Genomic DNA, 144179 nt, shown 5'->3' on the forward strand with positions numbered 1-144179 from the left:
CAGGAGTGGTTGTCAGTACATATATCAGTCGAGTCACAGCCTTATCGAGCAGCGTGGACCTTGATTATTGAGCAAGTTTAGATAACTGCAAGTTAGTCACAAGATTATGTCCACACTCACCAGATTACTCACGACATAACAAGTTGTGTCATTGTGGTATATTCGATGCTACAAAACGGTTGTGCCGCTGCTCTGTGAATGTTGCATCTTTAGCCACTACGCCACGGTGCCACAGCAGGAGTGGTTGTCAGTACATATATCAGTCGAGTCACAGCCTTATCGAGCAGCGTGGACCTTGATTATTGAGCAAGTTTAGATAACTGCAAGTTAGTCACAAGATTATGTCCACACTCACCACATTACTCACGACATAACAAGTTGTGTCATTGTGGTATATTCGATGCTACAAAACGGTTGTGCCGCTGCTCTGTGAATGTTGCATCTTTAGCCACTACGCCACGGTGCCACAGCAGGAGTGGTTGTCAGTACATATATCAGTCGAGTCACAGCCTTATCGAGCAGCGTGGACCTTGAGTACTGAGCAAGTTTAGATAACTGCAAGTTAGTCACGAGGTTATGTCAGCAAACAGAACTACAGATGAAGTAGTTAGGTTATGTGGGAAATCTTTCACGTAAATGAGAAATAGTAGTGGTAGTGGACCCAGCACCGAGCCCTGGGGAACGCCACGATCATTGAGTTGCCATTGGGAAGAAAACTTGATAGAAGAGCTATTTTTAATTGTCACCTTTTGTTTCCTATTTAATAAATATGAAGATAATAAACTGTGAACTGAGCCTCTTAAGCCATAAAATTCTAATTTCTTTAAAACAATATACTGTGTTCAACACAGTCAAAAGCCTTTGAAAGGTCGCAAAAAAGAGATGTATATTGCAGTATGATGTATTTTGTCAATTGAATATAAAATTGTGTCAATTAGTTCAAAAACTGCTGAGGCTGTTGATGAGTTAAGTTTAAAACCAAATTGATTTTTAAACAAAATTTTATATTTAGTAAAATGTTTAAGAATTCTGACTGCGATTACTTTTTCGAAAATTTTGAAAATCACTAGAAGAAGGGCTATAGGGACGGTAGTTTGACATGTCAGTTTTGTCATTTTTCTTATGGATAGGTTTAATTAGTGAGTATTTTAGTTTTTCAGGAAAAATAACATTTGAAAAACAATTATTAATGAAAAGAGCTAAAGGCTTTGATATAATTGAGGGTGATACTTTTAATATGTGAGTTGGAACTTCATCCCATCCACATGATTTTGAATTTTTTAAATTTTTAATGATGTGAAACACTTCTTCAGCGTTAGTGGGGTACAAAAACAAAGTTGGATAAATTTTGTTATCTTTGTTCAGAAAATTAATCGATAATTTTTCGTTTGGTATTATTAATTTACTTACGTTAATAAAAAAGTCATTAAATAAAGTGGCTATTTGGAATATATTGACTATGGGAGATTTGTTATTATTTCAAGATCCTCACCCGCTTTAAATCTTAACTTACCAGTTTCTCTATTAACCACATCCCACATCGCTTGTAGCCTGTTCCTCGCATCCAATATGAATCTGTCATATGCCATTTTTTTAAAGCAAGAATTACTTTTCTTAAGATTTTGAATTACTTCTTATAGTATTTAGTGAGCTCTGGACTGTTCAGTGATTTCTGAGCTTCATATAATTCTCGTTTTCTCTTGCATGATGTTTTAATTCCCCAGGTCATCCAACCTGCTGTATTCCTCTTGTCTTTTACAGTTGAGAGTTTCAGTGGGAAACATTGTTCAAAAAGTTTTCGAAATGTTGAATAAAAATAATCAAATTCAGTCATATAATAATCGAAAATATTCAGTTGTAATTCAAGGTTATTTAAAAAAAATTAATAATATTGTAATTATTGAATTGTCTTTTAAATAATTTATTTTTTTAAATTTGGGTTTGATTCTTTTTTATTAAGGGATATTCTAGTAACAGCATTCGGTGGTCAGAAAATGAAGGCTCCACAATTTGCATACATCGGGACTAAAACTTGTGAGAATATTATCGATACATTTTGATGACACCTTTGTTATTCTCGTTGCATTTACGAAGATTATTTTCAGACCAAAAGAGGTGATAAATTTTTTAAAGATTTCGCATTGTTTTGATTGTAAAAAAATGTCTATATTAAAATCTGCAGCTATAACTATGTGTTTATGTTTTTTAGAGATTAGGCTGAGCGCTTCCTTGAGACTAGATAAGAAATCTAGAGCTTTGCTCTCAGGATTTCTTACAAAAACATTATTAGAAACGAATTAAAACCTTTAAGAACCTCAGCAACACTGTACTCAAATGTGCTGTCGATACATTTAATTCGATTCATATTCTTAACCGAGTTAGTTTTTAGATTTGAGTTGGCTAGTACCGCGGTCCCTTCTGCCTTTTGTTCTGAGCGTGAATAGCAAGAGACAAGTCTGTAGCTAGGCACGGTATGCAGTAGAGCCTCCGTGTCAGCATCAATCCAAGTCTCCTGTAGACACAGCACACCTGGAGATCGAGGAAGAGAATCGAGATATATGACAAGTTCAGGAATTTTATTTTTAACACTCCTAATGTTATAGCTAACTATGATGCAATAATCCTTTATTGCACAGAAGTCTTGATAAATCAGTAATAACGTTTTCATATAATCACATTAAAAGTTTTAAGGGCCATTAAAGTCACTACAGCCTAAAGTACTCCAAAATATCTTACCATCCTGAGCATTAGAACGTAAGAGACATTAACATTAGAAGCGATTCGCATTGGTTTTTGCAAAATATGTTGCAATCGCAAAAATATCAACCAATGATAGATATATATATATATATATATATATATATATATATATATATATATATATATATATATATATATATTACAAATATCAACTTCCAATGCATTCTTTTAAAATTCATATTCTCAACAGGAAAGTCAGTTTTTGTGCGTATGATGACTGTACAGCAAATAAAGGATCAAATGAAGTTGCATCCTTCCTATGCCATTTTATTAACAATTATCTACATGATGATGTTGGAGAATTTAAAGTTTTTTGTGACTATGCTGGAGGCCGAAACAAAAATTGTACCATAATACGGATCAGAATGTTAAGTTCAGCTCCAGTTCACCTTCCACTTAATACAGCGTCTGAAGTCTAACGCTGTGACAGATTTGACTGCTGGAATCTGGGATCAACATCCATCTGAAGAGAACTAAAACAATTGCTATGCAGAAGAAGCTCAAAATGAACTCTCTACTTCGTTTCGACGTCAGAGACACCTGGCCTACAAGTAAATGTAATCAAGGTGAAATAGTGTTCTCATTGTTTCATCAGGTACACAATTGAGTGCACTGCAGTATTTTTGAGACAATCTCAAATCACGGTGGAGGAACCTATTCCAGATTCCAGGATGGCATCTGAAATATATTATAAGTGGCAGGTGAACTGGAACTGAACTTAACATTCTTATTGAATCAACCCTTCCCACCGTTGCTCTACATTGTGTGTATAGTACGCATTACATACAATTATACCAATACAATTTACTACCAGCAAATAAATTCAGGGGTTGAAAAATATCAACACCACTTTTCCAGAACGAGGACAATTTTATTTGTGTAGGTAAGTATATGGTAGGTATATAAGAAAGAATGGAGAATCCGGAAGATTTTATATCCACTCACGGAAAAATCACCTGTTTTTAAAACAGTTCACGTTGAAAAGGAAATTGTTTTAGATTGGGAATCTTGATTTGTTGTAGAGTGTGGTGTATTCCCTAATATCCCTTTAAGACTTAGCCTACTAAAGAAATATCATCTTCAATCTACCATCGTCGCCTAATCAACTGGTGAACACCTTACAATAGGCCAGTGTTTACTTCTATGATCAAAAAGTCAAAGGAAACAACACTGTCCTATTCAGGTAGGCCTAAATACTTGGTCAGCAATAAAATTATTTTTATTAAAGACTGTTACTTAATTGTAACTTAAAATGAATATTTGATGACAATCAAAACCTAACCTCACCCATTTAAGATCTGATTAAAGATTAAGGTTAAAATCTGTGACAGAACGTTGTTGTAGGTGTTCACCAGTTTCACATGCAAAAGTACCAAGAAATAATAAGTCTTATGACGTATTGTAGCCCGGAAGCAAAACTTTTCTTCAACTCCCGGGGCTTGAAGGATGGTCTGAAAATAGTATAGGCATATATATATATATATATATATATATATATATATATATATATATATATGCCTAAATAAAACTTTTGTTTTTTCTCCCACCTACTTGGTACTAAAGCTGTTTTATACGACTTACCTGTTTTTTTAATCTTTTTAAGGATTAACGATTACAAATTTTAGCCTCCTGTGTAAAGAAAAAAATACAATTTAATGTCATGAAACATTAAAATTTGTAATAGCTTTTAAGTACACGTTTTTCATTAATTTTAACTCAAGTTAAAACTTAAAACTCCATTTTCTCGTAATTATTAAACATGACTTATCTGGTTTTCCGTTGCACCCTTCAACTCTTTATCCAATTTTTTAAATATTTTGTCTTCTATGTATAATCTAAATGAAAATGATTCGTTACTATTTACAATATTTACAGCTATTTTAAATGGTATTCCTACAAATCTGGTTTATATTTATAATCTAAGAGATTTTATAAATTTTCTCTTAAATTTTAAAAGTTTTATTTCATTTATGTTATTTTTTTGATTTTATTATTTCTTTCTTATTATATTAATTCGCTTTTTAATAATACTTTCTTCAATTATCTAAATAAAACTTATGAGCGTTAAACGTGTTTAACTTTTGTTACAAAACTTAAATGATAGCATATAAGTAAAAATTAACAACATGGACCGTGAAGACGTAAAACTAGAACATAAAACGTGAAATAAACGTGGATTTACACACATATACTGTTGTGTGGTATCGATTGATTAAAAGTGTCTATACATTACCACAATTCTTCTGGTTTGCATCGGTAGTCATCCTGGTATCGCTGTTTCTTATTGGCTGAGTCAAGCTGCACATAGCTTTTTTAAGAATCATACTGGTCTGTCCAAGATTCGAATCGATATATTAAAGATAATATTGGTATTGGTATTATTTATTGTTTGATTCAAGATGCATATAGATTTTTAAACAACCTTATTTGTTTGTATCGCTAGTTCAAATATCATACTGGTATCCTTTTATTTCCCATCGACTGATCCAGTGTGCTAATAACTTTTTCAACAATCTTACCCTTCCTTTTTGGTGATTTTATCGTCTTGTTTAGAATATGTTCATACACGATACAAATAGCTTTTTCAACGATCTTACTGGAACGCAGCTATGGTGGGAAGGGTTGATTCAATGCAAATGTCGAGTTTAGCTGCAGTTCGTCTTCCTCTTACGTGCAGTATCCGACATGTGATTTCGCAGACTTGACTCCTGAAATCTGATGTTATGTTCGTCTGAAGGGATCCAAACGTAGTCGGCGACGAAGATTAAAAACCCTCAAAGTGGACTTTGTATCGTTTTGACATCAGAGACACCTATAGTAATAAATATAGCACAATCTAGGTGAAGAGGTGTTATCATTGTCTTGTCAGGTGCACAATTTGAAAATCAAGTCGCCGATTATTTTTGGATCCCTTCAGACGAACATGGCTCAAGAAAGACAAGGAATGTCTCAATAGAAAATTTTAACTAATGTTAATCAAAACCTGTAAAGAATATTAATTATATTAATTGCGTGTATTTGATATATTTGGTTTTTGATAGTTATTTTCTTATACCTACTACATTGTCTCATTTACTTTCAGTTCTTGTGTCACGACCCGAACCTAATATGAACTACAATTCAAGAAATTATGCTTTATTTGTTTATTGCCTAACTAAAGAAATTAAGTCTGCCCTAACTGAAAGGTATGGAGATAGCCTATCAGATCACTATTATTTTGAACAGTTGGCTAACATCAGACAAAATAGAGGAGAGACTATTGAACAATTCTCTGACAGAGTCAAGAGAGTTAGTGACAAAACACTGAGAACAACAATAACGAAGAAGTAAATAGAGTATTAAGAGAAGAAGCAGACCGTAGGAAGCCTTTATCAGAGGACTCTACGGAGAAATTGTCAGACAAACAAGGATTAAGTTTCCAAATAATTTTAGAGAAGCAGTGACTACCGCGATAGCTATAAATAACTTAGAAAAAAGGCCAATTCCATTTGAAGAAAAACCAAGGAAAGTGTTTGGAAACAATTTAACAGGTAAATGGTACAACTGTGGAAAGATAGGACATGCAGCAAAAGACTGTAGATGTAGGAACTCTACTGACAGGCAGTTGAAGGAATGTGGATATTGCCGTAGAAAAGGGCACAGAGAATCAGAATGTAAATCGAAGGCAAACTCCACACGTCCTCACTGCAGCTTCTGCAAGAAACAATGTCATACAGCTGATCATTGCTGGGCCAGAATCAAAGACACGGGTAACGAAAGAGGTCAACCTTCATGGCAGTTATAGTACAAGAAACGCTCTACCGTTAAACTACAGCGGGGAACCCAGAAGCGCCGCTGGCAACTCCGTGAGGAAGTAAATCTGAACCTACACAAGATAAGGTTTGGACAGGCGAAGAAAAAACCTAAAATTGCACACATCACTGAGGAGGAAAACAACTATGAACTACTAGCTCGTGGAACCATTGGGAGTGTCAATGGGCCAGTCATAATTGATACTGGAGCACAAATATCGATGATAGAGAAAAGGGTCACCCAAGGACCTATCTCACCGACTGATGTTCGTGTACATGGCATCACAGGAACCGTAATGCACACCTACGGTCAAGTAAAGCAAACTATAAAGCTAGGAGACACAGAACTTATGTATGCGTTCATAGTAGCAGACTTGCCTGACGATTATATTGCAGTTATAGGGTACGATGTGCTTAGGTGGAAAAGAACTGTCATTGATTTAAAACGATATCTCTTAAGTATTGAAGGTCGTGACGCAGTCAACCTATATGAACGAGACAAAGAAACTACGAATGATTGTGTGAGTGGACTTGGTATAGCCACCAAGCGAACTCAAACCTTCCAAGTAGAACCCGATCGCTCAATCAACACGCAAGTGAAGCCTAACATAAACGAAAACTTGCCTGAAAATCTTCCAGCCTACTGCAGAACTAACCTCAACATACCTGCCCGTTCAGAAATGTTAGTACAACTAAAATTGGGGAAAAATGTGAGACAACGAAAGCAATAAATTGAGAACAAAGTTGTAATTACAGAACCAGCACTCGTAAAAATTCATGGAATTTATGTAGCCAGAAGTCTAACTAAAGTAAGAAATGGAACTTGTTGGACGAAAGTAGTTAATATAAGTCCAGAAGATTTAATAATGTACAAGAACACTTTAATCTTTAAATTAGAAGAACCTCATTTACAACCAAAGAGTTCAGCAGAACCAAAAAGAGTCAACACAGTATGTAAAAAAAGCGATGAATTCAGAAGAAAGGTAGAAGAAAAAATAGAGAATTTGATACCAGAAGAAAAAGCAAAAATTATAAAAGTGCTTCATTGGTTTGGAAATTTGTTTAGCAGTGGAGGAATTGAGACTCTAGGATGTACAGCAAAAATAAGTCACAAAATTAACACAGGAGATCACCCTCCTATTAACAAAAGGCCATACAGAGTGCTGCATGCACAGAAACAAGTGCTACAAGATCTAATAGAGGAACAACTGGATAAGGGAATCATAATACGTAGTGTATCACCATGGTCAGCACCAGTCGTCATAGTGCCAAAGGAACCTGGTCCAGATGGTGTAACTCACAGAATGTGTATCGACTATAGAGATCTAAAATCATGCATAATACCGAAAGATTGTTCTTTGCCAGATATTCATGAAACACTTGACATGCTTGGTGGAAGTAAATTCTTTACTTGCGCTAGACATGAATTCGGGGTTTTTCCAAATTAAAATGCATCCTGACAGCCAAGATAAAACAGCTTTCAGTACTCCAACAGGGCATTATGAATACACCAGAATGCCCATGGGTCTTTATAAGCTCCCCTGCAGTTTTCCAGAGGTTGATTGATACCACTTTATCAGGACTGAAGGGAAAGTCTTGTTTACCATACATGGATGACATCTTAGTCTACAGCCCGACAATAGAGCAGCATGCACAAGATTTGAGTGACGTGCTAGAGAGGTTTAAGGAGGTAAACTTAAGTGTGCAGCTAAAGAAATGCCAAATTGCAAAACCAGAAATCAATTTCTTAGGGCATATAATCACGAATCGAAGAGTGAAGCCTTGTCCAAAAAAGATTGAATCTGTAAAGGAGTTTCTCAGCCAAAGAATGAGAAAGAAATCAGAGGACTCATTAGATTATGCAGTTACTACAGAAGGCAGTTCCAAACTTTGCGGACATAGACAAACCATTAACTAAATTGATCAAAAAGAATGAAAAATTTAATTGGACACCAGATTGTGAGACAGCTTTAAAAAAACTAAAAGAAAAAGTAACCACTGAACCCTTGTTGATCTACCCAGAGTTTTCAAAATCTTTCATTCTTAGCACAGATGCCAGCAACGTAGCGATTGGTGCAGTGCTAGGACAATAAATAAACGGTGTAGAACATCCTATAGCATACGCATCAAGACAGTTAAACTCCGCAGAACAGAACTACAGTGTAACCGAAAGAGAGTTATTAGCTGTAGTTTGGGCAGTTAAACTTAAGTGTGCAGCTAAAGAAATGCCAAATTGCAAAACTGAATCTTGCAAATTGCAAAATTGCAAATTGCAAAATTGCATCCTTCAGATGTTATCTTTATGGAAGATCCTTTTCTCCTTATACGGATCACAGTGCAATCAAATGGCTACTATCATTAAAAGATCCTTCAGGTAGATTAACAAGATGGGCTTTGAAATTAGCTGAGTATGATTACAAAGTTTACCGCAAACCCGGTGTGAAAAACAAAAATTCAGATTGTCTAAGTAGAGTAGTAAACAAAAACGAGTGTGAAAAGTTACCATTATTAGATATAGACGCGATTAAAGCAGCTCAAAAGAAAGATAAAGAATGTCAAAAACTGAAAATGAACGAACATTTCCAAACAAGTCCCCAAGAAGTGGTGTATTTCAAGAAAGAAGATGAAAAATTAATTGTAATACCAAGAGAACTGAGAGAGAAAGTAATACGACTGCATCATGATTTACCAACGAGTGGACATGGAGGAATAAAGAAGACCATATAAAGAATTCAAGACAAATTCTACTGTCTAAAAATGAGAGCAGATGTAACAACATTCGTACGATCATGTGACTCATGCAACAGACGAACAGATTATGGAAGATAAAAAGCACCATTAGGGAAGTTTCAAGAAGTGAGTGAATTTGGGTATAGATTAGCATGCGACATAGTAGGTCCCTTACCGTTAACTAGATCAAATAACAAGTGCATATTAACTGTTATCGACAATTTCACAAGATTCTGAATTTTTATAGCATTGCCAGATCAAACAGCTGAAACCATAGCGCGAGCATTTGTTCAGAAAGTTATAACGTCAATCGGAGTACCAAAAGAATTAATTACAGACCAAGGGAAAAATTTCACATCAGAACTGATTCAGAATGTATGCAAACTACTGAAAATAAAAAATAATACAGACAACAGCTTACCATCCGATGAGTAACGGACGGACAGAGAGAGTACACCGAACCATCCCTAAAATGCTGAGCCATTTTATCAACAAAAACCAGTCAGACTGGAACGAACTGTTACCCATGATCAACATAGCGTACAACAGCCAAGAACACGAGTGTACAGGGTTCACCCCTTTTGAAATGGTGTACGGAAAGAAGATGGAAACACCATTAGAAGCAGATCTCACAATAACTGAGGACGCAGATGTCTACTTAGATTACGTGGAAGATCTACGAACCAGATTAAAGGAGATTCAAGAAGTATCGAAACACTGCCACGAAAAGGCAAGGAAAGCTCAAAAGGAGCACTACGACAAGAAGTCGAAAGAAAGTGGGTATTATGACGGAAAGTTAGTGTACCTGCATGTACCACACTTAAAAAAAGGGCGAAACACTGCCACGAAAAGGCAAGGAAAGCTCAAAAGGAGCACTACGACAAGAAGTCGAAAGAAAGTGGGTATTATGACGGAAAGTTAGTGTACCTGCATGTACCACACTTAAAAAAAGGGCGAAACACTGCCACGAAAAGGCAAGGAAAGCTCAAAAGGAGCACTACGACAAGAAGTCGAAAGAAAGTGGGTATTATGACGGAAAGTTAGTGTACCTGCATGTACCACACTTAAAAAAAGGGCGAAACACTGCCACGAAAAGGCAAGGAAAGCTCAAAAGGAGCACTACGACAAGAAGTCGAAAGAAAGTGGGTATTATGACGGAAAGTTAGTGTACCTGCATGTACCACACTTAAAAAAAGGGCGAAACACTGCCACGAAAAGGCAAGGAAAGCTCAAAAGGAGCACTACGACAAGAAGTCGAAAGAAAGTGGGTATTATGACGGAAAGTTAGTGTACCTGCATGTACCACACTTAAAAAAAGGGCGAAACACTGCCACTGCCACGAAAAGGCAAGGAAAGCTCAAAAGGAGCACTACGACAAGAAGTCGAAAGAAAGTGGGTATTATGTCGGACAGTTAGTGTACCTGCATGTACCACACATAAAAAAAGGGCAGAGTTAAAAAACTCTCACAGTTATGGAAAGGTCCATACAAAATAGTAGAAATCGTATCTGAGTTAACTGTAGTTTTAAGAATAAGAGGGAAAAAACGTCAAAGTACACGTGCATAGGATCAAGCCAGTGGTTGAACCGAAAAAAAAGAAGAAAGTGAAGACAACGTAGAAGAATTCCAGGAGAATGAAGATGAAGAAGCACTACGAGTGCTTCCTGGCAAGGAAGCAAGAAGAGGAATAAGCCTCGAAGAAGTAGCAAGGGATGCAAAAGAGGAGGTTGAAGATCCAACAGTACCAAGCTAAGCAGCAGAGCAAGCCGGACCGAGTGGATTACAACCTGCCCAAGAAAGAAACAATGAAAGACCAGTCAGAGAAAGGAGGAAGCCAGTCAGACTGGAAAACTATGAAGTTGAGTTGTAAATAGAAGCATGCAAGTTGTACTATGTCGAATTAAAGTCTTATATTGTGAGAGAAGTAAGAAAAAAGCCGAAGTTGTTGACTATTCTTGAAATTTCATCTTGTAGGGTAACAACTCAGTAGCGAGTGAAGTGAAAATGATCAGTTTGACAGAAGTGAAAATGTGAAACGAATGTTGTTGATTTTGAATGTTGTGTGAGAGAAAACGAAAAAGGGATCCCTGAAGACTAAACATTGTCTGAGTATATCCACACAAGCACATGAGATTACTGAGAGTACTAACACAGAAAGCCAGAAAAAAAGTTGTAACAAGTGAAAGGATAAATCGAGTTACTTTAAGAAGATTAAGGTAAATCAATCCCACTCAATTGTGTTATATTATAAAAAGGAAAAGTTAGTTAAGCAACATTGAATATCCATAAAATAAAAGATAAGTTAGATTATAGATGTCAAGTATAACCATTGTTACAGGACTAATGATTATTAGGTTGGTCAAAGCAGCTGAAATGAGCCAAGGAGTTGTGTTTAGGAAGCTAGAATACTCTGTGATATCCGGAGATGAATGGAGAATCGTTTTAGACTTTGATCTAGTGGAAATCCTTGATGAACTGATACTACTGAAAGAAAGATGTGTAGAATTAGAACAGTTTAAAAATATCAGTGTAAACGTCTAGGATGAAGACTTCGAGTTTGAATATATAAGAGCGAAGGAAGGAATCGAACAGTATGAGAGTGATATAACCGACTTGTTAAAACTTTTGCCACCTGCTGGAAATTCTAGAAATAAGCGTGGACTTATAAATGCAGGAGGTTACGCATTAAAGTGGTTATTTGGTGTACCGACTAGTGAAGATTTAGAACATGTAAATTCCAAAGTTGACGAACTAATGTTAATCAGTGGTACAGTTAACAAAAGCTATACATCCTTGGGGACAGGCGGAGGTGAATGATGCTGACTATAGAGTGTAGTCAGTTTTTCAAATGCAGTCTGTCACTCAGGAAGAACTTTGTAACTTAGTTCAAGGTATTAGGGGAAGATCGGCGCCTGGTTTTGACGCAATTCCTTCAAAAATAATTAAAGACAATATTAACTCCTTATCGCCTCTTCTCTTACATAATCTTAATATTCGTACTGGACAGTTTCCGAATGCACTTAAAATTGCCAAAGTTGTTCCTTTATATAAGTCTGGTTTAAAACCCTCCTTTTCTAATTACAGGCCCATCTCATTACTTTCGACCCTCTCCAAGCTTATAAAGAAAAGTGTTAAGCAGCAACTGTCAAATTATCTCTCACAACATAATATAATTGCTGATGTTCAGTATGGATTTAGAGATAACATAAATACATCACATGCTCTGTTTGACATTACAAAGTTTATTTCAAGTCAGATTGCGTTGAAAAAGCGAGTGCTGATTACATTTTTAGATTTGGCAAAGGCCTTTGATTTTGTTGACATGGCAAAGCTTATTGCAAAGTTAGATGCAGTTGGTGTAAGGAGTAAAGAATTAGAGTGGTTCAGGAGTTACTTCCAGAATCGGCTTCAGGTAGTTTCTATAAATGGAATCAAGAGTGACAATGCTGGTGTTGATTTTGGAGTTGTCCAAGGAAGCACTTTGGGGCCTCTACTTTTCTTAATTTATATCAATAATGTCTCGAAATTAAATGTCAAAGGAAAATTATTTTTGTTTGCTGATGACACGGCTGTTGTCTCTGCTGGCTGCACGTGGGACGAAATTTTGGAACAGGCTTCGGAAGATTTATCAAAAATTAAAATGTGGTTTGACCATAACTCTCTTACAGTTAATGTTAGTAAAACTAAATATTTGCCCATCGTTACTAGAAATCAAGCCGATCCTGGCCTTCGAACTTCGATCCTGCGGTGATCCGCTGTCGAATGTGTGTGGGTGTGAAGCAATTGCGCGTGTGGACCAGTACAAATATTTGGGTGTTATCATTGATCATAAACTCTCCTGGGGCCCACACGCACAGTATTTGAATAAAACCTTAAGGAAACTTATATACGCATTTTCACAGCTTGGTCAGGTTTTGACGGTGGATCAGTGTAGGACTGTGTACTTTGCCGCCGTGCAGTCGGTGTTACAATACGGTATACTGGCATGGGGTGGTGGTTCCGCTGTCATCTTGTCACACATCTTCGCTACTTGGTGATCACACAGAGAGCAATAGTAAAAACTATTTTAAAAAAGAGCTATAGATTTCCTACTTTATTACTTTTTGTGGAATTTCCTGTGCTTAATATAAGACAGCTTTTTATCAAAACATTGTTATTATTCATAAGAAGTAATAAAGAAACGATTTTTACTGAAACTCATCATCGTTATGCAACAAGGCTCAAAGATAATTACGGTTATTGCATTCCTAGATTAATTCATCGTTCTGAAATTAGTAATTCATTTTATCTGGCCCAAATACTGTATCGAAATTTACCTAACGAAATTAGGGAAGCAGAGAGTGACAGCGTCATTGTATATAAGCGGAAGGTGACAGCATGGTTGCTCCGTGTTGGATGACGGGCTGCAGAGGCGCTGTTGTTGTCACCTTATACCTAAATTACCGGACCAAAGCTCTGTTAATTAATTGTTGTATGACCATTTGTTATTAATTTAATCTTTGCATAAAACTTGGCACCTGTCAATTTCAATTTCATTAATGTAGTAATTAATTTTCATACGTGGACCTCCTTTTGTTTGTTAGACAAGTGGTTTGTATTAGTTGTAATCCTTTATTTTCAAAGTTGTTAGTATTTTAGGTTATACTTTTAAAGACATTTTATTTTTATTCTGTCATTAATATAGCTTTTATGTAATGATATGTAAATATAAGAAAGAACTCTTCTCAGCACTCTGACCTGTAGTCTTGCTGGGAATTTCCATAGTAATAATAAGCTTTGTTTTTCTTGTATATTCTAAGTATGTGGAATAAAGTTATTTGATTTGATTTGAGTTGTTAGCTCGAGTCATACACAAATAACTTTGATGAAAGATATTAATTCTAGAATTGTAACTAACACTAAAGCTATTCATGAAATAATGATTAAGTTATCTACAGCCAACGACAGGTTAATGACGTCATTAACGAATTTCAATGAACAGAATATAATGATGCATCAGTCCTCAGCAAAACTAGCAGATAATCAGTAAATTACTAAATCCACATGATTTCACAAAGGTTTTGAATAAAATTGAAAAGAGTATACCATCTCATTTGAAACTAATTGTTCCTGTAAATGATGAGGATATGATTTTGTATAACGATCTTTGCACAGCACAAGCACTAGCCAATCCAGCTAGCATAAGATTGATTGTTACAGTACCATTAAGCTCAATTGATAGACAGTTTGAAACCTATAAAATCGAAGTGATACTACTTTATCAACCTAGGTTAAGACGTTGGTTAGTTTGGAAAATTGAACATGACTACTTGTTGATATCTAAAGATAGGCAATACTATGTACCTCTCACCTCAGATGAATATGTTCGATGTAGGCATAGTTATGTTAAAATTTGTCCAAATCCAATAAGTGTGTTACACCATACAGTCGATGGTTGCATCTATTCACTGTTTATGGGACTAAGTTCTGTCACTCAAAAGTGCAACAGAGTTCTAACTGAGAATTTAAACTCACCGTTTTGGTTACAAAATGGCAAAGAGAGGATTTACTGTGTTGCAGAACCTTATAAAAAATACTAAATAATACTAAATACTAATACTAAATTGTATTAGAAACATTGAAAATGACATATCTGTAATTAAAACTGACATTTTAAAAGATTATTTAAATGTCGTTGTTAACACCTCAGGTATCATAAAACAAATATCAAGGTGTGCTATTTTGGGAAAAGTGGTAAAATATTTTCGAGGATCAGAGGGAATACAGTTTATAAAAGGAATATTACGCACCTACATATACCAAAAGTGAACATATTGCAGCCCAATGAAACTGCTCTTATCTTATTTAACAATAACCTAACTTTTGAAACTCTAAAAGATATAAAAAGGAATCTAATTGATGACCATGTAGAAATAGGCCTAAATTCATTATTGCAAGGTTCAAATGTAAACAAACTTGTCGTTATTAATATAAATAAGAATTATAATTTTACTATCATGTATATAGTTCTAGGTTTAAATTGTACAATTCTTGTAGTTTTTATATGTCATAGGAGAGTAAAACGCCAGTCGGCAGCAAAGACAAACTCAGAGCACAAGCGGCCCAGACCAGAGCCAGCTGACAGTGAGAGTGGAGGAAGGAACTCCATTAGTAGAGATCATCCAAGAAGCTTCTTTAGTTCGGATGACCCCCCTCATGATTAAGTAGTGAATAAAAACGTGAAAATTTTAAAAATCAACAATCAAAGACTATACTCTGACCGGCTTGTGTCTCTGGAAAAAGATATTGTATATAATTAGTAATAGTCCTAAATCGTAATACTATCTTGATTATGAAAACTTAGATTAGTAACATGTATTAATAATGTGATTAACAGTTCAAAGAAAAAACACTTCTAAAGTTAAAAAAATAAGTTATTAGCATACAAATGTAATAGATTCAATATGTGCCATCACTTTAGTCCTATGACACATCTTTTCCACAGAGGAGAGGGTGATGTAACGACCCGAACCTAATATGAACTATAATTCAAGAAGTTATGCTTTATTTGTTTATATAAAAGTTTCATAATAATTGTAAAGTGTAAAGCAGTGTTGAAAGTAAGTTAGTAGGACAGCAATAAGACTGCTGACAACGCAGACTCAGCACCTGTGTGTGCTGGAAGGCAGTCTAGATCAGGACTCAGACTCGTAGACATGTGATTCTCTGTAGCTCTATTATAACAATTTTCTAAATTCTTCAAACAATGTAACTAAATACCTTATTTCATTCAGAAGTGCTTTCCCCCTTTTAAACCAATCGGAATTGTATATTTTTATAAATAATCAATAATAAATAGTGTTTGGAAGTTCAAACATTGTTGTGGAAAATTCATTTCTTTTCCGGAATCATCCGGTGGTGGCAGCGGATACCATAAAGATCCCCAATCGGACGCGTTGCACTAGGTAGTTAGTGTAAACCCACATTGCCTTTTAATACAATACATGTAACATTACCCTAGCCCACCTAACTCCAAATATATTTTATTTAGACTCTCAAACAAAAAATTTTGAAAACCCTGTTGTGGACTATTCTTAGCGAAAGCAACTGATAATTTTTATACATTTCCAAACAGCTTCTTTCGCTGACATAATATTTACAATTTAGGTCATACCAGCATAGGACATATTAATAATTTAAAAAAGTAACATAGTAATAGTTTTAATAAATAATACATAACAAACCAAATCATAATTTATCATAAAAGTAGATTTAAAAATCACAACAATGAAAATTTCACTAAAAAGTAACATACATCTAAGATATTTTAATGACAGGTAGTCCGTAATTGATTATTATATACAAGAGTGAGATAACATCGACAGTAATTACATCATAATTTTAAAAAGTTGTAAAGACTTTTTCTTCTGAGATCATATTTCTATTGAAAGCAAAAGTTGAGGGCAAACTCAAAATATGTCATAAGTTCTGTCGTAGCTTAGTTAATCTTTAGAGTCGAGATCTAATCGTGCATATTTAATCAAATTGACCAATGGTATCCTTTAGAATTATATTCTTGAATATATTTTGTTTCCATTTTGCGTCTTTTTAATTATCATGGATATCTGATTACACCGTGATATCCATTACGCAATATATTTCTTGCAATTGAACTATTGCAAATTTGAAACGAAAAATGGATATAAGTTTCTGCCCTAGAACACAGGAATATGCAAAGTCACCAGCTGTATTTGTGGATGATGCTTTAGAGAAAGCTAACTGCACTAGGTTCCAAGGGATGCGTAACGAATGTGCCAAATTTACACTCCGGAGTATGGCAAAGTTCTTGGCATTTTGACCACATCTAACCGCATTTGTGCATGTTGTAAAGCTGAGCCAAACAAAATGGTTTCCGGGTTTCGAATAAAGTGGGTACGAATTGTAAGTCAAATTACAAACATCCGCGAAGGGATTTTTCTACGGATGTTTGATAACTGCTCTTGCCTTATCTCTATGTGTTGAGGTCATTCTTTATTGCCACTGAAAAGATCAGTCTAGAGACCGAGCCAATGTTCGAGTCCACGACCGAAAACCAGTTGCCGGAAAACCAGGTAACTTCGGATTAACCCTTTGAGTGCCGCAGCGTTTTGCTATATGGTATGCATAAAATGCCGAGCGAAAATGCCTGATTCTGCAAGGATCTGGATAAAAATTTCATAACAAATATATTTATTGGTATAATGTCTTGGGTTTTTTTTAGATCAATATATTTTCTTTATACATAAATAATACATAACTTCGCCCATTATGTATTATGTATTATTACATAATACATAATGTATTATGTATTATTTTTTCAAATAATACATAACTGACAGTCGTTATCAGTCAGCCGAGCTGGAAGGTCACAAATGATAAGCGCTCCGAGCGGATAGCGTAGTGTGCGTGTTTTGCCTGCCTGCCCGTTCCGACCTGTACTGTCGCGACCTTACTCGTTATATAATATTGATATATACTATTCTATTAATATTGTGTTTTTCTTTTAAATTTTTCCTTATGAAAATGGTGTGCTCTAAGTGCAAAGAAGAACTATCCAATCCGTCTGAGGTGGTTAGGTGTGCTGATTGTAGTGCTGAGTACTATCCTGGATGCTGCCGAATTCGAACTGTCGCTAAGCTTAAAGCTTTAATTTCTAGTGGTGGGTCGTGGCAGTGTGAGGAGTGTAAAAAGGACTCGTCTTCTGTGGGAAGTAAGTCTGACTCAGAGGAAGCGTCCGTGATGAACATACTAAAGACCATTCAGAAACAGATAGTAGAAGACAACAAGCTGTTCAAGACGAGCTTCAATAGTCTTGAACAAAGTATGACAAAGGTTCAGGACTCTCTCGCATTAGTAATGACGAGACTGGCTGCGGTGGAGGATGAGAACGTCAAGCTGAGAGAAGAGTGTGACGGCTTGAGGAAGGAGAATGCTGCCATGCACATCAGGCTGCAGAACGCTGAGTGGAGCGTCGCTGATCTCGAGCAATACTCGAGGATGGACAACATTGAGGTTCGTGGCGTCCCGCAGTCAAGAGGAGAAAACGTTTACGCGGTCCTGGAGTCAGTGGCGAGAGTAATTGGAGTACCATATGACAAACGGGACATATCTACTGCCCACCGTCTTCCAGTGCCCCGAGATCGACGTTTCCACCCATCCATCGTAGTCCGGTTCGCCATGAGATCCGTGAGAGCTGAATGGTTGGAGGCGGCAAAAAAGAAGAGGAATGTTCAGACGACGGACCTGCACGCCTCGTTAAATCCGGGACCAGTTTATATTAATGAACATCTGACTCAGCACAACAGGGCCCTGCTGCACCGCGGGAAAGCCGAGGTAAGAGCTGGTACGCTGACCTACGCATGGTGCAAGGATGGAAAGGTGTTTGTCCGAAAAACACATACCTCGCGGGCCATACGGATCTTTCACAGCCTCCGAGAACTGGACAATCAGCAAGACCGTCAGCCCCAGTCACGGGAAAATACGCCACCGAAATAGGAAAGTGAGACCCTTTTCGGCAAAAACCTTTTATTTAGTAAGTAATTTCAGTTCATTGTAAAATTTTTAGTTGTAAGCAGGATAAGCTACACCAGATAAAGTAATTTTTTAGTTATTTTTATGTTTCAATTAAGAGTAATAGTTTCATGCATACATTTACCTATCAAAGCTTAAAATAATTTCAAAAGAAGGAATCGACGTTAAGTTTATATTATATCACATTCATTTCTTGTTTTCATTTCATAAATATACTGTTAATCAAAGTTTATAAACAATTTCCAAATAAGGAATCGACGTTAAGTTATATTATATTTAATTTCATATTTTGTTATCATTTCATAAATATGTTAAAATACAATGTTATAAATACAATTATGTAGGAAATATATATTTAAAATATAAATTAATCAATAAATAATAATAGCATTCAATATTTTTGCTGCAACCGTGAGAGAAAAATCATCTCTCTCTCTCGCTTAAAATAAGTATGTATATGTACGTGAGTACATGTATGTATGTATGTATGAATGTGCGTGTATGTATGTGTGTGTGTGTGTGTGTGTGTGTGTGTGTGTGTGTGTGTGTCCATTATTTACTCAGCTCAATTAATCTTAATATAATATGTTCTTGATTTTGTTTTGATTATTTTTAACAAGAATTTATTGTTAAATGCAGCAGCTACTACTTTTTATTTTAATAGTTATAATAAAAATCTGAAGTACACTGTTTTTGGTAATATCTCGATTGGCCAAACAATATATTTCGTGGTAAAGTAGGAATTTCTTTACTAATGCAGAAATATTAATATTAAATTAAATTGGTAGTTTTTATATTGAGGTTTAAATTTTAATACTTTTGAGGGGAGTAGTAGAATTTATGTTATATTGGTTCTTTTCATTAGTTATAAGTAAAATGGAAGTATCACATACGAAATATGTAAATATGGTCATGATAACATCATTTGGAATGGTTGCTTTATTACTGTATAAACTGACCAAGCCAGTAGATAAAAATATTATAAATAATAATTCGTTATCGTTATTTAGTTTTGTTATATGTTAATTAAAAAAAATTATCTTTTAAGGTATCAAATATATCAACTTAAATTCACTTATTTTAAGACCGTTTATCAGTTATATAATGATGTTAGAAACAGTAATTCATTTTCAATCGTAGTCGACTTTTAATTATACAAATTACCGCTTGATTTAAAAACACTGTATGGCCAATATTTATTTACTATTTATTAATATTCTAGATATAATTAACTTTTATAAATTATTAGTGTTAAAAATGTATTCTTAATAAAAAGTGGTTGGGCGGGCAGGCAGCCTGTCAATAAACAATAGAAAAGGCATGATAGACGATAATGATGATAGCATTCTTCCAGTTATATGCTTTGAAATAGATTGTATAGATGAATATAAAGATTTTTATTCTTTCCCCAGGGATAGTACACTTACCCATATAAATGTATTCCATTCAAATATTAGAAGCTTTTCAAAAAATTTTTGCCATTTATCAGTGTATTTAAGTTTATTAGTAGACAAATTAGATATTATAGTTTTTACAGAATGTTGGCTGGGGGAAGGTGAGGAGGGGGTGAATATAGATGGGTTTGACCTTGTACTGACGGACAAAAGACGAAACCAGAAACGACGGTGTAATTGTATATGTAAACAAACGCTTATCAGTGAAAGCATCACAAATAACCTTAGGAGACGTATACGGAATTTCACTTGACTTCACTTACTATAATAAGCACTTTAACTTTTTAGCAATATATAGAACTTTTGACAGTGATGTAAACAGTTTTATTGAAGCTCTCGACAACTATTATATGAACTTAGAACACAACAAAAAATGCATTATGCTGGGAGACATTAACATAGACCTTTTTACAAATAACGACATTTTAGATAAATACTTGAACTGCCTCACTGGCCACGGACTTTTACAATGTGTGGACAGAGCTACTCGGGTGACAGATCACAGCACGACCTGCTTGGACCATATCTTTGTGAGATACGACGACTGGCGGAGTGTGCGGGCAGCAGTGCTACAGACCACTGTCACAGACCACTACAGCACCGCACTTAGTATTACACTCGGCAGTGCTGCCCAAGACACCCCCTCACTGCCCATCACGTACACAGACCGAGCACTGTTCACCGACAATCTTACTAATACTCACTGGGAACCTGTACTGAACTGCTGTGATACAGATGAGTGTGCAAATAGTTTTGCTCATATTGTTTCAGGTGCGTTATCAAGTTCAAAAAAACAAATTAAAAATCCTGTTACACGTAAGAAAAAACTCAAGCCATGGATTTCAACCGACCTAATAAGCACTATACGGGAAAGAGATAAAATAAGCAAAATTCTTAAAAAGCAACCTTTTAATTGTGAATTACGTAACCAATTTAAAAACCTTAGGCAGCATTTGAGCAACACTTTGAAATACGCAAAGCGGCAGTATTACAGGAATAAACTGAATGAATCAAAAAGAGATGCAAAATTGTTTTGGGAAATAGTGAATGAATTGGCCGGGAGGGTTAAAATTAGAGACGCATTTCCAATAAAAAATTTCTTCCTGGAACGACTACAAATAACAAAGAAATATTAAAACAAGTTAGTAATGATTTCAATACGTTTTTTTCATCTGTTGGTAAAAAGTTAGCAGACGATATCATTGTAAGTGGGAACCCAGTGGTGAGAGACTCTGACTTTAGATTGAACACGGACTTCACAATACTCACTGTGACTGAACAAGAGGGTGCACGGCAAATCACTGGACTGAGAGGAGGATCCGCACCTGGATGGGATGGGGTCTCGGCGGACCTGATAAAGTCTAATATGCATATTATTTTGCAGCCTTTAACACACATAATTAATTTAAGCATATCAACTGGCGTATTTCCCCAAAAATTCGAATTGGCAAAAATTTACCCCCTTTATAAATCAAATTGTTTTACCGACAAAAGCAACTACCGCCCTATTTCATTGTTAAGCGTGTTTTCCAAAGTTTTAGAACGTATAGTGAAGAATCAGCTAGTCTCATATTTACAAAACAACAATATATTGAGTGTGTGCCAATATGGATTTAAGATCAGACAAGAATATTAATGATGTATTGTTTGACGTAAATAAGGAATTGAACGACAATATCTCAAAAAATAATAGGTGTTTACTCATATTTTTAGATTTAAAAAAAGCGTTTGACTCAGTTGATCGCACAATCTTGCTACAAAAAATGGAAATGATAGGAATCCGCGGTACTGCTCTAGCATGGTTCACTAGCTACTTGAATGACAGGAAGCAGGTTGTGTCTATATGCGGAGAAAATAGCGATCCACAAAATGTAGACTACGGGGTAATACAAGGCAGCACATTAGGCCCAATTTTGTTTCTAATATATATCAACAATATTGCAAAAATTCAGTTACAAGGCAAACTTTTTCTGTTCGCAGATGACAGTTTAATATTTATTTCAGGAAGGAGTTGGCTAGAAGCACAGGCCAAAGCATTGAGTGATTTGATGAATATAAAACTGTGGTTGGATCAAAATATTCTTTCATTAAACATTTTAAAAACAAAATTTATGCCAATCTCTTTAAGCATTAACTCAGAATGCCCATTCCATGAATTGAAAATTCATAATTGTGGAACGTACACAAATTTAATATGTGATTGTAAGAGTATAGAGAGTGTAGTGTACTATAAGTATTTAGGTGTGGTTTTCGATCATCGTTTAAAGTGGACGGAACATGTAGCTTATTTGCAAAACAAAGTCAGAAAATACATTTATGCATTCAGAAGATTAAGTGACATTTTAAGTGACAAAGAAATTAAAACTGCGTATTTTGCTTACGTACAGTCTCTATTATCATTTGGTAACATTGCATGGGGAGGAGCTCGAAAATCGATCCTTGAACCTCTTTTTGTTATTCAGAAAAGTATTTTAAAAACAGGGTTTAAGGAAAAGTAAGAGATATTCAACTAACAATCTTTTTCATGAAACATCAATTCTTTCCTTGCGCCAGTTGTATATAAAAAGTATATTAACAAACATATATAAACATTTTTCTTCAATTTTCTCCTTAACGTCACATTCTTATAATACCAGGCACTCTAATAGAGTGGGGATCTCTGTAATACCATTAATTAAGTCATATTCAAATACTAACTCATTTTATATATCTCAGACCTTATTTAGAAATATATGTAACAAATTTAGTAATTTTTCTTTATTCGAAACCTTGTCTATTGAAATATTCAAACATAAAGTTAAAAGTTTTCTACTGCATATTGGACTTGGGGAGGCCGAGGCCTTGTTACTGTCCGAGTGTGGGCGGGTACCGACTGTTTACTCATGATTATAATTTACCTACGACTAACTGCTACAGTAGACATTACTGAATACTACATTATCTCCCCTTTCATTCCCACCTTCGGCTGTAAAGTTGAAAAATAACCTGTTGACAGGTACTGGAATACACTGATGGCAATGAACATTGTATTTAATCTCTACACTGCAGTAGCTTTGGGTAGAGATATATCAGTGCTACATTCCTGGGATATAAGTTTGTATATACATACTAGGTATTAAAAATACGACTCTAGCCTACGCACAGGCTGCTTGCCCATGTAGGCTAATTTCCATACGCTATGTATAATACTTTTAGTGATTTATTGTTCGTATATTAATTATCAATTTATATATTGATACTAATTGTAATAGTATTGTAATTATAATGGAAATAAAATTTCTTTCATTCATTCATTCATTCATTCACATTGATTACTTATTTAACGTTTTTATACAAATAAAAAAATCATTAACAAAAACTTTATGAGCAAAAACATTTAGTTTTTTATTTTGACACAACTTAGTGTTATTGAAATATTTTATTTTTTCACTTTTAGTTATTCTATCTTATACTCCATTTAATTCCTTACAAAAATACATATAAACATTTTTTTATACTTATAAATAAAGTTTGGAAAGTAAATATGAAAATAGGAACCACTACAAAACTAGAAATTTCCTAACCTAACCTAACACTCTGTGTATTGTCTACACTGATAATGCTTAAATCTAATGCCTGCAATACTAGGTCTTCATTGTCAGCAATGTTTTTACATTGTTTACAAATATCACTGAACAAACGCAAAAAAAACATAAAAAATATACAAATCAAATCAAATCAGATTTTTATTGCCGGAACATTCTATAATGCATGGCAAAAGTCAACTTTTTACTTGCTAGAATTTTGTCATACACCCCACAATAGATCTCATTCAGACATACAATTTACAAATTTACATACATCAATTCATTCGCCAATGATTCCCACTTCCAGCGACGGATTCAGTCAGTCTTTTTAATTGGTGGTCTCCCAATCAAATGCTAAAAACTCGTCTACATTATAAAATGCTTGTGACACTAAAAAGCGTTTCAAACGAGTCTTTAACACCTTGGGCGTTGGAGCGTTTTTTTATTGAATTTGGTAATTTGTTGACGAAATGAACACCTGCCTGTGAAGGCAAGCGTTCATAAACCACCGTTCTGTGCCTACCAGTTCGGTAGTTATCTCTGCCTCTAGTCTCATACGCATGTATGTCCCGGCCATTCGTCATGGTACATTTAGACATACAAAACAGAGTTGTTTCCAAGATGTAGAGACTGGGCAGCGTCAACAGTTGTAAATTTTTGAAGGCTTCCTTGCACGACTCTCTAAATTTCAACAGAGCGATAATGCGGATCGCTTGTTTTTGCAGCTTGAACACTCTCATAAATTGATTGTTTGCACAAGCTCCCCACAACACCAAACCGTAAGTGAGATGGGGGTAAATCAAGCCAAAATACGCCATCATTAGAACCTGAATAGGGCAGTATTTGGCTAGAGACCTCAAAACATAAATGCCTGAAAGCCAATTTGGAGCAAACGTGATCGATGTGATTATTCCAAGTCAACCCTCGATCTAGGTATATTCCCAGGAATTTCGAGCAGTAGACTTCTTCCAGCGTTGTGTCAGCCAACATAACAGCTGGCTCGTCATGCCTGTCTACTGATCGCAAAGCAAAATTTAGAAAATTAGATTTTGCAGAATTTGTCTTAAGATTGAGGCTGTTGAAATGTTGAAATGTTGGACGCAGTTGTTGATCTCAACAAAACTTTGTTGTTCCAGAATCAATTTTGATTTGCTTGTGAAACAGAGAGTCGTGTCATCAGCATACTGCACAAGTTTTCCGTGCAGAAGTGATGAACCTACGTCATTGACATAGATCAGGAAGAGAATTGGACTGAGAATTGAGCCCTGTGGGACACCATAGCTCAGGTGAATTGGTTCAGATAGTTTGTTTGCGATCTGGACAATTTGGGTTCTGTGGCTTAAAAATGACCTGAGCCACTGGAGAGGCACGCCTCGGATGCCATGAGATTCAAGTTTGTCAAGCATTGTAACATGGTCAACGCAGTCGAATGCTTTCGATAAGTCTAGGAACACACTCAATGTGGGATCCCGACGTTCTAGCCCCTCTACAACCATATCGACTAGACGTACAACTGCGTCTATTGTTCGACTTACCCTTCCTGAAGCCAAACTGGTCTTCAGATAGCTGGTTGTGCTTATTTAAAAATTGAAGCATTCTTACCAAGAAAAGTTTTTCGAATATTTTGCTCAAAACTGGCAAAATTGAGACAGGCCGGTAATTGTGTGGGGAGTGGGGATCATCTTTCTTAAAAATCGGGCTCACTTTCGCGGTTTTTAGGAGTGAGGGGAAAACTCCTTGTTTAAAAGAGAAATTTACTAATTGGGTTAAAGGTTTCACAATATGCTTTGAACATGTTTTTATTAGCCACATCGACATTAAATTTAAATCATTTGATTTTTTGGCTGGGAGCTGCTGAATTATTTTTTCAAGCTCTTCCTCAACGACAGGTGCCAGTGCCATGGAGGCTACTGGACACTGTCTCCGTCTTGGGATTCCTTGTGGCGGTGATGGGCAAGGGCCTTGCTCATAAGCAACAGATCCAAAGAATCTGTTAAGCCCATTCGCAACCTCAACCGCGTCCTCCACAAGTCTGTCACCATTTTTTAATTTGATTTGATTGTTGCATGATTTGTTTTTATTGTTGATGATGTTCCAAGCAGTTTTAGAAATATTTTTTGAAAATATAATTGATTTAGAAACATCATATGCCTTTGCCGCCTGGATCACTTTTCTGTAAATTAGTTTGTAATTTCGAAAAAATCGTTTGAATTCTTCATTGTGTGATGTTTTCTGAATTTCTGAGAAAAACTTTAGTTTTTCTCTAGAAATTAAAATTCCTTTAGTGATCCATTTCTTGTTTACCGTTTTAGGACAAACTTGTATGGTTTTGAGAGGACAGTACATGTTAACATGAAAGTTTAGTGTATCACTAAACATTTTAAAATGCTGTTCTACCGAAAGACTTGATTCTTGGAATTTCCAATCTTCTTTGGAAAGGGAAGTGTTGAGGAGAGCGATGTTTCCTGGCCTTAAGTCTCTTATTGTTTTAGTGATTTTGGGCTCCCTCTCGATTTTTACTCCATTAATAATAGCCTCTTGGCCATAGTGGTCCGAGATAGCTGTATTGACCATGTATTGACAAATGTATTTAGTAAAGTACTAGATGCTTACGATCGCCGTAACTCGCGGCCGTCATTGTTCTACTTACACACAGACTATAACAACACACACAAACGAAATAATTTGAAGATACTAACACTACAAACCCATTTACACTTAAACACTTTTAATATAATTTGTGAAATAAACAGCAGCGCAAACAAAACACGTGACGGCTCGTCCGCGTAGCGGTCAATTCTAAACGCGACCGACGCGCTCACTTTACAACCGCCGTACAAATCAGAATCTAACCAAAATGTAACAAAACCTACATCAAAAGTTACGTTGAAGCCTTTAGAATGCGTATGTATAGTCATTGAGCCAATTTAGATAAATACTATATAAAATATAAGCGTTACTGCAGAAGTCGCTAACAGCGATTCTTGCATATAACGCGGGATCGCTGACAGCGATGCTCCGGCAATCAAAGGGTTAATAAACTCACTGAGAGTAACAATTGGAACAGTCAAAGTCAAATCAAGTGCATTATACAGTATATTTATAATACTATATAGGTATTATTTGTATATTAATTTATTCGTAGATAATTAAATTTATAATTTCCAATTTAATTGGAAGAGTTTTTGCCTCTTCTATTAAGTAATTTTTATCGAAAGTTTTTCTTTTCCCTACACTTTTTTTTATCAAATAGAAGTTGAACACCTCAAGGTACAAGGTACAAGGTTTATAATTTTTCAAGATTCATTTCTATTTCTTTAAAACTTTGTATCGTGTTTTTTTCTATTTCTATTCACTAGTGCTGTATTGCGCTTGTAGGTTGAAGATCAGTCGAAAAACGGGTTCGAGAATATATTGCTTACGAGCGAAACATCGGAAATCAGCGTTGTAGGCAAAAACATCCGATGAATCGAAATACACGGAAAATGCAGTTTACGTGATAATTAATGTGAAATTCATATTACACCATATTAAAATAATAATGAAACGAACCGTCCAAGTTCGGTGTAATTTCTTGATCTGGCATCACTGTTCGTAAAGACTATACAGTAACATACTACACAATACGTAACTCTATTGTACAGATAACTGAGGCCAAACTAAAGGTTAGAGGAACTAGTCGGAAAGCTTGTTCTCTATTGAGGAAACTTCCCACCAGTAAACGTGCGACTAAAATTGCGCCATCCCAACCCAAATCTGGTGATATTGCGAAGTGTATGTTTACTCTATCTAGCAAAAATGCAAAACAAAACGCTAACTTACTGACCTACGCTATCTAACGTTTTTGCTAAGACCTTCACGATTTAATAAGGAGTTAGAAGCTTCTCTGATGTTTCCTAGAGCTTATAGAAACTTTATAGGAACTGGAGAGGGTAATCACAGCTGTGACTATATTAAAATCTTAGCAAGTGGCAAGATTTAAAGAACCTTTAAAACATCTATGACAACAGTCTCCAGGTAAAGAATAAATAACACTTTTAAGATTTTGTTATTAATTATTTGGAAAGTTGGTGAACATCATTCAATTCTAGAATCGCTGTTGAACAAGTTGGTTTTAGACCTGGCGATAATTGTTGCGAATATGTTCTTCCGTTAAAGGATTTTATTGACGACGTTTATGAGATAAAATTCAAGATATTTGTCGGCTCCTTTTATTTTAAAATGACTTATGATTCTCTCTGGAGGAGGCTTTTCTTTATAATTTTCAAAATCTTGCCCAGTGGCGCCCTGTTATTTTGTGGATTCTAATTCCCATTCTAAAACATGTTCCAGAGGCATAACCAGAGATTTTTCACGACCCTCAAGATTGGGACTGACAGAGATCAGTTCTTGATTGCCCACTAATTAACGTATACACTGTTGACCTCACCATAACAGAAAAAAAGAAGTTCATGTATGCAGACGATATCGCGTCAGCGCCTCTGCACAAGGACTTGGGCCAGACTGAGGCTACACTAACTGAAACTCTTTCCGTCTTCCAAAGAATAATTTTTTAGAAATGAAAACAAAATTCTCACCTCTCCAAGTCTAAATGAAGTAGCCTTCTTTCATCTCAATAACAAGTTGTAAAATATAAACTAAATGTCAATTTCTGAAATTTTCAACTTGACGATATCAATATCTCAAGTAAGTAGGAGTCACTCTTGCTCGCTTGCTAACGTTTAAAAGCCACCTAGTAAAGGCTGCAGGTAAAGTACGAGCTAGGTCCAATATAATACATCATCTAGTTGGATCATCCTTGGAAGGAAACGCAAAAGTTCCGCATACCTCAGCTCTGCAATAGTCTACATCGCAGATAAATGTTGAGCACCCTACAGGCTGAACAGATCGCATACTAAAATAGTTAATGTAATTAACTCTTATTTAATGTACAATTTAACAGGGTTATGAGGGTACTAAGCGGCACTCTGACTCCCACCCTCCTTTTTTGGCCACCGGTACATAGTTACATAGAAGAGACCTTACTAAAAGAGTTAATGTACAACTTAACAGGGTTGTGAGCGTACTAAGCGGCAATCTGACTCCCACTCTCTTTTCTTGGTCCTCGATTCTTATTTACATAGAAGAGACCTTACTAAAAGAGTTAATGTACAACTTAACAGGGTTATGAGGGTACTAAGCGGCAATCTGACTCCCACCTCCTTTCTTGGCCACCGGTACTCAGATACCCAGAAGAGATATTACTAAACGAGTTAATGTTGTTAATATAAAACTTAAAACGGGTAAGGACGGTATTAAGCGGACACTCTGACTCCAACTCTCCTACATTGGCCCCCGGTACATAGGTACGTAGAAGATGACCCTTACTAAAATAGTTAACGTAGTTAATGTACAACTTAACAGGGTTATGACGGTACTAAGCGGCAATCTGACTCCCACTCTCCTTTCTTGGCCACCAGATTCTTATTTACATAGAAGAGACCTTACTAAAGGAGTTAATGTACAACTTAACAGGGTTATGAGTGTACTAAGCGGCACTTTACTCCCACTCTCTTTTCTTGGTCCTCGATTCTTATTTACATAGAAGAGACCTTACTAAAGTAGTTAATGTACAACTTAACAGGGTTATGAGTGTACTAAGCGGCAATCTGAATCCCACTCTCTTTTCTTGGCACCTGGTACTTAGTTACCCAGAAGAGACCTTACTAAACGAGTTAATGTTGTTAATATAAAACTTAACAGGATTATGACGGTACTAGGTGACACTCAGACTCCAACTCTCCTACATTGGTCCCCGGTACATAGGTAAATAAAAGATACCTTACTAAAATAGTTAACGTAGTTAATGTACAACTTAAAAGCGTTATGACGGTACTAAGCGGCACTTTACTCCCACTCTCCTTTCTTGGCCACCAGTACCTAGTTACATAGAAGAGACCCTACTGAATGAGTTAATGTACAACTTAACAGGGTTATGAGTGTACTAAGCGGCACTTTACTCCCACTCTCCTTTCTTGGCCACCAGTACCTAGTTACATAGAAGAGACCCTACTGAATGAGTTAATGTACAACTTAACAGGGTTATGAGGGTACTAAGCGGCAATCTGACTCCCACTCTCTTTTCTTGGTCCTCGATTCTTATTTACATAGAAGAGACCTTACTAAAGGAGTTAATGTACAACTTAACAGGGTTATCAGGGTAGTAAGCGGCACTTTGACTCCCAACCTCCTTTCTTCGCCCCTCGGTACTTAGGTACATAGAAGAGACCTTTCTAAAAGATTATAACAAGTGTTTTCACACTTTACGACAGAAATTTCCACACGGAAAAGTTTGGCTGATGTCTACACATCCATCACCAAAGACTGTAAGTCACCTAATATGTGATGTATTTTCTCCCAACACACCAAGACAACGTCTGATGGCAGACCTGATTAATTATTCTCGAACCAACAGAAATTGTGGTGGTCTCGGAGGGAATGCACCTTGTCGAATAGATTCCTTGTTGAAGTGGGCAGGATTGAGTTTCGTAAGTTTAGGTGGTGAGACTTCCCATTGAACCGCATGACTTCAGAGCCGAACAGCGCGGAGCGGACTGCCTGGCTTAGCTGTCATGCTTAGCTTCCGGCAGGTCAATCGGCAACATTTTAATGAGAGTGCATCACTTGTGCCTTCCTAAGCATGTATGCTGACCTTAATATTCATTTATTTCAATTATTTGTCGTGTTTTATGAAAACTTATACATAAAATAGTTTTAGGGAGTGAATATCGCAGATTTTATGTATTATATTCATAATTTACATTGTATGAAATAAAAAATACAGGAAAGAATCAAGAATAAAATGTTTTGAAATATCGTTTTGAATGATACCACTACATATTACATTTTCCCTGAAACTGTGGAACCAATGGATAAAATATCGAAACATAATTTACAATAAATTATTAATTAAAAGTGATAAAATCAATATTATTTATTACTAATTTTTATAATATTTACTGATAATAAGCTTTGCCTCTTTTGAACATGGTCGCCGCACCCGAAGCTTCCAAAAGGTTAATCGGTTAAATAAAAAAAAATAATTCACAGTGGCACTGTGGTGCAATATGTGGTTCAGCACCAAGTTGTATACATATATCAGGTATGAATATCGTCTTTTTTACAAGTGTTAGAAGCTAGATATTTAAAAGATATAGTTGGATGGAAGCGGTTCTCTATTAACGTAATGACGTTGTCGCTCCACTCAGTTAATGTATGTCAGGGATCTAGAGTCTAATCAGTGGATGAAAGCCATGGATGAGGTCTACATTGTTGCTCTACTCGGCCACAGTATTTATGATTCTAGTGCCGAATCCACGGTGGGTAGTGTAGTAGCCATGAAGTCCATAGTGTTCTTCTACTCTGCCAACGAATGTTTGTGCACCTGGCACCGTATCCACGGTGGGTAGTGTAGTAGCCATGAAATCCATAGTGTTATTCTACTCGGCCAACGAATGTTTGTGCATCTGGCGCCGTATCAACGGTGGGTAGTGTAGTAGCCATGAAGTCCATAGGGTTCTTCTACTCGGCCAACGAAGTTTTGTGCAGCTGGCTCCGTATCCACGGTGGGTAGTGTAGTAGCCATGAAATCCATAGTGTTCTTCTACTCGACCAACGAAGTTTTGTGCATCTGGCACCGTATCCACGGTGGGTAGTGTAGTAGCCATGAAATCCATAGTGTTCTTCTACTCGGCCAACGAAGTTTTGTGCACCTGGCACCGTATCCACGGACGACAGCCAAGATGAGTTCTACACTGTCGTTCTACTCGGCCAACGAAGGTGTGTGCATCTGGCACCGTATCCACGGTGGGTAGTGTAGTAGCCATGAAATCCATAGTGTTCTTCTACTCGGCCAACGAAGGTTTGTGCATCTGGCGCCGTATCCACGGTGGGTAGTGTAGTAGCCATGAAATCCATAGTGTTCTTCTACTCGACCAACGAAGTTTTGTGCATCTGGCACCGTATCCACGGTGGGTAGAGTAGTAGCCATGAAATCCATAGTGTTCTTCTACTCGGCCAACGAAGTTTTGTGCACCTGGCACCGCATCCACGGACGACAGCCAAGATGAGTTCTACACTGTCGTTCTACTCGGCCAACGAAGGTTTGTGCATCTGGCGCCGTATCCACGGTGGGTAGTGTAGTAGCCATGAAATCCATAGTGTTATTCTACTCGGCCAACGAATGTTTGTGCATCTGGCGCCGTATCCACGGACGACAGCCTAAGATGAGTTCTACACTGTCGTTCTAATCAGCCAACGAAGGTTTGTGCATCTGGCGCCGTATCCACGGTGGGATACTGTAGTAGCCATGAAATCCACAGTGTTCTTCTACTCGACCAACGAAGATTTGTACATCTGGCGCCGTATCCACGGTGGGTAGTGTAGTAGCCATGAAATCCATAGTGTTCTTCTACTCGGCCAACAAAGGTTTGTGCATCTGGCGCCGTATCCACGGTGGGTAGTGTAGTAGCCATGAAATCCATAGTATTATTCTACTCGGCCAACGAAGTTTTGTGCATCTGGCACCGTATCCATGGACGACAGCCAAGATGAGTTCTACACTGTCGTTCTACTCTGCCAACGAAGGTTTATGAATCTGGCGCCGTATCCACGGGGTGTAGTGTAGTAGCCATGAAGTCCATAGTGTTCTTCTACGCGGCCAACGAAGGTTTGTACATCTGGCGCCGTATCCACGGTGGGTAGTGTAGTAGCCATGAAGTCCATAGTGTTCTTCTACTCGGCCAACGAAGGTTTGTGCATCTGGCACCGTATCCATGGACGACAGCCAAGATGAGTTCTACACTGTAGTTCTACTCGGCCAACGAATGTTTGTGAATCTGGTGTCGTATCCACGGTAAGTAGTATGACAGGCGAGTATAGACATCCGGAAAACCAGGCTTGGCACAGCCAAAACCGAAAGAAGTTATGCCAGCGAGGAACCATCTCCCATCTTTCCGGCTGCACTGCAGTGGGCCGCCCGAGTCTCCCTGGAACAGTGGCAGGCATAATCAATAAAACGTTCACTTAATTTTTCTCGATTGCAATAAATGTGCTGATTTCTATATGCTATATGCACAGATTACGTTACAACTATTAAAGAATAGTTACAAAATAATTTATAATGCTAATTTAAATCATGCCTATTTTGTTTCTCAGTCGTAAAGCCAAACAGTAAATCGTATAGTGGATATGACTTTATCTCTAGCAAAGCCTCGATGAGTTATGCCTTATACATCTGCCGTCCCCTGTCATATGCCATCAACAGTCTTTCCGCAAAGGAATGTAAATCTTATTTTAGTTAGAACGTAGTGACAGAGAAGAGGGGAAGACTACCGACATATTGCACTTGCATCTATGTTTACCGATATATGCTGTAATACGTGTGGTGTCCTGTAAATATTTACCACAGAAAGTAATATGCTTTCTCTGAGACATAATGTAGCAGTTGCATTGCTTACATGTACAGTTGAGAGGCGACTACATGCAACTAGCTTATTGTTTACAACGTCAAATATCAGGTGCCGGTTGACAGAGTAGGCAAGAGAGGGTTTGGGGGAATTCCTCATTGTGTAATCAGGCTAAACATTAGTACAGTATAACAGAAGTTTCCCAGAGCTCGGCCCCTTTCTATTTAATATATGTCTCCATAATATTATATAGTGTGTTGAGAGAGATTGTGTTGTGTTTTATGCTTCATGCTTTGTGTTGTGTTATGCTATATAGTACACCCTTATCTCGGCTTCGTCATTTACTTAGAGCGCTAGAGACTATTAGCCAGATTCTGTTGAGTTTTTCCAAATGTCTGTTATCTTCTCATTAAACTTATATTGACGTTTCATTATGACGCTTACGTTGTTTACATTGATCTTTGAACCTAGTCAATATGGAATTAATTTATATTATTGTTAATTCTTATTTGCTTTTATTATTATTTAAGTATGTATATATTTAAGGGTGCTAGACCACTTTAAGAGCCATATGGACAAATTGAGAAAAAAGCCAAAATGAATGAAAATATCGTGTAAAACTATAAAAACTCTATACAGTCCAACATTTAAACACTTTATTGAAAATAAAAACATCATAAGGAGCCATGGAAAAGTTGAGAAACAAGCCAAAATAAATGAGAATATCATGTAAAAACTATAAGGAAACTCTATTAAGTCAAACATTAAATCATATTAAATGTAAGTCATTTTTTATTTCTTTGATATTTTTACTATCCAATATATTCAAAAATCTCTTTCGCAAATAGACTTTGAAACCTTCCAGTTTTGAAAATCAAAATTTATCTTTAATTCTTTCTAAATTCGAAATTTCTTATTTCGTATTTTCTTCTAATTCATTCAACTTCTTATACTCTAACTTAAATTCACCAACCTTGTTTAACTCTTTCAAGAACTCCATTTACATAGAAGAAAATTTGACTGAAAAAATTATCTTATTTTATTTTATGTAAGATTCAATTGAATGTAAGATTGATTGAAGTTTTTGATGTCGGTTCCATGCTTCCTCTAAACGACATATTTCTTTCTCAGAGTCACATGGAATTTTAATTAATCAATAACTGTTTTGGAAAAACAAATCTTTATATTCAAATAGGAGAAATTTGTGGTGTTCTTTAATGAATTCTTTTTACAAAACCTGATACTCACAAAAAGTCGCGAGTAAGTCATAGTTTCCAACATCATCTTTTTCTGGCACCCACACATCTAATATAGGTACATGTTTTTTTCCAACAAACAGTCATAAATAATTAATGGTTGGAAATCTTCTGACTGGCGAATTTTTATCTTACTTTCAATATCTTTCAAAACTAATTCTGAAATATCTTTATTGTATTTTTCATATATACGTCCATATCTAAACCCAGTAAAAACTGGCATATGAGTTGAATTAATAAGCTCTGAATATTCTTTGTTACATAAAGAAGGTTGTAACTGTTGTTTAACATATTTTGGTAATTCATAGATCTCTGTTATATAATTTTAACACATTATTTATATGCTAGAAATTTTTAAGAGCTTGGAGAGTTCATTTTGGGCGCTTTTATAATATTGGGCAACCTTGACTATTTAATACGGAAATGGCTTACTTAAGAATTTTAATTTCACAAAGATTTGCCCAAATTTATTAAGAATAATGATTTAACAAAGTATTTTGTTACAATGTGACTGGTTTTATACAATCACTTGAATGTTACATGAAATAAAATAAGATAGCTTCATTCCAATAATTTATTTTTCTTAATTGGAAATAGAGAATGTAATATTTTTCATAGAAAAGTAAGTTTTATAGATCTATAATGTGGAGTGTAAAATATTGTATACTCATTGATGGAATGAGTCAAAAATAGATTTATATAAAGAAGAACTAAATTTTTGTTTCTAATCTGCGGTTTTTAATAATTATTTTATTATCTTAAAAAATAATCCAATGTCCATTAAATTTTAATACCAAATTCACAAAGTTCAATACTTAAGCGGTTTTATCACAAATTTTTATTCAATGAATTTGATCAACGATAATGATCGTTATTAAGGTGTCCATAAACCCAATAAAAAATAATGCCACCTAATACCAATGCGCACTAGTTGTTGTGTACTGGTTGATAAGTATGGCCACTTCCTTTCAAATAGTACCGAAAAGTTCAAAAAATTTCAAAAGTTCAAAAAGTCTTTATTCAATAATTGTATTACAGGCATTTATACAATTTTTGTGCTTCACAAAGCACGAGTGAAATTAGAAAGAAATTTAATTTATTATTTTAGTCTATCTTTCTCTCTTTGTCTGAGCGATGACTAAGATTTTACATTCCGATTGTCAATGCAGATATAAGTAATATAATAATTATTGCTATTATAATTTTATACTTTATGCATAATAAGTATGGACTTCAAGAAGCTGAATATTTTCAATAAAACTTCAATTTCATTACGAATAAATTCAACTATATAATCTGTTAACATGAGATAGATATTTATATACATAATTTAAAAAACTAGGAAATGAGGATTTTTTAATGGAACTAGGCAAAAAACAAACTTTAAATGATTTAAATATTCGATGAAAAACGTCTTGTTAGTCATATGTACAAACAAAAAGTTAAGTTTAGCAAACCAATGTATATTGGATTTTCAGTTCTTGATCTATAAAAATGTTTTTTATGTATGAGTTTTATTATTATGAACTTAAGAAATATGATGCAGAGTTGAATCTATGTTACATGGATACAGACGGTTATTTCATTGAAATTAATGAGAATCAATATAATGTTATTAAAGAAAATTTGAATGAGTTTGATACAAGTAATTATCCAAAGGATCATAAATATTTCACGAATAAAAATAGGTTATAGGAATATTCGGTGCGGCTTCATAGCACCTAATCTTTTAGCACCTAATCTCATACCACCTACAGAAAAAAAGTCGTCATTTAGGTGCTGTGATATTAGGCGCTATAAGGTTAGGTACTGTGCAACGATCCATGGTTCGTTTTAGGTGCCGTGAGACTGTTTCAAGTTTCAGTGTCACAAGCACCTCTCGCTTTGTTCCAAAGGGGCCTTGGTGGGGACAGAGGGGATGGAGGAGAATCCAACCTTGCCCCTCACCCCGCTCCCGGACGAACCCGCCATTACAGCAGGGCGAGCAGTCGACAGCCACAAGGCGAGGCGACACGAGATAGACAATTGTCTCCTCGCACAAGAGAAGGGTCCGTGCGCATGGCGTGCGGCGGTTGTTGATTACAACTAATAATGGCACCAAAAATTATTTACCTTGAATTTGAATGAATGTTTAGGCCAAACCGCAAATCTTGCACATAACCATAAGTAAATTATTTGTTCATCTAATTTCATTGGGTTTTACATTTTTATATAAGTTTTTAATCGTCATTGGAATTAAATGTGTTCAAATCGTATATTCCGTGCACTGAAAACCGGTAATAATTTGCATTCAAATCTATATAAAAATAGGCAAAACCTTAAATCATTCATCACTTATTCTGCAATTTCCCTACGTCAGACAAAGTAAATATTTTATACACGTAAGTATCATGACTTACATAAAAAAGCAAATTTATTTGGATTAAAAATGTAACATCCATAGGGAATTTCAACCATTAGAAGAACTATAGTTTAGCTTTTTAAACCTCCCAATGTTCTATAACAGTGAAATTTGACTCACGAGTTTTATACTTTCAGCCGAAAAGTCTAGCTATTTCATGCCAAACTGCTAGATAAGTGTTATAATGAATACACGTACTATACATATATGATGTTTTTTGTGAACCAAATACGAGATTACTTAAAATTAACCCGAACGATGTTAGAAGCATTGAAAGACTCGACAGAGTGTAACATAAGTGGTAGCGCACAGACGATTCTTCTTTTATCTTAAAATCAATAGAGTTCTTATTTAGACCAATAAGAGCATATGTACCAAGTTTGAAGTCACTAGGGCCTTTATAATAAGAGTTATCGCACAGACGGATGCACAACAAACCATTTCAAATAAAGCCTTTCAATTCTTCATAAAGCGTTAATAAATAGGCGGTTCTTTACATTGCATTAAAAAATATATTTGTTTTATAATTACTATATAAACTTATAAGTCAAAACTGCAATTTCTATAAATTCAATTCCATAAAATAACGAAACTAACCTGAGCTTTTTATAGTAAAAAAATCAAACTGTACAAAAACGGATTATATTAGTTTTTTAATATTTAACTCAATGGTGTTCTCCGTGTTATCAAGATGAGTGATTGTGCCGTTTGCGACGATCTTCTGCCTGATGTGAGTGCCTGTTTGTTCTCAATGTAAAACAAATCTACACTTCGTTTGTGCTGATATTTTAAAAAGCACATGGAATCGCAATGGGACAAGTCCGTCGTGAATCATGGAAGTGTAAGAACTGCTGCTCAGGTAAGAGTAAATAGCAAAAATAAACAAATTACTAAGGACATTTTGGCCAAATTGCAAGAAGAAGTTTTGTCAAAATGGAGGATACCGTTCAGGCTCAATTTGAAAAATATGATATTACTTTTAAGAAACAAATGGGTGAATTTAAGGAGCCCATACAAATTTTTTTCTATTTATTATTGCTTATAAATTTGTAATGCTTATAATTAAATTTTTTTGTACATAATTGTTAATGCTGCTTTATTCTAAGTAATATTATAATATACCATTTACCATACATGGTATTATACATAGCCATACCATTTAATAGATTTACACTGCTTTTGTCTAGTTTTTTGAATTTAGTTTAAGTGAAGACAATGTTTATGGAAATATGAATTGGACAATGAACACTAAGATAATTGTAATTATGATTCAACTGAACTCCCCGCACGCGCGGCTTGAGGTGCACTGGGAGGTAAATTTTATTTATATTGTATTTTTAGATAATAAAGAAGATTGAACTTTAACTTGAACTTGAAAAATTGATTTAAAAATATTATTTTAATATTCTATTAAAAAGTGCATATTGTTGTCTATCAATGGCATGAGTATACATTTAAAAAGGTGAAGATGTCTAAATTCTTTCAATCTGGCTTATGGGCTTATATGAAATAATATCCATAGTACGATTACAAATAAGACCTCCTACATATTACACATAAAAATGAATCACAACATATTCTTATTTCGACAAATTTTTAGTAATCCGTTGAAATGTTAAGAAATTTTATAAGAAGAGGTGGATCAAAATAGTTGCCTGGAATATTTTACAATTTGAAAAACTATTCTAATATTGTTTCATAATCGAATTTTAACTGAGTATTTAAAAGTTGTTGACACTCAGTTCATGTTCGTAAAACAGGCAGAAACCATTTTAATACAAATTAAATTTCAGAACGGTGCCTTGATCAGTAGATTACGTAGACAGCAAATTTTTTTTTTTATATATATACTTAAATATATATATATATATATATATATATATATATATATATATATATATATATACTTATATATATATATATATATACTATTATATATATATATATATATATATATATATAAATATATATATATATATATACTAGCAGTTACCCGCGGCTTTCGCACGCAATTTTTCTGTTGAAAAACTGGACAATATATCTATAGAATAATAAGCAGTCTAGAGATAATCGATAGTCACTCAAAGCTATTCCAATCTCCTGATCCAATTTAGATTTAAGTTTAAAGAACAGAGATTTGGGATCCTGAAGTCGTAAACTGAAATAGTTTTTATAAGATTAGTATTTCCCTCCCACATTCCATGTTAATTTATTGACGTTCTTCGATGGCTTCAGTAACAATAAGAGTTACCTTTTTATCCCAATGACGAAAGTGTATCGTACAACTCAAAAATTGCTGCGGTCAATATGGGTCTGTTCTGGTCGTTTAAATTCACCCCCGGTCTAATCTATTTATAGTTCCACAATTGATTTATGCTGTTGCGCTAACCAAGAATGGTCTCATATGTTTGGTTTCGGAATCTAACTTAGGTTAAATTTTGATGATTAAGTGATTTTGATATTTTTTACCGATCGCTAAATATGTATTAGGGGTATATGCTTCAAGTATTAGGGCAATATTATCTCCATTTGCTTTTCAATAACTACAGTAAAAAGGCCATACACAATGTTAAAGGAACTAACCAGATTACATTACGTTTATGTGCAAACATTCACAGCTTTATACAATATGGTAGTTGTTTATAACAGATTATAAATAGCATTTCTATTGTATTAGATGGATTATTGATCATTGGCGCAATCTAAATTTAAAATTAAATAACTTCGTATTTGCAATCTACATTACACTACTGATTAAGCACTTTACAATAATTCCATATTTACTCAAATCTAAATGTAAACACATGTGTTTCTCTGCCTCTTTGATAAACTTCAGCTGAAAGTGTTAACAGCTACTCTAAGTGTTAATTCAGACCAAAAGCTATACCGGTTCCAAATTTCAGCACAATCCGTATAGCAGTTTCAGCGTGATTCCAGGACAAACATCTTAACATCTAAACATACAAACAATCCAAACATCCAAAATATCCAAACATTCAAACTTTCGCATTTATAATATTAGTGGGATATATATCTTATTACAGATTGCTCCAGTAACGCACTTATAAGAGCGTGTCTTGTTTTGGCTGTTCAATGAAAATAACAACTTGTTATGAGTCTTTATAAAAATTATTAATCAGCCTGCTATCTCTGAATTTTGGTGTATTTGGCGCGAATATCTCTCTTAGTAATGATTGCATAACAAATTTAAATTAATGTTTAAATTACATTGTCAAAGCTGAACATTCATAGATTAAAAAATGAATGTATGAGACCATGTTAAACAAGTCGTGAATCTTAAAAAGAGGATGAGGACTATTAGGACATTACTTGAAAAAACTGAGAACAAGTATACAGTAAGGCTTCAGAAGACCCATATAACATGACATACAGTGCAAGACGACAACATCAAAACGTATATTAACACTTTTGTTGCTGGTATATACTGAGTGAGATCGACTACTCTCAGTCCTCCCACTGCGTCGTAAGAAAGTTTGCCGCAGTCTACTTGTAGACTGATTGTTGTTAAAATTAATCTTCCTGATTTTTGAGGATCAAAGTTATTAATTGTTTAGGACGCAATCTCAATACCTCTTAAAATGTTCCATATGATACTATTAATAACATATCCATTTCATTGTAATCTATTTATACAGGATGTATTACATAGGAAAGAAATACAATTTTATAATATAGAACAAAAATAGGCTTTCAATCTCGGATTTTTATTGTATATAAAAAATTATAATTATCAGAAATAAACTCTAATTATTGCCTGGCTCACTTGCCTACATAACGGGCATTGGAGATTAACCTGGCAACCATGCAGTGTGTCTCAGCACTCAGTGCACTGGCACAAGGCACAAGGAAAGACCACATGTGTAGACCTTTGAATCAGGCACACTGCACAGTTACGAGGCACGCAGCAGGAGTGCCTCGTGAAAAATACAACAAATATTGCAATTTGTCCTTCTGAGTAATTATAACATGCCTATTTTGTTTTTTTGTTTATCTGCAATGCTCAATAACAATATTATATTTATTTCTGCTAATATAATTATGCACAGTTGCTACTCAAAATTAATGATGACATGTTTTTTTGTAATATACAATACTGAGTCAGAAATATATAAATTTATAAAAGTTTCCACCAAAGCTTAATAAAAAGTGGTTCACAGTGTTCTAGTGGTTGTGATTTTGTTATTATTCTGATAGCTTTGTTTTTCAGGATAATGATTTCATTAATTTTAGCGCTATTACCCAATAATATTGGGACATACCTTGTTATTGATTAAAAATAGGCATAGTATGCAGATTTAAAATATTTTTCAGTAACACAATTTATAATACGTCTAAGTAAAAAAAATTACTCTACCAAAATATTCCTAGAAATTTAGCACAAGAAAAGAAATAATTTGGTGTGTCAATTGTAGGGGTTTGTCGTAAAGTAAACAAAATGTTTTGAGTTTTGACTTCATTTAGTAAAGATCCATTTGATCTAAAACCACACTGAGGCTTTCTCAACTGATTCAATGACAAGAACTTGTAGTTTGTCAAAGTTTGTATGGATATTCTAAAGAGTTGTGTCGTTAGCATATAAAAGAGATTTTAACCTAACAACGGTAGGGAAATTAATTTATATATAATAAAAACATAATAGGGCCCCAGGACTGACCCTTAGGTACAACAATCCCGATCACCAAATTGTTGGACCGATTTCCATTAATAGAAACAAACTTTTCGCCTGCGGTTAGATAAAATAGTCTTTAAAAGAACTCTTTAAAGCCGGATTCCCATTAATACCGTAATAGTTAAGTTTTCAGGCCCTGCTCAAGTCAAAATATGTTACCTGAGCAAAGGCTTTAATCTCAAAAGTGTTTAGGACCTCCTTAATTAGTGCGTAAACTGCATCAATGGTGTATTTACCTCTTCTATTGTAATAAATTTAGATTGATGTTATTTTCCAGATACGCAAAAGGTCCATCATGTAAAAACAGTTTCTATTATTACAGGACAGGTAAAATTTATACTGGGCAATAGCTCTCAGGGAAACTCCTAGACCCTTTCTTAAGAATCGGGCAGATATACATATAGTTAATGGGTTCAAAAACGTATGGTAAATTCGTTAAAATATATTGTTAGATTTGTTATAAATGTCTTTTGCTTTCTGAGTTTTTAACTCTTTTGACAGCTTTAATGACCTCATCAATTGAGACTTCTACAAAAGATAAATGTTTTTCTTTCAAAATATGGTAATTTCTTATTAAGTTCATTCTATTAACATGAGGCTTTTTTGATTACTACCCTTTATTTGGTTTTAACCGAATTAATAAAACCAATGGTTTAAGTTACCTGGAGTGATATTTTATTGATAAATGTCGATTGAGATGCTAAATGTTTGTATTTTCGTTTATCTGCACCGAAAACGCCTTATATTGGCGTTAAAACCTCTCCCCAGGCCTTATATTGGTTACTGCTATTTTTTATATTTTTGCGAAATTGTGAGTTCGCATCTTCTACGGACTTTTTATAAACATTTCTAGAGATTTTAAATAGTTAACACGAAGCCCTGTCACTAGTAGAAAGTTTTGTCGATTTCTCCAAAAACAAAAATTTCTTTCATTTGGTCCAGTTCCCCACTATACCAATAATTTTGATTTCGACCTTTAATCTCACTAACTGTGGAACGTTGTTTTTTCACTGTAGAGTAAAATGTTTATTTATGAACTGAAATGGAGAAATATGCATGAACGAGTTTTTTGCGCAGAGAATACTCTTCCATTACTAAGTACGACATTCCAATCATGTGAAAACAAATGGTTTGTCAGATCATCAATAGAGGATTCTGGAAAAATTAAAATAAAATGTGTCTCTTGTACTTTTTGGATTTAGCAAGGTTTTAGATGTTTCAGAAAAAGTATTCTTTTGAATATTTAAAATAAGCCCATTACGATCCGAGAAAGAAAAATAAAGATGTTGCATGAAATAACCTGATCTAGGCAGACTAAAAAACATTATCAAGACAATGGGCTCCCCGAGTTTACAAAGGAAGTTTACAAGGAAGTAAGGAAAGGAAGTTTACAAAGCAAAACGTAGTTCTTTTATAGCGGGTACTACTTCCATGAAAACGAGTAATCTAGGGTTTATCTTCTTTAACATACGTTGTATAATCAATTTATATGACGAGAACTCGGTGTGTGTGTGTGTGTGTGTGTGTGTGTGTGTGTGTGTGTGTGTGTGTGTGTGTGTGTGTGTGAAATTTAAACTTTTTTCGGATAGCAGGAAGATGAAAAATAATAATATACTTTTTCTAGGGTTTGTAATTTTATATTTCAGTCGCTATGGTAGTTAATCATCATAAAGACGCTATTGATTTTCTGTGAAAGTTATGAGGCATGTGTGTGCCACATTTTTATGTACATAGGACATAGGGAAGGTCTTCTAAGAATTCCAAGTCCATTTCTACCCCTCAATGAATGGATTATATTAATGAAAGATGTAGTTATTGCTATGTATAATACATTGTATAATTCAAAATGAATAAGTAAAAGCACCTACCTAGGAGGGAAATACAGGATGGTTTACTAGAAAGGAGTCACTTTAGTTCAGATATGATAAAGCCGAACTTCTATTGACAGTCAAGCTCCACGCGATTGAACTAATATGGGCTTAAATTAATTTACATATCGCAAAAACAATAAGTCGTTCACTATTAATTCTATCTCACAAAATTTGTAAAGAAGCTTTGGAAAAGACTACGCCTGATTGTTGGATGAAAGTTGTAGAGAATACAAAAATAGTTATTGATAACGCTTGAACCAATGAATGATTGCTGGGGGAGGCTGTAGAGAGACTACTAATATTTTGACTGAGGGACAGAAATTCGTCGGAAGACTGTCAGTGAACATGAGGTAAACAGTGAAAATATAACACCGATAACAAAGACGATGGTGATAGGATTATGGAAGGTATTCGGCTGCTTTGCTTTGAGGAATATTAATTTCCCTCAAATTATCTGTTAGTGAATTTTACAAATATAAGTTTAATTAAATGTTTGTTTTGGGTAAATGGATAATTTAATTGCCTTTCCTTAAATTATTATATTTACCAGAATCATACAAGCCTAATTTAAACATTTTCCTGTTGTGGTTTGTGTGAAAATAAAACTGTCGATATTATATCTTGTGATTTTGGCACACGGGGCAAGTTGGTATGTGTGTTTCATTAAGCCATAATGTAGTAAGGTTCCGGCACAGTTACTGTGTACCTCGCTTGTTCTGCACCCTCACTCATAAGTAAAGACTATTAGTAATAAGCATTGCGTGATTTATAAATAAATATAAGTCTAATGAGTATCCCCAAAAAACTTGTTACGCCTTTAATTATTAACTTAGAACTCTGAATTATCAGTATGTAGTTCTTTAAGAGACATACAACAAATGATATATTAATATTTTTAAACTGTAATTATTTTTGAATTAGGAGGATTTAAATTGGAGAAAGCTTAAATTTAAAAGAAAACTGTGTTTTTCTTCATATTTTTGATTATCACAATCAATAAACATATCTAAAATATCTCACTTTCGCTATAATATATAGATTAACACTACCTAAGCCGTCAAACTTTTTCAGATGTAATAAAGGGGTATATTTTAATGTGGTAGACGTTTTAAGTGAGATGTTTAGTGTGTGTGAGAGAGGTCGCCGGGATCCGGGTAAAATAACATAATAATATAAATTTCTAAACGAAACGTCCACCGCCTTCAATTCTTCTGGCGAGCGAGCGCGTTAATGCAACCCGCACAGCACGTGTCAATAACCAACTCAAAAAGCTCTCCCCTACCCACGCGACTCAACGGACGGTCGCCCACTGGCCACGGACAGTGGTGGCGGCCTACCCCTCCGGCGATCCCCACCACTCCCTTTTAGGTGGTGTGATATTAGGTGCTATAAAACTCCAGCACGATCTTTAGGTGCCGTGCGACTCTCGGGCATTTCCTTAGGTGCTGTGAGATTAGGTACTATAATATTAGGTGCTATGAGAATCGGTGCTATTAGACGGTTAAAATTTTAGGTGCTGTGAGATTAGGTGCTATTAGATTAGGTGCTGTGAACCCCCACGGAATATTCAAAGTGAATTGAATACTGAAGTTTTAGAAGAAGTTTTTTATTAGGAACGAAAATGTAGTCGTACAAATATCTAGATAAAAATCCAGTTAGCTGTAAAGGTATTAAAGTGTACAAGATATAAAAGTGTTTTGAAAATAAAACGATAAGCATAGATAGTTTAAAGAAATGTTTACTCGAAGATAAAGAAGAATTTAGATAAATGACTTGCATCAATTGTATGCAATCACAATAAACAAGTTAGCACTGAGCTCTAAAGATGATATGAAAGTTGTATTAGAAAAGATTGATACTATACCGTATGGTTATAAAAATGAAGCAAAGTTTGATATATTAGATTAATTAAATACAATTGGAAGCTTTATAAATTAATGGTTATAAATGGAAAGATGATTTAATTCACTGTCAACAAATGCAAAAAGAAAATTAAAAATATAGATTCTAAAGTTGCTCAAACTCAAAATGGATTGAATAGGATTTGCAGCAAAATGTTCAAAATATAACACAAAATATAACACAAAAATATAACACAAAATATACCGTAACACAAAAATATAAAACAAAATATAACACAAAAAAGTAAATTTATTAAAAATTCTAATGAAAACCAATGATTGTTAAAACTGAATTCAAGAATAAAGAGTAGATACAGATTGAAGCTACAGAAATTCATGCACCAGTGAGAAAAACATTTAAACTCTAGGAATTGATGATTTATGGGTAGCAGATTTAGTTATATGTCTAAAAATTCGGATAAAATGTAGGATTTACTTATATGTTAAATTGTATGGATACTTTTTCAAAAGATGTTTGGTCAAGAGCAATTAAAAGGAAAAACGGAAAAGATATTCCAAAAGCGTTGAATATATTATAAAAGATACGAAAACTATCAAGCATACACCTCCAAATCTACTCAATACCGATAAAGATTTATAGTTTAAAAATGAGGAATTGAATTAAGTTTTGAGGAAATATAACAATTTATCATAATTTATAACAATTTATAACAGATTTATCATACTGAAAACTAAGGAAAATTAAGTATTGTAGAAAGATATAGCAGAACTCAAAATGAGAAAATTCTTTTTGAGATTAATAAAAACTTTAAATGGATTGAAATATTCTTCAAAAGATAGTAAAAAATAATAATAATAAAGTTCATTCGTCAATGATGAAATATATTTTCTGGATTCGACTATCCAATATCTTTAAAAGATATACAAATATTTAAAAAACGAAGCTACGATTCCAAGTATAAATATCCGAAAATGTCCATAAATATCAATACTTATGATGAGAAACTCAATATTGTTCAGTTCAAAATTTCAGAAATATATGATGCAGAATTAAATATTGATCTACTGTATGTAAAAATTGAGGAAACATATCATTATGTTTTGATAACAGATTTAAAATAGATTAGTGAGTTCTCAATTATGTAAGCACGAACACAAAACATTTCTTTGTCGAAGATGTTTAAGCCATTTCTACAAATCGGGAGATTTAGCTGGTCATTTAGAAATTTTAAAAATCATGAAGTTTGTAAGCCAATTTTATGCCATTTCCAGGTCAAACAACTAAATTTACTAATTATCAAAAGAAGTTCAATCATCCTTATGTTATTTGTATGGATTTTGAGAGTATATTAGAAAAAATTCCAACATGCAAGAACAATCCACAAAGATCGACTACAACCAAGATTCAGAAGCACATTACTTATGGTTTTTACGCTATATTTAGTGTCGAATGTAACCAATCGAATGTACAAACCGATATGTTATAGAGCGAAAAATTAGTAAGATTTGCCTAATGTTCCTACAAAACTGTTTGAAGAGCTCAATAAATTATTGAAATACATAGCTAAAAAATATAATTAAAAAACATGAAATTAACTGAAGAAGAGATTTCATACCAAAATGCAAAAGTTTGTCATATCTGTGAATCATCTGGTGTTACTCCTGATAATAAAGTAAGAGATCACTGTCATTTAACAGGAAAATTTAGAGGAGCAGCTCATTCATCTTGTAATCTAAATTTGAAATTCCCCCAGAATATTCCAGTTTTCTGCCACAATATTTCAAATTACGATACTCATTTTTACATAAAAGACTTGGCTAAACAATATGGAAATGTTGATTTGATCGCGAACATAGATGAAAAATTTATAAATTATTCAGTAAATTCAGGATATGGGTATGAGTTTGATGGTGAAAAACCTAGAAAATTTGTAAAATTTTTATTTGTAGATACATTCAGATTTATGGCCTCGTCTATTGAAAAGTTAGCTAAAAATCTCAAAAAAAGATGATTTCAAGCATACAAATCATTTTATACATGATGGAAGAATATTGAATGAAATTATAGACAGAGATCCAAATGAAGAAGACGAGATTTTAAAAAATATTGTCTGGAAAAGGCATAGTTCCTTATGAATTTATCTATAGTATTGAAAAACTTGATTACACAGAAGAGCTGGAAATTTAAGATTTCTATTCACTTTTGACAGATGAGAGCATATCTGAGAAAGATTTTCAACACTATTTAAATGTATGGAACAAATTAAAAGAAAAATCTAGGAAATTACTCTGATTTGTACAACATCCAAGATGTTTTATTGCTTGCTGATATATTCGAAAATTTCAGAAAGATTTTCTTAAATGGCTATAAACTTGATCCGGCTCATTATCTAACAGCTCCAATTTTAGCTTGGGATGCTATGCTAAAATTAACGAAAATCGAGCTTCAACTAATACACGATTATAATATGTATTTGATGATTGAAAAAGGCATTCGTGGAGGTATTTCTCAATGTATTAAGCGATATGTAAAAGCAAATAACAAATACTTGAAAGATTTCAATAAGACAAAGCCCGAAAACTATCTGTTGTACGTCGATGCAAATAACGTTTATGGCTGGGGTCTGTCGCAGAATTTGCCATATAGTGATATCAAGTGGATGGATCCGAAAACACATACAAAAAAAACAATGGCAAGAAACAATTTTAGAACTCACTGGCAATGAAGATTATGGCTATATTCTCGAAGTTGATCTAGGATATCCAACGAATTTACATGAAAATCACAAGGATTTGCCTCTTGCTCCCGAACATTATAAAAACAAACTTTGCACAACTTTACTGGATAAAACTGAATACGTTGTTCATTCGAGAAATTTTGAAATTCTATCTAGAACATGGAATGGTGTTAAAACATGTGAATAGAGTTATTGCATTTGACCAGAAGCCTTTTACGAAAGAATACATTGATTTTAACACAAATATGCGAACCAAGGCTACAAGTGACTTTGAAAAAGACTTTTACAAATTAACGAACAACTCAGTTTTTGGAAGATCTATGGAAAATGTGCGAAATAGAAGCGGTATTAAACTTGGAAATGAAGAATTTTCAATGAAACAAGCCAAGAAAACAAATTTCAAATGCTTTAATATCTTTGACGAAAACTGTATAGCGAGTCATTACAAACAGAAAGTAAAATTTAACAAGCCAATCTACATAGGATTTTCAGTTCTTGACCTATCAAAATTGCTAATGTACAAGTTTTATTATGATAAATTAAAGAAATGATCCAGATTTGAATCTGTGTTATATGGATACAGACAGTTATTTCCTAGAAATGAAACGCGATTCTTATAAAAAATTATTAAAGAAAATATAGATGAGTTTGATACGAGTGATTATCAAAAAGATCATGAATGTTTCACTAGCAAAAACAAGAAAGTAATAGGAAAATGTAAAGATGAGTTAAATGGTGAAATATTAGAAGAATCTTGTGGATAGAGATCGAAAATTTACACGTACAAATATCTAGACAAAAATCCAGTTAGGTGTAAATAAATTAAGAGAAGCGTTGTAAATAAATCAATAAATATCGATAATTTAAATAGATGTTTGTTTGAAAATAAGGAAGAATTTCGTGAGATGACTGTAATAAAAAGTTACAAACATGAATTGTATACGATAACAATCAACAAACTAGCACTGAGCTCGACAGATGATAAGAGAATTGTCCTAGAAAATAAGATAGAAACAGTATCGTATGGCTATAAAAATGAAGCAAAATCTGATATATTAGATGAATTAAATAAACATGGAAACTTTGACGTATAAATGGAAGATGATTTGAGTCACAAATGTAAGAAAAAAACTAAAAATATCGATTCTAAAATTGTCTAAACTCAAAATGGATTGTATATAACTGCTGCAAAATGTTCAAAATGTAAGACAAATAAGAGTAAATTTAAAAAGAATCCTAATGAAAAACCTGTTAAGAAAGAATTGAAGAATAAAGAAGAGAAAGAGATTGAAGCTAAAGAAATTCAATGCGCCAGTACGAAAGAAATGTAAAAAGAGAAAAATTACAACATTAGGAATTGATGATTTATGGGCAGCAGATTTAGCTATAATGTCTAATTATTCAGATCAAAATGATGGATTTAAGTATATGTTAAATGTTATTGATACTTTCTCAAAATATGCTTGGTCAAGAGCGATTAAAAGAAAAAACGGTAAGGATGTTTCAAAAGCTTTCGAAGATATAGTAAAAGATGCGATAAAAATCGGCGTAAACCTCCAAATCTATTGCATACAGATAAGGGTTTAGAATTTAAAAATAAAGAATTTAACGAAGTTTTGAGGAAATATAACATTAAGATTTATCATACTGAAAACGAAGAGAAATCAAGTATTGTAGAGAGATATAACAGAACTCAAAATGAGAGAATGAAAGTTATTTTTGAGATTAATACAAACTTTAAATGGATCGATATTCTTCAAAAAATCGTATACAATTATAACGATACAGCACAATCAAGATGAAACCGAAAGATGCAGATATTAGAGACAGTTTTCAAATATATTCCACCTGAAATTTACACGAAAACTATATTTAAAATTAATGATCATGTAAGAATTGTTAGTAAAAAACACCAAGCAACAGTTAGCATTTTCGAACAAATATAAGAACAATTGGTCAAGAGAAATATTTGTGATTTATTAAATCAACAACACAGATCCTTTAACTTATAGTATAAAAGATTTAAACAATGAAGAAATAACCGGAAATTTCTATGAATATGAATTGAGAAAGTCAAAGCTGTAATGTTTTCTATATAAATGGATTCTCAAAAAAATGTACAAAGTATCAAGAATTTAAAGATTTTGAAGAATTAAAAAAAATAAGAATACCAAAGATGGATTATACTATTATTGTAAGGATTGTAATAAAATATACAGAAACACATTATACGATAAAATAGAAAAATTATCTTTGGAAGAGAAAGAATGCACACGGTGTAAAAAAGTTAAGAATATTTCTGAATTTAACAAATGGCATTATAGTAAATATAAAAAAACAAGCATATTGTAAAGAATGTATTAGAGACATCATTTCTAGACCAGTTCATTGCGTATGTGGAAGAGAAATTCAACAATTTTATAATCTTCAAAGGTTTAGGTGAGAGTTTTCTCGCAATTCCAACAGCTGGGGCAATGTATTTGAAGAGAAAACTAGGAATGGGAATCGAAGAGAACTTGAAATTTTAGCTATATAAATGGAGAAACAATCTGTGAACGTAAATTTTAGTACAAATCAGAAAGAAAAAATAAAATCTGCCTTTAAAAAGAAAATACCTGTTAGTATTCAATTTAAAATAGATCAACTAAAAATGGTGAAGATAAGATATTTTTAACGAATAGAAAACACAAGAAAAACGATAAAGGTGTCTATAACGACTTGGATTGGAGATATTAATATTCCAGAGTATTAATATTTAAATTATCAATAAGACATCCAAGACGATATAAAATATTTTTGATTAGTAAGCTCCTAGTGAATATTAAGTACATTTTATTACTAAATTTGTTAACTAATTAATATTATCTGGTTTGTCTAAAATAAAAATCACGAATTTTTATCACTCTATTTTCCACAAAGAATTGACAAACCTTTTTAGTAAATTTAAAAGTTCCTTTGGCAAGAAATAAAAAATATCAATCAAATATATCAAACTAAAAATCAGAGCTCTCTTCCAAAATAAAATATTAACGAAAAAAACCAAAAGAAGGGCAAAACTTATGAGCGGGTGCTTAAATACTTCCCTTTCCAATGAACTTTGCAGGACATTCGCGGTGTTCTCTCATTGGTCCAGCTGTATAAAACCAGAAGAACAATACTTGCAACAAGACAAGTTCTAATCAATTCAAGGCAGTTAACCTGCCTTCCTAACAATTTAAAACTACCAGTACTAACTTGCCAAAGGATTACATGTTCGTTTTTACCCTGACTTTTCACAATCTAATCTAAAATTAAATCCCAATATTTCGATCCCAAAATTTTTATTTAATTTAAGTTTTAATTAAAAAAATAAATCAATGTAGCTTTAAAACACTACAGTGTCAGAATATAATTTTCGTATAATCTGTTAAAAGAACTTAAAAATGGTAGACTTTTGAAAGATTTGTTAGATTTTTGAGAAAATATTCCAGTTGTTAAAAATGTTGTTCCATAAGCTGCTCCAATTGTTAAAAAAGACGTGATTCCTATTGTTGAAAATATTTTTAATTGGTTAGATAAAGAGTTGAAGGATGTCACGGAGTCTGGATTAGACGAAAAAACTTTGAATTACGAGAAATCAAGCCATTAAAATTTGGATAGTTGGAAGAAATCTGCAAAAACATTAAACATTTTAGAGAAATTGTTATGTGTGATACATTACCTGAAAAAGTTAAGACATTTGAATGTGGAATTGTGAATTCAGACTCGATTATGGGACGTGGAACGCATTGGAGTTGTTATTATACAAATGATAAGAATGAATTTTATTTCGATTCATATGGAAGAATTGAGGACAAACAACCGAAAGAATTGATCTTATATTTGAAAAAAATCAAACGTCTACTACAATTATTCTCAAATTCAAGATTGTAAAGACACCCCAATTTGTGGTCATTTATGCGTTTTTGTTTTGAATGAACTGACTAATGGTAAAGATTTTAAAGAAGTTTTCAACAAACTATTACTTAATAAATATGGATTCACAAAATATTTTTTATGTGTTTGGAACACAAATTAGATCTGAAAATATTCAAAATATAGATGAAATTATTTGAAATAAAGTTTATAGTTTGAATTTTGATAGTCTGAGAAATGATTTTGATAACAAGATCGAAAACGTATTACAAAACCTTCCAGATTCGGGTACTATTGATATAAAAATTGAACATTTTAAAGCAGAATATGATGACAAACTCGCAAATTTATTACAAAATATTGAGACAGATTCAGATGTGCTCGCTGTAAAAATAGAGGATTTAAAACGTGACTTTAAAAGAAATATTGTAAAGATGGAAAAAGATTTTGATTCTGGAGTATAAAAAACTTTTGAATAATTTAATGTCTCATATCGAAAAAGCATATAAAATTACTGATGCGATCAAAGTTGAAAAGAATTATGTTAGTTTGGCTAATGAAAAAAGAATTGTTGGAGTAAAACCTGGTATTGACAAACATGATGTTGTTAAAGAACAAATTTTAAAACCTCTAAAATTATCAGAAAATATCGATATTGCTCATTTAAATAGTCCAAATGTTAAAAATACCTTCGATTTTAAGGGAAGAAGAATTATCGGTGTTAGTAAAGGAATTTTTCCGTTTGATGTTATCGTAAAAGAGCAATTAGATGATCATATTAAAACGTTTGATGAAATAAACAAAATTTATGAGAATCATATACAACATTTTAAAGATCTTACAACAGAAGTCTATGAAAAGTTAGAAGCGAGAAATAAAAGATCTATAGAAAATTGTGATTAAATTAGTGAAAAAATTTGACCAAGATTTCAATACAAATAAAGACCATATTCGTGAAACCTTTCAAAATAATGTTAAAATTGTTGATATAATCGGTGTTTATTATTCTGACCTAGTTGATAAATTAAATTAATTAACGGATAGTATCAATAAATTTAAACAAGATTTTAATAACAGTTTTGAAAATATTGACAACATATTTAATGGATTAGGCGGTTATGATGACTAAATTTCCTCATATAAATGGCACTCATATATTGTGTGAGGTGTAAGGCAAAAACTGCAATAAATGATATAAAATATTATGCAAACATCAATGGAGTTGAGAAGAGAATTTCTGGAAAATGTGCTGAATGTAACACTAAAAAGAGCCAATTTATAAAAACTTGAAATTTTTTCCTAATAAATAAATAGTGATGGCTGGACATTACAGTGCTTTCGATCTTTTTATAATGCAACTCGAAAGAGTTTTGAAAAAAGATCTTTGGGATGATATTTCTGCAAAATATGAATTATCTGAAGATAAGTTAAGATAAGATAAGTTAAATTGGTATAACATTGCAAAATATCAAAATTTGTCCTCAGAATTCATTAAAGAAAATATTCATTATTAATTGAAAGAACACATGTCGTTATTTGTCTTTACCAACATTTGAGCACAGGATTTTTGGAAGAATTTAATTATTCAGTTGATTGGAACAATATTATAGACAGCGGGTACTATCCTGTGCAAATTTTATTGAAATATGTGACAAAAAATGCAAAATTTAAAGCAGAAAATCCCGAATATGACGAAGTAGATAATTAATAAATGACTAAAATGTATATCTTTTCTTATAAAAACGCACATTAAATCGAATTATACATGGTGTTTTAAATTTCGTAAAAACATGTTTTCTTAATAAATGGCGGACTACAAAAAATATTCAGGCGATATTGAAAGGGCGGAGTTTAAAAAATGTTATCCAATTAGTAAACAATATTTGAATGAACCGAATAAAAGAACTGAGTTTAATATTGATTTTGGAGATATTTTTTGCTCGTCTAACTTCCAGTTTTATATTTCTGGAACTTTAACAAAACAAGATGGTCAAGCATATCTTGGAACAAATGATGTTAGATTAATATTGATAATTCGTGCCGTTTTTATTCTCTAAAATTCAAGTAAGAAAACACAATAAATTGATAGAAGAAATTGATAATTGTGGTCAATTAAGTACCAATAAAGGAACTATAACTTATTCCAAAAGTGATGTATTTTCAAATAGTTTTGAATCAACTTTTAAATTTCGACAATTTAAAGCGGTCGGTGATTTAGCAGATTTCGGCTTAGGATTCTTTGAAAATGTGAATTTTATATTAGTATCATAAGAGCTGAAGATGATGATGCGAAAATTAATGCGAAACAAAAACTGGAAATGATATTCCAGTTGATGGAAAAAGTACAATTAACGAGTTTTTCATTAGAGTTCCGATGATTGATTACAAAACCACGAGTAAAGTTCGGTTGATTGATGATATTAAAAAAAGTCAAAACATTATGTTTAATTTTCTAGATTGGCAATTTATTGAACAAAAAGGTATAACTGGAACAACTTATTCGTTCGATATCACAAATATTTATAGAAATATTTTCAATCCTAAGTTCATTATTGTTGGTTTTCAAACAGGTAGACAGAATATTCAAGAAAAATATCCCTCAAAGTTCGATAGTTTGAATGTAAAAAATATTAGAGTAAAATTGAATGGTTCTTATTATCCAGATGAATTACAAAATTTTAAACATTTCCGTGGGTCTTTTCAGAATGATGTATCAGATGTATCAAGATTTTAAGAAAGTTTACTACAAAAATATGGAAATGTATTACAATCCCAAAGAATTAAAGCAAATAGGCCCATTTATGTCAATGATACAACAAAGAGTTTGACAAATATTTCTCGTTAAAAGAACGATATCATTATCAATATGGATTTTCAAAACGCTGTTACAAATGCGATTTGTTATGTTGTTGTTTCTGAGAAATTTTTATCATATGACGTGATTATAGAAACGATATTAGAGAAATTCAGTAATTGGTGATGTTATTATTATTTTCTTCCATTCCTTCTAAAACGTCAAAAATATACTCTTTCACCGCTGAAAAATCCCGATTTCTTCCGTAATAATCTTTATAATCTTAATCATACACATAATATCCTAAATTGTTGTAAAAAAGAATGAAATTATTTCTATTTATCTGTGCTATAATAGAGGAGAAATTATTGATGTTTAGTTTGTAGAGATTGTAATTTAATTTTGTATGAAAGACCTAAACCACAGAAACGTCGAAATAAATTAACACATTTGAATAATCTGCTTAGAAAATTAGAATATGGAGACAAGAAGCAAACTTTGAGTTATCTCTTAGAGAAATTGAAAAAAAATGTAGAATATGTTAGATTTGTTGGTCTCAATAAGCATATTTACTATGAACAGATATTACCTGTGATTTTTTAATATTATACTTAAAGTTTGATTATGACTTCAAACCAGAAATCTTTGATGATTTCATAGTACATTTGGAGAAAGTAAATGAAGAACCGCGTAAACGTTATTCATTCGCTAGTTTTTACTCGAAAAGTCCATATAATTTTTCCCAATCTACATAAAAAGCGTGATCTCTTATAAATTCCTTTGATAAATTTGTTTACCTACAAAGAGTTGTTAAAAACCTGGCTGTGTGCATATTCCCTGGCTGCCGATATCGGCTTCTTAATATTTCAACAAATAAACAATGCAATTTAGCATAAAATCGATGAAAAATGTCAGATTGTTGGTGTTTTAGTTTACTTTGTAAAAATCGGAATATTTTCTTATTTTTCTATTATTTAATTCAACATCTTCTATTATATTTAACATATTTATACTGTCTAAGTTGTCTGTAATACATTGCGTTGAACACTTTTTAGTACTTAAAAGTTCTCTGAATTCGTTTTAATTTAACATTTATTTAAAATGTTTAGATTAAATTGTATAAATGGCAATAGCCTTACTTAATTTCAATAAACATTGAATCACAAAAAGTACTTGCTCCACCGGGAGTCGAACCCGGATCTCTCACTTGCCGGGTGAATGTGCTACCATTACACCACAGAGCGCTTACTTTTTCCGATTCAATTATTTCGTATTTGGCCGTATCTGTCACATATGCGTTTAAATAAGCAAACTAACATATGATCGGAAGACCAAATACCTGTCAAACGACTTTTATTTACATTAAATTGTATAAATGGCAATAGCCTTACTTAATTTCAATAAACATTGAATCACAAAAAGTACTTAAAAGTACATTGATTCAAAGCCAAATGTAGCGGTCCCAGTTTGCTCAGTCTAGGGGGTGGGAAGGGTAGATGTGGTTTTCACAAGTTAACGGCGTAGTAGAGTTAACTGTTAACGGTACTATCCGAGGGCGCCACCTTGTTTCCAGTAGTAGTGTGGTAGGAGAACGGAGTCAGAACAAGGGAAAGACCCGTTACTGAATGATGTTGTAAAAATTAATGACCTTATAACCAACCAAAGTAAGAGTGAGTTAAATACAAGGTAAATTTAAGAAAAGGAAATACATGTAAGAAAGCTAGACTCATTCAATGTAATCATTAAGTTTAGAAAAATTCTAAGAGCCTGTTTTTTTTTATTGCACAAGAAACATTTATCAAATGAAATATTTATTAAAATTATGTAATTTTACATTTCATATCATGGAAAAAGGTTTGATTACTATTTCTGTATTTGGATCTCAACAGTTTGAGGGTACAGGTAACCCTTAGATTTATCAATACAATATACCCTAAACACCAGTAATTATACACTAAACAACATTACCTTGGCCGGCCACTAGTACTTCTGGTATTTTACCCATAGATATCAATCAAACAATACTTACATAAACTAGACACATATTTACACAAAGCACATTAAACATCAATATGTATCCAATAAAGAAAGATATTTATAAGTAATTATTCAACTACGTAGATCACAACCATACGCCTCCGTAAGGGCTCACGGTCAGGGAGGAAGGCACAGTAGCGAAAAAGTAAGCGCTCTGTGGTGTAATGGTAGCACATTCACCCGGCAAGTGAGAGATCCGGGTTCGACTCCCGGTTGGAGCAAGTACTTTTTGTGATTCAATGTTTATTTAAAATGTTTAGGTAATTCATAGAAGTCTTTATAACTATTTCCTGTAATAAGTTCTTTAAATGCTAGAAACCGAAGAGATTTTGGAGAGTTCATGTTGTTTGATGACTATTTAGTAGAATAGATTTTTATTACAGAAATATAATTAGTTAATACCTTATGTTTTTTAATAAAAATTTGTTTAATTTGGTTTATTTCTAGCATATTTGACAAAATTTCCAATAGATTTGATAACATTTCCAATAGACATTGTAATTTTACGTTTTTGTGTTCAAAATTTCATGTATTTTTATTGGTTTTTGCCTTTTGTCTTCTCTAGTTAAATTTTTCCCTTACTAAATGGAGTTCTTGAAAGAGTTGATCGATGTTGGTGAATTCAAGTTTAAATAATATAAGAAATTAATGGAATTCGAATAAAATAAGAAATACAGAATTTTGAATTTGGAAAGAATTAAAGATAAATTCGGGTTTACAATCATTGCAGAATTGGAAGAATTCAAAGTGCATTTGCCTAATAGATTTTTAAATCACTTAGATAAAAAAAGATTACAGAATTGAATAAAAATGATAAATTACACTTGATTGTTACTGGAAAGAAGACAACAAAAGATAAAGAATGAGTTAAAATTAACTTAGTAGAATAAAGATTTTTCATTAAGTTTCCAATAGACAGCTTAAGTAAGTAGAAGCCCACAGTTATAGATTCGCTTATTTTCATTCGTGATTCACGTTTGATTTCTCAGATATATATATATATATATATATATATATATATATATATATATATATATATATATATATATTTAAAGAATATAAATACATAATTTAATAGTTTAGGAATGTTATAAGTCGGGTCTCCCGACACACCAGTTATGTCAACATGTTACAGTGGTTTGAAGCTACAAGTACTCACTACGCAAGCACCCACTGAGCCGTCCAGTCTGCCGGCGCACAGATGGCCTGACTCGATGTTGACCACGGGTCTGTACTTTTCTCGACACACCTGTAACATCAATACGTCTAGAAGGTGTTAATTTGATGAGTACGGGTACGGAGTGTAATACAGACACAGTGATCACTAACCTGGTTATCGAGTATGGGTACTCTGACTTGTCGCAGCACCGAAGATAGGGGGCCTGTGGACGATGCTCTGCCCCAGCCTGTAGCCACACATAGGCGAGGAGGGCTGGACGGAGGGTCCAGGCACACCAGAGGCTGGGAGCGGTTGCATGCAGGCCGGGACAGCTGTAACAAAGCTTCAAACACGAATTGTTAGTCCATAAAAATTGTCTTATCTTCTCTTGTTATCCGGAAGTCGCTTGACCCGTACATTAAATTACATTAGCCTACAACTTACGATAGTGAACTGATCGTGTTGAGACGTGCAGTGAACATTACTAGAAACAATAATTTAACTAACTTGAAGTCATTCTATCTTTATTGTATTCACATGTTACAGTGAATACAATCCTAGCACAATATTTGTAATTTAAGTTTTTTAGGGTCAATTTCCTTAAGTAGACTAAATCATGTTTACGATAATCGATATAATTATTTGCTATTTGACTAAAATTTCATTTAACTACATAAATATATCATTAGTGATAAAACATATTCTATGGTATAGAAAATAACGTATAACGTATTCCAATGTTCGAATTGGTATCGTGTAACAAATGTTTATAAATGATTTGTATTCTTCGAACTTAATTGCAGCTTTTACTATTACTGATATTTTACTTGATTTAATAAAAGCTGTCAAAAGAAAAGTAATGTTTGTTTTGCTCGGATTCATGAAATTGTATGTTTGCCCTTCGTATAAATATTTGTTACACGTATTTTTACTTTATTATTGAAGAGGTATATTAATGTTCGATCATATCACGATAACAACTACAAATGCGATACTAATATCTTTTATTTTATGTTTCTGTAATATTGATAGAGTTTGTTATTTATGCATTTTAAGTAACAGCCAGTAAACAGAGTCTTCTGATGTACACACGAACCTGCTTCCCTTGGACTAAAGAAAGTGTATCCTCAAGATCGGGAATATAGTTTAACATCCAAGTTATACAGCAGAGAACTGTGTTTCTTGCGTACTTAGCTACTCGCATCTGTACATCTATACTCTGTGTTTATATATAACGTAGTAGTAAGATATCGTACCGATGTCGTTGTTGTAGTTGTTGAACCTCTCGTGAACAAATATGTTCTCGACCGGGATCCTCTGTTCTCCCTGCTCGTCCACTGCTCTGTCCCAGTCTCCCAGAATCACTGTCCACAACATCGGCATGGGTAGGCTGAAGATGTCACTGTACACAATATCCAGGTTCGTTTGTGTAAATGTTTAACTTAACGCATTTAGTTACAGTCATACCTAAAAGTAACTTTTGTAGATTATTTGAATTAAAATTCAACATTTTAATTGAATAATTTGTTTTGCAGATAGATTTGATATTTTACAGCTGTTACCACATTTCTTTGCTTTTATGTATTATTCACTCATCACCTGAAAACTAAATCAATTCAATTCAATTTTTAAATTCAATAAAGAATTTATTTATTTCGAAATAAAGAAATTACAATTCCATAAAAGATTAATTTGTACTATAATATAAAAAAAAAATGGTTTAAAACATAAACATTTCTTAAAATATAGGACAAAGGTACCCACATAGGCGAGCCTGTGTGTGGTTACGAGTAGTTGAAAAAAGATAGGTAGACCTACATTGGTGATAAGTTTACATAGCAACAAACTCTTACAAAAAAAAAAAAAAAAAAAAAAAAACACGCAACCACAATAAACCAAACAACTGGTTCTTTATTTATCGCTTGGTGTGTTACTTGCGATTTTAGCTAACTTTTCAATACGTGATGACGAAAATGTAAAATGTATCTACAAATGAAAACTTGATGTATTTTCTTGGCTTATCATTGCCAAATTCAAAACCATATCCAGAATTTACTGAATAATTTATATATATTTCTTCTGTGTTTGCAATCAAATCAACATTTCCATATTGTTTAGCCAATTGTTATATGTACAAATGGGTACCATAATTAAACCATACTTTTCTCTTTATATATCGTAAGAGAAAAGTAGAATATTTGGTGAATATTTCCAATTCAGATTACAAGAATAATGAGCTGCAACTCTGAATATTTCTGTCAAATGACAATGATCTCTTACCGTTAACCTTAATATAATGATTACGAATTTTTTAAAGACACTATAATTATAATTTTTATTTGTAGTATTGAAAGAGAGCATTAAGCTGGCGGAATTGTGTACACAATATTTATGCACAAACAGTTATTGATACATAGAAATGTAAGATTTGATTTAATGTATGTAGTTAGTTATTCTTTACATGATTAAGAGAGTATTTTTGTTGTAAGGTGTCCTATATTTCGCATGCTAGTTTTTATATGTTCTTATAGTGTTATGTTAGGGCTCAGTGTGTGATTCGGAGTGAGAGAGATCGCATGAGAGGACGTGAGGTTGGATTGGATGTATGTTGTGTGTGTGACAGAGAGTCACAGAGTGTGAGACTGCCGGTTCTATATGCTCAGTGTGTGCTAAAGAGTGACAGAGATTGCGTGAGATTCGTGTGGTTGTATGTATGTTGTGTGTGTGACAGAGAGTCAGATAGTGTGAGACTGCCTGTTCTATATGCTCAGTGTGTGCTAAAGAGTGAGAGAGATTGCGTGAGATTCGTGTGGTTGGAAGTATTGTTGTGTGTGACAGAGAGTGTGAGACTGCCTGCTCTATATGCTCAGAGTGTGATAAAGAGTGACAGATATTGTTTCAGATTCGTGTCATTGGATGAATTTTTATTTGTGACAGAGAGTGAGAGAATGTGAGACTGCCTGTTCTATATGCAATGCTTAGCATGACAATATTAGTAGTAGATCTCTTAATCAAAAACCCTGGCAGCTTGTGCGCTATACTAAAGTCCTGTTTAGTATAAGAAACGTCGATAACATTAGCAAACTTCTCTTGTAAGGTTTTGTAAGTTTGGTTTAGTTTAAGATTAAGGTTGTGACATATTATGAGCAAGGGTTGCTGTGAGAGGATTTAATAATAGGTTAGATTGGCAGTACAATACCCTCAAATGAACCAACACATATTTTATTTTGTGACAACATCTCATTAAATTGATTAAAAATTTTAATCAACAATTGATTGGGTCACCGATATATTAAGCACAAATTTTAATACTTTAATACTTTGAAGACATATTTAATATTAAATTACTCAATACAATTTATTTTAAATTTAATTCATTATAACATTTAGTAGTAATTTTGTAGTGTTGCAATAATTATGAGTTCATGGACTAACGTGAGAAACTTTCTTTTAAATAGCTAAACATTTACATGAATTTACATTTTCGAAATTGTGAACATTTAAATAGATATGGAATTGAAAATGATTAATGAACCCTAAAATATTTTATAGTAGCCTTCTTTCCTTTTTGTTAGCAAGAAGCTCGACTAACTCGTCTAATTTATCACTCTCCATCCACTTACAAACTTCTTGTTCGATTGCCATAATAGCAATAGCACTCTCTTCTTTTTCATTGTGTTTCTCACATGGGTTTTCAGTCTCCGAAGAGTTCAAAATGAGTGTTACGCATTTAATTAGTTGCATGCACTAATTGCATGTAATTAGTTAAAAACTTTAAGTATATACTAAGTTCTTAAAATTACTTACATTTTATTCCACTTCACACTTATTACGCCTAGAGATATTTTTCCGCATACGAACACCAACACTAGCACTCCCGAACCTCGCTTTTCGACTTCCCGTCCTCGACCTCCTCTTCTCCTCCTTGTTCTTCAGTTTTGATGTTGTTCTCCCGCCAGCTCATTGACCACGCCTCTGCCAAATCTCTCCATCATAATTGGTGAGTAACAATTTTTCATATCAGCATGGCTGTCCCTTACATTGTCACACGGTTTTTTTTTATAAATAAGCATTTCCGCTGCTTAAGCAAGCATTTCCTGTTTGTTCACCATCGGTGTCTGGGCGGATGTGCGTATCCACTTACATCCGGAGGATGTTTGTCTCGAATTGTAATGCAAGACTTCCTTTCCAGCAACTATCTGTACATCGATTCTATGAATTTTATTTTACTAATAATTACGTATGTCTTACACTCTAGATCGGCATAAAAATATTCACCTGATGTTGGCGGAACACATCTTATTTGCAAGGTTCTATTCCGTGAATAAATGAACTGAGAACACGTGCATAATATTTTTAAGTGTTTTAAACCTCAATTTCAGGTCCTCAACTAACTCCTGTAAATGTTTTAGAGTACACCTTTCTTGTAAACGACGTCTTTACATCGGCCTTTTGACGTATTCATCAAGTATTCATCAGCCATCCTTCAGTTGTTTACTTTCTTGGTTTGTTCGGTTCAGCCAAACATTATTTTAGGGTAAAATTGAGCCTTTCTGTTTATTTTTTCAACTCCTTTTTCAAAGCTATGGAGCAACCGATATCCACAGTCTTTTGACAACGGGAAGGAGTTTTGTATCGTGTCATTGCTGCTCCAAACATAACCCTCCAGTTAGGATTCTCTTATGTTTCGCGTGTGATTGTGATGTTCCCCGTTGGTCGTGTCTCCCAAGGATTAGTAGGACGTCAGTATCCCCTCCCAAGTCCGAATTACATTGTTCTCCTCGGAGACATATAAACAGCGTTTAAGACTTTATAGTAAATGAATATTACAATGAAAAACTATCTCGTGTGTACGCATGTTACATATGTAGTGTTGCGTACATCGAGTGATCCCGGGTTGTAACGAACGATGGGATAGGACACGGCCCGGACACACTATAAAGCCGAGCCCCGGTCAACATATCGGAGTAATACCGGTCTGACTACGGCCTGGCCACATCCGTCCAGTATGCCGAGTGGTGCGAACGTCAAATGCTCTGAAAGGTCGATGAATAGCATATTGAATAGCACATTAAAGTCGACCGTAGCACATGATCTCGTCTCCCCAAAATATCTACAACTCAGTCCAAAAGCTGTTTACTTCGTTAACTGTGGATTTATGTTTCCTGAACCCGTTCTGATCTGGATTCAAAATTTCGTTATTTCCTAGAAAAATATCCACAAAAATTATGCTGAACACTGTAGAATTTACAACATTACTAACATGTCATTTTTACAGGGGGTTTAAATAAGTCATTTTTCATTTATTGAGAGGAAAATATTTTTAGTTTTTAATGACATGTTAAGATTTTCTACTTCTTCCACCTACAATTGTACTCCAGTAGCTCAACACCAACGAGGGAGACGTCAGCTGGCTGGGTCCGGCTCGACCGGGTAAGACACGGAGTTTCAGGATAAATCCGCCGGACTTCGCTTCAAGGACTGAAGTACCTTACAGCGGACGCCTCTGGTACTACAGTATGTAAGTACGCTGTGCCTGGTTGACTCGCTCTCTCGGTCGGAGTCTCTCAGTCGGAGTCGCCGTCGAGTCGGAGTCGTCGAGTCGGAGTCGCCGCCCCAACATACAACACGAAAAGGTACAAGTAAGTCCTAGCCGTAGTAGGTACTTATTTACCTGCCAAAACACGTTTTTACCTGCACTTGCCCAGTCACTAACGATACGATAAGTACATGACGTTACGTACTTAAGCTGCTAATAGAATATTATTTTAGATATAAAGTATAGCAAGAAAATAAATCAGTACGAATAGGATTAGATTCTATTACTAGTACGAGGAGTTTGAATTTAGTTTAAATTTAGTTTTATTTAGTTTATCGTTTCTTTTCGAGGCCGCTGGGTTGCTTGACGTACGTACGTTGGCACCAGCGTTCCTTAGTATCGGGCTAGACGTAATTTAGTTAAGCCTTTATTTAGTTTATCGTTTCCTTTCCAGGCCGCTGGGTTGCTTGACGTACGTTGGCACCAGCGTTCCTTAGTATCGGCTAGACGTAATTTAATTTAGTTTTACTTAACTTTAATACTTAAATTTAGTTTTATTTAGTTAATAAAAATAACAGAATTGGGGTACAATAAGTTCAGAAAACCAGACAAAAAACGACAAGCAAAACAAAATCAAATTCACAAAATTCCAAATTTAACTCGTGCAGTTTCCGTCGTGCATCAAAATGCGCAGTCTGCCACCAATAAAGTTGATGTGCTAATGCTAATGGCAGAAGAGCTGCACCCCGATATATTTGTTGTTTCTGAACATGGCTTCACGGCTGACACTGTCTCTATGTTCAGAATTGACAATTATGAATTGGCTACAATTTATTCACCGAACAAATTTTAAGGGAGGTGGTGTGGCAATTTTTGTCTAATCACGATTGAAATTTCAACCCTTCAGGCTGGATTACTGCTGTGATCTAGACTTTGAGGTGGGTGGAATTAAAATTGATACAAATTCCGCGGAAAAAATTATAGTAATTGGCTTACACAAATCCCCAAATTATTGCAACGAAAACTTTTTTAAAAAGTTTGAAACTTTACTAAATTTTCTCAATTCAAAATCGTTGAAGTTCATCATTACCGGTGACTTCAACATCGATGTGTTAGACCACACCAACCCTCTGACCCAGCGACTACGGGATATTCTCATTTCTTTCGTCTTAATTTGGTCTGTGAACTCGCCAACTCGAGTGACCGCTTCGTCTAGTACAGCCATCGACAACGTCATTACTAACGTAATAGACTGTTCTGTTTCTGTCATAGATGCGGCCATCTCAGACCACTACGCACAGGAAGCCGTAATATTACAACCATAACCCAAAATTTGAAACTCTGTCAATAAAAAGAAAACGGGATCTAAAGCCGGCAAACAAAGAGCTTTTTAAGAGGTTTCTAATGAAAACATCATGGGAATTTCTGGATTGCTTTGAGCGGATGGAGGATGCCTTTAACGCGTTTTTCCACTGTTTAACTCACTGCTTAAATTTGACTTGTCTATTCAAAAATTTTAAAGAACGTAATAAGAAAAGAGTAATACCTGGATTACTCAGAGTATACTCGATTTAAGAGAAAGACTAAAATGTTATCATTCAATATATGTTAAATATGAAAATGAGGATTTCAAACGCTTTTTTCGAAATTTCAAAAAGGATTACCGCAAAGCCATAAGAAACGCCAAGGCACGAGACGTTGAAGATCAACTGCAACAATCCGATAATCTTTCAAAAAGCGCCTGGAATATAATTAACCTAAACACAAAACAACAAAATACTTCAAAATTTTCAATTCCGAAACTTATAATTTATAATAAAATTATTGATGATCCATTAAAAGTGGCAATTGCGTTTAATGATTTCTTTTCAACTGTTGCTGGAACAGACAGTTCTTTGCATCAGAATATCCCCTGCGGGAGGTTATTGACTAGATCGGCCTCGTCCATGTTCCTTCGTCCTGTGAGTGAGGTGGAGGTGGCCCGTATCATGCAGGATCTCAAACCAAAGAGGTCTTGTGACATTAATGGAATGTCTATGTGGTTAATCAAAAAGTGCTTTAAGCATATTTTGACACCACTCACAAAATTAATCAATCTCTCGTTTGTACAGGGTGTCTTTCCGTCCGTACTGAAGATATCCACTGTGACTCCAGTTTACAAAAAAGATGATCCTTGCTCCTCTAGCAACTATCGTCCAATTTCTATCCTCCCAGTTCTTAGCAAAGTTTTTGAGAAAGCTTTCCTCAATCAGCTTGAAAAATTCCTTGACCGCTTAGAAATTCTCTGTCCTGAACAGTTCGGGTTTAGGAAAGACAAATCGACCATCGATGCCGTAACTGAACTTATTCATAATGTTGTCGATGGCCTGGAGAGAAGAGAACGTGTTATGAGCATATTTCTAGACCTCTCCAAAGCCTTTGACTGTGTACATCATGCGACACTGCTACACCAGTTATGGACTAGTGGTATTAGGGGTTTGCCGTACGATTGGCTCTCGTCGTATCTTAAAGATAGAGAACAATGCGAATGCTCTGTCTATAGGGTCAAAATGCCCTATGGTGTCCCTCAGGGATCAATATTAGGGCCAGTTATCTTCCTTATTTATGACAACAAGTTGAATACATCAATCCAGAATGGAAAGGTGATTCAATATGCTGATGACACGACTCTCTGTATTAAATCGAAATATAAAACTGATCTTGGAGTGAAATCATTTATCGATTTAAATTCATGCATCGAACATTTTTCAAGACTCAATCTGAAAAAAAAAACAGCTCAAAATAAAACTCAATAAATTTTTGCCTTCGGCATAGACAAGAACAGGAGTATCGTCCAGCGGTAATGATGGACGATGTTCTCTGGGAAGAGGCCGAATTCGTTAAGTTCCTTGGAATGTACCTTGATCGAGGACTGACATGGGACTTTCACATTGACAGCATCTGCTCCAAGGTTGCTTCTGGCATTTATGTCTTGCGTAACCTTGCAAAATTCTGTTCTATTGATGTATTAAAAACTGCCTACTTTGGCCTGATACATCCATATTTGTCTTACGGTTTGAGACTGTGGGGCAGCTGTTCTAAATACAAACTCGAAAGAGTATTTAGAGCTCAAAAGAAAGCTATCAGAATTATTTACAAATTGAATTTCAGAGAGTCGTGCAAAGATGCCTTCATGGAGCTTGGATTGTTAACTTTACCCTGTCTCTATATTCTCGACGTCGTTCTATACTGTCGACTCAAATGCGAGTTGTTCCAGGGCAATGACGTCCACCAATACGAGACAAGAGGCAGGGACAACTTTCGGATTGTACAACATAGAACGAGTGCATTTGGACACTTGCCGTCCCAAGTTGGTGTGAAACTGATAAACAAGCTGCCTGAGGGAATAAAACATCTCATTGATTCTAAACTATTCAAATCTCGATTAAAACACCTCCTGGTGTCAAAGGCGTTTTACTCCGTTGAAGAGTTCATGTTGAGTTGCTGGGTTGAAAATTATTGAAAACTATTGAAAACAAGAATAAAATTAAACCCCAGTTCTATTATACAATTAAATAGCAATAACTGCAATGGAACTGTATATTATTATGAATGTACTTAACGCATGCATGCAATGTAATAATTGTTGACGCAATAAAGATTATTATTATTATAAAACGTGGTTTATATTGGTATTCGCCACAAATTTATGAGTAAATTAATTTTAAGAAATTCGATGTATTTCTAAAACACTCGAATATTAGGAGTGTGAAGAATGTCGTTTCATTAACATGGAAACGTTTACAGTAGTTTAATAGAATCCGATTTTAACCTGCATATGCATGATTTTCGTGTCTACAAAGTTTGCTTTTGCCCTTCATGTCCCACAGTTCTATAGTCACAGACAAAGATCTGTTCAAAAGTAAAAAAACTCATTTTTACTATGGTATTTTACTCATACTTTTTCCTACGTACGTAACAAAACATCTAAAATTAGAAATTGTGAACTAAATTTGGCGTAGTTATCAATAACCAAGTGCAGAGCGTATTCAATAATAACACAGAGTTTACAGGTTAATGTATAAACTTACGTAATGCCTTTTCAACAGCACCGATGCCTCTAGATGGTTTTTTTCCTATTTTATTCATAACAGTTCCTATTTTATTCATAAAATACATTTGCTAGTAATATGTTAGGTTGTTCTGCCCGTTGACTTTTCGATCCTTAAAAATACATAATTCCTTAATTTTTTTAAATCTCTTGAAACCTTTCCTTTAAACTGTTTGTAATATTTACGATAGTACGTTTTGATACCGTATTATCTAAATACGGGGTTTTGGCTTGAGTGTGGTGTGTGTTTTTTTTTGTTATATGATAATTAATCACCAGATTCAACTTGTCCAAAACCTCCAGAGAAGCAACTAGAGCCTACGCACGGGCATTTCTGCCCATGTATGATCATTTCCTAGGCCGATTTAAATTGATTTGAGAAACATATTTATGTATAGTATTTTTATGTAAACATTTACTAGTATAGTAGTAAGATAATATATATTTGATCATAAATTTGCACGCATGTAAATATCTTTTGGAAATAAATTATAATTCAATTCAATTAAATTCAAATTCAATACTATATTTTTACTGATCACGTTTGGTCTACGCGTGAGAATATAACAATGAGTCATGTAACAATATAAGTTAAAATTTCAAATTACATTGTATCTAACTAGATAACATTATTAAAGTCAATTTACGTTTCTTCATTATTTACTACAAACTCGATACTACTGAGTATATTGTGTATACATCCACTTTATTGTATCTGATGTCAATTTACGTTTCTTCATCATTTACTACAAACTCGATACTACGGAGTATATTGTGTATACATCCACTTTATTGTATCTCATGTCAATTTACGTTTCTTCATCAATTACTACAAACTCGATACTACGGAGTATACTGTGTATACATCCACTTTATTGTATCTCATGTCAATTTACGTTTCTTCATCATTTACTAAAAACTCGATACTACGGAACATACTGTGTATACATCCACTTTAATGTATCTCGTGTCAATTTACGTTTCTTCATCATTTACTATAAACTCGATACTACGGAGTATATAGTGTATACATCCACTTTATTGTATCTCATGGCAATTTACGTTTCTTCATCATTTACTACAAACTCGATACCACGGAGTATACTGTGTATACATCTACTTTATTGTATCTCATGTCAATTTACGTTTCTTCATAATTACTACAAACTCGATACTACGGAGTATACTGTGTATACATCCACTTTATTGTAACTTATGTCAATTTACGTTTCTTCATCATTCACTACAAACTCGATACTACGGAGTATACTGTGTATACATCCACTTTATTGTAACTTATGTCAATTTACGTTTCTTGATCATTTAATAAAAACTCGATACCACGGAGTATACTGTGTATACATTCCTTTTTATTGTATCTCATGTCAATTTACGTTTCTTCATCATTTGCTACAAAGTCGATACCACGGAGTATACTGTGTATACATCCACTTTATTTTATATCACGTAATGTTCGATTTGCTCTTTATTTTTATCTACTTTATGCATTTGGTTAAAGAATAGCCTCTGAAATGAAAACATATCAATCTATCTTAAAAACGTGTTCTTAACTTAAATGTAAAGAACTTTATCAATTTTAATAAATTAAAATTTTTGAAGCTTGAATGAAAGAGATTTACTTTAATTTATATTTAGTAAATAATGAGACATAACTGTCTTTTTATTTGCTAATGAATAATTTATAATATATTGACTCACCTAGTGCCTAGACACATGTATTTGCTACACATGACATCTCTTGTAGTTAATTTGCCTGACGTCAACCAAAGACGCTAAAAGTCCTTTTAATATGGGTGCAATCTGTTTTCTGTTGGGTTATTAAAAATAATATAGTCACAACTCTAAAATGTTTTGGGGAATAGTAAATGAATTGGCGGGTAGGGTGCAAACCAGGGACACATTTCCAGTACGAAAGTTTCTGCCGACAAATTCAAACATTACTAACGATAAAATTACTCAAGTAGCAAATGATTTCAATAATTATTTTGCGTCTGTTGGGAAAACGTTAGCCGATACAATTAACCCGGTAGGGGACCCAGTGGTGAGCGATAGCGACTATAGACTGGATGCGACATTTACGTTACGTACGGTGACAGAACTGGACATAATACGGCACGTGACAAATTTACGTGGAGGCTCTGCCCCGGGTCATGATGGCGTTTCGGCACGGGTCCTCAAGGACAATTTAAGCACTTTTATGAAACCACTGCTATACTTGATCAATTTAAGTATTACCCAGGGAATATTCCCTGATAATTTTAAGTTAGCTAAAGTGTACCCTTTGCACAAGTCAAACAGCTTTACTGATAAAGACAACTTTCGTCCGATATCCCTCTTGAGTGTCTTTGCTAAGGTACTGGAGAAGGTAGTTAAGGAACAGCTCGTACACTTTCTCCAGGTAAACAATGTGCTTACTCAGTGTCAGTATGGGTTTAGAGACGATAGGAGTATTTCGGATGCGTTGTTTGATTTAAATAAAGAATTAAATAATGCAATCTCAGAAAACAAAAAATCAATGCTAATCTTTTTTAGACCTCAAAAAAGCCTTTGACTCTGTTGATAGAAATAAGTTAATGAATAAATTAGAACAATTAGGTGTTAGGGGCATGGCCCTTACTTGGTTTCAAAGTTATTTTACCAATAGAAAACAATATGTCTCAATTTGTAATGTTAGTAGCGATGCGATTAATGTAGACTACGGTGTAGTTCAAGGGAGTACACTTGGGCCAATTCTGTTCTTATTATATATAAATAATATTGCCAAGCTAAATTTAAACGGAAAAATAACATTATTTGCCGACGACACACTTATTTTTCTGAAAGGAAATATATGGGCGGATGTGAGACGAGAAGCATTAAGTGATTTAATGTTACTGAAAAAGTGGTTTGATCAGAATTTCCTTTCCTTAAATATAACTAAAACAAAATTTATGCCAATTTCTTTGAATCCTCAGTCGGATTATGTCTTAGGAAATCTGATCATACATAATTGTGGAAATCATAGTAACAGTACCTGTATTTGCGAAGCAATCGAAAAAATAAACTCGTATAAATATCTTGGTGTTATTTTAGATTTCCGTTTGAAATGGTCATATCATATTGAATATCTCAAACAAAAGACCCGAAAGTATATCTTTGCCTTTAAGAACCTTAGGGATATTCTTGCTGTTCAAGAAATGAAAATGGTATATTATGCATACGTGCAATCTCTTTTTGCATTTGGGATAATTTCTTGGGGGGCAGCTTATAAATCAAATCTTGATCCACTTTTTACGGTTCAGAAATCAATTTTGAAAGTAGCTTTTAAAAAAATGACATAGGTTTTCAACATCCATTTTATTTCAAGAAACTAAAATGTTTACAATAAGACAACTTTTTATAAAATCTGTTTTAATACACATGTATAAAAATTTAGATGATTTATTTGTAAGAACTCAACACACCCATAACACACGTTATTCTAGATCAACAGGAATTCTACCACTGCAATTAACTAAATCTTATTCTAACACCAACTCATACTATCTAGCTCACGTGCTTTTTATAAATATGAGTAAACAGTTTCCAAATTTTAGTTTTTTCAATGAAATTTCTACAATTATTTTCAAAAGGAAAGTTAACCAGTGGTTATTATCATTGTCTATTGAGGAGGCCGAGGCAGTGCTGTCTACGAACTACGGACGGACAGTTTGACATGTGAACAGCCACCACTCCTATCCCATCATCATTCATTATCACTAACCTATTATAATCTGCGGTGACCCTGCTTAATTACCATTGTTGCTAATATGTATATGTTTTAAAATTAATAATATTCAATGCTTTAAAACAGCAAAATTACGCGGTTTTTTTCCTTTTAATATATTCATTGCATATTCGCATGTGTATGTGCATGCATATGTATATGTATATATGTATGTGTGTGTGTATGTATGTGTGTGGTGTGTAATGGTGTATTATTTTGTACTACATTTATATTAATTATTTTTTTTAATTATATCCAGTCCGTTATTTCTTCAGGCGTAAGCAACTCGAGTCTGCGCACAGGCATCATAGCCCATGCAGACTCATTTCCCGAGGACAATGTTTTTATACATGATGTTATTTTTAAGATGTTTATTTTATGATGTTTATTCTATGATGATTATTTCTTATTCTTTGTTCACATTTCAAACTTCGTTCGGTATTGTAAAAATTTAGAAGTTAATTGTACAGATTGTATTGTAATATTGTACATATATTTGGGAAATAAAATCAATTCATTCATTCAACTCAATAAGATAATTTCTTTTATTTTAAACAGACAATTTGCACCGTGTCAAAGGAATTATATACTATTAAATATATATATATATATATGTATACAAGGTGTTTGAAAAGTATGGGTACGGCTTAATATTTTTAAAACCATAGGAGATAACATCTATAAACTTTGCACAGTGTCATATGGCTATGTAAACTATGTTTTCTTGCTATTACCATGACATGCCAACCATGGGGGGACGGCCCACAGAGGAAAACATGGAAATCTTAAATGAAAGCATGGGTCGAGTGAAGGTTTAACCGCATCTCAAAAGGTTTATCCAATCAGAAATGGCGGGTTGTTTTAGGTACACATTGTGAAGTACATTATGCGCTGCCATTTGTGACTGGATCGTCGTATTCTGATGCGGTAGGCGGCGTTTCACTCTACTAACTAACGGTTTCACTTATTAGTATTTATAAAAAATAACAAAAAAAATTTTAATTAAAAAATTAAGTGGTAAGTTAACTATTTCACCAACTAACAACAATGGTAGAACTTAATTAATTCATAAACATAAAGACGACGAATTCATTTTAGTTTTAAATATTGTGTTATAAATTTATGACATAACTTGCTAATTAAAAACAAGTCAGTGAAAACACATCGGTTAGTTTTTGTTTTTGTTTTTTTGAATAACACATTATTGAATTGAATAAATAACAAATAATTGAAAACACATTAGAGAGGTTAGTAGAGTGAAACGTCCAGTCAGAAATGGCAGCGCATAATGTACTTCACAATGTGTACCTAAAACAACCCGCCATTTCTGATTGGATAAACCTTTTGAGATGCGGTTAAACCTTCACTCGACCCATGCTTTCATTTAAGATTTCCATGTTTTCCTCTGTGGGTCGTCCCCCAATGGTTGGCATGTCATGGTAATAGCAAGGAAAAATAGTTTACTTAGCCATATGACACTGTGCAAAGTTTATAGATGTTATCTCCTATGGTTTTTAAAATATTAAGCCGTTCCCATACATTTCAAACACCTTGTATATAGTATCAACATTTCTTAGTGGAGTCATTAAATACAGTTTTGTTGCTTTTTCTTGGTTAGTGACTATAAAACTATGAACATCCAATCCATCGTGTTAAATAATTTTCAATATTTATTTGTATATAGAAATGTGTTGGTGGAGATATATTATATGCTAGCAGTTACCCGCTGCTTCACTGGGACATAGTGGGCGTATTTATTTACAATGTCATCCTTGCCCTCCTCAGTATAATGATTGTCACTGAAAGATATTCCAACCTCATGATCCATTTAAGATTTAAATTTAAAGAGCAGCTTTAGGGGACTTAAAGTCGGTTACCTGTGAAATGATTAGAATTTCTCTCCTATGTCCTATGATTATTTATTGAATAGCTTCAAATATTGAACTATATTAAGCCGGTGTAGAGGAAACATAAAGTCGAAGTCCTCAGCTTTCAGTTAACGCACTTACGATGTAATAAATGGTGGGGCTCAATGTTATATTGAAACAGAAGTAGGAATATTTTAGGTAGATATTATTAAAGTGTTCTGGATCAGAACTTCTTATGTTAACCGAAATTACGTATGGTTTTTATTTTAGGCTTTACACGTGTACGAGCACTTCTGGATCGAATGAATTATATTTCCGATACTATGGTTGTCTTTAATTCCTTGCCTAGATAAAGCAAATACGTCCGTAAAAAAATTATGGAAAATTACGTCTGAAAAAATGTGGGTATTATAACAGTCTTTATTATATTATAGGCAAAGAAATGTTTTACATTTTTCTTTGATATCTGAATTAAAATTGTGACCAAGCACTGCATATTTATTATTTGAAAAAGTTACAGTTTAAAGTGTATTTTTACCTAAAGTAATTTTATTATCTGGATAAACACTGTGCACAACTGTAATTACAGAAGAGATTAGTTATAATCAGTTGTTATCAGGCCACCGAGCTGAAGGTCTTGTAGACAAGCCGCTGTTTAAACAACACGTAATGGTTTGGACTGGTCAAAAGATTCAAAGTGAAACTCCGTTGTAGTTCATAGGTATAGTACTTCAACATTTATGAGCACTGACCCACATCTACAATAAACATTAATCTAACTCTGAAACACTACATGCTTACAGAAACTACTTTCTGACAGCTATTAACCTCTTGAATCACTCGCTCTGAGAGATCCGGCTTATTGTTTTATGAATTTTATTGTCATTTGTTTTATAAAGTACATGTAGTTTAAATCTTAGATACAGTGTTAATATATTTGTATATTCACACATAGTCACTGAAATATTAAAATTCAAAGTTTTTCAGTCATAAATATCAGGATGATATACATCAGAATGTAATGTGCACGACAGGGTCACCCGGAAGGACTAAGTATTTTCACAACTCATGAAAGGCGACAGATTACACGCTTGTTTCCAAGAAAGGCTAATGGGTCAATGCAACATCCCTACCACCCTTAATATTAATGAAAGCGTTAAGCAACATGAAATATTAGTGAAAGAACTGATTAATTATACGGACTTGAATATCGATATTTAAAATTAAAATACATTTATGTTTGAAAATAACCAGATAAATCATAAAAACAGTTTTTAAATATATTCAGCATTTTCAAAACTCGCATAATTTTACCCATTTATATAATATAAAAATTACAAATGCAAGCTCATACAGTTTGGGTCTTCTCTAGTATGTCCCCGCATTATCTATTTTAATTTCTATAAGTTAGATTACGTTACTAGAGCTACAAATGTAATTTCTAAAGGTAATTGAGGTTAGGTTAAGCTAGGTTTTTGACAATAATTATTTCTTAGGCAGTAGTCCAGGTACTACTTCTAGTATAAACTCGTCTTATATTATCAGTGATAAACTCTCTAATAGTAAAGAAATCATTAAAAAATTATTCATAAATGTTCTATTGAGAGGATAAAGAGTCATCAACGATGCAACAAAGCCTTTTTATGCAATTTTGCTCTTATCATACAGAGATTGAAATAAAAAAGGTCGACCGACATCAATGGTGTCTCAGTGTGGTTGCTCAAGTTATGCTTTCAGCATATATTGACACCGCTAACGAAATTAATAAACTTTTCTTTCATTCAAGGCTCTTTCCCTTCAATTTTTAAAAACTGCTAAATCAACACCGATCTTTAAGAAAGGTGATTCCAGGCAAATGAGCAACTACCGGTCGATTTCAATCCTGCCGGTATTCAGTAAAGCGTTTTGAGATTTTGAGTCCAAATCAGTTTGGATTCAGGAAAAACAAATTCACAATCGATGCAATTTCGAACCTTCTGGATAATGTTGTCGATGGGTTGGAGAGGCGAGAACATGTGCTCAGCGTATTTCTCGACCTTTCCAAGGCGTTTGACTGCGTGCATCATGAGACACTGATGAACCAGTTAGAGCTTTGTGGCATTCGGGGTCTCCCTCATAAATGGATTTCGTCTTATCTCAGGGACAGATACCAGTGTGTGCAGATCTCAGGTGTCATGTCGAGGAGAAATAACTGGTTCATGGAGTCCCACAGGGATCTATTCTTGGGCCGGTTCTTTTTCTTCTATATGTAAATCGAATAAATTCATCGATCCAAATGGAAAGATAATTCAATATGCCGATGATACGACTCTCTGCATAAAATCAACTTCGAAAGAAAGCCTTGAAATTGCCTTCATTGCTGTCAATTGCTGCATTCTAAATTTTTCTGAGATCAACTTAAGAATAAACAGTACAAAATCTAATGTCATCAACTTTTGTCTCCGACAAAATGAAGATGTATGCCACCCGGCAGTTTTTGTAGAAAATGAGCTCTTAGAGAATACTGACTCTACCAAGTTCCTAAGGATGTACCTCGACAAAGGTCTAACCTGGAACAATCATGTGGACTATATCTGTGCTCGTGTTACTTCAGGTATCTACGCCCTGCGTAACCTTGCCAACTATTGTTCACAAAAAATCTTAAGACTAGCTTATTTTGGTCAGATTTATCCATACCTGACATATGGTTTAAGACTTTGGGGGTAGCTGTGTCAAATACAATCTAGTAAGAGTATTCAGACTACCAAAACAAGCTGTCAAGAATAATTTTCCAATTAAACATCAGAGAGTCGTGCAGGGATGCTTTCAGGGAGCTCGAATTGCTGACTCTGCCCTGCCTCTATATATTGGAGGTTGCCCTGTATTGTCGACCGAAGTGTGTTCTTATTCGGGGTAGTGACATTCACTCTTAGGAAACTAGAGGCAAGGAGAGTTACCGTGCAGAACAGCATATGACGGTGGCTTTCGAACGCTTGCCGTCACAGGCTGGAGTCAAATTTCTCAATCGGCTCCCTGAGGGTCTTATACAATCGGGTAATTTAAACCAGTTTAAAGCTCTTCTGAAGCGCCTACTGGTGTCGAATGCGTTTTATTCTGTCGAAGCATGGCTGGCTGCTGGGAGAATTAGAATCAAAATTTACATAAAAATTAATTAGTAGAGCCCCGAGTCTCATGTTGAATGAATGTTGGCGTGAATGGACAAGAGATGTATGTTTGAATGAGTATTGTAAGTATGAATGTGTATAGTAGGGATTTTGTACTAACTTAAACCTGCCTTTGAAATGCAATGTCTTATTGCCAAAATGCAATAAAAGAATTATTATTATTATTATTATTATACGTTTCAATTGTATAAGTTAAAACGTTCGATAATTATTGATCAGCTCCTGAAGTTTCAATGACGTTTCTTTTGTTTCCGTAGCAATGGCATCAGAAAATATACGTGGTCGACATTCATCATTTCCTGTTGTAAATGTTAAAAGGATCCTATCCAATACAAAAACCAGGTTGTAATCGATGGAAAGGTTGTAGGAAAGACGAATGGAGAGTGGAAAGAAATTGCAGATATAGTCAAGTCTAAATTAACTGGCGATTCATCATTATCAGCAGGACATTTATACGTTGTTTTTATACAAAACAGGTAATCAGAACACACACACATAAGTGTTTAAATGCTGAGTACGTTTGACTGATTTAATTCTCTTTATTATCTGAGAAAGGAGTGCTAAAACTATACTTCAGTAATTAAGGTATTCTTTTAAATTTTACTGTTAGTTAACTCAATACAAATAGTGAAACGTTATTATTCAGTTTGACACGATTCAATTTACACGATTCTTTAATTTATATAGTTCATAAACTGTGCTGTTTGCTGTGTTTATAAAATAGTTCCACTCAAATATATCCTAGATATACCATCAATGTAACATATTTTGTTCAATTTGATTCTTTTTTTAGATTCTTGACAAATTATTTTAAATTACTGTATTTAAAAGTATTGGAATTAATATTTCGTTGGTACAACATTGTTTCGTTTGTCTAAAAGTTAAGAATGTACCACTATTGCCTTAGATCAATACTAACTGAATATAGGTAAATATGTACAGTTTGATTGTTTCTAATGAAGACTCACATGCTAAATATCTCACACATATATTAAGAAAAACCCCTATGTAAACTTTCAACTTTATTTACTATAATTTATCATTATTCAAAACATTATGACAGTAAAGTAATTATACATAATCTGTTTTCTAAATATATAGTTTCGCATTGTGACTAACAAATTAAAAAATTGAATTAACATTTAAAACTTACATTAAAGAGAAGTATAGTCTTGTTGTTTTTATTGTTCTTTTAGATATAAACTAATTGATTTTATACTTGGATCGGAAGAAAACGACTCAAATAAATGTATGATCGAAGACACCACTGAAAATAACTTAAGTAGTAGCTCAGCAACATCTGAATCAGAAATCTCACCATGAGATTTTTCTAATGGTGATACAATTAGAGGAGTACTAAATTTTAAAATAGGTTTAAGTCGAAAAGAGTGGAATACAATCAGACCTGACACAGTAACTTGTAGAGATAAAAGGGGATTTGGAAAAAGTGGAACGTATTTTGAAACTTTAACGCAAAAAAATGGATTCATTCACATTTTTTGAAAAAGATCAAACTGCCCTGTAAGGTATCATACCATGGTGGTAGGCTTGCAATCTATGAGGCTGTTCATCCTACTACTGTAAATGGTTCGTGTACATACTGTAAAGCAAAATTTTATGGTTATGTAGAAAAGTTGCCAGAATCTTACGGAGACTGTGTCGAGTTTTTCTGTTCATATAAGGGAAATTTCTCCTCTAAACACTCCAAAAATCTAAAGAGAAATTTAGCTGGCTCTAATAGTAAAGAAATCATTAAACAATTATTCAATGAAAACGCTTCCCCGTTAGGTTTTCAGACAATTATCTGATAAACTGATGGCCTTTGGTGATATTGAACCATTTCACTTACCAAATTCCCAACAGCTTAGGGATGCTAAATCAAAAGCGTATAAAGACCCTAAGAATTAACGACGATCCAATATTGTCTCTTGCAAAATCTATGTACGAGTCAAGATTTAAAAATATTATCAGGGATATAAGCTATGACAAATTCCAAGTTAGATACCACAGTTAATCTCAAATACATGTATATAAACAGTATTGTAAAGATAATTATCCTGTCTCTGTAGCCATTGACGCTACCTGTGGTATAGTTAATAGATTAAAAAGAGCCCCTGGGGTGAAGTCAGGTAAGATATTACTATACAATGTCGTTGTACGAGACAAATAAACCAAAAAAATATATCCCATTTGCAATCTATTGTCTGTAAAACAAGATAAAGAAACATTGAGGCATTGGCTGGCAAACTTTTTAAAGTGTGGTGTAGCACCTCCTCGTGAAGTAGTTATTGACATGTCATCAGCTCTGATGTCGGCTTGTGTATACAAGCATTTTCAACTCTACTACGGTGTGCTCAACTGCTTGACCTAGAATCTAAAGGCTGCTCTGCATTGAAGCCAGAATGTTTTATTCGAAATGATGTTTCTCAACTTGTAAAGCTTATCACATCTTGGAAGTGTCTGCAAGGTTGCATAAAAATAACGAAACAATTTTATATTAGAAATTTATGCCTTATATTGCAAACTACTAGTATTGAGGAGGTCAAGGATCTTTTGAAACATATAATTTTCGTAGCGGTTTCAGAAACAGAAGGGCTTGATAATGAATGCCAAGAAACTCCTAGTGAAGTGAGTAAAAGATTTATTTTTCAAAGAATCGGTGATTTCGTACCAACAGAGTCTAACTTGGAATATGAAAAAAAAAATTATGAATCGACTAATTTTAAAGAACCAAAAGACATATTTAAAAGAAGAGCAACACATTCTTTTATAAAACTTACGAAAGAAATTCACGATAGTGTTTTAGAAAACTTGTTATAGGTAACACAGGAAACCAAAAATACTTACCCGATAGTAAAGAATCTACTCAATATTTCTGCACTGATACCTCTGTGTACGAGTGTGATGGTTCCTATATTTGAGTATGAGGGTGTTACTGCCAGCTCCGCACCAGTTGAAACAGATTTTAAAATTTTTAAAAACTAAATTTTCAAAAATAAAACTTTTCCTATGCGTGAAGACGACTTTTGTCTTTCAGCTCATTACATCCATAGAGGGATCGATGAAACTTGCACCAGCCAGCCACATTGACAATAATACGGAGTTTTTCTCTGATTGTTACGGATCAGATACAGACTCAAATAAACCTGATGATTCAGTAGTCAAAGAAGGCATTAACGTGCCTAACCTTAATATTAGAATCAATGAGTCTAAGGACATAGAAGACTGGCGAGGTCTCACCACACATTACAGGTTGAAGCACACTTCTTATCTACAACATCAAACAGAAATAACACTAATAGATTTAAAAGGAAATAGGCTGACCAATCCAAAAGGTGTTACTAAGAGTGGAAAATTAGATCATCTGCAAACGGTTAGTATCAAAGGAGAATAAACTATTTTGTCAAATACTTGTGCTTTTGATAGTCTTTTACAACTATTTGCAGTAGCATATTGTGATATTGACCCCTTCAAACAAGTAGTACAGAATAGTTGCAATGGGTTTATGGCGCTAGTTAGAGAATTAATAACTAACGGTGTGAGTCGGAGGATTTATGTATTGAGAGTTGAGATATTGTGATAGTGACCCCTTCAAACAAGTAGTACAGAATAGTTGCAATGGGTTTATGGCGCTAGCTAGAGAATTAATAACTAACGGTGTGAGTCGGAGGATTTATGTATTGCGAGTTGAGATATTGTGATAATGACACCTTCAAACAAGCTGTATAGAATAGTTGCAATGGGTTTATGCCGCTAGCTAGATAATTAATAACTAACGGTGTGAGTCGGAGGATTTATGTATTGAGAGCTGAGATATTGTGATAGTGACCCCTTCAAACAAGTAGTACCGAATAGTTGCAATGGGTTTATGGCGATAGTTAGAGAATTAATAACTAACGGTGAAAGTCGGAGAATTTATGTATTGAGAGTTGAGATATTGTGATAGTGACACCTTCAAACAAGTAGAACAAAATAGTTGCAATGGGTTTATAGAGCTAGTTAGAGCATTAATAACTAACGGTGTGAGTTGGAGGATTTATGTATTGAGAGCTGAGATATTGTGATAGTGACCCCTTCAAACAAGCAGTACAGAATAGTTGCAATGGGTTTATGGCGCTAGTTAGAGAATTAATAACTAACGGTGTGAGTTGGAGGATTTATGTATTGAGAGTTGAGATATTGTGATAGTGACACCTTCAAACAAGTAGTACAGAATAGTTGCAATGGGTTTATGGCGATAGTTAGAGAATTAATAACTAACGGTGAAAGTCGGAGGATTTATGTATTGAGAGATGAGATATTGTGATAGTGACCCCTTCAAACAAGCAGTACAGGATAGTTGCAATGGGTTTATGTCGCTAGTTAGAGAGTTAATAACTAACGGTGTGAGTCGGAGGATTTATGTATTGAGAGTTGAGATATTGTGATAGTGACCCCTTCAAACAAGTAGTACAGAATAGTTGCAATGGGTTTATGGCGCTAGTTAGAGCATTAATAACTAACGGTGTGAGTTGGAGGATTTATGTATTGAGAGTTGAGATATTGTGATAGTGACCCCTTCAAACAAGTAGTACAGAATAGTTGCAATGGGTTTATGGCGCTAGTTAGAGCATTACTAACTAACGGTGTGAGTTGGAGGATTTATGTATTGAGAGATGAGATATTGTAATAGTGACCCCTTCAAACAAGTAGTACAGAATAGTTGCAATTGATTTTGATTGATTTAATTGATTTATTTCCAAAATTTATGTACAGAGTTAAATATAATACATAACAAAAAACTTATAGGAAATTATCCCCCACATGGGCATCAGCCTGTGTGTGGGGAAACGAGTTCCTCAGTCTGCACTACCAATAACACACAAAAAAACTGAAATTTAAAATAAGGAAATGAATTGTCATTAATAAAAACATTTTCATTAACAAATGAGAAATGAAGATTTAACCTCTAAAAATAAACCATACAAGGCCAGAGCATGGAATACATGAGCAAATTCAGTTAATAAATAATCTAAAATTTGAAAGGAATATACTTATTTAGAAAATATAATTTGAAGACTTAAAAATGTAATTTATAAAAACTTGTAACTTACATAAAAAAAGAGCAATCAGAAAGACTTAATTAAAAATTAGCCGATATAAGTAGAGAGAGACTAGGACCACACACACTGCACACCCACGCACACACACACACACACACACACACACACACACAACAATCACGCACACGCACACATGCACGCACTACACGTACTCGTTGGCCTGCAGTCAAAACGATTGTACAAACTCACCAAACACTCAGACTAACATTGATTGTAATACAAAAATATAAACAGAAATTTAATACATAAAAAAGCATATCTAGGTGTAGATATGAGGAAAAAATACTGACGAAATCCATCTCGCCCAGCATCTACTAACCATTTATTGACTAATTTTTTTGTACGTACTAATAGTGCAAGGTCTTGGGTTTTTTTTATAAAGTATGGTAATTTTGAGAAAATTATATGAGCAATATAGTGAGATAATGTTGAATTAAAGGCTTTAACGAGTCTAGGAACAAAAATTCTGTTATGAAGTGAAGAACGCGTAAAATGGCTTGTGGTTACTGTGAATGAAAATTGAATCTCGATGTTGAAAAATGTACAAAATTAATGTTCGGATATATAATTGCGAGACGTTAAAAACTTTAAATTCTTCAAATAATAAATTGGTTTGTATAAGTTACGATTTCGCTTCAGAGCTACTTTTATAATAGTTTTTTGAACGACTTCTAAGGGAGCAAGGTTATTTTTGGAAACAGCCACCCCATGCTAAATTACCGTACTGAAGAATTGATTGCACATAAGCATAGTATACAGTTTTTAAAAGATCTATTGTAAGTACATTACGCAGATCACAGAATATAAAGATAAATTTACGAAGTTTATTCCGCATGTAAGCTACGTGATTTACACCACTTCAAACGATTGTCAAAAACTACACCCAAGTATTTATACTCACTCACCCTATCAATACATTCACACAAAACGCATACATCCTGGCCACCACAAGTATGCAACCGTAGCTTAAAAACAAAAGGATCGCCGTCAGCTCGTATAGAGATTGGCATACATTTAGTTTTGGCTATATTAACTGTGAGCCGACATTGATCAAACCAGCGCTTGGCAGTGAGTAGACCGCGCTCAGCCACATCACTCACTTCCTCCCAGCTTTCACCCTCAAATAACAAAGCGGTGTCGTCCGCATAAAGAAATATCTGTCCTTTAAACAAAGTCAATCTTCCTAGATTGTTTAATAAAAATTAAGAAAATCAAGGGTCCAAGAGTACTGCCTTGCAAAACCCCATACTCAATTTTTTGAGGAAACGCTTGTATGGCCCAAAACGGAAACAACTTGATACCGATCGGACAAATAACTTTTGAACCATCTCCAAGAGTTCCCTTGTATTCCAATATATTTTATTTAATTTTTGTAGTAATAGTTGTCTATCAACTGTATCAAAAGCTTTAGCTAAATCTATAAAAATCAATAATGGTTTTTTATTACGGCTAATCGTGTCATGAACACTTTTAGTTAGCAAATATAAATCGTCATTCAAATTCTTTTTTTTTCTGAAACCGAATTGATTTTGTACAAGAATATTATTTTTAAAGATGTTTAAATATTTTTCGAGTTGAATTCTGACACATTTTTCCAATAATTTAGATAAAACACTAGTTAAAGTTATTGGTCTGAAGCTAAACACATCGATTTTTTGGGCCTCCCTTATAGATTGGGATTACTTTACCCATTTTAAAAGATGCTGGGAAAATTCCCTGTGACATACTATTGTTTATAATATGTAGAAGTGGAAGCTTTAAGAAATTAAAAAACATTTTGATAAGAGTAGCCGGGATTCCATCTTCTCCCGGAGCAGACCCGCCTCTAAGGTTTTGTACAACACGAGCAAGGACATCCTCGGATATCGGCTCCAGCTGGAAGTAAGAATTCGGCCCCGTAATCCTCGTCATTCATAACGACTTCAGTCACGGGAGGCACAGCACTGGCTAAGTTGGCACCCCACTCTAACATAGTACTCATTTAATGTGTTAGCTACATTATTTATATCATTTGTCTCAATATTAAGTTTGCCGTCCAGAAACTGTTCAATAGGAAAGGAATCTTTTTTTTTATTCATGTCCATAATTTCAGCAATATTTTTCCACAAGAGCTTATTATTATTTTTTGATTCATTAATTGTATTTCTAAAATACATTTCTTTAGCCAATTTAATAGTTTTATTTAAGAGATTTCTATATTGCTTGAAACGAGTTTTTAACATTGTATTAAAAGGCTGGCCTTTGAGCTGCTTACTTCCATTTTATCTCTAACTCGAATTGATTTAAATTAGTCCAACGGTAACCCACGGCTTTAGCTTGACGTGCTTAGAAGAAATTGGGTTCTTATTAATTGAGGATTGTAATAGAATATCTTGCAAATATTCAACAAACTTAGATGCAGACAGATTAACATCCTCGATCTCTAAAATCGGTGTCCAATTTTCTTTCAGAGACAAGGCGGCCAACAATATCAAAGTCAATATATGTGTTTTTAACTAAAGATGATTGTTTTCTTTTACTTTTAATTAAACTCTGTTGACTTTGCGAGACAGTAAAAATAGTGATCCGTAATTTCCGCTTTGATGACCGCCGACTTAACACCGTCCGTAGTTTTAAATATCCGTAAATATATGATCAATACAACTTTTGGAAAATCCAGTAACTCTGGTTGGCACATTAATGCAACTAATGAAACCAGCTCCATACATTACATCAAGATATCGTTGTGACAGTGGATCGTTGGTTTCAGGTAAAATACAACAATTTATATCACCGAATCAGCCAGTGAAACCCGATCCCTGTGCCTGGTTTCAAGATATACCTCGAGATCACTAATGAAAGAGTCAAGGTCACCGGACGGACTCCGGTAAATGGCGAGCAACGACATCCGCTCCCTGCCAAACGTTATATCTAGTTTCAAACATGTGGCACCGCTCAGATTCACTTCCGCATGACATACTGAAAAACATTTATTAACGAAAACAATCACGCCATCATTCTGATTCATACTTTCCTTATTTACGAATCTGTCATACCCATCCATACTCACATTTACACTGCACTCATCCATCCAAGTCTCTGTTAAAATAATTATGTCAAACTTAAACTTATAGTTGTTCAAAATGGATAATTAAGCTCATCAAAATTCTTTTTACAGCTACGAATATTCAAGCTAAGGATTGTCACTCGATTTTTATTTACGTCTTCATTTTCTGAGAAAAAATCAAAACTATCAACATAATCATAAACACATGCATTCACACTGCTCTAGAATTGACAATTTCATCCATAAACTCGCCCATTGCGCAACCTGCTCATTGTACACCATGCTCAGCCCACCCGCGCTCTATATATCTATACAGATATCCACTACACTTGATAAAAACTACAACATCATCAAAATAAACTAAAACCAAATGTATATGTAGTTGAAACCAAATACCAATATCATATGATATAGTAATAAAATAAATATTTTTGTTTTAATTTAATACATATGAAATAAAATAAAATATATACATGGAATAACGTTTAAGAAGCATTATCGGTATAGGTACATCTATGCTATTGCTGCAACTTATTTGTTTAAAATAAACAAGAAGCACCTTTACAAATTTATGCAATTAAAACTTTTCAAATATAGATATGCTAAAAATAAATCACGTATCTTATATTACATGCCACAATGAAATGTAACTAGCACAAACAAAAATATAAATTGTTATTAACATATGAATAACTAATTAAATTTAAAATATACTTCAGTATAAATTCTGACATGTGCATGCTTATAATTGTGTGTGTCATATATTCAAAAGACTGACTATAAGAATTATTATTCCATATATAAAAAAGACATAGACGGAAATTAGACCTAATATACAATTAACATCGCACTGACCATGCAAAAAACATTATCTGTTAACCTTTGGACAGTAAAGATGGCTGTAAAAAATGGTAAAAAAGTTAAAAGAATTAAAAAATTTACATTCTGAAACTTATAATCTCAATGGCATGAAAAATATTTATTAATTAATATTATTTATAAATTAATTATTGTTTTCTACAGTAACTTGTTATTCTTATAATAATAAATAACTAATAGTAAGATGAGATAAAACTGTTTTATAAAACATTATTTTGATATTTTTCGTTAGCCCGTGTACACATACACATACATACTCAAGTGCATACACACATACATACTCACACGCACACGCACACGCACACGCACACACTACACACACACACACACACACACACACACACACACGCACAAACACACATACTCACATGCATACACACACACATACTTCTACCCATACGTATTTATAATTTAATTATAGGTTGGTATAGTACAATCAATATTTAATTTTGAATGCTGAGTGTCCTAGTAGTAATTATATTAATATTAAACGTCGCTGCAAGAATATTTTCATTTTTTCACTTTGTTAAGTCTTATTTAAAAATACACATGCACATGCCAATAAATTCTACAAACTATAATGTCAAACGAAAATTGTTATATAAATTCTGCAAACAAAAATTAACATACAGTAATAAAAAAAAGTCTTACTTGCCATGTCCTTATCTGTATTTATGGAGTATCTATAACCTACGCTAAAACTCTGGCAAAATTACTGCATTGTCGTGGGACTGCCGCTAACCACCGGACGTACGAAGGCTTCCACTTCGTCGATGGGTTTATAGAGCTAGTTAGAGCATTAATAACTAACGGTGTGAGTCGGAGGATTTATGTATTGAAAGATGAGATATTGTGATAGTGACCCCTTCAAACAAGTAGTACAGAATAGTTTGCAATGGGTTTATAGAGCTAGTTAGAGTATTAGTAACTAACGGTGTGAGTTGGAGGATTTTTGTATTGGGAGATGAGATATTGTGATAGAGACCCCTTCAAACAAGTAGTACAGAATAGTTGCAATGGGTTTATGGCGCTAGTTAGAGAATAATTATCTAACGGTGTGAGTCGGAGGATTTATGTATTGAGAGTTGAGATATTGTGATAGTGACACCTTCAAACAAGCTGTACAGAATAGTTGCAATGGGTTTATGCCGCTAGCTAGAGAATTAATAACTAATGGTGTGAGTCGGAGGATTTATGTATTGAGAGTTGAGATATTGTGATAGTGACCCCTTCAAACAAGTAGTGCAGAATAGTTGTAATGGGTTTATAGAGCTAGTTAGAGCATTAATAACTAACGGTGTGAGTCGGAGGATTTATGTATTGAGAGTTGAGATATTGTGATAATGACACCTTTCAAACAAGCTGTACAGAATAGTTGCAATGGGTTTATAGAACTAGTTAGAGCATTAATAACTAACGGTGTGAGTCGGAGGATTTATGTATTGAGAGATGAGATATTGTGATAGTGACCCCTTCAAACAAGTAGTACAGAATAGTTGCAATGGGTTTATGGCGCTAGTTAGAGCAATAATTATCTAACGGTGTGAGTCGGAGGATTTATGTATTGAGAGTTGAGATATTGTGATAGTGACCCCTTCAAACAAGCTGTAGAGAATAGTTGCAATGGGTTTATGCCGCTAGCTAGAGAATTAATAACTAATGGTGTGAGTCGGAGGATTTATGTATTGAGAGTTGAGATATTGTGATAGTGACCCCTTCAAACAAGTAGTGCAGAATAGTTGCAATGGGTTTATAGAGCTAGTTAGAAGCATTAATAACTAACGGTGTGAGTCGGAGGATTTATGTATTGAGAGTTGAGATATTGTGATAATGACACCTTCAAACAAGCTGTACAGAATAATTGCAATGGGTTTATAGCCGCTAGCTAGAGAATTAATAACTAACGATGTGAGTCAGAGGATTTATGTATTGCGAGTTGAGATATTGTGATAGTGACACCTTCAAACAAGCTAGTACAGAATAGTTGCAATGCGTTTATGCCGCTAGCTAGAGAATTAATAACTAAACGGTGTGAGTCGGAGAACTTATGTATTGCGAGTTGAGATATTGTGATAGTGACACCTTCAAACAAGCTGTACAGAATAGTTGCAATGGGTTTATAGAGCTAGTTAGAGCATTAATAACTAACGGTGTGAGTTGGAGGATTTATGTATTGAGAGATGAGATATTGTGATAGTGACCCCTTCAAACAAGTAGTACAGAATAGTTGCAATGGTTTTATGGCGCTAGTTAGAGAATTAATAAACTAACGGTGTGAGTTGGAGGATTTTATGTATTGAGAGTTGAGATATTGTGATAGTGACTCCTTCAAACAAGTAGTACAGAATAGTTGCAATGGGTTTATGGCGCTAGTTAGAGAATTAATAACTAACGGTGTAAGTTGGAGGATTTATGTATTGAGAGTTGAGATATTGTGATAGTGACTCCTTCAAACAAGTAGTACAGAATAGTTGCAATGGGTTTATGGCGCTAGTTAGAGCATTAATAACTAACGGTGTGAGTCGGAGGATTTATGTATTGAGAGATGAGATATTGTGATAGTGACCCCTTCAAACAAGTAGTACAGAATAGTTGCAATGGGTTTATGGCGCTAGTTAGAGCATTAATAACTAACGGTGTGAGTCGGAGGATTTATGTATTGAGAGTTGAGATATTGTGATAGTGACCCCTTCAAAACAAGTAGTACAGAATAGTTGCAATGGGTTTATAGAGCTAGTTAGAGCATTAATAACTAACGGTGTGAGTTGGAGGATTTATGTATTGAGAGTTGAGATATTGTGATAGTGACCCCTTCAAACAAGTAGTACAGAATAGTTGCAATGGGTTTATAGAGCTAGTTAGAGCATTAATAACTAACGGTGTGAGTTGGAGGATTTATGTATTGAGAGATGAGATATTGTGATAGTGACCCCTTCAAACAAGTAGTACAGAATAGTTGCAATGGGTTTATGGCGCTAGTTAGAGAATTAATAACTAACGGTGTGAGTTGGAGGATTTATGTATTGAGAGATGAGATATTGTGATAGTGACCCCTTCAAACAAGTAGTACAGAATAGTTGCAATGGGTTTATATGGCGCTAGTTAGAGAATTAATAACTAACGGTGTGAGTTGGAGGATTTATGTATTGAGAGTTGAGATATTGTGATAGTGACCCCTTCAAACAAGTAGTACAGAATAGTTGCAATGGGTTTATAGGCGCTAGTTAGAGCAATTAATAACTAACGGTGTGAGTTGGAGGATTTATGTATTGAGAGATGAGATATTGTGATAGTGACCCCTTCAAACAAGTAGTACAGAATAGTTGCAATGGGTTTATGGCGCTAGTTAGAGCATTAATAACTAACGGTGTGAGTCGGAGGATTTATGTATTGAGAGATGAGATATTGTGATAGTGACCCCTTTCAAACAAGTAGTACAGAATAGTTGCAATGGGTTTATAGAGCTAGTTAGAGCATTAATAACTAACGGTGTGAGTCGGAGGATTTATGTATTGAGAGTTGAGATATTGTGATAGTGACCCCTTCAAACAAGTAGTACAGAATAGTTGCAATGGGTTTTATGGCGCTAGTTAGAGAATTAATAACTAACGGTGTGAGTCGGAGGATTTATGTATTGAGAGATGAGATATTGTGATAGTGACCCCTTCAAACAAGTAGTACAGAATAGTTGCAATGGGTTTATGGAGCTAGTTAGAGCATTAATAACTAACGGTGTGAGTTGGAGGATTTATGTATTGAGAGCTGAGATATTGTGATAGTGACCCCTTCAAACAAGTAGTACAGAATAGTTGCAATGGGTTTATGGCGCTAGTTAGAGAATTAATAACTAACGGTGTGAGTCGGAGGATTTATGTATTGAGAGTTGAGATATTGTGATAGTGACCCCTTCAAACAAGTAGTACAGAATAGTTGCAATGGGTTTATAGGCGCTAGTTAGAGAATTAATAACTAACGGTGTGAGTCGGAGGATTTATGTATTGAGAGTTGAGATATTGTGATAGTGACCCCTTCAAACAAGTAGTACAGAATAGTTGCAATGGGTTTTATGGCGCTAGTTAGAGAATTAATAACTAACGGTGTGAGTCGGAGGATTTATGTATTGAGAGTTGAGATATTGTGATAGTGACCCCTTCAAACAAGTAGTACAGAATAGTTGCAATGGGTTTATGGCGCTAGTTAGAGAATTAATAACTAACGGTGTGAGTCGGAGGATTTATGTATTGAGAGTTGAGATATTGTGATAGTGACCCCTTCAAACAAGTAGTACAGAATAGTTGCAATGGGTTTATGGCGCTAGTTAGAGAATTAATAACTAACGGTGTGAGTCGGAGGATTTATGTATTGAGAGATGAGATATTGTGGATAGTGACCCCTTCAAACAAGTAGTACAGAATAGTTGCAATGGGTTTATAGAGCTAGTTAGAGCATTAATAACTAACGGTGTGAGTTGGAGGATTTATGTATTGAGAGATGAGATATTGTGATAGTGACCCCTTCAAACAAGTAGTACAGAATAGTTGCAATGGGTTTATAGCGCTAGTTAGAGCATTAATAACTAACGGTGTGAGTCGGAGGATTTATGTATTGAGAGTTGAGATATTGTGATAGTGACCCCTTCAAACAAGTAGTACAGAATAGTTGCAATGGGTTTATGGCGCTAGTTAGAGAATTAATAACTAACGGTGTGAGTCGGAGGATTTATGTATTGAGAGTTGAGATATTGTGATAGTGACCCCTTCAAACAAGTAGTACAGAATAGTTGCAATGGGTTTATAGAGCTAGTTAGAGCATTAATAACTAACGGTGTGAGTCGGAGGATTTATGTATTGAGAGTTGAGATATTGTGATAGTGACCCCTTCAAACAAGTAGTACAGAATAGTTGCAATGGGTTTATGGCGCTAGTTAGAGAATTAATAACTAACGGTGTGAGTCGGAGGATTTATGTATTGAGAGTTGAGATATTGTGATAGTGACCCTTCAAACAAGTAGTACAGAATAGTTGCAATGGGTTTATAGAGCTAGTTAGAGCATTAATAACTAACGGTGTGTGAGTCGGAGGATTTATGTATTGAGAGTTGAGATATTGTGATAGTGACCCCTTCAAACAAGTAGTACAGAATAGTTGCAATGGGTTTATGGCGCTAGTTAGAGAATTAATAACTAACGGTGTGAGTCGGAGGATTTATGTATTGAGAGTTGAGAGATATTGTGATAGTGACCCCTTCAAACAAGTAGTACAGAATAGTTTGCAATGGGTTTATGGCGCTAGTTAGAGCATTAATAACTAACGGTGTGAGTTGGAGGATTTATGTATTGAGAGATGAGATATTGTGATAGTGACCCCTTCAAACAAGTAGTACAGAATAGTTGCAATGGGTTTATAGAGCTAGTTAGAGCATTAATAACTAACGGTGTGAGTTGGAGGATTTATGTATTGAGAGTGATCCCCCCACCCCCCCCCCCCCCCACCCCCCCCCCCCCCCACCCCCCCCCCCCCCCACCCCCCCCCCCCCCCACCCCCCCCCCCCCCCACCCCCCCCCCCCAATTTAATATAAAATTTTGCACTCACATCACAGTGTTACATTCAAACATACAAATTTTGTACTCCTTCATTTCAGAACATTCTAAAATCTCACCGACATTGTATAATGCCATTGATGCTAAAAAGCGTTTAAGATAGGTTTTTAATGCCATAGACATTGGTGCATTTTTAATGGAAGCTAGCAATCTGTTGATAAAATTGGGACACCTGCTTATGAAAGCAAATGTTCGTAAACTACTGTTCTGTCTTCCACATCATTAGTTGTCTCTGCCTCTAGTCTCATATCCATACACGTCACGGCTTCTCATCAGGCTACATTTGGACATACAGAATAAAACTGTTTCCAGGATGTACAGACAGGGCAGTGTAAACAGTTGCAAGCTTTTGAAGGCTGGTCGGCACGACTCTAAAATTCATGTTGGCAATCATTCAAATCGCTTTCTTTTGAAGCTTGAATGCTTTCAAAAATTGATTGTTTGCACAAGCACCCCACAACACCAATTTGTAGGCAAGATGTGGGTAAATCAGACCATAATATGCCATTATCAGAACTGATTCTGGCAGTATTTGGCTAAAGACTTCAAATGCCTGAGGCTAATTTGGTGCAAACGGAGTTGATGTGAACATTCCGTCATATACAATAGTCAACTGAATATTGCACATTTTTCTTCCAATGCTACTGTACCTACGCAACATTGTGAACACACACTTGAGAAACTCGCACATTCATTCATACAGAAAACCAGATCCAGCATAAATGCCAAATTTTAATTTTGAGTGTTTCAAATTTCCCAACGGCTCGTTATGAACTTATCAACAGGAAGTAAAAGGGCCGTTTATGACTCGAAATGATGCTACAAACATACTTATAAAAAGTGATTTTTAATTGTTTTAATACCGTCAGGAAGCTCATTGATTAGTGATTAACCTGATACAAAGAAATAAAGGGCAAATATAATTGTTTCAGATTGGTAACGCTTATACCTGGGGTGCTCATTACCACCCAACAATTCTCTGATCTCTGCTTTACGCCTCGGTGCCATCGCGGAATTTTTTTCGTTAATCTACCTGCTTTCCGATTTTCCCTTGACTGCTCCGATTGCTGCTTTGGCCAGTGCGTGCTGCCTCCCTTGCTCCTCCTTACCTACCACTCTAGTTCCCCACCTCATTTTCACGCGGCTCGATTCCCTCACACGCACCAGACCACGCTCCCTGCTCTCCCACGCTTACCACTTCGCAGAGTCCATTTTTGTCTAAAGAAATCTTAAGTTTATGTCCCAATTCTAGTTTACTTATTCAATGCCTATTTCTCACTTTTTCAATGTCACCTTTGGTATGGCACTATTCTTTGGGGCAACTCTGCTGGTGCAAAGGAAGTTTTCGTAAATGTAAAAAAAACCTATCCGCTGTCTTATGAACATTAATGAGAGAGAATTTTGCAGACCTTTCTTTATAGAATTAGGCATACTAACACTGCCTAGTATCTACATATTTAACAGAGCCTAGTGTTATATAAACAGAAAATCCCTGAACTTGTTTAGTTTTAAGAAAAATTCTGTATCACTCTCCATAATACCCAGATCTGCAAAATCTGATTGATGTGAGATACACTCAGGTTAAGCAAGTCCCAACATAGCTTTGTTCTCCATTTGGTACACATCTTTCAATAAGTTACTCCTCATAAAATAATGCCAAAGACAGCTGTAACACTAAGAACTTTAAGAATGTTTTTGGATTAAGTGGCTGAAATATGAAAGTGTTTTATTCAGTTGAAGAGGTGTACCTAAATGATTTTAATGTTATTGAATTTTAAACTAATTTTTTAAAGAAATTTTTTAATCTAGTTATAAGGAGAATTTTAAATCTATGGTTGTAAAGAAATTTTTAATTTAGGTTATAAGTAAACTAGTTATAATAAATATACTGACAAATGTTGGTAGCCTAATTCAATCGGTCCAATCCTGTGACATTTGTTTAATGCTTAATGTGGTGTACAGGCAATAAGCATTCTTGACTGTTGATTCTAGAGGCATGAGGGATTTATTTCTCCTCTCCCACGTTCTTTACGTATCTTTCAAATACAGAATAAACCACATCTGATAAACTTTTGAGCAGCAAGTAAGTCCAATATTTTCCAGGGGATGCCATCTTGGATTTGGCCACGGCGAAACTAAACATTCTTTCTTAAATGTAAATGTGGTGCTGTTGCTGTATGGTAATCATCTTAGACCATTCTGTTAATACTGAACAAGTTATTTCAAACCAATTTTAGATTACTTAGTTTTGTTCTTATGATAAAAGATTTTAAATAAGTTGCTATGTATTATGTCTGTTAGATTATTGTTTTAATAAAAATGTTATTTTCCTTTCCTAAATTAAATCCATGTAAGTAGAAATACTTTTACTTTTTATTTGCAATCCTGATTTTTACAATAATTGCCTCCACGCCACTGAACTTGGTACAGAGGTTGTCAATTGGAATGTTCTCTTAAATAAAATGAGAACAATTTAGTTTACAGTCACAAAATGGTACATGATTATTGTCTTACCAGGGTCTGAAAGAATTGGAGAAGTGATATTTGGCCATATACAGAATATCTTTTCTGAAAAAATTTTTACAGAGTAGGTGAAGTTGGAACTGTCAAGTTCGGATGCTCTTCAAATTGAAAATTCAATTATTTCTTAAAGATATGAAAATCTAAATCACCTATTCTAAAACTTTGAATAATACGCATACACGAATCAGTTTTGTACTCAAGCCGAACGTACAACCTCAAACTTCTTTGTTAGTCCTCAATGTCCTGACCATTACTGAAACAAAGTTGCATTTAATAAATTTCTGTAACTTTCAAACTTTTCCAAATCACCATTAATAGCAACAAATAGATAGTGATTGTCTTTTTTTAGGCATTATCGCTATGTAGTGCCCAAATTAAAATTTAATTAATAATAAATAATTATGGCGAGGAAAAACATATATGAAAATAATATTTGAAATATAAGTAAATTTGTCAAAATAAAAAAAAATGTAATTTCTCAAGAAGAGGTTTGTGAAGCTAGTAAATCATACAGTTGGGACAGCGGCACCTTATCTGGAAATCGGAACTTTGAGAAAACTGGTTACAATAAGGGTTGAACAGCTCATTTCTCCAGCCTTGGTGACTCGCGGATGGTTGGAGGCCAATCAAGGGCATCGGTGATGATGTAGTGTTGGTGTTTAGGGCAAGGGGCTGGTATAAAAGCTTCGAGAATCTCGTGTGTCTTTTGTTTTGAGAGTTCACACCGGATTAAATTTTTGGTGCCCCGTTCAATTCTTTTATCATACCCATACTGTAAGGGATTTTGCGGAAATATTGTAAATTTTTTCCAGTACAACAGGGATTTAAGAAGATTTAAGAAGAACACTAAAATAATTAACACACGCAACATTGCAAGATAGTAACAAGTTTTTTGACAAAGATTTTGTTTCAAGGTTTTCAGTTTCAATATCAGTTAAAGGTTACTTTTGGCAATTAAAATTTTAATATTCAACAGTCCAGAAATAAAATTTAGTACATCCAGATTTCCTAAGTTTGTTGTAGTAAAAGAAATTTTTTGGAAAAAAAAGGGAAAAAAAAAATTTTTAGTTTTAGTTACAGTTTTCCACTTTGAATATTCTGTGCCAAACAGTAACAGGAAGTGAGACATGTGGTACGAAAGAAATTTTTCATCAGCAGTTTAATTTTCGGTTTTATTAATTTAGATTCTCTTATAACAGAGAAAAAGTACATTTTATATTGAATTAAATTAAAAAACATTTTTTATTTGAATTTTAATAAGAAAGTTTTAATTTTTAGTTGGATTTTAATTTTGAGTCAAAGAAGTTAACTTTAATTTATTTTATTCAAAAACAAAAAAAAAAAAAACCATTATTACTGGAGATTATAACTTTTACAAGGACAATTGGTCCTGTGAATGAATTTTGTGACTAAATCTAAATTTTTCCCAATAAATAGATATCAGATTATTTTATTTGAATGCCCAATTATAATGTTGAAGGTTTTTAAAGTAATAATTATCTAAATAAACAATGTTTTAAGTAATTTCAGGAAGTATTTCCTCCCTGTCTAACTATAATACCTTATAACATTTAAAAACTGGAAATAGAGGTGCCAGATAAACTAGTCAATCAAAAAAATTGTGTGAAAGAGATTTTGTGGATTTTAACAAGATCTCTCTACAATACAATGATACTTTTTGAGAATTTTCAATGGCTTTTTTAATTTTAATAACTAGTTACTGTTTGAAAATAAAGGCTGAATTATGCTGTCCATGGGTGTATACGCTAATGTGGACTGTTCAAACTATCGCATTTCTTACACTTACCTCTAGCAACTATGCGTAGCTCCCATAGTTTGTTACATAAAACTTTGTTTCAGGAGGGAAGGGGAAGGTCCAGTAGTGAAAGAAAATTACTGGGTTTTTTTATTCGTTGTATTTGCGCGCGCTTATTCGCGCGTTACCTAAGACAGGCACTTAGATTTCAGTTTTTTAATGTTGATTTGCGCACCCCCTTTAGCTAAATTCTTGAAGTATGCTGATTGCATTTCAAATAAAAATATACTGTGACACAAGACTTCAAAACATTAAACATAACTTATGTTCATTATCACGACAGTTGGTGCTGACGTATCGGGTCAGTCTAACTGGTACTGATCCAAACCCTAACTAACCGAATACATTTATTTTTAGCTATAAAAGCCCTGACAAAAAGTGAAAATATTTAATTTTAACTATTGATTATATTAACACAGTTCTCTGTTTGAACATTACTTTTAATATTACAGTTTTGTAATGTGACTTAAAGCGGTAAAAACAATTATTATTATCACCAATGTAAACACAATAAAGTTCAAAATTACCACCTGACAAGCAAGAGATATTATAAATCTTAATTTATTTAAAGTATACTTTATATTTCCAATAAACTATAATAATTGTTTGATTACAGCATATACACAAACATATTCATTAGAACTATTTTCAGTAAGAGATATTATAAATCTTCATTTTGTTTAGATTATGTTTTGGTCTCTCTTACCAGTAACATAATAACTGTTTACAATAACAGCATAACAAAAGCATTTTCAACATTATCTGATAATATGAGATATTATAATTCATTTATTCAAAGATGCTCTGTTTATCTTTAACAGTTGCTCAATAACTAATTAAATATGCACTTATATTTACAAAAATCAAAATAATAACATTGGTACTGCAATATCTGATAATTAAATCATGTAATTACACCAGATAAACACACAATAAATCTTTTAAAAGTGTAAAAAAACTTAAAATTAAAGATTCAATAAGCAGTACATTAACAGTATATACAAGCTTATTAAAAGAGAAATAACAAATTAATTATAATCAATAGATACCAATAATATAACAGTTCATAATTGCTTAATAGGAGATCCCGATTGATAACATAACAAATATGGCATAAATTACTTGTTACAATTAAATGTCAATAAGATTGCAAAAACACTAGATTATGCCAAAACATTATGAAATGGGTCTAGTCGAGTCATACATGACAGAGCACATCTTCCCTTGAGATCAGAATCGAACTGCTCATCGAGATCTCCGGTATCGGGTTTCTGGCGAGGCCGGAGATGTTAGGCATGTATCTCGACTCACGAGACTCCGTCTGCCTCTCGTTGAACAACATGTACGCCCGAGCTCGTATCCAGATCTGTCACTTCCTGCAACAATCAGATCGGGATAATCGATTTGAATAAAACTATCGAGCGAGTCGATATACTGCTAATCTTGACTTCCCATCTAGTTAGGTGGGGAACATTCCTAAACCCTTTACTTTCACAATTTAAAGTTCACACGCATTCCCACTATGACACAGAACGTAATCTCGTAATAACAATGTTATATAAAATAATAAATAATGTAAAAAATATGCAGACTCCGGAAGAACAGAACTGAATGTAACCAACCGGAACGAATTTTTCCCAGGAGGGTTCACTTCTGGCTGGTTTATACCTTCCAGAAAACCCACAGTGAGTACAGCAAAAACCAATGTTTCACTTACCATCTGGGCAACCTATGGATGTCCAGGAACGGCACATCACTAACCTCAAATGTCGAGATTTCTGGTGGTGCAAGGGTAATTTGATAATGGTCTAGACTACTGCAGGAGATGACTGTTGGAGTTGGTGGGATTTGTTCCCTAAGATTCAACAGTTCTTGCCAACCTACACATAAGGGTGTGCCACCACCCCCCCCCCTTTTGGCCCTGCATTGACTGGAGAAGGCTGGTTCAGTACTGGTTTCTCCTTCTTTCACATGACTTGAGATTAGTGCCCTTAACTTTTCCTCATGAATGTCGACAGGAGGGCGGGTCCTACTCCCAACCTTACCCATCCAAGATATCGTTACTCAGGAAGCAGCGGCTAAGGTCCTTATAGGACTCGGGTGCAATTTTCTAAGATTCTTGTCCTAAAAAGTGAACAAAAAAAAATTGGAACAAAACTAGATAACGTTTTTGATTTGCCCGCCCCTCATACTGAGTATCAGCTGACGACAATGTGGCAACATCCAACCGCAAGGTGAGGGGGGAAGTGGGGTGTGGTAACTGCCCATGACGGCCAGGCTTGCAATAGGTGTGTTCTCGTTTCTAATAAAATAGAGTACTGTTACTGACATCTGCCATAGTTAGGAATTAGAAAAACTAAATATTTCAGTGGTCGCACTAAAAAAATCATGCATAAGAATTTGCACTTAATATGCCAAAATCACATTCTTGACGCAAATTCCATTCAGAAAGGTATTTTTGGTCCAAACGATAAATAATATTGGCTCTATACACAAAATTAGTAAAACAAATGTTAAATCCCAACCACAGGCGAAATTTGGGACAATTTTACCAATAACGTTAAAACACGAATCCGATAAGAAAAAAATAATTAAATCACAACATTATGAAACCCCAAACAGAAAACTTGGAAAGTTAGAAGTGATGTTATGAGTTTATAAACAATGCTAACACTGCAGTTTTTTTACGTCTATTACAAACTGTGGTTTGTAAACTGAGACAACAACATGCTGAATATGTAACACAACTCACCTTGCAACTGCTGTCGTTGTAACAATATGCTGAATATGTAACACAGCTCACCTTGCAACTGCTGTAGTTGTAACAACATGCTGAATATGTAACACAACTCACCTTGCAACTGCTGTCGTTGTAACAACATGCTGAATATGTAACACAACTCACCTTGCAACTGCTGTCGTTGTAACAACATGCTGAATATGTAACACAGCTCACCTTGCAACTGCTGTCGTTGTAACAACATGCTGAATATGTAACACAACTCACCTTGCAACTGCTGTCGTTGTAACAACATGCTGAATATGTAACACAACTCACCTTGCAACTGCTGTCGTTGTAACAACATGCTGAATATGTAACACAACTCACCTTGCAACTGCTGTCGTTGTAACAACATGCTGAATATGTAACACAACTCACCTTGCAACTGCTGTCGTTGTAACAACATGCTGAATATGTAACACAACTCACCTTGCAACTGCTGTCGTTGTAACAACATGCTGAATATGTAACACAACTCACCTTGCAACTGCTGTCGTTGTAACAACATGCTGAATATGTAACACAACTCACCTTGCAACTGCTGTCGTTTGAAACAACATGCTGAATATGTAACACAACTCACCTTGCAACTGCTGTCGTTGTAACAACATGCTGAATATGTAACACAACTCACCTTGCAACTGCTGTCGTTGAAACAACATGCTGAATCCCCCCCACCCCCCCCCCCCCCCACCCCCCCCCCCCCCCACCCCCCCCCCCCCCCACCCCCCCCCCCCCCCACCCCCCCCCCCCCCCACCCCCCCCCCCATCGAATCATCTGTGGGCTGGGATGTCGTGACAGCTGTCGAGATGTTTTCCCTGTCGAGGCTCTGTTGACTATTTTCATATATTCAGTCTGTTTGTTCACGTTTAATAATCTTTCAAATTTTCCAACTCTAGACCCAGATTCTAAACTAAGCATAAGCGTAATCTTGTAACACCGGCGTTTCGAACTAGCACACTTTAAAAAAATCAATTCAATACCTTGGACCCAAATTGTTTCAACCGCCTTCCAGACACAATAAAAGATTGTGAAAGTGGAACGTCGTTAAAAAAAATCTCGTGAGATCTTTATTGATACCTTAAAACTCTTATGATGCGTTATTTTAATAAATTCTAGTCTGATGAAACAGAATTCATAGGCGTCACTATTGAGTAACACACTATCTGTTGTTAGTTCTACCGTTCATTAACAGAGTTCGCGGCCTATGACGACGAGCCCATCGTAGAGCGCTACTGGTAGTGAAAAACTGAACTAGCACTGCTAGCTGGAAACAGTATACCACGCCTGCTATCGGATATTTTATAGAAATACCGGACTCACAATAAACGTTTAACTTATCATAATCACAAATTTGTTTTCGTTGTTATACACTTCAGTTCCAATCGAAAAGTTATAACTTTTATTATTTCGTGTTCATATATAATTGAATTATATATAAGCCACCTAGTTTCTAAAACAAGTGGCAGAATTAGTATAACAACAAAATAATTACAGTATAATATGTGTTATTACATAGATGATTATATACTGTAATTTAATTTTACAATAAAAAGCCGTTACTGTCTTATAACTGTGTTTATAAACCATTGTTATCTGTAAAGTGAAGAAAAATATCGATATTCAGACGATTTATTTCATCTCTGAATATGATTACTTAATAATTTGATTAACATTTTTATTTTATAATAAAATAAAAGTAGTACCGGTAGTATTATTTCATTTTAACCGAGTAAACAATTTCAGCTTTCAAACAGATTAGTATATCACTTTACAAACTGCTTAATTATAAAGTTTAAATGCGAATCTATTGGCAAGGTAAATTTATGAAGTACCCGGGGCTTATACTAGGTGAGGATTTTGGTTCAGGAAAAATCATTTGATTGGTTGCACTTAATAATAAAATAAAATGGGCAGTCAGATCCTTTTGTTAAAAAATCATTTGCTACTCTAATTTGTTAAAAAACATTATATTAAGCCATAATTCACTCTAGACTTTCAATGCTGTATACGGTGTTGAGGTGGAACTTTTAACTTTTACATAGTCAAGTTAAGAATTTCACAAAAAGCAATTTATTACACTAATGCTTATCCATCACAGAGGTGAATATGCTCATTTGCTATATTTTGTAATTTAAAAATATAGCCTGCCCAAATTTATTCACCTACAATATATTACAGTTTTTTTATACATATATATATATATATATAAATATAATTATATATATATATATATATATTATAATATATAGATATATAATTATATATATAAATAAATAAATAAATAAATATATATATATATATATATATATATAGCAAAAGTGGTACCAGTGGTCTTTTCTATAAAACAAGAAGTAATAATTAAGGAGTATACAGACTACCAAAAATTTTGTGTGCGTAAAATTGTTTCTAAACAATCATCTCCCTTTCTTATATTCGTGACGTAAATAATTAGTTATGAGGCTCTAATTGTAATTTGCAATGCGGTGTAATAAAAAAAAGTTAAACAAATTAATTAAGGACAAGCTATCCTGATCAAAAAGGCAAAAAGGGAATCTCAGGACCGACATGAACTGCTCACTTGACTAGAAGATGAGAACGGAAAAGGAAAGAACAACGACTTGAGAGGCGAGAGCGTTACCACTGAGCCACTTTGATTCCCCACCAGACATTGTTACTTTGCAGCTCATAGCGTGCCAAAGGCGTAGGTTCGGTTCCTTGCCGGGACAAAATCTTTTTGCTTCAAGTTGGCCCTCATTTTATTGGCTAGAAAATTATTAAAATTTCTGTTGTTGTTTATTTCTGTGTTTAGAAATATAAACAAGTTACAAATAATAACTTCACGTTTTTATGGGGGTAAGAACGAAAGAAATATTGGTTTTTGGCGCTTTTCAACCAAACTGCAAAATTGAAACTCATAACTTATGTAGTTTGTTTACAAGTGTACTGTTTTTATTGTGTAATTTTAGATTAACCAATGTATTTCTATCTTAGCTTTCTCAACAGTTGATTAAGATATTCGACTTTGCCCTCGTTATGGAGCTCTTATATCAATCTTGGGCGAGTAATGTTCCAAACCACTACTACAAACGTTTGACATTTAACACAGAATTTATCAAGCAGCTTTTGTTAACGTGCCAACAACCGCCATACTGGCAAGTCGTTTATCAATTATTTGCTGTATATGTCTAAACGTAGAAATAAAAAGCTTAGACAAGTTTTCATGTAACTCGTGTTATTGTAGCTTTACTATTTATTTTGTAGTCACCTTTCAAATTTTGGTATCTATGCTTTTTGATCCGAGAAGAGGATCCAAGGCCAGCCCAGAACAGAACATATCTTACCTAAAACCATTGTCAATTTAGAATTAATTAACTATTAATTATAGTGGTTCCTAAAGTATGCACAGCATATCATAAAACATGGCTATTTCGCTGAAAACACACGAAACATTATTATTTGAACTATCAAGATTATTATGCATACTTTTAAAATGTTAGTAGAATATGTACTAATTAGTTTAAAATAATATTTTTATTGGACTATTTAAATTTAAATCTCTAAAGGAACGTGTACTATTTGTGCCGATGGTCACAATTTTAATTAGAGCAGTTTCATGGTCAACCCGACCGATACTACAGAAAGCGCACTGAGATGTCAGTTTCTATTGATATAACAATAGGCCGGCGAAAACCCCTCGTTAAAATTAAATAGTTTATAACTATAACTATTCTAAAATGCAGAGTAAACTTCATACTGAAGGTTAACAATGTATGTTTAGTAATATAGATCCTTTAACTTCCTGGCGTTTTAATAAGTTCAAATACGTCATCAATTTTGAAGTATAAATAATAATATATCTTGTGTTGTTATTTTTGAAACGGAATGTTTTTCAAAAATAAACACGTCGACGATTTTTAAGTATAAATAATAATAAAACTCGTGTTGTTATTTTTGAAATGTTATAAGACATCACGATTTAGGCGCATTATTACGAGTTTAAACAGTGCGAATTTATTATGACATTTTAATAGTATATATATATATGAGGAGGTAACATTCAAAAGCTCACATGTCCAAAATTGAAAAAATCGAGCTGAGCACTGATTATAAACTGTTAGTGAATGTCTTTATGACTACACATCTTTTCCAGTCAAAAGCTCACACAATCTATTTTAAATCAATATATAAATATCACTTTCCAAGCAAAACCTCACTTATTTTATTGACAGTTCCAAGCAAAACCTCACATGTACCAAGAGCCAATAGGAGCACGCCTTGCAGGTCACGTGACCTGTCAAAGACGTGTCAGCTGTTTTTTATAGCTGTCCATCAGTTTGAGGTTATGCACTGTAGATTTTGCATTTACAATAGTAGTCATAGTGTTTTCATGTGAAAATATGGAAAATATTACCTGTGAAAGTGGTGTATTAGTTAAAAATACGTCTCAAGGAAGTAGGAAGAAGTTTAAGAAACCTACAAAGCGTGAAATTGCTAAGAATTTAAGACATTCTGCTCCATCTGGTTGCAATGTTTTTACCCCGTGTAAACATAATACTAAGGTATTTCAGTGCTGTAAAGTGCGCCCTCAGGATGCATTGAACTATCGAAAAAAACCTGTACTGTTCTTCTAACAAACAACTACAAGATCAAAAAGTAAGTAGACTTATTTCACATTCTGGAGTAAAGCGTCAGAGATCCCGCACAACTAATTGCCTAGGCCTAGGCCTACCTAAAAAAAGTAAATCTCACAGCTTTTCGGCTCATTACGTGTTTCCTGTGGCTAATGGAAGTAATATCACAGTCTGCAAATCATTTTTTCTGCACTTAACTAAATTCAAATCAGACAGGGTTAGGCAAATTTTGAAGAAACTTCGTCTTGGCAAGGACTTTGTAGAAAACCGAGGTGGGGATCGAGTAAGTGGTAAGAGTATTCTAAAGAAAAATTCTGTTAGAGAATTTATAGGTAATTTAAAAGGTTCAGAGAGCCATTACAGCAGGAAAAAAACCAAAAGAGTCTACCTCAGTAGTGACCTGTCAATTAAAAAGTTGTGGACTATTTATGATAGCTCTACAATTTCCAATGATCTTAAAGTCACAAAATCTATGTTTAGACGTATATTCTGCAATGAGTTCAATATCGGATTCAAATCCCCAGCATCGGACATCTGCAGTTTTTGTGCAATGATGGATAATAAAATAAAAAGCGCAACACCTCATGAGAAGCAAGGACTTTTTGTCCAAAAGACTATTCACAAAAAACGCGCTAAAGCATTTTATGAACTCTTGAAAGAAGTTAAAGGCAATGAAGTAACATTATGTTTTGACATGCAACAAGTTCAGAGTCTTCCACGAACACCTGTACAACAAGCATTCTATGCAAGGCAGCTGAGCCTATACAATGTTTGTATTACGGATGTGAATACAAAGAAGCCTGAATTTTTTATGTGGTCTGAAGAGCAGGCGGGACGTGGATCTACAGAAGTTGGGTCTGCTCTGATAAATTTTTTGAGCTCCTACAAATTCGATGAATCTATCACCCATCTTAGACTTTTCTGTGATGGGTGCACGGGCCAAAATAAGAATAACCATATTTTGCATTGTTTGATGTACTTTTTGGCTAAAACGGAAGGGAACTTGGAGACAATTTCAATTACTTTTCCTGTCCGTGGACATTCTTTTTTACCCGCAGACAGAGTGTTTGGCAGAGTAGAAAGAATATTGAAGAAAAAACCAACAATAATAAATAAAGAGGAATATTTGGAAGAGTATAGGAAAGTGGGTCCTGTCAAAGTTCTAGTCACTGACTGGAATCTAAAGGATTTGAAGAGTTTGGGGGGGAAAGAAGGTTTTCTCAAACCATTAGCTATGATCAGTGAAAAAAGAGAATATTTATGACAAAGAAAGTATCCTCTAAAGGCACCATCTCAGTGAGGGTAAAAGCCAACGAATATTTTAGGTTCGAGGATGAAAACCTTAAACAGTTAACCCTACTAAAAAAGGGAATGAATTGGGCAACTATTTTAAAGGCTCCGCTTCGAGAAGTGCCTTTGATTCACCCTATTACCAATGCAAAGAAAAAGGATGTTGATGGCCTATTGAAAATCCTGTTTGGTGAACATTGGGGTAGGGATGAAAGCCTCTCCTGGTACAATGATATAATACACGGAGAAAATACACCAACCATTGAGGAAGAGATCGAGGTGCCCCAGTGTGACTGCCTAGAAGACGATTGTGCGCTTCACATTTAGTGTAAAGACTTATTAAAACACAATGAGAGATTTTCATTTCACTTTATACATGATTTTTTAATTCCTAGAATATAAATTCAACTCTTTAATATTCTTTAAGTAATTTATCTTTTTGGTATTTTAACTTTGTGGTGTTAAATAATATAATATTGTAATCTGTATATAATGTTCTTATTAACCTTTACCTAGACATAAATTTGTGCTTACTTAAGTTTAATTTATCATTCAATTACTGCAAATGAATCCAGTCAAAACAACACAAAATGAACCTCAGTTCTGAACAAAAGCTCACATGTCCCAAAGATTCAAACAAAACCTCACATGTCCAAAATTTAAACCTAAATATTTAGTGAACCTAGCACATTTTAGGCTCGAAAGCTTTAGAAAATGTGTTTTGGGGACAAGGAAAAGGTGTAGGGCAGCTTATTTTTTGTTTCAATTAACAAGGTTGCTGGAGAAGAGTTTTTCTCTTTTCGTGTAAATTTTGATTTGATGGACATGTGAGGTTTTGAATGTTACCTCCTCATATATACAATGAATACAAACCTTATAAGAAGCGCAAAGCTTATGGAGAATAGTCTGCCAAGTTGGTTTCCCGCCAAAACGAGCTTAGCGCGTCCGCCGCTAGGAGCGCTTGTTTCCCCCTCATTCCCTCTCGCTCTAGCTTGTTCTCTCTCTCTGTCTAACTGGCCGCGCGCTGTCTTCTCATTCGCTCCCGCTCTGTCTTCTGTCTCACTCTAGCTCGCCACGCCACGAGCGCCCTTCACGCTGCCTAGCGGTGGACGCGCTAAGCTTGCCAAATTCAAATAAAAATTGGCAGACTTTATATATATATATATAATGCTAGTAATTACCGAGTTAAAAATATAAAAATTAATCGTTGTGGTAGATTTAATACTTATGGTTGTTATAACAGAATCTACTTGGGCCTATGCGTAAAACAAAAAGGAGGCAAATTGACTGTCTCTGAAAAGCGGTCAGTACAACAATTTGTATGTAATTTGGGAAGGGACTCTGACCACCGGTGCACATTGACTACTCCCAAGGCGGCTTGCCATGAAGGTTCAAAGTAATATCCTCATCCTCTTACATGAGCACTGCATCGTTATAAACTGATAGAGCACTTCAGCAGTGGGATATAACCTACTATAACGTGTGCGTTGGCTCTCCAAGACGATCCGGCAATATGAAATTATAGATTCAAGTTTTGTATATATAAATATAGTACATGAATTTTTCATATAAAACCATACAAAAACTAAACAACGCGAGAGGGTATATGTAAAATATGCACTTATTAATACATTAGGTTAATTTATAAAAGAGCCACAAACTCTGGTTTAATATAATTAAGGAGTACTTTTTTTAATACGCTGATCCCTGTATTGCCAAATCCAGGGAACTTATGAGGGAAATTGTACATTTTGCTTACGTTCTTTTAAGCAAAATTTCTGTTTAGTCAAATTGGATCATAAACATATATGGTTTTGTTGTGAATATATTATAATTTTTTATTTATACATTCACGACATAAGTTGATAAAATTGCTATGAGGTTCACAAATATGTAGAGCCATAAGTTAATATAAATTTAACAATAAAATTGTGAAACGTTTAAGTATTGTTAGATAAAATGTTATACCAAATTAAAAAATCCTAGTTCTGGTAGCTATAAACAATCTTTACAATAGATCACCGTCAATGAAGTAATCAATGAACCGCTTCAAATGATTAATCCTAGATAGCGTCTCTAGTCATAAAACTATGAATTAACAAGGTAACAATGACACTGTCAATAGATATTTCCAGTATTCGTTCCCCAAACAACCGTATGACAGCAGCACAAAGCAGAGAGCGTTGATAAAGAAGGTGGAGGCGACTGGAGGCGTTTGGACTTAAGCGCCAGGCGCCCTGCCGAGGCGTTTCGAGGCGTTTGCCCGGGAGAGGGTTTAGATATTTTAAATCTGAATTGTGCCTTGTATTTCTTTAATCTTTTAATCATTAATATACCCCAAAGATAAATTAACATCAAGTTTATTCAGTTATACAATGATTGTTAATCCAAATTTTAATTAATTTGGACAAAATTTAAAAATTTTTAAATTAATAACCCAATAAATAAATTAACTTCTTTATACTTTTTAATCTTAATTATTTTGCATTAATTGACTGTTTAAAAATTCTTTTTATAGAAACCCGTATTAAAAATCAAATCTCATATAAATCTGAAAAATACATAATGTTTTCAAAATAAAATTTTAAGTACATGAATGCTAAGTATTTTAGGATTTTAAAAACATCACAACTTTAATGTTTAACTCAAGAGTGCATTTAATTACATCAATTAAATGTAACAACAACATAACAATTGTAGTATAGTTCACTCAACAGATGGGTATTCTGTCAAATGAAAGGCATTTTATATATACATACATGAAGAGTAATTTGCGGAATGATGCATTTGGATAAAAATACAAAATAATTACTAACATAATTAATTTTCTTCTACATTTAATTATTTTTTATTTTGTTATATTATGAAATAAATTATAGTAAAAAGTTACTTTAGTATGAATTTATCCGTTAAGTTAGGAAATAATATTGTTATATCTTCAAGATAAAATGAAAAAGATTCTACATAACTTTTGTATACATGGGTTACTCACACGGTCTAAAAAATTGCACAATAAATCTCTCTATGGCCGTTGCCATTTTTCGTCAATACTATCGACCTTGTACTGACCGATTTTCCTATTTATTCTGTTTGATATCCTCGTACAGAAATGAAGCTAAAAATGGGACCAGTTCCTCCTTAAAAAGGAAAATAGAGCTGGAGCATTAGACTATACAGCGCTCTGTAAAGGTCTCATGTAACTCGAATTCTGTACCACCCAACTACGATATTCTCTCGATCCCAATATTCGATATTCCAGGAACCCATTTGAATCGTATAAGCACACAACCTAGTAAAATCGATAGAGTAATCTCATCAGACACAAAAATTGAAGTTAAATGACATTTAGCGAACTCTATAGAAAGAGAATTTGTCATTGAAAGTGGTGACTTTTATTCTCTTTGTCTCATAATCTGACGCGGGTATAATTATTATCTGTATGACGGTTAGTTTACTTACAATTTTTGAAGCTAAGAAATATTTGCGTGAATATTTTCCCTTTCGATACCCCCTTATTTAGACTAAAACTAGTGTGGCTGACGAATTATTTCTTCCTTAAGTTAAACCTCTCTGTCGATTTAACAAAATACCATGTCGGGTGCTTGGAGAATGTAAATTGGCTCTCCACCGTGGACAGAATTGTACTGGTACTGGTTCCACTATTTAAACTAAAGATTTAGATTTTTAAATTGCCACTTTTGATGAAGTTTCATACCTGCAAAATGACGTCTGAGGATTTATTCTCACACGCTCATTCGATTTTACAAGAGTTGGCGCCGGTGTCATCGTTGAATTCGAGGATTGGTGAAGTGTAGTTATAAGAACGAAAAAATGGTAAAGTAAAAATATTACTACTCTACCTACAAACTAAACCTGTGTACAGCTCTGAGGAAAACTGTCCTCTTACACATGCTATTTAATTTTGTAATAGGCAACATGTTATTGTCAATAGTTAAAACATTGGTAATAATCATGTACAGGTTTTACTTTTACAGAACAAAAACTACTTTCAGGGCGTATTTCAAATAGTCAACAGTTTGTTTAAACGAAAAGACTGTCTGTTTATAAAAACTATAGCTTACAATCTTGTATTTGAACTGCAGAGCAACAATAATATAACAAATGTAACTATGCAATCTTATCTCCCAAGGTCTGTTTCCTGATCTTCGACATATCTGTAAAAAAAATATCTCTGGTAGTCAATAAATCCTCCACTCTGGTAGTCAATAAATCCTCGGCTCTGGTAGTGAATAAATCCTCCGCTCTGTTAGTTGATAAATCCTCCGCTCTGGTAGTCGATAAATCCTCCGCTCTGGTAGTCAATAAATCCTCCGCTCTGTTAGTCGATAAACCTTCCGCTCTGGTAGTCGATAAATCCTCCGCTCTGGTAGTCGATAAACCTTCCGCTCTGGTAGTCGATAAATCCTCCGCTCTGGTAGTCGATAATAATAATAATAATAATATATAATAATAATGCCGACCTCATACTTCAGAGGATCGCCGGTATGATGCCTCGGCCCCGTCGTCGCGTCACAGAAGTACAGTTCGAGGACTTTAGCTGTGCGCGTGACCTTGAGTGTGTGGTGATGGGCGGGAGGGGTGGCGGGGTAGCATTATGCGCTGCGCCCCGAAAACATTTTCTGTGATTCATGGGTAAAACCCTCCTTTCAGGAATCGTATTTATTTATTTATTTATTTATTTACATACGGTATACACCATTTCACATTTGTTATAGGTATTGAGAAAATACAAGAGGCTTGATATAAACAACTTACATAAATAGTTTACATGCATACATGCTAAAGCAAACAGAAGCAAAAAAATAAGCAAAACAAGTGCCAAATAACATCAACATCGTGAATAAAAAGAAAAATTACAACAGCAATATAGTTCATAAACAAGTGCAACATGAAGGTGGAACCGTAAAAAAGACTTAATTAAAGTACCGGTAGCGTATAAAATATAGAGTTACTTATATACTACTGAGACATACATATGCATATGAACAAATACAATACGAAAGAAAAAAATAAAGATTAGCGTAGCCTATGTTCATTGATATATATAAAAAAAATCACAAGAAAACCATTTCCATTTAGCAAAATATAAAACATGCTACAATACATGCAAATTTTGATGCTATTATAATAATATATGAACAAAAGTGTTAAGAAAATAGCAAGCAATATATAACATTCACAAGAAACCATCTCTATTCAGTGAAATATACAATATGCGACAATACATGCAGGGTTTGATGCCATTAAATATAAACAAAAGTGTTAACAAAAAAAAACAAAAACAAAAAAAAAAAAAAAACAGCAAGCAAAATATAACGTTCAGTGTCAGAGTTTCACGTGTGGCCAGAGAGATATTTAGTGACCTCCCTCTTGAATGATGTGTCGGACATGCTGAACAAATCAATATGCGCAGGAAGACCATTTCCCTACCTGTGAATTCTCGGTATTGTACTGTTGTACGCATAGTTCGTAGCGAGGAATTCCCTCTCGAAAAGCTGCACAGATCTTGAAGATGGTCGGGGACAACGAAGATTGATCCTCTCTAAAAGTCTCGGGGAATCACAAGACGACGACAAAATCTTCTTCAAGATTTGGCCCAAATAACTCATCACACTCGCTAAAATCAGTCTGTTTTGTAAAAGTGCTGATTTTGGTGGAATTAAATAATAAGAGAAATCCAAATAATAGCAATAATAGGACATATCCTTGTTTTTCAGTTATTATAGTGTTGTTTAACGTGTTTTGAAAATAACGTATTTGTCAATTTTATCTGCAAATCAAAATCGTGAGTTTAAAGTCGTTAAAGAGATTGTTGCGCCTTCATCTCAGCGGCTAGCACGTAAACGCAACCCGCCAAACAGATAGCGTTTATTTGTTGAGAGGGTAGTATCTGGGCCCTACGAGCACAGCTAAATTCCTCCAACTGTAACTGCGCCGATCCGTTCGACACCCTTACAAAGGTTGGACCACGCAGTCACCCCGGCACCACCCGCTGACCCCTGCGGACCGCCGCCGCCGGCCCAGCCGAGATCGCCCGCCGCCCATACGTCGCCAGCTCCTCCTGAACCACCAGTCCGGACCATGGCCTACGACACCTTCGCCGAGGTGGTGAAGAGCCAACGCCCAGCCAACCTTCACTACAGTGATAATTCTGGACAAAAAACTGTCAGTTTTTAACCAATGCAAAAGAAGGATAGACACATCAGAACCAGAGCGTCAAAATTTGCGTCAAAAATTCCACAAAAAACATCAAACCAACAAAATTCAAAATTCAACCAAAATGTTCTCGGTTGTGCACCAAAATGCACAGACTGCCACCAACAAAGCAGACGAGCTGTCGCTCATGGCACGCGAACTGCATCCTGACGTGTTTGATATTTCTGAACATGGTTTCAAACCTGAAACAGTCAGACTGTTCAGGATTGACAACTATAAATTGGCAACATCTTACGATCGAACTCATTTTAAAGGGGGAGGTGTGGCAATTTTCGTTAAATCTGATATTGAATTCCTTCCACACAAGTTGACTCACAGTTGTGATTTAGATTTTGAAGTGGATGGAATAAAAATCGACCTGAAATCTGATGACAAAATTACAATTATTGGCTTATATCGTTCTCCAAACGGATGCAGCAATATTTTTTTTGAAAATTTTGAAAATCTTATAAATTTCATCTGTTTGAAGTCGTCAAAGTTTATCATAACTGGCGACTTTAACATTGATGTTTTAGACCACACCAACCCCCTGACCCAGCGGCTACGCGACATCCTAAATTCTTTCGGATTGATCTGGTCAGTAAACACGCCAACACGAGTGACCGCCACATCGAGTAAAGCCATCGACAACGTCATCACGAACATTCCAAACGCCTCAGTCACTGTTTTCAATGCGGCCATCTCTGACCACTTCGCTCAGGAGACCACTATCAGTAACTTTCAGCCAGAAATTGAACACCCGTCATCCATAATCAAAAGAGACACTAGCTCGGAAAACATTGCCCTTTTGAATTCGTTTTAAAAAAATGAGTCCTGGTCGTTTTTAGACAATCTTGAAAGCGTAGATGAAGCTTACACCGCGTTTAATAATCTTTTTGTCTATCACTTAAATGTAACTTGTCCTTTCAAAAATTTTAAAGAACGCAAACAAGCAAAACAAAATTCTTGGGTGACGAAGGAAATTTTAGAATTACGAGAACGGCTAAAATTTTACCATTCGATTTACATTAGCACCGAAAATGAACAATTTAAAACATTTTTTAGAAATTTCAAGAGCAAATATCGGAAAACAATAAAATCTGCAAAAGCACGTGAAATTGAAACAAAATTGAAAAATTGCGAAAACTTTTCCAAAACTGTTTGGGGCATTATTAAAAATGTAACAACACAGCCAAATTGCTCAAAACATTCCCAAATTCCAAAGCTCAAAATCCAGGACGAAATTATTTCAGATCCCTCTAAAGTGGCAAGTGAGTTCAACTCATTTTTTTCATCTGTGGCATCACTTGACCCATCATTCAAAGGCCTCAATTGCAGCGAAGTGTCATCGATGGGACCGGTCTCATCCATGGCACTGTCTCCTGTGAGTGAAGAAGAGGTGGCCCGCGTGATACAGGGATTGAAACCAAAAGAATCATGTGACATCAACGGCATGTCTGTGTGGCTGCTCAAACGTTGCTCTAAGCATATTTTGGCTCCACTCACAAATTTGATCAACTTGTCTTTCGCACAAGGCATTTTTCCCTCCCTTTTGAAATCTGCGAAAGTCACACCCATTTTCAAAAAAGACGATCCTTGCCTTGCAAGCAACTATCGTCCAATTTCAATCCTCCCAGTCATGAGCAAAGTTCTTGAAAAGATTTTTCTTGTCAGATTTGAAAATTTTCTTCATCGTTTTGAAATCCTCTGTTCCGAACAATTCGGTTTCAGAAAAAACAAATCCACAATCGATGCGGTCACAGACCTAATCGATACAGTTGTCGATGGCCTGGAGAGAAGAGAACATGTGCTAAGCATATTTCTAGACCTCTCTAAAGCATTCGACTGTGTACATCACGAAACACTGTTGTACCAGTTGACGACATGTGGTGTTCGAGGTGGATCTCGTTTTACCTCAGGGATAGAAGCCAGTGTGTGCAGATTGCAAATACCCTGTCAGGAAAGGTTCAAATGACTTACGGTGTCCCACAGGGATCTATCCTTGGACCTGTCCTATTCCTAGTGTACGTCAACAGATTGAACTCATCGATCCTTACGGGGAAGATGGTTCAGTATGCTGACGATACAACTCTCTGCATCAGAGCAAAAACAAAACATGAATTAGAAATCAACTCATTTTTAGAACTGAATTCATGTATTCAGTATTTTTCAACACTAAATCTGAGGACCAACAGTTCCAAATCAAGCGTTGTCAATTTCTTTCTTCGGCAGCAAGAACCTGACAACTTCGCTGCCGTGATGGCGGATGATGTTCTAATAGAAGAAACTGATTCCACCAAGTTCCTCGGAATGCACCTAGATCGAGGGCTCTTCCGCGGGATCGATAAATCTTCCGCGCTGTTAGTTGATAAATCCTCCGCTCTAGTAGTCGATAAATCCTCCGCTCTGATAGTCAATAAATCCTCCGCTCTGTTAGTTGATAAATCCTCCGCTCTAGTAGTCGATAAATCCTTCGTTCTGGTAGTCAATAAATCCTCCGCTCTAGTAGTCGATAAATAAATCTGTTCAATACTTTTAAATATATGAATGAACACCTCTTTGCACTTTTTTGGTTATTATTATTATAGTATTCTACTTCAAATAATTTTAAATATAATTAGAAAAATTCCAAATTTAAATTTCTAAAATTAGTGTAATCAAGGAACACGGCTTGTCAGTCTTCACTTTTATCAACTCACATTTTATATAAAAAAATGTCAAAGAGTTTTGCTAAAAGATTTACGTTTACATTGTACATTTTTATATGTACAACGTGATTGAGACAAATTGTATAACAATTTTGATACAAAAGTACCTGTAAATAAGATGTGTAATCATTTTATTAGTATGGTTTTTCAATAGCAATTATTGATGAATGATTCTGGAGACAATAGTCATCAGTTTTGAAAAAAATGGGATTCTATTTATTAAATGACAATGTTTTGACATGATTACAAAATTGTAAAATTCATCACAGATGAATATCATCATATTTTTCTGAACTTGAAATTCTGTCAGTATACGCTTTATACATATTTGAATCAATAATTTATGTAAAAAAAATTTTTGATTATATACTAAAAACTAATAAACATACATAAAATACTCGTTTTAATAGATATATCGATCAACACAATCTGGAATTTTACAAAAAGAAAACATATTACAGAGGTGTGAGATATTTACATAATTTACCAACAAAGTTTATAATGGAAACAGATCTGTTAAAATTTTAAAAAGGAGTAAAATTTTATCATTTAAATGAACAAATGTTACAATTTTTTAAAAATTTATATTTCAAAATTAATATTAGAATTTAGTTTTTTTTTGTAGTGGCGCTATTCTTTGTACCTTGTACATATTATGGAATAAAATGGTTTGACTATTGACTATTGACTATTTTGTGTGAAAAATTCTGTTTCCAAGATGGATAGTTGTTGAAGCTTCAAGCATTAGAAGTATGCTGAGGGTTAACAGAATGCTTAATGTATTAACCAAATACAGATTGTTTATCTGATTTATTGAGGTCAGGGCATTTGACAGTTCTAAGCGTGAAAAGACAGAGAAACCTCACATGTGCAGTGTTCTAGTATTGATTGAGTAGAGGAACTTTTAGCATTCTCACAGTTACGTATGGGGAGGGGGGGGACACGGCATTGATGAATTCATACCAGTGGCGGAACTAAAACTTGGTTCTGGGGGATGAATCTGATAGAAGAGCACACAACAATGGGGGGGTGGGTCGTGTGGAATAAATCTGAACAAATCTATATGTGAATAAATTATACAGATCTAGTTCAAAGAAAAATTATAATTTGTGTATATAAAACATGTTGGATTGCTATTATAAAATATTTTTGGTTTTTTTAGTGCCTTTTTTGGAGGGGGGATGTTCTATTACCCATAATACAGCACTGATTCAGACAATAAATTTTGGGGATTCTTCAGGTTATTTTGGGGACCATGATAGGGCTTTTTATAATTTTTCTAATGTTCTTAGAACTAGAGTTTTTGACAAATGTTTATTAGATCTCGGGCTTTGGATTCATTTAGTAAACATTTTTAACTTTTTTGAGCAAACTAATTGTTTTGGACCTCTTGACTTGGGTCATATGAACCTAAAACTACTCATTTTCACAGAAACGTGTTTATTCATCAATTAAAATTTGTAAAAATACTTTAATGTTTCGTAGTTTGGATTGCTATTATAAAAGAAAATCTTTCTTATTTTTATAGCTTTTTTGGAGGGGGGATGTTTTATTACCCTTATCTTCCACAATTAAACCACTGATTCAGACAATAAACTCTGGGGATTCTTCAGGTCATTTTGGAGACCAAGGTAGGGCTTTTTATAATTTTTGTAATGTTCTGAAAACTTGGCAAATGTTTAATAGATTTTGGGCTTTGGGTTTATTTAGTAATATTTTTAAACTTTTGTGGGCAAACTGATCGTTTTGGACCTCTCGACACGGGTCACTTGAAGTTTAAAGCTACTCATTTTCACAGAAACGTGTTTATTCATCAAATCAAATTTGTAAAAATAGTTAAGTGTTCAATGCAACAAGTTTTAATAATGACCGAATAGTTTTTAGGATTAGACAGCTTCCAGGATCCAAACTGTGTAAAAACAATCAAAGATATGCTTAATGGTGCTGATAAAAACAAAGTTGTTATTCAGGAGATTGGAAAAGTTTGACGTTCAATATAATTTAGAATCAAATCCAAACGAACAAGTCAGGTTAGTCAGGTAGGCTACCCAGACTTAGCATCATAGCCTAGTGTTAGACAACCAAGAAATAAAGGTGTAATCACTATTGCAGAGCATACTAAAAGTTAAGAAAAACATTGAATAACAGACAGACAAGATGGAGTGTGCCTCATATTCATAGTCTAAGCCAAGTAGTTTCTTGGCGACCAAGGTAATCTAAGTGTAGTTAACAGCTCAGTCGAACTCACGTGTTGCCATTGTCTTCACTATCGCCTTCTCACTCGTACTCACCTGCTCATAGCTACTAGAATGTACAAGTAACTAGTAATGGTTCACGAGTATCTCTATCTTGATAAGACCAGATTTTGCTGATCAACTTGTATCGTCCTGGATAGCACTTTCGTGTTCTCTCTGAGCTCTTTTAATTCTCCATACGGTACCGCAGCACAACGTTTTAAAGAATTATTTGTATTCGTTTACACCTTTAACCCCTTCAGTCTCAGATCTTTCATTATGTACTACGTAACTTAAAAATGTATTCTATACTTTTAACTGAATACTTGAATTTTATTCTCTTCCACAAAACAAAAATCGTGCACTAAATCAATTCTTCCAAAAAAATATTAAAGTGTTTCAAAATTTGGTGAATAGAGACTATTAAGTAAAACTTGTACAAATTGGCTGCTTGGCTTAACTTATTATACGATTTTAAGTGCACATTGCCTTTTTTTGTTGTTCTCTTAGAACAGGAAGCTTAGAATTTGCACCTAGGACTATAAGGACCTTTGCGCTGCTTCTGGAGCGACAGAATATTTTGGATGGGTGAGGTTAGGAGTAGGGGCTGCCTCCTGTCGACATTCATGAAGAAAAGTTTAGCGCACTAATCTCAAGTCATGTCTCTTCGGAAGAAGGAGAAGCCAGTTCTGAACCAGCCTCTCCAGTCAAAGCAGGCAGGGGGTGGCACACCCTTATGTCTAGGTTGGCAAGAACCTTTGACCCTTAGGGAACGAACCCTATCGCAGTAGACTAGACCTATCGAATTACCCTTGCGCCCCAGAATCTCAACATTTGCGGTTAGTAATGTGACGCTTCTGGACATCCATAAGGTTGCCCAGATTTAAGTGACACATCGGTTTTTGCTGTACCCACTGTGGGTTCAACTGAAAAGGTATAAACCAGACAGAAGTGAACCCTCCTGGGGAATGCCCATTGTCTTAATATTTTTTAATCAAATGTGTTACCTTTATTGTGTATTTGTTTGATGTGCACAACTGAAAGTGAAAACATGGTATGAAGTCTCTTGACGTAACATGCTTAATGAGTCAAAGGAAACTTTCATGTACTTAAAGCTTAATTTGAAATATATTTAAATATGTTTAAATTATGTTTTGGGGTTTAAATGAACCACTACAATTGTCGAAATATTTCCAATGCATGCATCATACTTGAAGTCCTAAGTTTTCCATTTTCCTTAAAGTCTCTCCCCCACCATAACTTTGGTCAGTTGATAATTTTCAAATCTGTTTGTAATCTAATAATATCGCTGAGAACACTTCTCTGATGGATTTCAAAATTACTTTCCTCTCCCCAAAGTTGGAATGAAATTAATTCAAAACTTTTAAATATGATGACATTGAGTAATACCTGAAATTGAAGGTCTTAATTAGAGGAAAGTAACGAGAATGGTGAAAATAAGTAGTGTTTAAGTTGTTTCCTTAAAACTTATCGTCCAATTTAGATTATATTTTATCTTTGTTTAAATGGTGCCCATTGTGGACAGAATGGTCATACATCGGTTTTATTGTATATCATAGGTTTTTATCAACAAGACCTATAATTTGTGGGATAAATTAAAAATCCATCAAACAATCCTTCAGCAATTCCATAGCATGTCCTGTAAGGATATTGAATACTATCTAGGTTACCAAAAGTTGAAATGATTACAAACTTTAGCACACCCTATATACATTAATGTTAAGTAAATGTTGGAGAAATGAGAAACTGAAATCATCTGATAATCTTTATTCCCACACAAAGATGTTTGACATCAATGCAATAATATGCTCAGTAGAAGCAGTACAGTTATACAAAATTATGAATAACCCTGACTAAAAACTAACATATAGTAGGTGCAAGTACTATTTTTCAGTCGAGACCAGCAGAATCAAGACTTAATAATAATACTATGACATTAAACAATGTGTAATCTTGAGAATATTATTAAATAGAAACTAAGGATAAGAATTTCATAGAAATGTAATACTATAAAAAGGGTGGAAGCCTTAACTAATCAAATGAATGTGAATAAAGAACATACATTTTTGTTCAAAAATCCTTTATAATGCTGCAAATGATATAATTATGTAAAAATTATGAATTTATAGCTAATACCAATGTATTGATTATGAAATTATTATTTCAGAAAATGTCTAATTCTAGATTGTGTTCTTCTCAATCTTAAAATAAGATTAAACATTTTTGAAAAGAAGATCATGCTTAAAAGACATTTTTTTTTTGAAAACTTGATCTGGTTCCATAATGTATATTGTATACTCAAATCAGTCTGCAATTTTATTAGAGTCACATTGGATAAAGTTGTAGTTAAGGATTATCATGCAGAGGGTTGGAAAGCATTTCAGTGTCAGGCTTTCTCGATACTTTCATAAGCACGCATCTTCACTTGTTGTCATACAGATGATCTAAAATGACCGTAATCAAGTAACATCTGCAGTTTAAGTCATGTGCCATACATCTAAATTTATCATTAATTCTGAAAGAATCTATAGTTAAGATCCTGTCAAACAGCAAGTACATCCATTGTTACATCACTTCTACAGTTACCGTCTTGCCATACCACTTGTACAGTTGTACTCATGTAAGAACACAATTACAGTAAATGTTCATCATTAGATCGCTTTTACAGTTACTGTCTTGTCAAGTCACATGTACAGTTGTACTCATGTAAGACCACATTTACAGTAAACGTTATCATTAGATCGCTTTTACAGTTACCGTCTTGCCATACCACTTGTACAGTTTGTACTCATGTAAAACCACATTTACAGTAAAAGTTCGTGATTAGATCGCTTTTACAGTTACTGTCTTGTCAAGTCACATGTACAGTTGTACTCATGTAAGACCACATTTACAGTAAACGTTATCATTAGATCGCTTTTTACAGTTACTGTCTTGTCAAGTCACATGTTCATTATACTCTTGTAAGACCACATTTACAGTAAACGTTCATGATTAGATCGCTTTTACAGTTACTGTCTTGTCAAGTCACATGTTCATTATACTCTTGTAAGACCACATTTACAGTAAACGTTCATCATTAGATCGCTTTTACAGTTACTGTCTTGTCAAGTCACATGTTCATTATACTCTTGTAAGACCACATTTACAGTAAACGTTCATGATTAGATCGCTTTTTACAGTTACTGTCTTGTCAAGTCACATGTTCATTATACTCTTGTAAGACCACATTTACAGTAAACGTTCATGATTAGATCGCTTTTACAGTTACTGTCTTGTCAAGTCACATGTTCATTATACTCTTGTAAGACCACATTTACAGTAAACGTTCGTGATTAGATCGCTTTTACAGTTACTGTCTTGTCAAGTCACATGTTCATTATACTCTTGTAAGACCACATTTACAGTAAACGTTCATGATTAGATCGCTTTTACAGTTACTGTCTTGTCAAGTCACATGTTCATTATACTCTTGTAAGACCACATTTACAGTAAACGTTCATCATTAGATCGCTTTTACGGCCAGTAGCATCTTGTCAACGCATATTTTATACAGTTATCATCTTGAACACATTATGGTGATCGTCACTAGATCGCTTCTACAGTTACCGCCTTCTCATGCCAGACGCACAGTTGTAAGAAAATATGGACATCAAGTATAAATTGTGCCTTTTCGAGTTACGTCATGAATGCCCGTCAAGTAGGTCCACTTTTAATAAGTGTTGTGCCTTTTTAGTCTATGAGATATTTAAATAGAGCTTTTAATTTATCTATTATATGACACAATATGTTCCTCCTCTATTTTACCACATTCTTTGTTGTTCTGCAAATCGATAACTGTCCACTTTAGACATTCGACCCCATAGTGATACTCCACTGAAAACTGAATGTGTTCTTCATATTCTCTAGTTCGAGTTTCAAATTACTACTAAATTACTACCTTTAGTACTTGCAGTCGCCTATGTACTGGTTTCTCAACTATGCCTAATTAGGACAATGAAATCTAATACAGAAATAGAAGAAGGAGAAATATTAAACATTGATACACCTTATGACACAAAACATACAATATTCGGCCGTATGCTGGAAACTACCTGAAAATAAATTATATTATCTTGTAACCTCTCACTGAAATTAAACACATCTATTAATTGCTAGATTGATAAAGGAAAAGTAGATTAAGAAATTGTGTAATAGCTGTCAGTCACTTATATTACAGCTTCATATTGATCAGTCTTCCGTATTCACTCTTTAAAATTTACTTATGCTCACTCAACAAAAGTAAAAAAAAAGCTACCATAACAGTCAGTTACATGTATACATTCAGACATATATGCAACACAAACACCACAAAAAATACTAGTACATTTTGAAACCTGCACAATACAAAAAACTAAATTGATGATAGACGTTTGATGCTAATCACATTTAAATCACTACTTAATTCATACTAAACGAGTATTAAATTTTGTGAATAATAAGTGAATGATATTTTGATGTGCCTTTTTCGATGTGGATTCCTGCAATAAATTTTGAGGCTTTTAGTGTTTATTTCCGTACATGTCTACACATAATTGCATCTTAGAAACAACACATATAAAGCCTCAATGTTTAACACAAAGTGGTATTTAGTGTTTATTTGTGTGCTCTACACTAACAATATATAAGATAACATCGAACGTTGAATTGGATTGTGTTCGATAACTGAAACGTCAATTCCTGTTGTTTGTCAACACAACACATATAAAGCCTCAATGTTTAACACAAAGTGGTATTTAGTGTTTATTTGTGTGCTCTACACTAACAATATATAAGATAACATCGAACGTTGAATTGGATTGTGTTCGATAACTGAAACGTCAATTCCTGTTGTTTGTCTTTCTATTGAGTAATTTATTCCACAACAATGTTAATTAAATATTTACCATCTAAGGGCCATTGTATGATGGAAAAATAAGCAGTCTATGATTTTTAAATATTTCTTGTTCGAGTGTTATAAAAGATCATATTGAACCCTTGATAAGAGACTGTGAATTGAAACTTTTGATGTAATTCAGCAAGTAATTACAATTTTTTCCTCAAGAAAATATTTTTTTATCGAATATTAACAAATTTAAACCGAGATTAATCATGATTTTTATTAAATGTGCAAATGTATTTCTATTTTTTAACAAAATTTTCAAAGAATATGTTTGAATATGCTCTTCCAGCTTAAACTTATATAATTCGCTAAACATTAAACGGTATAAACCACATTCACGCTTTACGTAAAATTCTGCTTCAAAAAGGTTTAATTAAAAATATATATGGTTTCCTGGCTGGCTATTCTGTCCCCCCAGCCTCCAAAAAGGGGATAGTAATAAACTGACTATTTAAGAATTACTAAACCTTCAGGCAAGATGGAGAACATTCTTTTGGAAACACTATCCAGCAAACGTTGATGTGGGATTGAGAATGTACCAACTTTAAAGGAAACACTGCCCAATGGAATGATGGAATTGTGGATATAAAATATTTGTAACGGATACTATCACGGAACCTAACGACATCAATGAACCTAACGAATGAATTGATGATACACCAGCTTTAAAGGAAACACCATCTGATAATCGTAATTACTATGCATTTTCTACATATTGGTCAAAATGACCTTCACCGGACTAGAACCCCTGATGTAACAGGTGCTGTAGAAAATGCAATAAAGGCAGAAAAATATAAGTTTCCAAGTGTTCAAATAGTTTGAAATGGTATTCTACCCAGAAATCACATTGAGTACTGATTAATCTGATTAATCGTTCAAATAAAAACCTGAGATGGCTTTGTGACGAATTTGGTGTGGTTTTTTTTGGATTTTGATAGAATATGTCTGATTTGCATTTGGCCAAATATGGCATTCATTTAAACTAAAAGGTACTGACCATCTTAATTAAACTATTCACTGCTTCTAATATGAATATACAAAATCTTTGTCCAGTTCAAGATGGTAGCATTGTTTTAAAATAAAACAAATTGTTAGATGAATGTTTAGCTTTAGATTTTTAATTGCACGCCATGGCAACAATAATAATCTCTCATAGAGAAAAACTCTGTACATATAATAACATATTTGGTAAATTTAAATTTAATCATGGGAACAGCATTTGGATTATGTTTTATTGCACTCAAGGTTTTTGTGTTGAGTAAACAACGTTACGTAAACATAACCACATGATTTCATTGCATTTATTTTATCACTAATAAGTTTAAAAAGTTTTTATGTTTTGAAAATTATTTGTATTTTTGGATAAGAAGATTATATAATATAAGAATAAAATTATATAGATTCACCTGAATAGTGTTATAATGTAATGTATCATGTGTGTATTATTGGTTATAAACAACTTGACTCCCTAGCTTTTGGCTTGGCCTGGACGTAGGGTGATAGGCAATGTGAGGGGTGGAGGAACGTAGTGGTGATAAAAGACACACATTCGTGTACAGGGAATACGACTTTGGCGTTTCAACTACAGAGTGTGAAAACTCGTCCGATGAGTCGAAACGTTTTCAGTTAATGAAAGTGTTCAAATTTTGCACGATTATTGTTTTTAGCCTACCTCCGGTACCAGATTGTTTATTTGTATAAAATTGCAAGCAAATAATGATACAACAAAAATGTAAAGGAAATCATGTCATCGAAAAGTCACTCTGACCAAACTTTTTGGTTAGGAACGTTTTGTAAGTGGGAAAGTTTGAAGTTAAGATCTATATAATATAGGAATAAAATATTCACCCGCATACTGCATATATATATATATATATATATATATATATATATATATATATATATAGATACATTATTTCAAATATTGGATCATTGTTTTAATGTTTCATTATCATTTATCCAATAATTATTATATTTAAAAATGTTTTATTTCTAGGATAAGGATTTCACCTGTTCATTTTAGATTTTATCCACTACATTGTGTAATGTTATGGGACACTACAGTTCTGATTCTGATTATGGGAATATGTACTCCATATTTTTAAGAAAGAATATCAAGCAACTTCAAAGTGAAATTGAGAATACAACATTAGTGAATGAAACAATATCCAGGGATTCTAAAGATGTGAATTTGAAAACACCAATTTTACAAGAAATACTATCCAAAGATCCAAATAAAAGGATTGAGAATATACCAATCTTCATAATATAATCTAGTAGAACATTATAGAATGTACACATATTTATTGTCTGCTTTGTGCGTGTTATAATTATTTACAAATAATTATCCTAACAATGAAGTTAATCACATTTCTGCAGGCTTCCAGTTTAATTGGAATATACATTAGATACATCAGACTTATAGAATCAATATCTATATTGGCAAGAATACACCAAATTTACAGATAACACTATCTAATGATCCTAATTTGGGATTATGAATACACCAGGTGTACATCAAACACTGTGTAACAAGTATCGAGTTGGGATTATGAGTACATTTGATTTGTACAAAAAATGTCAGACTTTGAAACAATGCTGAGAATATTCCAGCTTTACAGATAACACTATCTAATGATCCTAATTTGGGATTATGAATACACCAGGTGTACATCAAACACTGTGTAACAAGTATCGAGTTGGGATTATGAGTACATTTGATTTGTACAAAAAATGTCAGACTTTGAAACAATGCTGAGAATATTCCAGCTTTACAGATAACATTATCCAATGATCCTAATTTGGGATTATGAATACACCAGGTGAACACCAAACACTGTGTAACAAGTATCGGGTTGGGATTATGAGTACATTTGATTTGTACAAAACAATGTCAGACTTTGTAGCAAGGCTGAGAATACCCCAAATTTACAGATACTACTATCCAATGATCCTAATTTGGGATTATGACTACACCAGGTGTACATCAAACACTGTGTAACAAGTATCGGGTTGGGATTATGAATACATTTGATTTGTACAAAACAATGTCAGACTTAGGCAAGGCTGAGAATACACCAGGTTTACAGATAACATTATCCAATGATCCTAATATGGGATTATGAATACACCAGGTGTACAGCAAACACTGTGTAACAAGTATCGGGTTGGAATTATGAATACATTTGATTTGTACAAAACAATGTCAATCCTTAAGCAAGGCTGAGAATACACCAGGTTTACAGATAACACTATCCAATGATCCTAATACTGGGATTATAAATACACCAGGTGTACAGCAAACACAATGTAATAAGTATTGATATGGGATTAGGAATACACCATCTTTAAAGGGTATACGATTCTAATACTGTAATGTTTTGATTGTGAATACGCCATCTTTTCAGGAATTCAATCCAATAATCCTAATGACGAGATTGAAAGTAAAACAGTTTTAACGTATCTCTCTATACAATGATCCAAGTTTGGATGGATAATGTATACACTGGGTTCAGACAAATACCATCTAGGAATACGTTAGCCTTGTAGGAAACACTATTCATAAATGAAATAATTTTCAGTAATCATAATAACAGGATTGGGAATTCGCCAGGTTTAAAGAAAATACCATCCACTGACCCTAATTTTTTGATTTTGATAATTAATCAGCTTTTTTTATAGGAAACACTATCTAGCAAGCCTCAAGGTTGAGAATACAGAATTGAGAATTCACCAGTCTCGAAAGAAGCACAATGTAATGGTCCTTGTATCGGGACTGTGAATAATCAAGCTCTGATGATACAATAACACTATCTATAAGGTATCAAGTGACAAACAAGAGTCTATTGTAATATAAAGTATTTAAAAGAACATGCTATGTGCATGTCCTCCAGGATTTTATAACAGGAAAAATAAAACATAGGGGCATAGGGGCATTTTTGTTCCTTGTTAAATAGTTGAAGTTTTCCGTGAACTTTACACTGTCATCACGAAAATGTTTTAAAAATCACGAAAATAAAATTACTACCTTAAAAAACTGTCAAATAGCCATAAATGAACATATTTGGAGAGGAAACCTGCAGCCTGAAGTAGGAAGATTACGTAGCCTGTACATGCCTTTTTTCAAATTATCTGTTGTATAATTACAGGATAAGACTTGTCATCAGTGAGATAAAAGTATACACTAAAATTGAATTTTTCAATGTATTCCTTGATAGTTAATTATGAAAGATTAATTACAATCAAAAGTGAAATAACAACGCTTTAATACAAATTATTTTTTATATGTAATGATCATATCAGGAAACAGAACCATAGAATATAGACACATTCATATAGTTTTTTGTGTAAGTGTTGTAAAAAAATGTTAAATGTTTCTCAAATCAAGAGACAAATTAATATTAAATCGTAAAATCATGTTTCAAGATAGCGGTCTATTGATATGTTCCAAGTTCATAAACATAAACACTAATAAGAGTATAAAAAATATTTATAGAATAATAAAAGATGCGAAATTAAATGAAAATATTTCTCTATGTACAAAATACAAATCGGCAAGGAAACAATGTAGATGTAAGCTTTTAATGTTGTAATGCACTGCAACATCTTCATCGTTTCCATGAATACAGCAGCTAAAAGGAATACAATGGATCTAATGATGGGAATGTGAAAATAAAATATTAGTAGCGAACACTATCTAGCTAGCCTGGGCTTGGAATGAGAGTAAACCAACTTGTTGTAATCACTATCCAAGGATCCTAACGATGTTATTGAACAGAAAATACTATCCAATGATATTTATGACCGGATTGTGAGTATATGTGATTTGTAAGAAACAATAAAAAACTTCTATGTATATTGTGGGTGTACCAGATTTTAAGGAACCACTATCCAATGTTCCTTTAGATGGGATTGGAATTACAGCAGTTTTACACGAAATTCAAGCCAGTGATCTCAATGATAGGATTATGAACACAACTGGATGGTAGGTAACTCTATCATGCTTATACGCAGAACTTAGAATACACCATCATAAAAAAAACATTGATGCTAATGACGGATTTCTAAGTACACCTAATAAGTAGCAAATACTATACAGCACACCTCAACCACATATAAATTATACACTATTAAATGGAATGTTAGGATTGCAAATACAACGGATTTATAACAAACACTATACAGTAAACCTAGAATATGGTTTTCTATACAACTATTTTAAAGCATTTTTACCAAATGATCCAACCAACGGGATTCAATGTACAACAGATTATTATACAGCACGCTATACAATAAACCTATAATTACATTATTTTGAATACACCAAATTTGTATAAAACACAAGAGTCAAAACTATAAAAATGATGAAGGTGGAAATGAATACACACACTCATTAAATGAAACACTATTGAATGGTTGTAATAATGGTATAGAGAAGGATTTACCAGATTTACTACCCAATGATTCAGAGATGGGATTGTGAATACAACTGGATTGCAGGTAACTTTATCAAGCTTATGCACAGAACGGAGAATACACCAGCTTGCAGCTTGAAAGGAATCACTGTCTATTGATACTAATGATGGGTTTCCAAGTACACCAAACTAGTAGCAAACAGTGCAATGTACATGATGATATACTGCAGGCCTTGGTGTGGAATAAAATGTTAACCAGCTTTAAAGGGAACAGTATCCAACGTAATGACAGGATTGTGAATACAAAGAAATTCAAGCTAAAGGTAGACGTGAATATAAATAGGCTTAAATGAATCACTAACCAATGATTCTAATGATGAGATTAAAAATACCTCCTACTAAAAACAAAAACTATTCAACGATCATAATGACCACACTGAGAATACGTCAGCTTTTAAATAAACGTTATTCAAATATCTTAGTGTGAAGAATGTGAATATACCAGCTTTTTAAAATAAACATTATTCAAAGATCTTAGTGTGGGGACTGAGAATACACCAGCTTTTCTAAATAAACATTATTCAAAGATCTTAGAGTGGGAACTGTGAATATACCAGCTTTTTAAATAAACATTATTCAAAGATCTTAGTGTAAGGACTGAGAATACACCAGCTTTTCTAAATAAACATTATTCAAAGATCTTAGTGTGGGAACTGTGAATATACCAGCTTTTTAAATAAACATTATTCAAAGATCTTAGTGTGGGGACTGTGAATATACCAGCTTTTTAAAATAAACGTTATTCAAAGATCTTAGTGTGGGGACTGTGAATACACCATCTTTGCTAAATAAACATTATTCAAAGATCTTAGTGTGGGGGACTGAGAATACACCAGCTTTTTAAATAAACATTATTCAAAGACCTTAGTGTGGTGACTGAGAATACACCAGCTTTTCTAAATCAACATTATTCAAATATCTTAGTGTGGGGACTGTGAATACACCAACTTTTTAAATAAACATTATTCAAAGATCTTAGTGTGGGGACTGTGAATACACCAGCTTTTTAAATAAACATTATTCAAAGACCTTAGTGTGTGGGGACTGTGAATATACCAGCTTTTTAAAATAAACGTTATTCAAAGATCTTAGTGTGGGGACTGTGAATACACCAGATTTTTAAATAAACATTATTCAAAGTCCTTAGTTGGGGGACTGAGAATACACCAGCTTTTCTAAATAAACATTATTCAAAGATCTTAGTGTGGGGACTGAGAATACACCAGCTTTTCTAAATAAACATTATTCAAAGATCTTAGTGTGGGGACTGTGAATACACCAGCTTTTTGAAATAAACATTATTCAAAGACCTCAGTGTGGGGACTGAGAATACACCAGCTTTTCTAAATAAACATTATTCAAAAAGTCCTTAGTTTGGGGACTGAGAATACACCAGCTTTTTTAAATAAACATTATTCAAAGATCTTAGTGTGGGGACTGTGAATACACCAGCTTTTTAAAATAAACGTTATTCAAAGACCTTAGTGTGGGGACTATGAATATACCAGCTTTTTAAATAAACATTATTCAAAGATCTTAGTGTGGGGACTGTGAATACACCAGCTTTTTAAAATAAACGTTATTCAAAGACCTTAGTGTGGGGACTATGAATATACCAGCTTTTTAAATAAACATTATTCAAAGACCTTAGTGTGGGGACTGTGAATATACCAGCTTTTTAAATAAACATTATTCAAAGATCTTAGTGTGGGAACTGTGAATATACCAGCTTTTTAAATAAACATTATTCAAAGATCTTAGTGTGGGGGACTGTGAATATACCAGCTTTTTAAAATAAACGTTATTCAAAGATCTTAGTGTGGGGACTGTGAATACACCATCTTTGCTAAATAAACATTATTCAAAGATCTTAGTGTGGGGGACTGAGAATACACCAGCTTTTTAAATAAACATTATTCAAAGACCTTAGTGTGGTGACTGAGAATACACCAGCTTTTCTAAATCAACATTATTCAAATATCTTAGTGTGGGGACTGTGAATACACCAACTTTTTAAATAAACATTATTCAAAGATCTTAGTGTGGGGACTGTGAATACACCAGCTTTTTAAATAAACATTATTCAAAGACCTTAGTGTGGGGACTGTGAATATACCAGCTTTTTTAAAATAAACGTTATTCAAAGATCTTAGTGTGGGGACTGTGAATATACCAGCTTTTTAAATAAACATTATTCAAAGATCTTAGTGTGGGGACTGTGAATATACCAGCTTTTTAAAATAAACGTTATTCAAAGATCTTAGTGTGGGGACTGTGAATACACCATCTTTGCTAAATAAACATTATTCAAAGATCTTAGTGTGGGGGACTGAGAATACACCAGCTTTTTAAATAAACATTATTCAAAGACCTTAGTGTGGTGACTGAGAATACACAGCTTTTCTAAATCAACATTATTCAAATATCTTAGTGTGGGGACTGTGAATACACCAACTTTTTAAATAAACATTATTCAAAGATCTTAGTGTGGGGACTGTGAATACACCAGCTTTTTAAATAAACATTATTCAAAGACCTTAGTGTGGGGACTGTGAATATACCAGCTTTTTAAAATAAACGTTATTCAAAGATCTTAGTGTGGGGACTGTGAATACACCAGATTTTTAAATAAACATTATTCAAAGTCCTTAGTTGGGGGACTGAGAATACACCAGCTTTTCTAAATAAACATTATTCAAAGATCTTAGTGTGGGGACTGAGAATACACCAGCTTTTCTAAATAAACATTATTCAAAGATCTTAGTGTGGGGACTGTGAATACACCAGCTTTTGAAATAAACATTATTCAAAGACCTCAGTGTGGGGACTGAGAATACACCAGCTTTTCTAAATAAACATTATTCAAAGTCCTTAGTTTGGGGACTGAGAATACACCAGCTTTTTTAAATAAACATTATTCAAAGATCTTAGTGTGGGGACTGTGAATACACCAGCTTTTTAAAATAAACGTTATTCAAAGACCTTAGTGTGGGGGACTATGAATATACCAGCTTTTTAAATAAACATTATTCAAAGACCTTAGTGTGGGGACTGTGAATACACCAGCTTTTTAAATAAACATTATTCAATGACCTTAGTGTGGGGACTGTGAATATACCAGCTTTTTAAAATAAACGTTATTCAAAGATCTTAGTGTGGGGACTGTGAATACACCAGCTTATTAAATAAACATTATTCAAAGACCTTAGTGTGGGGACTGAGAATATACCAGCTTTTTAAGATAAACATTATTCAAAGATCTTAGTGTGGGGACTGTGAATACACCAGCTTTTTAAATAAACATTATTCAAAGACCTTAGTGTGGGGACTGTGAATATACCAACTTTTTAAAATAAACGTTATTCAAAGATCTTAGTGTGGGGACTGAGAATACACCAGCTTTTTAAAATAAACGTTATTCAAAGATCTTAGTGTGGGGAATGTGAATATACCAGATGTACATCTATGTATCAAGCTGGGATTGCGAATACACCAAATTTATAGGAACCATTAATAATTGGGCCTAATGACAGGGTGGATAGGACACAAGCTTTAGTGTTAACACGATACAATGAACCTAATTTTATATTATTGTTAATACAGCAGATTTGTAGCAAACACTATCTAGATAAGATTGAGTCAGAATATTAACGGCTTGTTCCTCATCAATTATAATATTTATATATAACCCATATGTTGTTTAGAACAAGAAAGATTAATTTCGCAATACCTTTTGTATACCCACATAGATATCATATGTCAAATGGAGTTAATTGCATATTGTGTCAAAATATAAATAAAATTATTTATTACATTGTTAGGAAATTGGTCTGAGATATTTTATTGTAGATCTGTTAATCTATAAATATAAAAAAATTAATTACAAAATAAGAATTTTTTAATAAAATGTTTCTTCTACGAAAAAGTTTTTTTTGTAAAGCTTATGATTTCTTTTTTAGTACTTGTAAACTAATTATAAAACACGAAAGCATTTTTGAGACATAAAATTTATATAAATTTTCTATAACTATGTAATCAAAACCATACCATCCATTCAGTCATTGGTATGGTTTAAGATTAATTTTTTGCTCGCAATTTAAATTCATTAGTTCATAAAAAACGTTATGAGAATTTTAATTGAGGTACAGCAATCCAATTCACTATAAAATTTCAATGAGTTATCATCACTATGTTACATTTTCTTCATAACTACTATTACTAACATACAACATTTAAAACATCAATATCTCTACACCAGCAACATCAAGGAAGTAAGGAAAAGTTACAAAGAGAACATTGATCAAGCTTGCAAGTGGATACATCTCCAGAAGGATTATATTTTAGCAATCTAACGGTGTACAAGAATGGTACATTGGTACATCACTACCAAAGAAGTGAAGATGGCATGGAAAGTGGAACATTTAAGGAGTTGAACTCCTTCAGTGCCAAAGGTCACTAGCAGGCCTAAAAATTAGTATTTATAGGAAAGTATTCCTTTATACAACTAGCCTTAAACTTACATAGAAATTTATTAAAAAAAAAAAAAAAAAAAAAAATTGGAATAAAATTTAAATCAGTTCACTTCCTGAAGAAGGTTATATATTCCCCCATATATAGGTGGGGGGGAATTCAATACAGGGTATGCAATAGGTCAGCCCCTGTCAATCGTTCACAAAAAGATTTAGAAAAATTGGTAAATATTTCTGGCTTAATGGGACTTACGTTTTATCGTTTTCAATCCTTCTTTGTGACTTTCAAAGCACAAATTTAATGCACAATACAAGAAGTGGATCAAATAGAATATTCAAACTTCCAAAAGTTACAAAAAGTATTTTTAAACATTCTTTCCAATATATAGGGCCTAAGTACTTTAATCAATTACCACATGAGGTAAAAAGTTGTATAAACTTAAAAATATTTTCCGGAAAATTAAAAGAGTGGTTATTTTTAAAACAAGATGTAGACTTTATGAATGTTTGCTTGGTATAAATTCTGTACATATGTCGAAACTAATTAATTTTTTTTCTCGTCTGTTGTTTTATTTTTCTTCTAAAAATTGTAAATATAAGTACGTATACTATGTGAGAAATGTTAAGTTGAACTGCAATACCACCTATTATAGGAATATAATCTGTACATATACATAGTTATTTTATAAGTAAACCAAGCGCCACAGAGAGTGTCTTTGGATGTATCAAGACTGGACTCATTTATCATTTTTGTACTGTGTATTTATATAATTAGTTTAAGGATGTTGTAAATTTGTTTATATTTAATAATTCTCACTGGCCACACATACTTGTAACTGTGGTCAGTTATTTCCAAGGACATATTATGTTATATTCATGTAAATTAACGAATGGAAAATAAAATTATTATATTATTATTATTATTATATACTTATCGCTATAAAAAACAAAAAAGCTAAGCATTTTGGCCAAACCGCAGGTCTTAATTTGTTTCTTAATTCTATAAGTCTGTTTTAAACATTCGCGAATGACAAATTCAATATGGAAATGCTCAGCATTGCAAATATTTTTAGATGAAAGTATAGGACAAACTCTTTGTTAGTACCAAGAAGAGTTACAACTTATGTGAATGTCTTTGTTAGATAAAATATATTTTATGACATTTCATCCTGTGCTTTAAAATAAAATTGCTCTTAACGTTGGGTATTGTTCGTTATTTAATTATGACTCAACTGTTTATTTATGTATAAAACTGAAATATCTAACTAGATATTTAACAGTACACTTGGTGATAAGCTCTTGACATTCTACTCAAATGACAAATGTAAAGGGGGTTTAGAAACCATTAGAAACCTTTTTAGGGGAGGATCACCCCAAATGTAGGTTCCATTAATCCAGAAATATTCTCCGATATGCAATCATTTTAAATATGGCAGAAAGGGTTGATGTTTTGGTCACTGTTTATAAACAGTAAAAAACAAAAAAAAAAAAAAAAACAAAAAAATATTAAAATATAACAATTATATAGATGTTAGATTAACTTACATAATTAGATTTGTAAACTAGTATAATTTATTTAGGTTCATCACAGACTTAGATTGGATTATTATATAGCAGGGGAAGCCACAAGTTAAGGAGACACGAACATTAAAGGGCTTACATTACCTGTTGGTTACAAAAAGGTAATCAGTCATAAAATATGGCTGACGAATAGTAAGATTTCTTTGTGTAATACAGGCATACATCTATTATTACATTAATTCACTACTTTTGGTCGCATTGTAATGACCACATTTCCTGCAAATGGCTGTGTCGACAGTGGGAGCAGGGACGGGGTTGTCGGCAAATCCGTTGTTTTCGGAGTAGACACCATTGGAATGGTCAACGGAGCGGGATCGGTTGGGTCGTGGAGTGTTTTCTTCTCCGTCATCACTTTCCAACACCATCTTCGGTTCTAGAAACAGAATACCCACGTGTTGTTATAGTTTACAGAAATAATTAGTATCTTTGGCACAGCCATGGATGTATGCGTGTTTGGACGGTGCTGGGAAACAAACAAAATCATATATGGGGAGGTGAATATGTGTTCCGTAACATTAATATATGTGTCCTGAGTGTACAGGTAGTGTGAATAAACATAAACACAAATATAAGTTACACATAAATAGTTAAAGAAGTGTGACATATATGCAATGCTGGGAAATGTGTGAACATATAGGAGGCATAAATGTATAGCAAATAAGTAGAAAGTGGTTGTGGAAATCTTTTGCAGAAAAAACGTGGTGAAATAAGCACAGAAATATCGGTGAACACAGTGTAAAGACGTAGTTCTACCAGACGCTATCAGAAGAGTCCTCTTCGTCCTCACAGTTGTCCATGATCGCCACCAGTTCCAGAAACATAATGTTCTTTCAGACTATTACAGCGCCAAGAACCTCAGTCCAAGGCATAGTGATTCTTTCCTATGCCTTCGAAAGATATTTCTCTTCTCCGCCATCACTTTCCACGATCATCATTGGATTTAGAAACTGAAAAATGTGCAAGAGATGGGTTTCAAAGTACGGATAGTAGAAGAGTTAGTGGTACTAATAACGGCCAGGTATCTTATCACCTCCGTCATAATTTTTAACGATCATCATTTTCGAGTCTGAAAAAACCGAAAACGTCTGTTAGATTACGACATTTCTTGCAAGAAACTACAAGTTTTAGTGATGGATGCAGGATAGACATTCAGTAGGATCTTTGACTTCTCTATCATCACTTTTAATGATTTTCACACTACTGAGACACATGAAGCCTACTAAGGATGCCATGATAAGAAACAAATATTGCGTGCTTTGACTGGCGTAGCTGGCCTCCCCTTCTTCCGAGTGGATATGACTGAGATTAATGCTCTAATCGTAATATACATATTTTGTTCTCTTAGGACAAGAAGCTTAGAAATTGCATCTAGTCCTAAAAGTTTAGGAGCCACCTTCTGTCCAGATACATGAGGAAGAATTTAGGGAATTTAAAACTAAATAAACTTAAAACAATTGTTTGACATTTCAAATTACAGTAAACTAAACAAAATCTTAAAGTAAAAACGAATTAATATGTAAACTAACAACTCATACACGAGTGACACTGGGAAAGAGAAGCAGCGGCAAGGACTCATGGCAGGCAGGAGCGGAGATAAGATATGATGATCTTGATAAGATACGATGATCTTGATAAGATACGATGATCTTGATAAGATACGATGATCTTGATAAGATATGGTGATCTTAATAAGATAAGATATGGTGATCTTGATAAGATAAGATATGGTGATCTTGATAAGATAAGATATACGTGAACTGATAAGCACTCATAGTCTGATAAACATAAATACCACATCAATCTGTCATCGGCTCTTACAATGCCAATGCATTGCCGGTTTCGGCAACAGTAAGGCCATTACTATTTACAGTCACTCGGCCTTCATGACGTCATCAAAAGTTATTAAAAACACAACCATAACACATATAAGACGCAAAGATGGACAAACTAAACACAACAGGCCTGCTCAGTCCAATTTTGACAGTGCTTTGTGCAACATTAAAACATAATAAAATTGCAACATCTATCCAGTTAATATTGCATGTTGGACACGAAAACAAATTACATTTTCTGGAATCTACTGTTGAAAAAAGTAACAAGAGATTAAATTACAAGATGTATGGATCACTCATATCTTATTACCCATCCTTACAGAAAAGTTGCCTACAATGTGGCCAACAGATTAAGTACCCCTTGAAAGGTCCGAACACCAAACAAATAGCACTATCCATTGGACATCCTTCTTCTATCATTGAATACCCCATAAATAAATTTTAAAACTCTAGAAATATTAATGATGAAAAATCCACTGATGAATTCAAATATTTTTCAGTTGTCCAAGACATGCCTATATTGTTTAACACGACAAGAACTCAACATACAAGGCATCGTGTATAACGTAAAACCTTAAAATAAGTTTAACGGCTACTAAACAAACCCCAATCGTTGACAAGTACAACCATATACAAATAGAACTTTGTGATTGCTCTTCACATTATATTGGCTACAACCAACTTTAAACCAGCGTAATATTTTACGGAGAAGACATTTTGTGGTCGGATTTGCGGCATTGTACTATAGTAACAAACACCTGTAATTTAATCTACAACTCGACCTATTCTCTCATTTACGATTTTCTTCAGACTACTTGCGGGCCATCCCCCTGACGTGACAAAATATGGTAGTTACTTCAAAAAGTAGATTTATAGCTGCAGTAATGGTGTACCAAGTGTTATTGCTTTCAGTTTAATCGTTCGGGAATTATTAAGCCCGTGCGGGACTTTTTCACACCATGTATGTGTGCGTGTGTGTATTTATTTATATTTATATTTTCAAAGAAAATTATAATTGTTTCCATACAATATAATAAATACAATGTACAATAAATATAATGTAACATAATATAATACTAAACTTGAATGTGTGCTAAAACCAAAGTGTTTAAATTTCCAGTTTAAATGACTAGTTTTTGTCTTGTTACAAATAATGTTAAAATTCCGCATACAAAAAGGTAAAAATGTGGATATCTAACTGAACAATCGGTGACTTCAAGTAACTAAGTTGCGTAATATAAGTTTTAACCAGTTTAAAACACTTAGTATGTTCAATTCACCATAAGGACCTAAGTATAAGCCGAAAGGGTTTATAATAGCTAAAGTAAAGGAAATAATTTTACCAGATGAAGTTATGGTTAAGAAGCCCTCTCTAAGATTTAACCTGGGGACCAATGGATTAGAGGTGACATTCCAACCACCAATAATTGCCAAACAGGTTGCTTGTAAGGACAGCGGTCACCCATCCAAGCAGCAACCACGTTCGATGTTGCTTGATTCGGTTATCTTACGATTACTGCTGTGCAGACCACGAACAATATATAAATTCTTAGTAACCAAATCGGAGAGAAAAACCTAGAAATAGCGAAAAAACGCCCTGTCTACAAAGCAGGAAATACAGATAACTTGACTAGGATTTCTTTGATTGGAGGTAAGCTCTCTTACAACCCCAGTATATACTACAAGTGCACTTGGGCCATTCAACACAGAACTAAATTTATAGGAATGATATGTGTTGTCACTTATCTATTAGTGAAGGCTACCTAAACATAAAACACGTAAAACACGGAAATAAAAACATATCAATCTATCCTATCATATCCAAACATATCCATCAGTGCATAGAAACAGTTAGTACAAGACGATGGTACCGGTTAAGCTGAGCATTCTTCATCATTTGAGTTCTCACTATCCATGAGGACCCCGATATCAAGCAGAATCTCTAGAGAAACAGAAATCTGAAGCATTATGGCAGTGCTTAGAAACAATTAGTACAGGACAGTGGTATCGGTTAGGCTGAGGATTCTTCTTCATCTGTGACCTCACTATGCACTATGATCTCAATATCGAGCAGAATCTCTAGAGAAACAGAAATCTGAAGCATTATGGCAGTGCTTAGAAACAATTAGTACAGGACAGTGGTATCGGTTAGGCTGAGGATTCTTCATCATCTGTGACCTCACTATGCACTATGATCTCAATATCGAGCAGAATCTCTAGAGAAACAGAAATCTGAAGCATTATGGCAGTGCTTAGAAACAATTAGTACAGGACAGTGGTATCGGTTAGGCTGAGGATTCTTCTTCATCTGTGACCTCACTATGCACTATGATCTCAATATCGAGCAGAATCTCTAGAGAAACAGAAATCTGAAGCATTATGGCAGTGCTTAGAAACAATTAGTACAGGACAGTGGTATCGGTTAGGCTGAGGATTCTTCATCATCTGTGACCTCACTATGCACTATGATCTCAATATCGAGCAGAATCTCTAGAGAAACAGAAATCTGAAGCATTATGGCAGTGCTTAGAAACAATTAGTACAGGACAGTGGTATCGGTTAGGCTGAGGATTCTTCTTCATCTGTGACCTCACTATGATCTCAATATCGAGCAGAATCTCTAGAGAAACAGAAATCTGAAGCATTATGGCAGTGCTTAGAAACAATTAGTACAAGACAGTGGTATCGGTTAGGCTGAGCATTCTTCATCATTTGAGTCCTCACTAGCCATGAGGACCCCAATATCGAGCAGTATCTCTAGAGAAACAGAAATCTGAAGCATTATGGCAGTGCTTAGAAACTATTAGTACAGGACAGTGGTATCGGTTAGGCTGAGCATTCTTCATCATTTGAGTCCTCACTAGCCATGAGGACCCCAATATCGAGCAGAATCTCTAGAGAAACAGAAATCTGAAGCATTATGGCAGTGCTTAGAAACAATTAGTACAGGACAGTGGTATCGGTTAGGCTGAGGACTCTTCATCATCTGTGTCCTCACTATGCACTATGATCTCAGTATCGAGCAGAATCTCTAGAGAAACAGAAATCTGAAGCATTATGGCAGTGCTTAGAAACAATTAGTACAGGACAGTGGTATCGGTTAGGCTGAGCATTCTTCATCATTTGAGTCCTCACTAGCCATGAGGACCCCAATATCGAGCAGAATCTCTAGAGAAACAGAAATCTGAAGCATTATGGCAGTGCTTAGAAACAATTAGTACAGGACAGTGGTATCGGTTAGGCTGAGGATTCTTCATCATCTGTGACCTCACTATGCACTATGATCTCAATATCGAGCAGAATCTCTAGAGAAACAGAAATCTAAAGCATTATGGCAGTGCTTAGAAACAATTAGTACAGGACAGTGGTATCGGTTAGGCTGAGGATTCTTCTTCATCTGTGACCTCACTATGCACTATGATCTCAATATCGAGCAGAATCTCTAGAGAAACAGAAATCTGAAGCATTATGGCAGTGCTTAGAAACAATTAGTACAGGACAGTGGTATCGGTTAGGCTGAGGATTCTTCTTCATCTGTGACCTCACTATGCACTATGATCTCAATATCGACAGAATCTCTAGAGAGAAACAGAAATCTGAAGCATTATGGCAGTGCTTAGAAACAATCAGTACAGGACAGTGGTATCGGTTAGGCTGAGGATTCTTCATCATCTGTGACCTCACTATGCACTATGATATCAATATCGAGCAGAATCTCTAGAGAAACAGAAATCTGAAGCATTATGGCAGTACTTAGAAACAATTAGTACAGGACAGTGGTATCGGTTAGGCTGAGGATTCTTCATCATCTGTGTCCTCACTATGCACTATGATCTCAATATCGAGCAGAATCTCTAGAGAAACAGAAATCTGAAGCATTATGGCAGTGCTTAGAAACAATTAGTACAAGATAGTGGTACCGGTTAGGCTGAGGATTCTTCTTCATCTGTGACCTCACTATGCACTATGATCTCAATATCGAGCAGAATCTCTAGAGAAACAGAAATCTGAAGCATTATGACAGTGCTTAGAAACAATTAGTACAGGACAGTGGTATCGGTTAGGCTGAGGATTCTTCATCATCTGTGACCTCACTATGCACTATGATCTCAATATCGAGCAGAATCTCTAGAGAAACAGAAATCTGAAGCATTATGGCAGTGCTTAGAAACAATTAGTACAGGACAGTGGTATCGGTTAGGCTGAGGATTCTTCTTCATCTGTGACCTCACTATGCACTATGATCTCAATATCGAGCAGAATCTCTAGAGAAACAGAAATCTGAAGCATTATGGCAGTGCTTAGAAACAATTAGTACAGGACAGTGGTATCGGTTAGGCTGAGGATTCTTCTTCATCTGTGACCTCACTATGCACTATGATCTCAATATCGAGCAGAATCTCTAGAGAAACAGAAATCTGAAGCATTATGGCAGTGCTTAGAAACAATTAGTACAGGACAGTGGTATCGGTTAGGCTGAGGATTCTTCGTCCTCACTATGCACTATGATCTCAATATCGAGCAGAATCTCTAGAGAAACAGAAATCTGAAGCATTATGGCAGTGCTTAGAAACAATTAGTACAGGACAGTGGTATCGGTTAGGCTGAGGATTCTTCTTCATCTGTGTCCTCACTATGCACTATGATCTCAATATCGAGCAGAATCTCTAGAGAAACAGAAATCTGAAGCATTATGGCAGTGCTTAGAAACAATTAGTACAGGACAGTGGTATCGGTTAGGCTGAGGATTCTTCTTCATCTGTGACCTCACTATGCACTATGATCTCAATATCGAGCAGAATCTCTAGAGAAACAGAAATCTGAAGCATTATGGCAGTGCTTAGAAACAATTAGTACAGGACAGTGGTATCGGTTAGGCTGAGGATTCTTCTTCATCTGTGACCTCGCTATGCACTATGATCTCAATATCGAGCAGAATCTCTAGAGAAACAGAAATCTGAAGCATTATGGTAGTGCTTAGGAACAATTAGTACAGGACAGTGGTATCGGCTAGGCTGAGGATTCTTCATCATCTGTGACCTCACTATGCACTATGATCTCAATATCGAGCAGAATCTCTAGAGAAACAGAAATCTGAAGCATTATGGCAGTGCTTACAAACAATTAGTACAGGACAGTGGTATCGGTTAGGTTGAGGATTCTTCTTCATCTGTGACCTCACTATGCACTATGATCTCAATATCGAGCAGAATCTCTAGAGAAACAGAAATCTGAAGCATTATGGCAGTGCTTAGAAACAATTAGTACAAGACAGTGGTATCGGTTAGGCTGAGGATTCTTCTTCATATGTGACCTCACTATGCACTATGATCTCAATATCGAGCAGAATCTCTAGAGAAACAGAAATCTGAAGCATTATGGCAGTGCTTAGAAACAATTAGTACAGGACAGTGGTATCGGTTAGGCTGAGGATTCTTCTTCATCTGTGACCTCACTATGCACTATGATCTCAATATCGAGCAGAATCTCTAGAGAAACAGAAATCTGAAGCATTATGGCAGTGCTTAGAAACAATTAGTACAGGACAGTGGTATCGGTTAGGCTGAGGATTCTTCATCATCTGTGTCCTCACTATGCACTATGATCTCAATATCGAGCAGAATATCTTGAGAAACAGAAATCTGAAGCATCATCTTAAGTGCTCTTAGTGTATTATTTTGTTGGAATATTGAACTTGTATGATGAAACAAATGTAATTTAGACTGATGTAATGTTTAAATGCTTCTGCATTTTTTGTCGTGCACAAATTTGTAGGGGGCTGTTCAATGTTATAAATATAAATAACATACATAAATGCAGATTATAATTTTAACAAAAATAAACACTACAAACAATAAAACAACTCTTGAAAAAAAACATAAAACAATATAATCTCACCGTATTAGGCGATTTTTTATGATATTTCTTGTGTAATTAATCGTATAAATTTAGTTTAATTAGACTGTAAATAAAATAAAATAAATAACTGCATCACTTTTAATACAAGGTGAATCACGATCCGTGCGTATAGATACAGTGTATGCAATAAGTATTAAAATTATTACGTTAAACTGCAATGAACTGAAAAACCCAACAATTTTCTAAAGCACACAGTTCACGTATTTTATATTGAATAAAACAATGGAATAAGTAATATTGAATTGGCACTGTCGTTATTAATTTATTAATCCAAAATTAATATTTGAAAAAGCTTTAATTTAAATTTCGCACTGTTTATCCTGCAGGTTTGGTCTTAAATGAACACGAAATTTTAAAGTAATATTTAAAGCTGCTTGACTAAAATTTTCTACATTGTATAAACATATTCTATAATTCAAGTTATTCGATCTTGTTCAGAAGTCCTGATACAAATAAAGTTATTGAGCGAAATGTTTAAAAGTTTGAACGCAAAATATTATCTGTGCGCGGTATCCATTAATTTCTTTGAACGACGTTTCTCAAAAACTTCAAAAAATCGACAAAAGTGCCGAAGATGCGATTTCAAAAGTTTTATATATGACGTCACCTTAAAGTGACGACATTTCACCATAACCTCATTGGCTAACCGCTGATAAAGCTAGTTCATTTATAAACATGTATATAATTTTATTGTTTCTCTTCTCCGAATTTACCTACCATATTATGTAAAACAAATTTTATTTTCTTCATTCATTTTTTAAAATCCTGAACAATGAAATGACAGCTAAGGTGTCATTGCGGTGTCAATGCGGTTTTCGGTTGGATTTCGTTATTTTTAAAGAAAATTTTGGACACCACTTTAAGATGCATTTCTAGATACAAGAAAAATAGAAATAGTATTTATTATTCCACGAGTAGTGGTAGGACTTTTAAGTGGAACTTTGCGACACCTTCTGGTCAAGTTCAAAGAACAATGTTTGAAGATAAGTATATGAAATTTTTATTTTTATTCTGGTTGGATGGAATGGAGTATGATTGGAAGTAATGTTATTTTTGTATAACAATAATTTACTTTCGAAAACATATTAAAACCTGGTGGTGGTGGTGGTGGTGGTGGTGATGTGTGTGTGTGTGTGTGTGTGTGTGTGTGTGTGTGTGTGTGTGTGTGTGTGTGTGTGTGTGTGTGTGTGTGTGTGTGTGGTGTGTGTGTGTGTGTGTGTGTGTGTGTGTGTGTGTGTGTGTGTGTGTGTGATATTCTTATATCATTACGCTCTCTTGTGTCCCAAGAAACATATACAATTCGACTTATGCCCAATTTCCAATTCCGCACTAAATCTCCATTAGACGACTTCATGAATAGAAAAAGCTTAATTGCCGTGCATTCACAAGAAATAATACAATGAGTCAAATTCAAGCATAAGTTCACATTTATATTAATCTCAAATCCCAATTTTAAAAATAAACTGTAATTATATACATTTCAATAAAACAAGCACAACACACATAAATTACTGTATATTCAAAGCCTTTATGATAATTCTGAAATCAAGAAAAAATATGACACCTTGAACTATAAATTAGAATCCGCTTATTGAAGGAGCTGTGTGGTAAAACGTCTAGGCTACACATAACATGAATGTAGAATATACCTGTATTAGGTTAGCTTTCCACAAAGATAACAAGGAAATATAACAGAATAATAGAGAACTAAAAGACAAATTAAATTCATAGTAAAATAAAATTCGAAAATTTAATATCGTAAAACCATTTGTATCTTCTCAATTTTACTTAGTTTAATCTTTACGAAAAATGTATTGATCATGAACTCTTTACCTGGCTCTGAGTCTTCCTCAACCGTGCCTGGCAAGTCGCTTGGGCCCTGACCTGGGTTGAAACCTTGGACCAAATCCATCCTCGAGTCGAGTGAGAACTGCTTCCCCGACATTAGGATACCTCGAATGCGTCTTCTCATAGCTGTCAATAGCAGACTATTGTTGAGTGCGGGCTTATAAAGCAAACTAAGACATGTATAGCGTGCGAAACGTGGTATTCAAAAACCGTACTTAGCTACGAATGGGAGAACGAAAAATGGATGACATTTTCATGGACTAACCTTTGGTTATTATACATCGTACAAATAAAGTAAACAAACATAGATACAAACATTTTGGATCTAAAATAATGCAGCTACCTGGTGGAAAGGGTTGATTCAATTTGAATGTTGAATTTAGCTCATCGAACTTTTGTGCATCGGTAAGGTAGCTCTTTCTTACACTACTTAACTTGCATGTTATACTTTTAACATACATTTGATCTATTGTGATACAAACACGAGTAACAATTTAAAATAATACTTATTCCAAAACCCTTCCTGCTTTGTCCAAGCCTTCAAATTATTGCTCATCTCCTTATCTCATATCTATACAAAAATTAAATTGCACAGCATTGGACTATTCTAAATGAATGACTGCCATTAATTTGTGCATTACTGTGTAGGTTCCTGTCCTAAGCCACCAAATTTATGTAATTCATCCCTATTTCTCGTTGTTACGAATTAAACATATTAAAATATAATATATATATTTATGTATCTAGTTATTGAACTTCACCTACAAATCATGCGTAACTTAGTGCGGCCAAATATAAGTAATGCAATGAATAATAAATAAATAAATCTCATTTTTAAATGAAAAATATTCTAATTTACACGAAAGATATGGCAGCAGACAATTCTAGGCCACTTTTGTACTCCAATATAGTCAGAGAAGTTGTGGCAAGCCGGGCCTAAAGTCGATGCCCAAGTTGTCCAGCAATTTCTGCACCCGTCTTGGAGAACAGTTATTGACCTTATTAAGAAGGAGAATCTTGTAGGGTTGATAACCTTAGGGATGTTCTTGACGTTCAAAATATGGAAATGGTTTACTATGCATACGTGCAATCTCTTTTTGCATTTGGGATCATTTCTTGAGGGCAGCTTACGCGTCTAATCTTGATCCGTGTTCACAGTTTATAAATCTACTTTAAAATTAGCTTTTGAGAAATGCCATAGATATACAATCTCCATTTTATTTCAAGAAACTAACATTTTTACAATAAGTCAGCTTTTTATAACATTTCTTTTAATTCAAATGTATAAACGTTGAAATGATCTTTTTCAAGGAATTCAACACACCAATAACACACGTTATTATAGATCTGCAGGAATTATATCTGCAATTATCTGTCTTTTTTTAAAACCAACTCATACTACCCAGCTCACGTACATTTTGTAAATATCAGTAAACAGTTTCAAAATTGTAAGTTAATCGGTGGTTGTTGTCATTGTCTACTGAGAATGTAGAGGCAGTGCTGTCTACGAACTACGGGCGAACAGTCGAACCTGTGTATGGCCACCCCTTCCTCCCTTCATCATCCGTTATAACTGCGGCGTCATCATTGCATCCTCTGTTGCGATCTTGTTACCCTTTTTGCGTTTATATCCTATTGTAAACTACTTTTAACCTAATAACACTTCACGCTTTAACACTTACACATAACAATTACACAATTGTTACCTCTTTCATTATATTTACAATTTATAAATGTTAAATATTCAGTCCGCTATTAATTTTAGCAAAAGAAATTACTCGGGTCTGCGCCAGGCATCATAACCCATGCAGGCTCATTTTCCAACGACAATGCTTTTCTCTATGGCGCTTCTTCTTTTTTTGTTTCAAGCTGCTTTTTGTAAATAAAAAAAATTGAGATTGCAGTATTGTAAATGTAGTTGGGAAATAAATCAATTCATTCATCCTCTGACCAAGCGCCATAAAATCAGGAATAACTGTTTGTCACCCTCAGTGAATGTGGGCTGGGCAGAAGACAGCCTACACAGAAAGAGGACGAGTCTGAAGAAGTCGTGCTTTCTTACCTCATTCAAGCAACTATGGGCTTCTTGGCACTCATGACTCACATGGTGACAGAATTCGCAGTTTGTTAACGACCCAGATGTCCCCTCCTGTCATTTTGATGGTGGAAAAGTATAATTAGGCTCCTCCATCGTCCCGAGAAGGATGTTATCGTTTCTTCTTGCTTTATAGTCTCTTAAAGCCCTACCTCCACGACTATAACAAATAGACGGGAACAATCGTACTCTGAATTCCTGTGAATCTCGAGGTCACTTTGTGCCACCTATTGTAGCGTACGTAAAGGTGAATAAAAAGTCAGGACTCCTCTATTTTTTTAGAGTGTATATAAGGAGATAACTGTGGAGAGGAAGTGCTAAAACTCTCTGCACTTAAAATTAAATAATAACCAAGAAATTTAGCTTTACTTAAAAGTGATATAATCTGTCGAGCGCCCTCACTGCCTGTGTTGTGATAACTACCACAAATAATCTGTCTTATTTTTACCAGGCTAAGTTAGAGCTAAGAAGCACTCTCTAACACTTAATCTGGGGACCAACGGCTTAAAGGTGACTTCCGAACCACCACCAACGGCCGGGCAGACGGGCTGCTTGCAAGGACAGGATCGCTCAGCGGTCACCCATCCAAGCAGCAGCCACGCTACGTTACTTGATCGGGTTATCTTGCGATAACCGTTGTACCCACTACACTGCGCCATTGGCAAGACAAAGGCGAAGCAACAACTGCTTTACTACAAAATAATCTCAATTTTTGTGCTAAAATAATTGATGTTTACGAACATACCTGGGCTGTCTTTAGCTTG

General features: G+C 34.2%; 2 protein-coding genes across 2 annotated transcripts in view; both read right to left on the reverse strand.

Annotated features, from left to right (window-relative positions):
- Positions 1-32202: 32202 nt before the first annotated feature.
- LOC124369660 (transmembrane protease serine 9-like) lies at positions 32203-98680 on the reverse strand. Its single transcript, XM_046827711.1, has 5 exons — positions 98143-98680; positions 59254-59424; positions 58168-58340; positions 57998-58087; positions 32203-32875 (listed from the first exon to the last, which is right to left on the reverse strand). Exons 1-5 carry the CDS (start codon positions 98678-98680, stop codon positions 32699-32701), a joined length of 1149 nt encoding a protein of 382 aa, XP_046683667.1. The 3' UTR covers positions 32203-32698.
- Positions 98681-110092: 11412 nt separating this feature from the next.
- LOC124369662 (histidine decarboxylase-like) overlaps positions 110093-144179 on the reverse strand; it is a 79787-nt gene continuing 45700 nt past the window's right edge. The window contains exons 13-17 of the mRNA XM_046827712.1: positions 144161-144179; positions 141306-141446; positions 131896-132094; positions 110441-110516; positions 110093-110269 (exon numbers count right to left, since the gene is read on the reverse strand). The exon at positions 144161-144179 is cut by the window's right edge and continues 143 nt beyond it. Coding sequence (XP_046683668.1) covers positions 110093-110269; positions 110441-110516; positions 131896-132094; positions 141306-141446; positions 144161-144179 — 612 coding nt within the window. The remainder of the gene's footprint in view (positions 110270-110440; positions 110517-131895; positions 132095-141305; positions 141447-144160) is intronic.

Source organism: Homalodisca vitripennis, chromosome X, assembly GCF_021130785.1.
Source record: "Homalodisca vitripennis isolate AUS2020 chromosome X, UT_GWSS_2.1, whole genome shotgun sequence".
NCBI lineage: Eukaryota > Metazoa > Arthropoda > Insecta > Hemiptera > Cicadellidae > Homalodisca > Homalodisca vitripennis.

What these genes read in the sequence shown, in the direction of transcription:
- LOC124369660 (XM_046827711.1), bottom strand. Translation starts at nt 98,680, where the DNA reads ATGTTGTTACAACGACAGCAGTTGCAAGGTGAGTTGTGTTACATATTC. An exon ending in ACAACGACAGCAGTTGCAAG is followed by an intron (nt 59,425 to 98,142) that starts GTGAGTTGTGTT and finishes AAACATTTACAC; the next exon opens with AAACGAACCTGGATATTGTG. An exon ending in TACCCATACTCGATAACCAG is followed by an intron (nt 58,088 to 58,167) that starts GTTAGTGATCAC and finishes TTGATGTTACAG; the next exon opens with GTGTGTCGAGAAAAGTACAG.